The sequence below is a fragment of the Sturnira hondurensis genome, unplaced genomic scaffold (genome assembly GCF_014824575.4).
Source record: "Sturnira hondurensis isolate 20B ecotype Veracruz unplaced genomic scaffold, ASM1482457v3 Scaffold0008908, whole genome shotgun sequence".
Classification (NCBI taxonomy): domain Eukaryota; kingdom Metazoa; phylum Chordata; class Mammalia; order Chiroptera; family Phyllostomidae; genus Sturnira; species Sturnira hondurensis.
Window position 1 is genome coordinate 1461916 of NW_028081539.1, and position 144179 is coordinate 1606094.

General features: G+C 34.5%; 1 long non-coding RNA gene and 2 pseudogenes across 1 annotated transcript; all 3 read left to right on the top strand.

Annotated features, from left to right (window-relative positions):
- Nucleotides 1-17199: 17199 nt before the first annotated feature.
- Nucleotides 17200-75145, top strand: LOC118993822 (uncharacterized). Its single transcript, XR_005067951.1, has 5 exons — nucleotides 17200-17390; nucleotides 33640-33840; nucleotides 54265-54389; nucleotides 69375-69445; nucleotides 75036-75145. It is a non-coding gene; the product is annotated as an uncharacterized LOC118993822 (long non-coding RNA).
- A 19371-nt stretch (nucleotides 75146-94516) lies between these two features.
- Nucleotides 94517-94611, top strand: LOC118993838 (uncharacterized; annotated as a pseudogene).
- A 14444-nt stretch (nucleotides 94612-109055) lies between these two features.
- On the top strand, nucleotides 109056-110105 carry LOC118993823 (ER membrane protein complex subunit 2-like; annotated as a pseudogene).
- Nucleotides 110106-144179: the final 34074 nt, after the last annotated feature.

Genomic DNA, 144179 nt, shown 5'->3' on the forward strand with positions numbered 1-144179 from the left:
ATTGGATGGGTTGCCTCCAAGATTTGGGATGAACTAAATGTTATTCCTCATAACTTAACAGTTTTACATGTACCTTATTATGGGCATTCCACAATTCAACTTTAATAATGAATAATGGGCTTGGTGGACATTTGTCTTATATTAGAAACGTTACATGGGAAGATAGTACTACTTCTATTGGTCCTGATTTAACATATAAAAGTAATGTAATATGCAATAGTATATATTTATGAGAGATATATTGAATTATGAGGAAAATATTCCACTCAAATATTTGGACTTCCCAAGTCCTTAGGGTTCATTGTGTGTTAGGATTCAGTCGGGAAGAGCTAAAAAGCTGGAGAATAACTCTCTAATCATAAAGCACCTGGAAAAAATAAGTTTTAGTAAGTTCCCTACTAAAACTTATTAATAATTGGGTCACTGTGGCTGAAAAGGCAAGTGTAGAAGATGAAGGAATAGGTCCCTCCTCCTCACACAAGCACATTAAAACTACATCTAAATTATGAACATTGGAGTACATAGGTTCTTTTGAATTGATGTTACAGAATTCTTAGGGTATAATCCTAGCAGCGGAATTGCTGGATCAAAAGGCAATTCCAGGGAGCCATGGTGGGGGACAAATGGAGACCACTCTACTTGAATAACAACAACAAAAAAAGAAAATAATACAGCTAAATTACAGATGAAGGATCACTTAGAATCATCAGAAACTGAGGTGAATGGAAGTCCAACAACTAAGGAACCAGAGGCTGCATCAATCCAGAGGGTGGGAGACGTGGGATCATGGGGATGCAGAATGGGCTGGTCCCCTCACACACATGTGGTGGAATCCAGGAGGAATATCTCAGGATTAAGGTGTGCCAGCCCTATACCAGGCCCCCTAGCCCAGGGTTCCAGTGCCAGGAAGATAAGCCCCCATAACTTTTGTTTATAAAAACTAACAGGATCTGAGTTAGTGAAAAAAAAAAACGACTGGACTCCCTGGCTCCTCTTAAAGTGCCTGTGCTGACCTGACTCAGATGCACTCCCTCTGAGTTCCAGTACCATCAGGGTAGCAGCTTGTAAAGCACCAGAGGAATATGGGGAGGAACTGAAATGTCTGGCACCAGGGTGAGAACTGGGGGACAGCTCTCTTCCAGTCAGAGAGGCAGGCAGAGGCCATTGTGCCTTTCTGAGCACTCCCTGGAACAGGGCCGCAGAACAGGCAAGCAGGAGCCATACCTAAGACTCCATCAACTTGGCTTAAGCTGTGTACCCTGCCCTGATATTTAGCTGAGGCTCTGCCTCACCTAACTTACGGTCCACCTGCAATTCTCTTACCTCTGGCTAAGCAGCTCCAGGCCTGACATTAGCAGCAGCCAGTTTGGGATCACAGTTTGGCTCCACCTAGAACTCCCAAGCCCAGCACAAGTAGCAACTATCTGTAGATTGCTTTTTTTAGCTGATGCTGGGTGGCCCTGGGTGGCACACAGGTGGTGGTTGACCCTGACCTGCACCACCCAGGAAACTCCAGAGCTGGTGAACAGCTGCAGACCATGTCGGAGCACCAGCACCCTGATCCTCAAGCTGATCCTCAATGGAAGGTGGAGGCTGGTGATCAGTGGTCAGAGCCAGTCCTTGCAGCTGACTGTTCCCCAACCTTAGACCTGCCAACAGCAATCAAGGCTCAAGTACAAGAGGAGGGTGTAGTCAACCCACACAGAGGGTTGATAGGGGAGGCTATCATTCAATACCCAGTTTGAGTAATAGGGGAGGCTGTGCTACTGGACCCTACAGGCCACATTTCTAAGACAGGGAGTCACAGCGGTTCTACCTAGTACACAGGAATAGACACAGGAAGGCTGCCAAAATGAGGAAATGAGGAGACAAAGAAATATGGCCCAAAGGAAAGAACAGATCAAAACTCCAGAAAAAGTGCTAAATGAAATGGAGATAAGCAATCTATCAGAGGTAGAGTTCAAAATACTGGTTATAAGGATGCTCAAGGAATTCAGTGAAAACCCCAACAGCATAAAAAAGAGCCAAGCAGAATGATACACTAATAGAAATGAACAATTCACAGTGAAACAACAGTAAAATGGGTGAAGCCAAGAATCAAATCAATGATGTGGAACAAAAGAAAATGGAAACAACCAATCAGAACAGGAAGAATAAAAAAGAATTCAAAAAATGCAGATAGTGTAAGGAGTCTTGAACTACTACAGGCATACCAACATTCTCATTACAGGGGTGCCAGAAGAAAAGAGAAAGAGCAAGAAATTGGAAATCCATCTGAAAAAAATAATGAAATAAAACTTCCCTGATTTGGTGAAGAAAATAAACATGCCAGTTCAGGAAGCACGGAGTATCCCAAAGAAATGGGCACAAACAGATCCACACCAAGACACATAATTAAAATGTGATGGTTAAAGAGAAAGAGAGAACCTTAAAAGCACCAAGAAAAAAAGAGTTAGTTACCTCTATCAGAGTTCTCATAAAATTCTCAGCCAATTTCTTAAAAGAATCTTTGCAGGCCAGAAGGGATTGGCAAGAAATATTCAAAGTCACAAAAAGCAGGGACCTACAGCTAAGGTTGCTCTACCCAGCAAAGCTATCATTTAGAATTGAAGGACAGATAAAGAGCTTCCCAGACAAGAAAAAACTAAAGGAGTTCATCACCACCAAACTGTTATTATATGAAATGTTAAAGGGATTTATTTAAGAAATAGAAGATAGAAATTATGAATAATAAAATGGCAATAAATACATATCTATCAATGATTGAATCTAAAAATCAAACTAAGCAAACAAGAAGAATAGGGAAAGAATCATGGATGCGGACTGTGTTTTGATGATTGCCAGATGGGTGAAGGTTTGAGATAATGGGTGACGAGTTGAGGGGACTAAATACAACTTGGTAGCTACAGAATTGCCATGGAGATGTAAAGTACAAGATAGGAAATGGAGTAGCCAAGGAACTTAAATGTGTGATCCACGGACATGAACAAAGGGAGGGTGTTGTCTGAGGAGGATGGGGGAGCAAAAGGGGAAAGATTGGGGCCATTGTAACTGTATAACCAATAAAGTATTTCTCAAAACATTAACAATTTGCAAGGCTTTTATATAATGAAAGAGAATTCTTACACATAGCTACCCAAGAATCTGCTTTAAATATATAGCTGCTATTTTTCAAAAGCTATTAACCTAAAGCTAATATGATTCTTAATTTTGTAATGCATCTTATTGTATCACTAATCATTGCCATATTATATATACTACTTTGGAGTTGATGAATATACAGGAAATTAATAACAACTCAAAAAGAAATCAACAGTGTAATACAAGTTGTACTAATATTTGATGCTATAAATAGCAAAAGTTGGAATGCTTGTGGATATTTGAACTTAATGTTATTGAGGAATGTTGAAAACTGTGACTAACTATATGTACTGCCAAGTAGATGCACTGTCAGGGGGAACTGTGGGAGGTACTGATAAAGAATTATAAAATCTGAATGTCAGGGAAAACTTAATGCAACTGCTGATACAAATTGAGTAGGTCCTAACTATTAATAGGATGATAATGCATAAGAACTGTAGCTCTAATTTCACAGAGTTCAAAATTTACTACATCTTTGTAGCCATTGTGAGCTACCTTTATGCATTCTGTTTTTTCTTTTTCTTTTCTCCTCAATAATAAACTTAGATAACCCATTTTTTAAAAATTAGGACATTCTTGGGGACAAAACTTTTTATTTCCCCATACTGGTGAAAGAGAGCTATCACTTACCTTTTTTAAAAAAATGTCAAGTCCCCTTCAATAGAAAAATCTTACAGATATGGTGATTCCAAGGTACCTGCATGAGTCCCTGAAATGTTCAAACAGGAGGAAAAGGAATTGGTTTGTTATCGAGCTGGCCCAGCATCCTGAGCAATTGAAGTTCAATCTTTCTGGAGATGATCAGGGGAGTTGTGTAGAATTTCTACTGGAATTGCTTTTCCAAGAGACAGAGTAGGGGACTGCTTAGCCACTGTTCCTGTCAAGTTTTGATCTATGGACAATTAACTCCCTTGCACTTCCATCTCTGGCATGGGTCACAGTAGGCCTCTGGTCCTGGCAGCAGAGAAGCCCTGGGCAGAAAGCCAGAGATAGATGGTGTAGCTGAGGCAGGATCTGTCAAGTTTCACTCACACACAGCTAGGTGTCAGACGTGAATTAAAAGGAGGAGGGCCATGAAAGATTCTGCTATGAGGCCATTTCACTATATATGAAATGATCATATGCATTTTCACCTTTATTGTATTAATGTGATGAAATCCATTAATAAATTATCTCATAAGCAATCATAACTACATTTACCAAATATACATTTTAGGACTTAATGAACCGATAATAGATAGCTGTATACAACTAGTAATTTATGTAATGTATTCATTCTATAGTTAATAAAAGACGCTATCTCTAGTGTATTTTTATATTTTTTATACCTTGGAATTAGTATCAGTTTCTTTAAAAAATGCATTTTTATTTTTACTCTGGAACAAATTAAACAGCACATTTTACTTATCTAACCCTCATCTGTTAAAACCTATTACTTAATAGGTTTTCTGTCCCTAGCTGGTGTGCCTCAGTGAATAACTAAGTTTCTTTGAGAAACTTTAAATTTTGACCCATATTTACTCATCTATGTACATTTATCACCTCCTGAATAAATCTCTATAATTTGTATTATTATTTTTGAATGTGTTCATTTTATTGAAATGTTAAAACTGAATACTAGAGTTACTCACAGCATTCTAATTTTAGAAATCTTTTAAATTCACAACTGCAATCTCTTAATAATTCCTTATCTTATGCATACATCTTTCCTTTCATCTATTTTTCCCTTTGATCAGACTTGCCAGAAGTTTGTTTAATTTTTTAAGACATTAAAAATATAGCTCATGTTTTTTATTTATTAACTTATTTATATATTAATTTTACTTTTTAGTGTCTAGCAAATATCTATTTTTATTAATAACCTGTTTTATTGAAAATCAATATAACTTAGCACCAACTCACAAAGCTATATAAAACCAACCTTTTGATTTAGTAAATATAAACATTATAGTAGTATAAATTTCCAGAAATACATTGGCCACATTTTGAAAGTTTTGATATATAAAAGAGTTTTTATTTAAACATCTTTTATATTAGCAGTTTCTATCTTCCTTTTGAATACAGGCTTACTGGAAGAGTAGTGGCTGTATATATAAAAGAATCATTGTCATTGAACTTGTGAAAGCCATTGACCCTCTTCTCTAAAAAATTCAAAGACAAATGCACAGTCATTCAAATTTTTACAAATAATGTCAGCCTCCCTATTAATCATGTGAAATTTGAACCACTAATTAGAAATCCTCAATTAAAACAGCTTTTAATAATTTCTACATAATTACATTTTCTATTCAGGTGTATCTAATTTTTGTTATAGGGCTTGGATATTAATTTTTTTCTTTAGTGTTATATTAATCAGTGATTATTTGAAAAGAGACACAGAATTTTTAATATATTTAAGTATAGATATTAAAATGTGCCTATTGTATTTTAAAGAAATTAGTCATTGGACATTTATACATTATATTATTTAGATTTTTGTTACACAAAAATATTCTATAAAGTACATACAAAATTCATTACATCAATTTTATTTTTTTATTTTATTTTTAAAATATTTTATTTATTTATTTTTAGAGGGGAAGAGAAGGAGAGAAGGAGAGAAATATCAATGTATGGTTGTCTCTCGTGAGTCCCCTGCTGGGAACTGGCCTGCAACCCAGGTATGTGCCCTGACTGGGAATCGAACCGCGATCTTGTGGTTCGCAGGCCTGCACTCAATCTACTGAGCTATACCAGCCAGGGCTCATTACATCAATTTTATAGTCAATTCCTTGTATTTTTGAGAGTTTTTATTCTATATATTTTGTTTTGTATATATATAATTATATGCTTTCATTTGTCCTCGATTTAAAAAAGCTGTTTTATTTCTTGTATTTTTTTGTATTCACTTTTGTTCTGCTATTTTTATCATTGTCACTAGCTTTCTTTTAAATTGAATTTGTTTAATTCTTGTTTTGGGGTTTTATGAGTCATTTTGGTTTAACTTTCATGTCACTATACCTAATAATTAAGGAAATTTAACCCATTCATATTTATCAAAATAATAAAAAATTTCAGTTTCTTTTTTCTGGCTGTAAGATTTTATAATTTGTGTATATATACTTATTCTCAAGTTGTATTTGTGCTTTATGTTATCTGAAACATTAATCAACTTGTTTCTACTTTTTTAGCTGTTCTTTTGGAATTGATTTGTATTTTTGTTCTAATAATGATTATGGTACTAAAATAAAATAGAAAATTAAAAAAATACTGAACCTGTATATCCATATTCCATTAAAATTAAAATGAAATAATATATAGATATTGAAATGTATCAATAACATTTTTTTAGTTATATTGCCTTGCCCACCTACTTCCCAGACTTTGTTGAAACAATAAAATTTTAAATCCAGATTGTTTTTCAAAATGATTTATTTATTTAAAATATTGCTTTCTTAGAATCCTGTTAACGGTGAGATCATATGATATTTGTCTTTCACCGCCTGGCTTATTTCGCTCAGCATAATGCTTTCCAGTTCCATCCATGATGTTGCAAAGGGTAGTAACCAAACAAGCAAGCAAAATACGACCAATGACACTCAAATATGGAACAGGCTGACAGGGTCCAGAGGGGAGAGGGGAGAGAATCATAGGGGAAAAGGGAATGGACTCACATGAACAAGTATAAAGGACACATGGACAATAACTAGGGGTGGGGGGTGGAAAGGGGAGGGAGGCGGGGAGCATGGGATGGGGGGTGGGCAGGGTTGGGAATATAAGACAGAAACCTGTACGTGAACAAGAATTAAATAAAAATTATATTTAAAAAATAAAAAAATAAAATATTGCTTTCTTGATTTGATATTAATCTTCACAGCCACATAAAATCACTTAGCTCTAACTTTGAAATAAGGATTTCATTGATCACAGTTTTTAGAAAGTCATTTTGTTGTTATTTTTGTAAATCTTTGAATATTAAAAAATACATTCCTTTTGATTTTGCCCTGATAATTAATATGTTACAGAAACTTTATTTCCTAATATTGTTTAATACTCTGCTATTATGCTTAATTAAAGTCTATCATTTTTTGTTGTGGGAGAGAAGTCTGAAACAAGAATTATCTTCTTTTTCTTGAATGTTTAGATTCTTCTCTCTTTACAAGATGATCAAATAATTATGTCTTTATGTTTCAAATTCAGATGTTTTCCAGAATAAATTCATTAATCTTGCTATGAGACAACAAAACCTTCTGTGATAAAGCTAGAAAGAGATTATCTGCTACTTCTTCCACTAAGAATTGTTATCTAATTGTCCTTGAATTTATCTTGGGCTAGTGACTTGCTTGACGAATAGAATATGCAGACATGATAGAATTTCTGGGGTTAGATCATAAGAAACCTTTTTGGCTTCTGTTCAGGCTTCTTATTAAACCTCCTTCTAAGGAAGGTCAAGCTGCCATGTAAGAAGTCCAACTACTCTGAGACCACCGTTCTGTGAGGAAGCCAATTTAGTCACAAGGAAAGGTCATGTTATCGCTACTACACCCCACCTAGTGCACCATTCCCACCCAAGACTATATAGGCACAAAGAAGGTATTTTGCATGTACCGCTCCCACCAGATGCAATGTGAGGAAGCAAAAGAGCCCTCATAATATCCAAATTGAAGGCTTCAGACTTACAGCTATAGTCAAACTTTCAAAACCATCTCTAACCATTCAAGCTGCCAAATCCAAACTCCATCATTATGGACAAAAATTAACTAACCCTGCCTGAATTTCCAACCCATAAAATTGTGAGCACAACAATATTTGTGTGGGTGTGTGTTATGCGACCAAGTTTTAAGGTATCTTGTTAGCAATAAAACCAGAACAATTTTGAATATGAAAACTCAAGTCACTTTCATTTTTTCCCCCAAATTCAAGAGTATATCACTGTTTCTTTGATAATTGCTTTTTTTGTTTAATTTTTTCAACAATGCTACTCTTACAGATTGGATAGCTTATATTTTCTCTCCATATCTCTTTCTATATCTGCCTATTTCACATGTCTTTTTATCTATCTTTCTACTGTCTTTCCCTGGGAAAATTCTTCTTCTGCCTTTTTAATTTTAAAGCCTGCTATTTTGTCATATTCAACTGGCTCCTTACTGCTGGACTGAGGTTATTAATTTATTAGATTAATAATTATATTTTCCACCCCCAATAACTCTTAACTTTTGGCATTTTTTTCTGTGAAAGCATGGTCATCATATATGGATGCAACAAACTATTAAGTTTCATAGTAAATACTGTGTGTATTGTTTTATGAAGCATTCTCTTTTCAGGAACTTTGTTTCAAGTTATCAGAACACATAAATTGATTCTTGTGAAAGAGAATTGGTACAGACTCTTTATTAAATAAACTCCTTGTTAACTAAAATCCTTAAAATCTTATTCAGCCTTGTCTCCATTTCATCCAGTAAAATTTTGAGGTCCACAGATATATTTTTTTCCTTATAATGCCAAATAATAAAAATCCAGACCCTTTAAAAATTCAAGTTTGTCTAATCAACAAAAGGAGTCTAAGAAATAGTGAAGGAGATGTTTTCTATCCCTGCATATTTTCAGGACAGATACACTTTTGCATCATTAAATTCATTTAAATGATCTCATATAGTGAGGTATTAAAGTGAAAACTTCCCCAAGAAATAGTTTTATTCTTTTGTTTAAAATGGATACATATGTGAATGTTCGGAACTATTATCAGTTTGTTCTGTTCTCTGTTAAATACATGTGCCCATGATCATTCACTCTGAACAAAGAGTCATGAAGGTCTTATAAGTCTCCAAAGACTTTAGAAATTTTTGCTACAGTCTATGGAAAAATATTGGAAATGTTGATTCCTATCTGCCTGGTTTCTCACCTATTAGCAACATTAAAGTTGATAAATGGTTAAATTATATATATACTTAGTTTTGTTTGTCAGAGAGAGGGAATCATTGAAATTTTTATTTTTTCCCACAGGCATACTAGAAAAATAAAAGCCTATGAGACTTTTGTAATTATTGTTTAACAGATAATGACAAAATGTATGCTTCATAAGTTCCTCTCTTTTGACCTAAAGAATCTCCTTGTGTTTCTTATGATTTCCTCTGTTCTCACATAGTTGCAGAAGAAGGTATTTATTGGTAATTGGTAAGTACTATACAAGAGATTTTAGACCTTAAAGAATTCTTTACCCCGAGACATTTTCCTTTTCATGTCTTTTGGACACAATTAGAGCCCATCTTTAACTGGGCTATTTCAATAAGAACTAATCTTTGTGTTCTGTTCCTCTCCATGGGTTATCCACTTGCAGTACTGGCAGCTTGTATGGATTGCAAGCAGTTTACTTCTGCACCATTGACTCTAAACCCAGTCAGATGTTAAGTCAGGCCACCATCAGCATTATCCTGAATAGAGAGTGCTAACTGAGTTCTGCAAGGCTGAGGAAAAGCAATAAGGAAATAGATTTTTATTTTTTTAATTCACTATCACTTCAAGGATTACAGGAAATGTAATGAATGAAAATGAGTTGTTTCTACATCATTTTCTGTTCATCTCAGAAACATTTCTTACCGGAGTTACAGGGAGATTCCCTCCCTAATAGCTACAGCGATACAGAAAACTCACAATTGTACTGGTAGGTCATTTGGGCAGAAAAATTATAGACAGAACCAGATATGTGAGGTTTGAATGGCAACTTTAATTCTGACATTGTTCTTTTAATAGCTCAATTTGTTCTTAAAAGTAACACTTGAGTGTGTGTGCTGTTTGAATTTCTTTTTTATTAAATACTTTTTTATGATTCAATTATAGTTGATGTATAATATATTAGTTTCAGATGTATAGCATAGTGGTTAGACATTTGTGTGACCTATGAAGTGATCACCCAGTAAATCTAGTACTGATCTGACAGCAACATGTTTGTTATAATATAATTGACTATATTCTTTATGGTATACATTACATCATGACTATTTTGTAACTACCAATTTGTACTACTTTATCTGTCTTTTAATTTTAAATGATAGGTTTGCTGGGTTGAGTAATCTTGGATATAGGTTCTTGTTTTTCATCACTTTAAATATTTCTTGCCAATCCCTTCTGGGCTGCCAAATTTCTGTTGAGAAATCAGCTGACAGTCTTAAGGGAGTTCTCTTGTATGCAACTGACTGCTTTTATCTTGCTGCTTTTAAGATTCTTTCTTTGTCTTTAACATTTGGCATTTTAATTATGATGTTTCTTAGTGTTGGCCTCTTTGGGTTCATCTTGTATGTGACTCTGTGCATCCTAGGCTTGTATGCTTATTTTCTTCCGCAGTTTAGGGAAATTTTCTGTCATTATTCTCCAGATAGGTTTCAATTCCTTTCTTGTTTCTCCTTCCAGCACCCCTATGATGTCAATGTTGTCCCAGGGGCTCTATAAACTATTACCATGTTTTGGGATTCTTTTTTTTTTCTTTCTGCTATTTTGATAGGGGTTTTTATGCAACTTTATCTTCCAAATTGTTGATTCAGTTCACTGCTATTCTAATCTACTATTAATGTAGTCTTCATTTCAGTTATTTATTGTTTCTGACTGGTTCTTTTTTATGTTTTTATCTCCATTTTTTATGTGTAAGTTCTCAGGGAGATCATTGACCATCCTTATAACCTGTGTTTTGAACTATGCAGGTAGTAGGTTGGTTGTCTCCAATTTTGTTTAGTTTTTTTTTTTTTTCCAGGAGTTTGATTGTGTTCTTTTATTGGAGACATGTTCTTTTCCTCCTCCTTTTGGCGTTCCTCCTGTGTTGGTTCCTTTATATTAGGTAAAGCTGTTACATCTTCCAGTCTTGGGAGAGTGACGTTACGTAGTAGGTGTCCTGTGAGGCCCAGTAGCATAGTAGTCCTGGTCACTTGAGCCAGGTATTCCAGGTGTGACCCTTGTGTGGGCTGTGTGTGTCTTCCTATTGGAATTGAGCCTTGATTGCTGTTGGCATGTCAATGGTATGGATTGACTCTCAGAATTGAAAGTACCTGAGAGAGGCTAACCTGGGAACTGAGGCTGGCTGCCATTGGTGCCAGGCTTGGGACTGCTAAGCAAAAGGTACAGGGCACACTGATCAGACCCCGTTTGAAGTTTGTAACCCTTTGAGAGATTTTAGAAAAGTCCAAAGCATAATACAAGATGGGCAGGGGGGTACCATATCTGAGTCTTTAACAACCTGTCTTATATTGTTTGTACCACTCAGGTGATTCCCTGAGGTCCTACCCCACACACTTTTGGGCCCTCCCAAGCTGTTTCCAATAGCTTTTCCATACAAATGGCTTGTCTTACTAATGTTTCAGATTTTCCTAAGTTCTCTCAAACTTAGAACATGGTGGGTACACATCTAGTATCCAGCTTAGGTGATAGGGCAGTCTGTGCCACTGGGCCCTAAAGGACATTTACTACATTGTGTCACTCTTCTAAAACAGGGAGTCATAGAAGCTCTACATAATACATAGAAACAACCACAAGGTGGGATCCAAAATTAGTAGACAAAGAAAGATGGCCCAAATGAAAGAATAGAACAAAACTCAGTAAAAGAACTAAGGTGGGGGGTGGAAATGGGAGGGAGGTGGGGAGCACTGGGGGAGTGGCAGGCAGAGCTGGGAATATAAGACAGAAAACTGTACTTGAATAAGAATTAAATAAAAAATAAAGTAAAAAAGAACTAAACAAAACGAAGACAAACAATCTACTAGATGCAGAGTTCAAACACTGGTTATGAAGATGTTTATTCAACTTAGGGAGAACTTCATCAGTATAAAATAAGGCATGGAAACCATAAAAAAGAACTAGTCAGAAATGAAGAATATACTAACTTAAATGAAGAACAATTTATAGGGAATCAACAGTAGAGTGGATAAAACTGGGAATAAAATCAGTGATTTGGGATATAAAGAAGCAAAAACACCCAATCAGAACAACAAAAAGAAGAAAGAATTTTAAAAAATGAGGGTAGTGTAAGGAGCTTCTGGGACAACTTCAAGTGTACCAACATTTGCATCATGGGGATGCTGAAAGAAGAAGAGAGCAAACAATTGAAAAATTTTTTGAAAAAAAGTAGTAACAGAAAACTTCCCTAACTTAGTGAAAAAAGTAGACAAGTCCTGGAAGTGAAGAGAATCTAAAAAAAAAATGACTCATCACCAAGACTCATCCTAATTAAAATGACAAATGTTAAAGATATAGAGAGAATTTTAAGAGCAGCAAGAGAAAAGCAGTTAGTAACCTGCAAGAGAGCTCCCATAAGGCTGTCAGCTGATTTCTTAAAGGAAACTTTGCAGGCTAGAGGGGTTGACAAGAAATATTCAAAGTAGTGAAAAGCAGAAACCTACATCCAAGATTACTCTACCCAGCAAGGCTATTACTCAGAATTGAAGGATAGATAAAGAGCTTCCCAGGAAAGAAAGAATCGAAGGATTTTATCATCACCAAACTAGTATTATATGTAATGTTAAAGGGTCTTCTTTAAGAAGAAGATCAGAAGTATGAACCATAAAATGACAATAAATAATATCTATCAATAATTGAATTTAAAATACAAAATAAATGAACAAGAAGAATAGAAACAGAATCATAGATACAGAGAATGTTTTGATGGGTGCCATATTGGAAGAGGGGTAAGGGGGATAGGGTGAAAAAGATGAAGGGATTAAGAGGTATGAATTGGTAGTTACCCAGTTGTCATGGGGTTCTGAAGTACATCATTAAGAGTGTAGTAGCCAAAGGATATATGTGCATGACCCATGGACATGAACAACAGTATGCGAATTGCCTGAGGAAATGGGAGGAGTTCCTCATGGAGGGGAGTCAAAGGAGGAAAAACTGGGAAATTATAAAAGCATAAACAATAAAATATAATTTAAATTTGAAAAAGAAAAGAAAATATTGTTAGCTCAATACACTAAAGGAACAGTAAAACTTTAAAATATCAAATATTGAAGTTATATATCTTAGTCTATGCAAGGTAGGCTGAATTAAGTTGAAGTGAGTAAGGGAAAATGAATAATGAGTATATCACTGATGAAGGACTGATAATATTTTTATGTTACAGTGATAAGCATATCCATCACATTACTGTTAGTCCAGGCATGTGGGTAGCTTACTGAGGTGGGTGTAATGTTGCCTTTCCTTTGTGACTCTGAGCATATACATCTACATACACTACATATACTTCATATGTTCTCAATTAAATAACAGGGAATGTTTTCTTTAATTTTTTCTGCCCAATGACAGTTTTTATAACTGCAACACTCAAATAAATTATAAGGATCAACATACAGTTCAATTTGAGGCTTTACTGTTGTACTGTTGAAACTATTTATGATTTTCCAATACTATTAGACAAATATGATTATTGGGACAAAATACAAATATGTAGAATATGAGAATGAGTTAAGATTATAAACAAAATGAAACTTGTTTAAGTTTATTTTTCCCCAATGACAACCTATACAATATTATACATTTTGTTGACACTGTCAATTATAATGAATAAATCATATACTGAAACCCTCCTTTAAGAAACTCTAACCTCAAAAACTAACTTTACTATTTTCTTGTCTATATTGGTAAGTAATATATATATATACATATATATATACATATATACACATATATATATGTGTATATATATATATATATAGGTTTTGATTGTCTTTTGTCAGGAATTTTTGTTATAAATTTTAACTACTGTGGGTAATATATCTTTCTTACCCTTTATATAAATAATATATGTAACTATTTATTTAATATATATATTAAGTAGGAGAGCTGGGAAGGGAGCGAGAGAGGGAGAGAAACATCAGTGTGGGGTGGCCTCTCATGTGCCCCCTATGGGAGACCTGGCCCACAACCCAGGCATGTGCCCTGACTGGGAATCAAACCAGCAACCCTTTGGTTTGCAGGCTGGCATTCAGTACATACCAGCCAGGGCTGTTTTCTAATTGAACATATCACACACACACACAAGGTGGAATTGTATCACTGTCAATAATGTATTACATAATTTTATTAAAACTGAAAACTAAAAATTCTCATTTCCCGGTTTTCTAACAAGACTTTTTTATCTTAAATTTAACATTGAGTAGTAGAAACATATGTCCACGTTGTAATTTCTTTTTTTGTTCTTGTTCAGTTGCAGTTGTTCCAGTTTTACCCCATTGCTCTCCCCCGCCCCACCCACTGCTGCTTCCACAGTCATGTTACAGTTTCTTTATCCAAATAACAATATCTCTCTCAATGCCAAGTGAAAATACTGCCATTAGTCCTCTAATCTTTGTTTATGAGGTGGTTTGGAGAGTGAGGAATGGAACTAAAGTGTGAGAGGGAACCTCTAAAAAACAGAGGGTGGGCCCCCACTAAGTGACTGTTCTAGGAACCCATCTGTATCAGTGTACCAGCTGGCACTGCTGTGAGGCTGTGTTCAGCTTCAGTGACTTATTTCTGAAGACTTTTTCAATGCATTTGCCCATTTCATGATGGGTGATTTATAGCTTTTTCCTTTCAGTACTTTAAAGATGTTCCTTCTGCATCTTTTAGGTTACTTGGTTTTTATTTAAAATTTTTTTAAGGAGAATTTGTTTTCATTTTCATTTTTTTCCTCAATATGTAATGTCTGCTTGCTTTAATCTTTTTTCTCTTTACCATTAGTATCAAGCAATTAGTATCAAACAGTATATAAAACTGTATATAGAACCTCAATATTTCCATCACCCAGGAAAGGAAATTTGTTAGAAATGTATATAGCATTTGTTCTCTCTCTCTCTCTCTCCCTACATACACACACACTCATTATTTTTAATGTCTTTGTGAATCTTTTGTAATTAACTTGCAGATATCATCTGCCTCCACCAAAAACACCCCAGTGTGTATTTCACCAAAACAGGAACACTCTTCTATATAACTAGAATACATCTTCTAAATCAGAAAATCAACATTGATCATTATTACCATTCCATAAACATTTTCATGGAAATGTTTTTGGTGCACGTTTTCCCAACTGTATATTTTCATGCACATTTTCCCAACTTTATCAACAGTCTTTTCTGTTCATCTTATTTAGGATCAGACCCATTTGTATGTGTGTTTCATGTTAATGAGAGCTAAAGAGTACAACCCTTATGTTCTATAGGAAGCTGGTGGAGATCCAGGCTGTATCCATCAGTTGTTTTCTCATGACAAATCCATTTCATGAAATCTTAGCACTATTATCACTAAAATGACGCTATGAACTTCCCTCTGCATTATTTGCAGCACATTGTCATCCAACCATTGGGGGTGTTAATCATGTTTTCCTCGTCATATTCATATCTGCCATGTTTTCCCATCACAGTTTCGATGTTTTCTCCCTTTCAGTTGGTTAGTTTTTTTTTTGGAGGTATTTCATGATTACTCATCAAACAATTACCCGTCAGTTTTATCCATCGCTTAATCTCCCCTAAAATAATCCTTTGTTTGATGTTTGACTGGGAGAGGAAGATACGGGAAAGGAAAATGAGGGGGAAGGAATGATGACTTGGGAGAAGCAGAGAGGCAGGGAAAAGAGGATGAAAAGTTATGCGAAGATGAGGGAGACAGAGAGCTGGCTGACAGCTCTGGTGGGGATGGAGGGGTGAAGGAATCAAGTAAAAAAGAAAAAAAGAGGAGCAACTCAGGGACACTGACAGCAGTGTGGAGATTGTGGGGTGGGGGCGAGGCAGGGGAAGGTGGGTGGGTGGAGGTGGAAGAGGGAATATGGGCATGAGTGGGAATGGTAAAAATACAATAAAATAAAATAATAAAAAAGAAAGTTTGTAGAAAAGTAAAGATAGAAAATGAAGAGAAGGGAAAGCGAAGCAGAAACATAGTTTTGAACTATTTCAATCCCATTTTTAAGTAAAGTAAAATCAAATACCTGTCTTGGGTTCATATATTACTGAACTTCAGATTAGGCATTTATTATTTAAAATAATGTTTAAATAATTACTGTGCAGAGTTAGAGACAAAAAAAGCTCAAGATAATTTGTATATTAATTACACCCAAAATCTAGTCATCATTGGGGAGATACTGAAATGTGAAAGGGCAGAAGGTTTGTTGTGGAGCAGTTCAGCATGTTTTTTGTGCTGATTATTCCATAAGAGTCCCCAGCCGATGTGGCCGACGGCGGTATATCTCAGGGTTGGGGTCATCACTTCTAGGCAATAAGGGAAAGGTACTGCATGGCCAGGTGACAAAAAGAAAAAGGGTACAGTGAAAAAGTACACACACTTTTGCTCTTCCACAGCAACCCACAGAAGCTTCAATCATAGCTACTCTCTTTATTGGACATCCAAACTTTTTATTTACATATCTATTCTGTTGTTTCTTTGTGGGCAAAAACCTTCTCTTATTCATTTTTGTATACCTTGCCCTCAGCACAATGCCTAGCCCATAGTAGGAATTTAATACGTAACTTTTGAAGAGATAGAGAATAACTAAAACTGTGTGGCTTAAAGCTTAATGAATTGATAGGACAGTATCTGGGACTATTCTCAAGGAAAACTTGTAAGATCTCTCCTGGATTTGTGGTATGGCAGGTTAGAGAGGTTCCTGGCAGTAATTATTATAACAACTGCCAGAGTAATATTGCTACCTTTTAACATTAAGAAGTTTTGTCTACCTGCTCAACAGCTTTCTGCTTGGCTGGGTCCCTGGGATTTGAACTGTTTTTGATGGCCTGTGGTAGGGTTCCCTGGAGAGCAGTGTCTGCCCTGTCGGGGGCACCTTTTCTGGATAAAGAATAGACCCTGAAAAAAAAGCAAATGTCCTTAGGGGCCGAGACACAACTCATTCTTTTCCCTGCGGTGATTAATCTGGGAGGCAGAATTACACAGTGGTTAATGGTGTTGGCATTGAACAAACCTGAGTTGAACTCCACCTCTGCCAAATCCTAATCAGGAAACCTTAAAGCAATTTACTTAACCTTTTTATGTCAGTCCAAGTCCTAGCAGTCAACAATTGGCATACTCCAAAGGGTGTAATTGAAGAGAGCATAACAAGGCTGTGCAGAGTTAAGGAAGGAACAAAGGGTAATGAAGAGCCAGAATTAGCAACAGCAGGAAGCTGTTTGCACTGAGGCCTAAAAAGGGAAGGAGAAGGAAAGGTATTACCATATTGCAGAGACAGCTGGGGACACATAAAGGGACCACTGATGTGAGCTGTGGTCATGAAGAAAGGCAGTCCCTGCCAGAACCTTGGCAAGGTGAGTAAATATTCTGATCTGTTCTTTCACACTCCCCACCCCGCGCCCTGTCTTAGTTCTTCCAGCTTCTAAACCTGACCAGAAGCCAAATGACATGGAGCCCAGGAAAAGAAGTCCTTATGATGTAGGTATTTCAGGGGGCTGGGGACCCAAGGTTCAGGGATCCACTGTGGATTCTTGACTTCATGCTGGAAAGAATTCAAATTCAGGCCAGCGTAGAGTTTAAAGTGAAAATGAGTTTTAAGTGGAGTGGTGAGACAGAGAATGCACTATTCCACAGACAGAGCAGCTCTCCTTTAGAGGAATTTGCTTCCTTTATTTAGGACTCTTTAATTAGGAGGGGCAAGGGTGGGTATTTAATAAGGGGGAGGAATATTCAGGATCTTGGGAAAGGGGTGGATATTTCTCAGAGGAGCTCCATTGGCCATTTTGTGTTTTTATCTGGGCTGCTTCCAATCATGATGGCTCTGATGTGTGTCCTTCAGCATGCTAATGTACTATAATGGGCAAGTCATAAGGCTAGGGATCACTGTAAGATAAAATTAGTCACCACGTTGGATCAAGCTGGTCTCTGATGGTTTTTAGCTGTAAATCCAGGTATCTGGGGTGTGTGTGTGTGTGTGTGTGTGTGTGTGTGTATGTGTGTGTGTGTGTGTGTGTGTGTGTTGGGGATGGTCTTAATATCTTCTTCACAGTTCCAATAGCTTGTATCTATGCTGCTGTTTTACCACACACTGTATCTCACTTAGAGGTCAGACCCCCAGTGTGCAGAACAGGGCAGAAAAATGTAGCATATAAATCTGGAAGGAAATAGAGAATAAAGATATTCCCTAATCATCAATTTCCTTTTCTATATATTGGGGATTATAATCATATCCTTCTTACATATGAGGGTTGAATGAGATAATGAATGCAAAGCCTTTAGCATAAAGCTTAGCACATTGTTTACACTTGTTAAGCATTAAAGTATCCTCTAAAAGTTGCCCTACACTCTGATCAGAAGAATCCTAATTTCTGAAAGTAGTCATTTTCTAATTAATCTCTTATTTTAAGACAGATGAAATAAAATCCAAGTTCTATTTTCAGAGTGTACATACACATACACTTTACACAGCTGCAAATATTCCTGGCATGAGATTTAGACTCAGAAAAACTCAGGGGCCAATCTGGTTTTCAGTTTCTTTCTTTACCACTGTATGGGACTTGGGCAATTGTGTATTTTATATGAGCTGGTTTTTTAGAGTCTAAAAATAATGAAATGATAGCCACTGACTCACAGGTGTGTATCAAAAATAAAACAAGATGTAACACATAAGAGGCACTCACAAGTCAGCACTGCTCAGCTTTAATATCACTACAGAAGCTAAATACGATATTATATATTATACAGCATAGTTGTAGAGTAGATGTTTATTTTGTGCCTTATTTTCTTTTTAATGGTAAAAGAATTATATAGGTAATCTTAAAAACTATTCACTGATCATCTCATGCTAATATTTCAACATCCATGTATTTGAAACTATAAGGCAAATATCCTAACACCAGACACTGGGTTAGTGTTAATATGCAGTCTAAAAAAGGGCAGAAAATCTCAATCCTCAAATATATTTTTATGTTCTCTATTACCAAATAACAAAGAAAATAACAGGCTGACTCCAGATGTTCTCGGCAAAATGTCTTCTTGTTCAACCTGACTTTATTTTCCTTTGGCTAAACTATATGGAGTCATTTTGGACAATTACACAATTTTCCTTGCCCTGCTTGGTCAAGAGACACTAGAGGGAAAATGTCTGGGGGGAAAATAGAATCACTGTACCTTTTCTTGGAGGGAACCAGCAAATGTCACTGAATGAGAAATGTTCTTGATGCAGCAGAATACACCAGTGATGAGCATGTTTGCTATTCTTGATGGCTGCATTGAGCCCACACCACCATCAGCATTCAGTGTAGCACCAAGACCTGCAGGAAACTGGTCCATTTGTAAAAGGTCAGACATTGGTAGCCCTAAGCTTTTGAAATGAAGCAGAGAAAACAATTTCAGAGCTATTTACTACCATGTCTTCTGAAGCTTTTGTCCTGGTTTCCAGTAAGAGAGATTTGCTTTTATAGTCCCAATCCTTTAAGTAAATACGATGCTTGTGGCTACAAAAATGCATTTGATAGCTTTCTTTGAGTCATAAGCCTGTTATCTCGTTTCTGAAATCATAAAGCCCACTAGGCATTGCATTTTTCCAGAAGTATTGACTGAGGTTTATCCTATACATTTAGGTAATCAGAAAGGGGTATTGATGATGATAGAATAACTTAGGTAATGCAGGAAGGAATTTATAATACATGAAGGTTCTTTTACAATGGAAGCAATGTGACTTTTGGAGGGTAGAAAAATTGCTATTATTGTTTGGTTGTTAATATTTCACATTTCTAATATACTTCCTAGCATTTTTGTATATTATCAAGAATATATTTGGAGGTCCTTCAGCATCATTTCATAGAAAAAACACACACATGTAAATTATCAAACTTGTTCTCAGTACTTCTAGAATACTGTCAAAATCAGAAGAATCATAAATATAGAGCAGACAGAAGCTTGTGCAAAAATCTGTTGTATTTCTTATCAGGAATTGCTGGTTGGAGTACATTCTGTATGTACTTTTAATAAAATAAAGACACAAAAACCAAAAAAAATCGACAAAAATGGCATCTGTTTGATTTTAAAATTATTTAAATTTCAAGTGAATATTATAGTACATTTATTCTACAATATTTTCTCAAAATATTGTCTATGGTCTATTTAAGCAATTCATAGAGTCATTGTTTTAAAACAGCATTATTTTTACTCTCATTTTATAGTAAATAATTTAAATGACTACGTGACTCCTGATTACATACATACTGTGTAGGAAAAAGATTTCTTCTCAGATAATGTGAAACATAAAAAAAACCCAGAATGGTGTATTCTCAAACTTCTTCTCTAGGTCTATTTAACTTTTTATACTGCCATAAATATTATACAGAACTTTGTGAAATTTATTCGGCTGTTATGAACTGTTTTAGGCCAACAATTATAACATGTTTTCAGTAGCATGTATTTCTGTACCTGTCATGTAACAAGCTTTGCTAAGCTATGTGATAAAATGGGGATTAAGAAAGGTAAGATTCTTTCTTCCGTTGAGTTCAAAGTCTTACAGGCAGTCAATGCTACTGAAGAAGTAGTGAAGGAGATTATCATAACATAAATGTAGGAGCCAGAAAGTCATCACTAAGGCAATTGCATGAACTGAAAGTTAAAGACTGATTGGGATTAATAGACAAAGGAAGTATGTGACAATGGTTGCTGATGAACAAAATGGGGCAGCAGTGAGTGAGGAGAACAGCATTTCAGCTGAAGGAGCAGCTCATTCAAAAACTCAAAGCGAGATGAATAGCAACAAGAATGTACTCAAGGAACCACCCACCATAAATTCAAGAAGTCCAGTAAGGCTGGAATTTTTGATAGAAAATAGATGAGGCTCAAAGACTTAAAAAGACTAATTTACACTAATATTTATTGAATTAACTCAAAGAATTATATTGTCAAATCAGATGCATAAGAATCGGGAATCTTACCTAGTGTCTAGCTTTACCAATAATATTAAGGATATAAGTAATCTCAAGAACTAGCCAAACAGAAGAAAGTTTAGGACAACCAGTACAACTCCACAGGTACTTCTTGACCTGAAAATGTGTTCTTTGAGTGATGTTTAAGATGAACTCTCCAAATAGTATGGGGTCATCGTTTACACAAAAAGAAATTACTTCAGTTTTTACTTGGCTTCTGTCGTATTTTCCCTGGTTCCATGGCCCATAAATCCAGAGTTCATGTTTGTTTGCCAAAAAGAGTCCTATTTAAATTTGGCACACTTTGCTAAAGTCATTGTATAGATAATGACTGTCTCATGGGCAAATAGCAGTACTGTGCTTGACAGTGGGTCTGTCAATAACATGTTTTAAGGGACTTTGACCAGGTTATCTTTCTTTCTATTTCAAGGACATTCCCTGGTAAAGTGAGAATGTATCACAGGCCTGCTGTTAATTCTTCTCTTTTCATCTATAAAATATATTATAGGTTTTGGACGTTATCATGAAAACAATAACAAAGGACAAAAGACTTTAAGACCGATATGTAAAATATGGTGACTAGGTTGAAAAAGATTATGGGCATGAAGACCAGTTGCAACTTTTGGAATGGTGAGCATGGCTTAGGCTAGGGTATCCCACAATGTTGTCTCAAGAGCAAAAGGCAGATGCAAGAGCTCTTCGTGAGTTAGAGTCCATGGAGCTTGGTGGTTAATTAATATAGGAGGTGAAAGAAAGTAAAGAGTTAAGGACCACCTATATTTTATTTGCATAGTGCAGTAGATGGGGTCGCCAGTTGAGATAAGTAAACATTAGAAGTATTTATCTGGCTGTCAAAATGCGATCTATTTTAGATCAACATTTGTCAAATTGTTGGTGATATGTCAAATTTGAGGTGATTGGGAAATATGAAAAGGACATATTTTAGTAGGCACTTGGATAAATATGTTAGAAACTCAGGAGAAAGTCTGGGGCTAGAGAGTTGGGAGTCACTGGCATAAAAATAAATATTCATTGAAGCTATAGGAATGGATGGCTTTGTCTGAAGAGATTAATTAGGAAGAGGGCAGAAAGAAATTGGGCCAGTTTTAAAGAGCACAAAGTAGATGAGAAGAACAAAATAACCAATGGTATAGAATTATAAAGCCAGGGGCTGACTCTTCAAGAAATAAAGAGAATGTTTGTGTAAAGAGCTTCTGAACATCCAAGAAATGACTGTGTTTAATTTAATAGTGTGGATGGGACATTAAAGCCCTAATAAAGAGACGGCAACAGAGTGTATCAATAGCTTCTCAAAGAGGCTGGTTGTCAAGCCAGGAGCAAGATTGTGTTATGGATAAAAAGAGATACAGTTGAAGGATGGAGCTGCCATTAATAGTAGGAGTGAGTAGGAGTGAATACAGTAAAGCCCAGTAGAGAGATCTTTAAGATGGAAAGATAGCTTAGCTCTTAACTAGGCTATATTCAATTTTCAGACTTGTATCTCTTTCTGTATTCTTCCATAGCAGCAGTGGACTTAGGAGAGCTTAAAATGTCTTTTTGTGAAAAGGAATATTTTTAAAAATTGTGTAGGAGAGCTTAAAAATGTCTTTTGTTAAAAGGAATATTTTTGAAAATTGTGATCTGAAGAAAGGCTTCATCCAGATTAATTCTGTGTTAGATATATGCAAAGTAAAACTTCTAAGCCAGGACTTGAGTACAACTGTCCAGTGTACCTTTATACCTCCTTTCCCCTGTTTTTTATTAAATTTTTTATTTTAGAAAAATTTCCAAGTCTGTTGATCATGTTTGTGTTTGAGGAATAAAGTAATCCATTCATTTCTGCTTGATCGAAAGAGCTGGAAAAGAAAATCTGCTATGAGTTATCATAAAATACAATCTTAATACAGAGAGAAATTTCACTGACTTGCTATTAATTTATCCATACTACTCCACTCTTCTCTTTTCATGTATAATAGAAAGATGACTATATTTCAAAGGAAAAAAGACTGATGTACATTGATATATTGATATGATCATATAGATCCTTAGGATTTAATATAAAAATATTGACACAGGAAAGATACTTGCTTTTGGCTTGAAATAATAACTAAAAATAATAATAGCATAATAATAGTCTCATTTTAAGAGATCATATCACTGATTCATCATCAGTAAGATATTTTTCTCCTATAGGAGGGTATGCATTTATGCTAATTTATCCTTTGGTAATCAATGACACTCAGTTGAGAAATTGCTTCTTGAATTTAGGAACCAGTATTTAAGGAGGGCAGAGAGGAGAGATATTTGAATATGAAGAAGATCATTACTTATCTTTTTTCTTATTTTTTAATCAATTGAACATATTAACTCATTGTAAGACTTTTAAGAATTTTTCCTAAGTAAGAAGAAATTGCTATTTTACCTTTTGAGAGGCAGTTCAAGATTTTTGAGCCTACCCAATTAATATCCAGGGGCTAATTAGTATTTAAGTGCAGAATATCCATGAAAACTCTGCCTTTCATTGAATTCACAGTGAGGAAAACCCTAAAACTGATAAAAAGTTAAACAATTTCCAGGCAAGATAACGTTACTATTTGTTACAATTATACTTATTGCCTTTGTTGTGAACATCCCCAAATGCCATCAGGTTTATGACTCTATAAATCTGGAAAATGTCTTACAGTGAAATAATGGTCATATGTTTCTAAACTGAAATGGTGTCGTAACACTGGAGCTGATACACATGAACTAGTTAACTCATAAAAGGAAAACATCAAACAAAAAATCCTCTTTGATATTTCTAAAATCTGTATGCACTTAAAAAATTTCAGAAGCAAAGATATTTTTTTTACACTGGAAAATAATTTCAGATACAGCAGACCTCCTGATCCAGTCTTGACTGTGGATGTGGTTAGAGAGAAAGATGATGGGAAGTATAAAGAATTCAGTCCTTACATTAAAATTTATAGCTGAGTAATCTTTAAGTAAGCACTCCTGAATAGAGTATACATAAAATATGTTAATATATACAAGGCAGGTAGATACTCTGACCAAGGCCTTGTCAGAAGAAAAATGTATTATACCAGGTGGAAGAGCCCTATTCTTGGGTCCTTGTTTTCAATAGAAATAGGAGCCAACAGAAAAATCCCCACGCAAACTTCTTACTACAGGCAAATACAGTGTAAATCTGATAAAAGGTTAATATCTAAAATTTGTAAAGAAATCAACTCAACACCAAAAACCAAAACATTTAAAAAAATGAGCAAAGGACCTAAATAGACACATCTCATCAAGGACATACAGGTGGCTAATAGACATATGCAAAGATGCTCAATGTTACTAATCATCAGAGAAGTGCAAAATAAAACCACAATGAGATATCGTCTCATACCTGTCAGAGTGGCTATCATCAATAAGTTCACAAATGGCAAGTGTTGGCAAGGATGTGGAGAAAAGAGAACTCTCAGGCATTGTTGGTGGGAAGGCAGATTGGTGCAGCCACTGGGGAAAGCGGCATGGAATTTCCTTAAAGAAAATGAAACAATCATATGACCCAATGATTTCACTTCTGGGAATATATCTGAAGAAATCTGAAACACTGATTCCCAAGAATATACACATCCCATATTCACTGCAGCACTATTTATTATAGTCAAGATTTGGAGGCAGCCCATGTGCTTATCAGTAGATGAGTGGGTTAAAAAGCTGTGGTACATTGCACAATAGAATACTTACTTGGTCATAAAAATTTAGAAAGGAAATATTACCTATTATGACAGCATGGTTGGGCCTAGAGGATATTATGTTGGATGAAATAAGTCAGACAGGGAAAGACAAATGCCATATGGTTTCACTTATATGTGGAATCTAATGAACAAAAAGCCAAAATAGAAACAGAATCATAGATACAGAGAACAGACTGACAGCTGTCAGAGGAAAGGGGGCTGGAGGTTTGGGTGAGATAGGTGAAGGAATTAGGCAAAAAAAGACAAAACTCATAGACACAACAGTATGGTGGTTACCAGAGGGGAAGGGGGTGGGAACAGGTACAAGAGGGCAAATGGGGGATAAATTTTGACAGAAGATTAGTCTTTATATGGTGAACACACAGTACAGTATACAGGTGAGGTATTATAGAATTATATGCTTAAAACCTATATGAATTTGTTAACCCATGTAATGTCAATAAATTTGATTAAAAATAAAAAGATTTTCTATTTTGTCATTGACAGTTTTTAAAAATATAATTCATTATAATTAATTCATTTTTTTGTTCTGAGAAGTTTTTTTAGTTGCCTGAGAATTTTATACAATAGATCAAGCTATCTTTTAGTATTGTGTTCTAACATTTAAAGGTTTTCTGCCTATCATTTAATGACAGCAGAGTGACATTTGCCTTTTTCTCTAAATTTGTATAAACTTTTTGCTCATGTATTTTGAGCTTGATTGTTGAGTACATAGACATTTAAGATTGCTGCACCTTAATGTTACATTTGATAATATTCCTTGCCCTGAAGCCTGTGTAGTATGAAATTAATACAGCCATTCTACCTTTAGTGTGACCACTGCTTGTGTGGTTTATGATGTCTCTTTAACCAATATTTTACTTCTAAGCTTTTTCTTTATATTAAAGATAAATTTAGGCTGGCATTTTTATAGATAGGATAAAGTTTTATTTTGGATTTTTCCAGTTTGATAATCTATATTCAACTGGAATGCTCTAGAAAAATCACATCTAATAGATTTTGATGAGTTTGAGTTTAATTTTATCAGATTTCTCTGTGTTTTTTAAATTAGTATCAACTCTACTTTATTTCCTTTGTTCTCTTTTCTTCCTTTCTTTACAATTATTTTCACAATTGCATTTTACCTCTACTATTGGTTTATTAGTTATATGTCTTTAACTGTATACCTTTGTTCCATAAAGGTTTATAATATAATAATTACATTATAGTAATTTTCCTCCAAATATTATTGTACCCACTGTAAGGACCTTATACAAGTACATTTCCTTCACGCTACTATACCATTCTTTATACATTTGTATGACTTGCACACTCCAAAATTCATTGTTGTTATTTTTTCCAGCTTTACTGAAGCATAATCAACAAACAGTTGTATATTTTAAGTCAGACAACCCATTTTGATAAATGTGTACACTGTAAAATGATTACTATTGTCAGCCTAACTCACGTGTTTGTTATCTCATATAATGACCTTCTATCTCTTTGACCCTGTCATATCGATGGAATCTAAGCTCTGGTAATTCAGCACTTTATAGCTTCCCAGCAGTTTTTTGCCCTGCCTTAAGAGAATTTTTATTTTCTCAAATGTAGGTTAGTGAAAGTAGACTCATAGCATATGAAATCTTTAAAGAATAGTTACCATCACTCAAAATAATACTCTCGTAATTTAATCAAGCTGTTGCATGTATCACTAGTTTGTTCCATTGTATCACTCAGTAGTATTTCTTTGTACGGATGTGGCATGTTTTTTTTTTCTCGTTTTAAATATATTCACTAGTTGAAGAACATTTGGGTTGTTTATAGTTTTGAGGATGTTAATCAGGTTGCTATAAATATTTGTGCACAAGTTTTTAAAACGTTTTTATTATTGATTTGCTTGTGTTATTTATTTTTAAAAAGTTGTGAGGAGCACCTCCTTACATCTTTTGTGGTCTTAAAAGATTTTTTAAAAACATTTTATTTATTTCCTTTTTAGAGAGAGGGGAGGGAGGGATAAAAAGAAGGGGCGAAACATCAGTGTGTGAGAGAAACATCTAATAGAGTCCTCCTATGCCCCACAACCAGGCACCTGGCCTGCCGCCTAGGCCTGTGCCCTGACAGACATGGAACTGGCAAGCTTTCGGTTTGTGGGATGATGCTCAGCCCACTGAACAACATCAGACAGGGTTAGGTTTTTTTTTTTTAATATAAGTTTTTCTTTCTTTGGGGTATATACTCAAGAGTGAGAATGCTAGGTCATATGAAAGTATATGTTTAACTTTAAAGAAAACTACCAAAATAGTTTTCCAAAGAGTCTATACTATTTTACATTACTCTCAACAATTATGAGACTTATGTATATAGGTAGGTATGTATGTGTGCATAGTCAGTATACATATACATTGTCAGTACTTTTTATTTTATCCATTATAATAGATGTTCAGTGATATCTTACAGTAGTTTTAATTTTCATTTTCCTCATTACTATTGATGTTGAACATATTTTCATGTTTTCTAAGTATACTTATTAAGTAATGTTATGATATTACATATCATCTTGAACAGTATAAAAGCTACTTGTTATTTAAGTCATTGCCAGCTTTATCTAATTAATTACATGTGAAGTAAATGTATATTTAACTTGCTTGCTTTGGTAGCTCCCTTTCTTAGTATTAAATATTTTCATGTGTTCTAGAATTTTGCATTTTGAATTTGAATGAGTGTTATTTTGCTTTTATATTTATATTAGTGATTATTGATTTCCTCTTCCTAATGTTCTCTGTCCAGGATTTAAAAAACTTACAACTTTATTCATCATATCACTCATTACCTACCTGTCAGTCCAAATCAGAGCCCTCAGTTTGTATAACAGTATTTCTTGCAGTTCTGTGTAGAAACTTAGTGTCTGCTGCTTCAGTACTTATTCTTTTGTGAGTGAAAACATTTAGCTTTCTTTTCTAACAGTGAACCTTGCTTTCTGCTTTGAATCATTTTGAGTCTGGATTGCTCCACAGACTTTTATTTGCTGACTTCCACTGGCTGTTCCCATATTGGAGTACAGCCACTTCATGACTTTTGTCCCATTCAGGGTTCTGTACTTTCTGCTTAACCTATATTCTTTTGATATTACCTTTTTATATAGCCTAATAATACCTTTTAATTACCTCTTTTAATGTATTTTCTATACCACCACCATGATTTGGAGCAGAGGTGTCTTCCAAATTTTTAGGGTATCTGGAATTTTTCCAAGTGGTCTCTATGGTCTATGCTAGCTTTAGGGTGCTCTATGTAAACACCCTAAATTCACCTAAAATATCAACTTAGTGCATATAACACCTATTGATATGCACTTCATTCTATGATATAGAGTTAATTTGCACTTTATACTTTATATTGCACTTTAGTAAAAGTTAATTTAATTCTATTTATTTTATAATTGCTTTAGTATATTTTTCAGAGCATGGAAAATGTTGGTATACAGAAGTCTATAACCTGTATATCATAAATTAAAGTGATTGTATCAGTTCTTCTATATAGATCTTCAACTATACATCCAATCCACCTCCTTAACTAGTAGCATTCTTAGGAAAAGTTGACAGCTTTCAGAGTCCTGGAGATTCAAGTTCAAATTAAGTTTGAGGAGTTAAGTAAACTTAGGTAAATTGCAGGATAAAGGTTTTCTTCACATCATAAAAAATGCTTGGTGTGGAGGTTGAGGAATAATCAGGTCAATGCCTCACAGTAACTCCGGAGAAATTATGCATATGTAGAATCATCTGTCAAAGTAGTCATTAGATATGAAAGACAAATACGTATATTCCATTGCTTTTAAGATCAAACACAAATGGAGGCCAACCTTGAAAATTCCCTGAGCAGACAAAAGCAGTTTAATCACACAAGCAAAGTTTAATTTAGCTTATTTTGCAAGACTAACTTGACCTGGGTCATTTCTGGCTTATGTGTCTGGAAATCCTAAGCAAAACTTAATTTCCCAAGGTTGATATAAGGCAATCACTGTGAAAAATTCCAATATTATAACCAATCACTGTGAAGAATAAGCAGTCACTACTCTCTCCCTCTACAAGCTTCTTTATAACAAATAGTACATAGCACAATTATTTCCGGTTTGTAAACTGTTTTTTTTTAAGTTGATATGTTTGTTTATTTTTTGCAAAAGGCATGGAAATATATGATTTATTTCTTATTTAAATGATTTTTTCAGCTATGATTGACATACAATATTATATTAGCTTCAGGTGTGCACTCAACTGATTAGACATTATACAACTTACAAAGGGATCATCCAGATGGTATTCATCAGACACCACACATAGTCATTGGAATACGATTGACTATATTCTCTATGCTGCACTTACATCCACATGACTCTTCTGTAATGACCCATTGGTACTTCTCAACCATTTTGCCTTTTTCATCGCATCCCCTCAAACCCTTTCCCATCTGTAACTGTGAAAATGTTGTCTGTATCTTTCTGTTCTACGTTTCATTTATTTTGTTTTTTAGATTCAATTGCTTTTTTAAATTTCTTTTAATTTTTAAAAATTTTAATTATTGTTTAAGTACAGTATTCTGTCTTTTACTCCTATCCCAGCCCACCCACCCAGCCCTCGCCACCTGCCTTCCATTTCCACCCCCTCTTAGTTATTGTCCATGTGTCTTTTATATTTGTTCCTGTAAACCCTTCCCCTTACCCCCTGAAATCCGCTCCCCTCTGGACACTGTCAGCCTGTTCTCTATTTGAGTGTCTTTGGTTATATTTTACTTGCTTGTTTGTTTTGTTGTTTAGGTTCCTGTTAAAGGTGAGATCATATGGTATTTGTCTTTCACCACCTGGCTTATTTCGCTTAGCCTAATGCTTTCCAGTTCCATCCATGCTTGTGCAAAGGGTAGTAGCCCCTTCTTTCTTTCTACTGCATAGAATTCCGTTGTGTAAATGTACCATAGTTTTTTGATCCATTCATTTACTGACGGGCACCTAGGTTGCTTCCAACTCTTGGCTATTGTAAATTGTGCTGCTATGAACATTGGGGTCCATAGGTATTTTTGGATTGGTATTTCAAGGTTCTTAGAATATAATCCTAGCAGTGGACTTGCTGGGTCAAAAGGCCTATTCATTTTTAGTTTTCTTAGAAAATTCCATACTGTTTTCCATAGTGGTTGTAGCAGTCTGCAATCCCACCAACAATGAACTAGGGTCCCCTTTTCCCCACAACCTCTTCAGCACTTGTTGTTTGTTGCTTTGTTTATGATGGCCATTCTGACCAGTATAAAGTGGTATCTCATTGTGGTTTTAATTGGCATCTCTCTGATAGCTAGCCATTGAGCGTCTTTTCACGTGTCTCTGGATCCTCTATATGTCCTTCTTGGAGAAGTGTCTGTTCAAGTTCTTTGCTCATTTTTCAACTGGGTTGCTTGTCTTCTTAGAGTGGAGTCATGTAAGTTCTTTATGTATTTTGGAGATTAAACCCTTGTCTGAGGTATCGTTGGCAAATACGTTTTTCCATACAATTGGTTCTCTTTTTATTTTACTACTGTTTTCTTTACCCATGCAGAAGCTTTTTATTTTGATGAGATCCCATTTGTTTATTCTTTCCTTTATGTCCCTTGCTCTAGGGGACATATCAATAAAAATGTTGCTGCGTGAAATATCTGAGATTTTCCTGCCAATGTTCTCCTCTAGGACTTTAATGGTGTCATGGCTTATATTTAAGTCTTTTATCCACCATGAATTTATTTCAGTGTATGCTGTAAGTTGGTGCTCGAGTTTCATGTTTTTGCCCGTAGCTGTCCAGTTCTCCCAACAGCATTTGTTGAAGAGGCTATTTTTATTACATTTTATGTTACTGCCCCATTTGTTGAATACTAATCGCTTGTAGAGACTTGGGTTTATTTCTGGGCTTTCTGTTCTGTTTCATTGGTCCATGTGCCTGTTTTTATGCCAGTACCAGGCTGTTATGATTATAGTGGTCTTGTAATACAGTTTGATATCAGGTATTGTGATCCCTCCTACTTTGTTCTTCTTTCTTAACATTGCAGCTGGTATTCGGGGTCTTTTATGGTTCCATATAAATTTTTGAAGTGTTTGTTCTATGTCTGTGAAATATGCCATTGGTACTTTAATAGGTATTATATTGAATCTTTAAATTGCTTTGGGTAGTATGGACATTTTGATGATGTTAATTCTTCCAATCCACAAACATGATAATATGTTTCCATTTGTTTGTGTCTTTCTTGATTTCTTTCTTCAGTGTTGTGTAGTTTTCTGCATACAGGTGTTTTACCTCCTTGGTTAGGTTTATTCCTAGGTATTTTATTTTTCTTTTTGCTATATCAAATCGGATTTTTTTCTTGATTTCTGCTTCTGCTGTTTCATTGTTGGAATACAAAAATGCCTTTGATTTCTGGATATTGATTTTTGTATCTTGCTGTTTTGCCAAATTCATTTTTTAGGTTGAGCAGTCTAGGGGTGGGGTTTATAGGATTTTTCTATGTACACTATCATGTCATCTTTAAACAATATATATAAAAGAGTCCTTGTATTATGCAAAAATTAATACAGGTGGAATAAACATGTAATTTTATTATTCTAAAACCTAGCTATATGACCTTAGGCTAAAAAGATTTTTTAAAGTAATACACATGTACATTCACAGAAAACAACAAATGAGATGCAACATTCATTTCACTACATTGATATTTAGAATTTCTGTATGACAAAAAAGATAGTTAAAACATAAGCTGTACACTGTAAAATTATATTTTTATTGCCAGTAATTAATCAAGATTCAGCTTCTAAATGGACTAAATGTTTTCAAAAATAATAACAAAAAATAAATTAAGTGGACCAAGGATTTGAAGAGGCAAATCACAAATGGAAAAACTGAATTGCCAATAAATTTATTTTATAAGTTCAGTATTACTAGAAATTAAGAAAATGTTTATTAAAGCAATGAAGTTTAATTTTACATCTCCAAAAGGGCAGAAATAAAAAATATAATGTATTAATATTTATTAGATAATATCTCATAGGCATGTATTTGGAGACACAGCTCTTGTCTACATTGTCAGTAGACATCTATTCAAGGAAAAGCATTAGGAGTACAACTTAGGAAGAGTCTGTAGAGCTAGGTATCCACATACACTAAGAGTCAGCAATCATTTGTGCATAGATATCTGTTGAGTAATTCTGGTAATACTGAAAAATTAATCTAAATTATGAGTAATATAGAAATGAATTAATAATTATATATTTAATATCCAGATAATTGTACAACATATAGTTGTTAACTATATGTACATGTATTAACACAGATGAGTCTTAAAAAATTAAAAGAATGAAAGAACATTGAAAAGAAGTATGTCATTTACATAAATATAAACATATAATGCTATATTTGTAGATATATGATAATGATTATGGATATGAATTTGAATATACATGATAAAAAGTGGGCCTTTGATTTATGGTAATATTTTAACTCTTTTTATAAAAATACACCTTTTTTAAAAAAATTACAATGCAAAAACAGTCCAGCCATGTGTTACAAGTGAGTAGAAGCTATATCGTGCTTACTAAGGTGTGCCTTTGCTCTGCCTTGTTAATATTTCACAATTTAAATATTAAAATTTAAATTAACCTAAATGAGAGCAATGTGAATTTCATGGTTTTAGCTTTTCTCTGGTCATGTGAAAGACTAAAAGTAAAGTTTCTTAGTAGCATTATTATGACCTAGAGCATAAGATTTTATTTCTACAAAGATTAAAATTTACATATTGGAAATTTAGATTATATTTATCTTCAATAGTACAGATGCAACTCAACATACAATGGGGTTATATCCCAATAAACCTGGGGTTCAGTTGAAAATACTGTAAGTCTAAATACATTTAACACACCTACCTACCAATATCATAGCTTAGCTTAGCCTATGTAAAGTGTCCATAACACTTACATTAGCCTACAATTGAGCAAAATCACATAACACAAAACCTATTTTATATATAGTGTTGAATATCTCATGCAATTCATTATGCAGATGGCTTTCAAACCTTCATATAGTCAAACAATTGTAAATAGAACCACTGTAACTAGAGAACCATCTGTATATCTAAAGAAATTTCTTGATTTGGAATATAATGTATAGTAAAGATGTATAGCAATGCATCTGTTGTGTAGGTTATAACTTTTTACAAGCTATCATATACACATATATAATTTTGTATATAATATACTATTATACTAACATAATACTAATATCTATACACACATATATGTGTGATACATGTAATAGACTACCTCTCCTAGGCTACAATCCTACATAGCATGTTATTGCATGTATCAACACAAGATTCAATCAAGCACAAGAGAAAATTATGCAATCAAAACACATGGTAAGCAAAAGATGTATGAGGCTGCAACCAGTATAACCAGTATAACATACTGTTTTAGGACAAACTTTTTAATGTATAAGTAGAAAAGAATACACTGTAAACTAGCAAAAATATAATATAGTAAATGCATGAACCAGTGACAGTTGTTGATTATTATGTGTGTAAAGATACATGCTATCCTTTTATACTATTGGCCTCCCAGTAGTTTTGTTTACACCAGCATCACCACAAACACACAATTAATGCTTTACTCTACAACCTTACAGTAGCTGCACCATCAGAAGGCAGGAGAAAATTTTTAGCTCCATGTAAACCTATGGGACCACCATTGTGTATGTGGTCTGTTGCTGACCAAAACACATGCATATACATACACACACAATAGTCTCCCTTTTTAAAATGCAGGGCCCAGATCTTGGTTTCTAAACACTGCAGTGAGTTGAATAGTGTTTCTCCAGTACTCATACCTTCATGAACATAGAGATGACACCTCATTTGGAAACTGGCCTTTGCAGATGTCATTATTTAAGATGAGGTCATACTGGTTTTAGATGGGCCTTAAATCCAGTGACTGATGTCTTTATAAGAACAGGAGAGGAGACAGCGGGATCCCCAGGAAGAAGCCCTTGTGATGAAACAGGCAGAGACTGGAGTGATGCAGCTGTAAACCAAGGAATGCCAAGGATTACCAGCAGGCACCAGAAGCTCGAAAAGAGGTATGCAACACATTCTCCTTTCAGAGCCTCCTAAATGAATCAAACCTACTATTATCTTGATTTCAGCACTCTGGACTCCTAAACTGTGAAACAAATTTCTATTGTTTTTAAGCTACTTAGTTCACGATAACTTGCTATGGAAGTCCTGGGAAATGAATGCAAATACCATTGTCCAATAAAAGGCATCAGGCCTCCACAAGGAAACCACTAATTCTAGGATTGAGGCAGGGAAAACATAAGAAGAGCTTAGAGCATTATCCTTTGGTGACAAAAAATAAAGAAGTAAGCACACACAGATGGACAAAAAAAAGATATCAGGTCCTATCAAAGAGTCTCAGAAGATACGCTGAGAAATCTCCCAACGGCAAAAATTGGAACAATTTAAACAATAAAATAATAAGGTAAATATCATAATGAAAAATAAAAGTAAATCTCCATGAGGCTATTCTGATATGAGTAAATGATTGAATAAGTATGACAGCAGGAGAGAGGAGATACGTCTTTATTACAGAAGAATTTCAATTATTCAGTGTGGATGGAACTGCAGCATCATGACTAATTGATGAATACTGAAATTAGTAGGTGAAAGAGAATCTTTGTATAGCCCTAAAGTTCCTTTTTAAAATTTACTAAATATGGTGTTGTTTCAATACATGATCACAAATTCTTAGATACCACTCTGTCTAAGAGGTATTGCTTCATTTCCCTTATCTTTAGCGTGGGCTCAACTTAGTGACTTGCTTTTAGCAAAAGGAGTACAAAAAGAGAAAAATTGTAACCTGAGAGTAGAGAATCTGATATACAGGTTCTGTATACCTGTGTACAGGTTCTTAACCAGTGATCAAGGTAAACATCACCAGTGAAAAATTATACCAATATCATGGTTAATCCTAATATAATGTAATAAAAAGAGAATATAATATCCGTGACATTCTTCCCCCAATTCCCAAACCTCCATCTATTTGTGAGAAAACATCAGACATATCCCAACAAAAGCACATTTAACAAAGTACCTAACAAGTGTCTTCAAACATGAAAGGGTCAGGAAGCCAAGGAAAGACTGAGAAATTATCATAATTTGAAAGAGACTTAGGAGATGTGACAACTAAAGGCATTGTGGGATCCAAGATTAAATTCTGAAGCAGAAAATAAAGGCAGTCGTAAAGCTGGTGAAATTCAAGCAAAGATGAAGTTTTAATCAATAATATGTACTAATGTTAATTTTTTTAGTTTTGACAAATATATCATAGTAATGTAAGATATCAGTACTAAAAGACGTTAATGAAGGGTATACAGAACACTATTTTTGTCACTCTTCTATAGGTCTAGACTTGTTTCAATATTAAAACTTAAAAAATGCATGGAACCACCCTCGTCGGTATGACTCAGCTGGTTGGGTGTCATCCCATAGACCTAAAGGTCACAGGTTCAATTCCTGGTCAGGAAAAATGCCTAGAGTGCAGGTTTGGTCCCTGGTTGGAGTGTTTACAAAAGGCAGCCAACCAATGCTTCTCTCTCTTTTTCTCCCCCCCCTTTCTCTTTAAGAAAGCATGTCCTCAGATAAGAATTAAAAAAACATGCATAGTACCAAAATTTTGAAATATAATTAATTTCAGATTCTTTATAAAGCTCAAGCACTAATCACCTTAATTATATATGGGATAATCAAAAGCCTAGCCGAATAAATAATTTGTTCAAGGTCACAGAACATATTAGCCATAGAGGAAACTTTTTTCCGCAGATGAAAGGCCTATTTCTGAAAGTGTACAGAATATTTCCTTTGAAATACAAGAGTCAGAGTGACTAATAATGTATATGTAGCCACACATAAGAAAGTCTTTTCCAAAATTCTTTTCAAGTGTTTTAGTAGCTTCCCAAAGGACTGTGGATATCATATCCAACCTAAGGTTCCATTAAAAATGCAGAATAGTTTAATTTCATGACTTTAAAAATGTTAAATTTTACATTTCTCTTCCACAGGACTTAGAAGATTTATGGATAATATCAGTGAAAATAGTACTTAGTATTGAGTGAATGAATTCATGCTGAAATGTTTGATTAAAGTAAGAAAGGACTACCTACTCATTTAGTTGCTTAGGTTCTCAAAATGTTTAGAATGATCAGTAAATATTAAAAATGAGTTAAAGTAGTTGAATATTCATAGAACACTTTAAAAATTATTTGAAAACAATTCTATCTCTGTGCCATAATATTGTTTTATTTATCTTTCCCTAGTTTTGTTATAGATTTCCTCACAGTCTTAATGTCTAGTTACTAAACTTTGGATTAAAAACTATCAAAATAAATATTTGGTAATTGTTTTTAATATGGAAACCTGAACTCTAATTCAATTAATATGTCAAATCATAGCTGGGAAACTCATAACTAAACCTGCATACAGAAATAATTGAAAATGGGTTTTTTGCAACTATCTTTTCTATAATTTACTTGTGAAAAGATATTTTTAGTCAAATGGTTAAACTATTTCAATTTCAGTGATCTCAATTTAATTCTAGGCTTTGAATACTTTACCTCCTTTCTCATTCACATAATTGTATGATTTCTTTTTAACTTTAGACTCATACACTTTTGACAGGTGGTTTGTCTTGTTATTTGTGACTGCGAGTGACTGATTACAATTCAGTGCATATTGATAAATTATCTGCTTTTCACTTTCCCTTCTCATTCACTTCCAAATACCCAATCAAGTACATTTAGGATGGTGTCATCAAGGGTTTCCAGTGCACAGTATTTTTGTCATTAGTGTTGTATAAAAATCCTTCTAAGTGAAGAAAAAATAACTGTTTTCATCCTACTCTGTAAAAAAAATTATGATGACATAAACAGATTACTTTTTTTTTACTTTGTAGTGCTAGTAATTTTCTTCCTTACAATGCTGTGATATTCTTTTCCTACCTATCAAATATTTGATTGAGAGAAGTGGGCTTCTTCATTTTAATATGCCATATTTATTATACTATTCATGATCTAGAAAGATGAAGCTTTCTGTGTTCTTACTGACTTATGTCTATAGAGGTTCCGATCTTTAGTTTTACATGTTTTCTGTTCTCAATCTTTCCTATTTGTTGAAAGGAGATTTGGTAGATGTTTAGGGACATAGTTAAGGTCAATTACTATGAAGTCAGGGACTATCGACCCAAATGACTGCAGTGGCCAGGCCAGGAGACATTAGTGAGGTGAACCAGCAGGGGATTCTATCCAGTGCATCTCCTTCTACGTGAGACAGCATGGCTTGGCTGTAGTTGATTGTGCCATGAGGGAGGGCATTCTGATATCTGCAGATGGTCCATTTATCAGAAAATGCCAGAAATTAGTATTTTCATTTGGCATCTCTTGAATTTTTAAATGCTGATTTTGTGTTTCTTTTAAGCTGCTTAAGCCAAACTATAACATATCTGCAGGTTGGAATTGGCCAACCACTAATTTGATCCCACTGATAATTCATAATCACATTTAATAGCAATTCTCTACTAGTATGTAGAGTCAAATCTGAAATTTCTTCCAAAGCTTTTTTTTAAGTTAAAATACTAGGGAGCTGGTTAAGAGCTAATCCATATCAAAGGGAATGTTTTTGAAATCTGGGGAATAGATGAACACTCTTGGCATATTTTTCAAATAATTATTTGAAAATCCTAGAGTTCAGAGAGACATAAATACGTGTTAAAGACAATAGGTTCTGAAGAATAGGCTATAGACATGTTAGTTAAGCATGACTTTTTTTACTACACTTTTTAATAGCCTCTCGGAATCTTTAGTATGCCAACTTTAGGATATTTTCCCTGAATTCTAAGGGGTCATGTAAATTCAAACATAACTCAAAGGAGGTTTCAGTTCACTGTACATGAACAGAACCAACCACACTTAACATTCAGATAGATAAAGAAGACAAAGATATTGTCATACATCCATCAGAAAATAGAATTTTAAAAACAAGGCCAATAATATTACAAACAAATAATCTTACAAACTCTATTGCTAATTTCATTTTTTCCTTATAAGCAATTCTTGTTCTGTTGACCTTGAATTACATATGTCTTTTGTAAAGACATCTGCCTCTGCATGAGAAGGGCTAGAAGCCCTGATTCGGTTCCTTCGACTAAAGTGACCAGTGGGTGTACCAGGTGGTGCCACCTTCCACCGGTGCTCATGAGGCTGCTACACAGTTACTGGCAGACCACTGAGAACACACAGCCCAGGCCTTATAGAGGCTATCATATTTGAAGACTAAAGTTTCAGTTAATTTATTGTAGTGATGAACAATATAAAAGTGGGAGGTTATAGAGTCCTCTTTTAGAGAATTATAATACTAAACCAGTGGTTTTCAATCTGTGCGATGTAAGAATTTTTAAAACATGCAATACCTGACTATTTAGTCTGGGGCACTGACCTCTTTTCCCTTAGACTGTCAACTAAAATTAAATGACAGCATTGAATACAATAATACCATGAATCAAAATTATACTTATTTTTTGTCGGATAGGCAAAAAAGTTTATTTTTTGGTGTGCTGTAGAATCTTAGTAGTTTATGTGTGCCATGAGAGGAAAGAGATTGAAAACTGCTGTCTGAACTATCGACTCAGTCCTTAGTTACTGATTACCCTGAGGTAAGAACTTATTATACACTATGAGGACATCTAAAAATTTCTACAGACTTCTAACTCATCCAAAAAATTATATGTCACAAGTACCATTAATCACAAAGATATTTTTAAACCACAAAGCAATATATTTTACCACACTAACTTAGGGACAGTCATTATACCAGTCTTTGCACATGCACATGAATATTTATCTACACATCCTGAAATGTAAATAATTGTTGCAATGTATTCATTTGAAGAACATTTTACATTTACATAATAGAAATAGGGAAAGTCTAGCTTCTTCATTTGATTTAAATGACTTCCCCATATTGTGGCTTAATAAAATGACAGCTCATAAAAGTAATGCACTAACTAAAAATGCAGGAAATACTAAACATATCTAACTATATAGAGCCTCCTTCCATTCTGAAGATGAAAGAAAACTCAATTCCATCCAATGGCCAAATGGTGATCTCCAAAAACAGCTTGCATGTAAAAAAATCACATAGTTTTGTTCTACTGCATTTTGGACTAGAAAGTCATGTTATATATATGAACATAAGTCATAGATTGTAGGGGACTGGTTGGTTTTAGTCTGGCAGATATGACTCAGCTCTGTATGGAAAATCTGCAGAAGCGAAGTGGTGGGCAGGAGCCAGACCTCCAAACTGAGTTTTCCCGTGGGAATCAGGCCTAGAAAATGCACACGGACTGTTATGGCTTGCTCTTGCTAAAACTCCATGACCCTGGTCTAAAACAACAAATGTGTATTGTCTATCTTCAGGGTAATATCCAAAGCCTGTGTGAGTTTTCCCAAGGACAGAGCTTATCAGCTCGTTGCCATTCCCCTCTGCGTGTTATTTTCGTTTCCTTGATTGTACCTAAAATGTAGACAATATATTTTATGTAATAGATAATAAATCCTTCTCTGATGTAAGACTTGAGGAAAACAATAAAAGCCTCTCGACAAAGGTTGACGCGCTCCCCTCTTGAGGGAGTGGAAGAGGCATCCAGAGGCACTCTCTCCCCTTGGGAGAGTAGCCATACCATTCCCTTTTTCTCCACAGGATTGTTGTCACCTGTGCATTTATTCTCGTCGTCAACCACAACAGGCGGACTCTGGTGGCTGGAGTCTGCCATGATAGATACCTACCTGAAAACAGAGAATAGCTCCAGTCCTTGTTTAGCATTAGAGTATTCAAAATGAAACTGGCAAGTAATAATTCCTAGGAATTCTAGCTCATTTGTGGAAGTAAAGAACATTTGTTAAAAACGACAACAAAAAAAGTCAGCCTTGGCCATCTGGCTAAATTGGTTGAGCATTGTCCCATGCACCAAAAGGCTGAGGGTTCAATTCCCAGTCAGGGCACATACCCAGGCAGTGAGTTCATCCCTGGTTACAGTGTGTGTGAGAGACAACCAAAACATGTTTCCCTCTCACATTAATGTCTCTCCATGTCTCTTTTCCCCTGCCTTCCTTTCTCTCTCTCAAATCAAGGTGCATGTCCTTGGGTGAGGATTGAAAACAAAACAAAATATGTCATTAGGCCACTAGGAAATAATAGTCTCTTGGTAATAAGCAGAATCAGAGTGCTTGGGGCATGCAAGCATGCCCAGGATGCGTTGCTTTTCTGCTTCTCACCATCTGAATGAGGTTAGTTTTCTTTCCAAAGTATTGAATTTTTTTCTTTCATAAACTTTGTTGAATAATGGCAGTCTACATTTATGTTTGTTTCAAATACACATGTAGTCACACACAAACACAAATATATAAACTTTGCCATCATAATACACTTATCACATTAAAGCTGTTATCTTAATTGGAATTTTACACATATTGCAAACATTTTATACAAACTCACAGGTATGAATTAAAACCATGCTTGGTGACTCAGATCATTCACGCTATCCTTCTTTATAATTTAGTCTTAAGCTTCATCTATCAATGTGATTTCATCTGTCCAAAGTCTTAAAGTCAATTAGTTCAGTTAAAACCACTATTTAAGTTGAACCTATCAAAGAAGGAAATCACAACTTAGATCAAATGTTTTTCAAAGAAATGACATTAATATTTTATCCAGGCAGTTAAAACAGAGAAGCATTCAAGGTGAACATTATCTGAGATTCAAGAGAACAAATCTTAAAAAAAACAGTTATAATACTTCAATATATTTAAACAAATGCATCCATTCCATGAATTTAAGTAGTTTGATCATTTTTCTGACTCATAATAGCAGAGAGGGAAATTTAGAGAGTTCAAAGAAATGGGAGAAAATCAAATTCCAAACAAACATAAAAGAAAATGCTGCATTTGCGTAATATTTCACACAATGGCAGGATCAAAGATGACAGAGAAAACAGTTATTTTTAGAGGAAATTATTAAGCTGGTGTTTATTGTGACTGGATTTACTTTAATTAGCAATAATACATGAATTTGGATGCTTATTCTTTCTCTACTTATTTTACAATATATTAAAATATTTAATTTTATTTGTGTCATTTTATGACTATTAGTTATCCCTGTTTTATTTATGTTTGTTTGTTTCTTAAATAGCAATCAAATATCATTATCATAGTTCAATTTTCCCAAGCTGGCTTGACAGAATTTTTCTTTGAAAAGCAAATATTTTTCTCTGAAACTAATAATTCTCAATTTCCCTTATTTTAGATATGCATGAATACCAGTTTCATAATGGCTCTTTTAATATGAAAGATTACATTATTTAATATATTAATCTGTTCTAGAAATAGGCAGTTGTGCATAAAACTCTTTTTGCTAGAAAATGCTTCATATTATACCACAGAAGAATATTGTCAAACTCATTGGCAGGTTAGGCAGTCTTTTGTCTGGAGAAGATAAGTCCTTTTCTCAAGGACTGAGAACTAGGAAGGGATCCCTAGAAGACAGAGTTCATGGCCAAATCATATTTATTCTGATGTTTCATATGTGCTGCTTACTGTATCCCTTATCCAGTCAGATTGTGGGTAAGGCTAACAGCTTAAATATAAAGTTTAACACATTATCGAAACATAGAGCTTTTTCTCACATCTTGATTTCACTAATTTGTGTACTTTTATGGAACTTGTCTACTTCGTATCAAAGAAAAAAGCACCCATTCAGAATGCTTTATATGTCTTAGCACTGATAATAGCAGGTCATGCATTTGCTGCAGAAGGCAGACACAAAAGGACATTACTTTTATGGCACCTTGAGTGTTCAAGATTTATAACATGGCATTGTTATGCAAGGGAGACATTGCTTGCTTTAATATCAGAAATCTCTCATCTCCAAGTCTTCTAAATCTAGTTTTAAATCTTTAAATATTCATAGGTATTTTTTCTTTGTGATACCTCATTTGTCTTTTTTAATATTATTTATTTATTTTTTATTGTTGTTCAAGTACATTTGTCTCCATTTTCACCCCATCACACCCGCTAACCCACCCATTCCTGCCTCCCAGCTTCAAACCCACCCCCTCTGGCTTGGTCCACATGCCCTTCATACATGTTCTTTTTTAGTTATGTATTTTGACTTATGTCCCTATAGAGTATATGGAAAGATTTGTGTGCTTGATAAACCCCCAAGAAAGACTCTACAGGAACATTGTCTATAGATTCAAAGGAACAATTATTGAAAATAAGTCATTCATTATGATTAATGATGTTCCTTTTATAAAGTGCAGAGAAGGTTTGCTCAAAGAATGGCATTATCTAGCAATTCAACCAGGAGTCAGAAGTTAATACAGCTACAAACACATATGCAAGCAACTTCTGCAAGGAAAGTGGGAAGACCTGTTGAGCCAAATAAAAATAACAACAATGATGTTGGGCGTGACATGGGGCAACTTTGTCACATATTCTGTTGGGACTGGCCCATGATTTTGATAAAACATATACTTTCATAATGCAGCAGTTTGAAGAGGTGAGTGTTTGTTACAGGAGATAACCAGAAACCCTATAAACACCCAACAGAGCAAAGGCAGCCACTGACTTCTTTGCACCTGTCATTACTGGTTAGGTCTAGGAAGCCATGAAGACAAAAATAATCCAGACTGGTTATAAACCAGATCTGTCCTAGTCAACAAAAGGATCATGAATCAGGCTCACAGGGAGTGGAATTCTGTTGCTGTGTGATGATACTAACCCTGATTACACTTACAACCTAGGAGAGGGACTGGCACAGGGGATCTGTTCAGTACATGTTGTAGGCCGTCCAATTCACTTAGCCACGCAGAGTGTTTTCTGTGGATATTGTGCTGGGACACACTAAGTAAACTGTCAAAAATATAAACAATAAAAAATACATATTCTATATATGTCATTGAAAAATTTTTCAAAACTGAGTGGAGTTTCACTAATGATAATAAAGTATAATGCAATGGAGTTCAGCTTTCAGAAAAACAGATTCCAGAATAAATTAAAGAAAATGTTCTTTGTAAGTTAAATTTGTTTTAATATAGCGTCTTTTTTTCTTATTGTTGTTCAAATACAGTTGTCTCCATTTTCCTCCCACTATGCTCCCCACCTGAGCCATCCCCACTTCCCACCCTTGATCCTGCCCTCTTTGGGTTTTGTCCATGTGTCCTGTATACATGTTCCTGAAAAAATCTTCACCTATTTTTCCAATTATTTTAAGACAGTAGAAAGTTTTGATGGGATAAATGTGAATATATATGAATAAAAAGCTGAAGTTTTTATCTTAGATAAGGGAAAAAAAGATCCTGGCTTATTTTACAATGGAAAGCTTTCCAGATGGCCCTGAAATTCATGTTATTTTGAGGGATGCAAAACTTTTCTGAATGTAAATTTTTTTCAGGGTAAGATAATTGAAATGTACCAGATCAGACAGGGAGAAAAGGTAAAAGAGAAATGACAGTTCTACTATGTCAACTTAAAAACTTATTTAAATTTAAAAAATTGTTTGGAGCTTGTCAAATTTCCATTAAGTCTCATCTCTTAGATTGTTAATTTAAAGACAATGTAAGCACACACATGATCATAGCAGGCTATTCACTACAGCCAACGTCAACACATGGAGCAAACCAAATATCCATTCACCAGCAAATGATAAGCAAAATGTGGTTTACATAAACAATGTAACATTATTTAGGCTTTTAAAAGAAAGGGCATTAGGACATGCACAACAACATGCATGAATCTTTATATTATAGAATATTATACCATGTAGAAGAAATGAGACTCAAAAAGACACATATTGTATAATTACACTTATCTGAGGAATCTATAGTATCCAAATTTATAGAGAGAAAGGAGAATAATGGGGACTAGGGACTGTAGGAAGTGTAAATAGGAAGCTGTACAAGGAGTATAGAGTTTCATTTTTGTAAAATAATAGAAATTTTGAAAATTGTTTGCATGACAAAGTGAAAATATTTAACATCACTCAATTCTATATCCATTGCAGTTAATAATATTATATTGTATGTATTTTACTATAGGAAAAAATAGACATTATCACCACAAAATGGAGCATTTTTGGTTAACATTTTTAATATTATGGATATACTATACAAAATGAGTTAATTATATCTCCTCCAATTTAAAAAATATTTAAAGACTTTAGGTAGAAAAAGTAATTTTCCAAGTGCACCACTATTAGATAAGTGGATGCACATTTTTCGATGAGGCTTTCTTAAACCAAAGAATAATTCACACTGTGTGGCTTAGCATGAGGGCAACAATGGGTGCAGCAGGCTGTCCTGTGCACACAGTAAGACTTCAACAACAGTTCTTTTTGGAGTTAAAAAGAAGAGCAAAATTGTATTTTGAATAATTACTTATGGTTACTGTGAACTAAATTAGGTATTACCAAATCAGTTTGGAAATTAAAGTATGAGAAAGCTTACTAGTAGAAAATTACAATCTGGCCTTCGGTTTTCATGTCTACGTTATCTCCTTGGTTAGTTGTTGCAATATCTAATACCCAAATCAGGGAATAAAACAAATAGTCTAGTTTATTATTTTTGGATTAAGAGTTGCAAGATGAAGGGAGATTTCTGACTATTTACTAAGTCTCCAAACAATTTTTATTCATAGAGTAATGTAAGTTTTATCAAAGTTGCTAAACCTAACCATCATTGCTATGTCCCATCATAACCTTCGTTAATATCATCTTTACATATAATATGTGATCACCTAATGAACTTAACTATTTTTTTAAAGGTAGCAGAATGAATTTTATTTAAAGAAAAAATAATTTGCACTACAGTACTGGCCCACATTTCTCTTCTGACTCACCCAAACTTTACAAATGAAATGAAGACCTATAAGCTATGAGCATGCACTCATGCAAACTCACACAAACACACACACATACCTTTCACTTTTGAACTACCAAGAAAGAACAAAGTAAGCAGAAAAGTCCTTTGATGAATGATAGGGTTTAAGGATGACAATTTTTCCACCTTTGAGATATAGTTGACATGTAGTATTATGCAAGTTTAAGATGTACATGTCAGTTTGGTGTATTATGTACAGCAAGATGATTACCATGAGCTAACAACTGCATCATGTCACATAACTACTGTTCTTTTTATAGTGAGGACAAACTAAGATTTACTTTTCTTTGCAACTTTTGAGAATATAATAAACTATTTTTAACTATAATCAGAAGGCTGTATATTGGCTGCCCAGAGCTGGTAACAGGAAGTTTGAACTCTTTGTCCAACATCTCCTTTTTTTCACCACTCAGCAGGCCCTTGGTAACCACCATTTTAGCCCCTGTTTTTATGAGTTTACCTTTTTCTTAGATTCTACATATACGTGAGACTGTATAGTGTTTGTCTTACTCTGTCGGACTTACTCCACTTAGCATAATGCCCCCGAGGTCTATTCATGTTGTTGCAGATGGCAGAATGCTCTCCGTTCTCATGGGTGAATAATATTCCATTTTATCTATATCACATCTCATTTATTTATTCATCTGTAGACAGACACTTAAGTTGTTTCCATATCTTGGCTATTGTGAATAACGATGCAATGAATATGAGAATGTGGATATCTTTTCAAGATCATGGTGTCATTTCCTTTGGATATATACCCAGAAGTGGAATTACTGGCCGACCAGAAATTACTTGTAGTCCTATATTTAATTTTTTGAGGAACCTTCATACTATTTTACATAGTGGCTATATACACTAACAGTGCATAAGAGTTCCCTTTTTGCCACATCTGATAAACAGTTGTTAATTATTGTCTTTATGATAACACAATAGGTGTGAGGCAATATATCATTATGGTATTGATTTGCATTTCCCTATTGATTAGTGGTGTTGAGCTTATTCATTTACAATTTTTATTGAATTTATTGGAATGACAGTGGTTAATAAAATTATACAGTGTTCAAGTATATAACTATATAATAAATTATCTGTATATTTGACTTACATTCACTACCCAAAGTCAAGGCTCTTTCTCTCATTTATCTCCTCTTCACCCTTTTCTACTTGCATTCACCCTACTTTCTCCCTGGTAATTACTACACTGTTGTCTGTGTCTATGAATATTTTGCTTCATCCTTTCGCCTTTTTTTGCCTAGCCCCCCAACTCCCCACCCTCTTGAGATTTGTCCTCCGTATTTATGAGTCAATTTTTATTTATTTATTTATTTTTTTATTTAATAGTTGATAAAGGAGGCAAAAACAAACAATATGGTAAAGATAGTCTATTCAATAAATAGTGTTGGCAAAATTCAACAGATACATGCAAAACAGTGAAACTAGTTCACCTTCTTAAACCACATACAAAAAGAAACTTGTATGGGTATCCAATTTGCGGCCTACTGGCCACATATTGCTCAGGATGGCTATGAATGTGGCCCAACACAAAATCGTAAATTTACTCAAAACGTTTTTTTGTTCGTCAGTTTTCATTAGCATCTGTGTACTTAAAGCAACTGTTCTTTCAGGGTTGCCCAGAGGCACCAAAAGTTTGGACATTCCTGGAAAGACTTAAGTGTAAGACTTAAAACCATAAAAATCCCAGAAGAAAACATAGAGAGTAAAATCTCTGACATTTCTCATAGTAATATTTTTTTCTGTTATATCCCCTCAGGCAAGAAAAACAAACAAAAAAATAAACAAACATGACTACACAAAACTTAAAATTTTTGCACAGCAAGTGAAACCCATCAGCAAAATAAAAAGACAACCCACTGAATGGGAGAGTAAATTTGCCAGTGAAACATTTGATAAGAAGTTAAATATGTAAAATTACAAAACTCAACACCAAATAAACAGACAATCCAATTAAAAATGGGTGGAGGACCTGAATGGACACTTTGGACACTTTTCCAAAGAGGACATAGAAATGGCTAATAGACATATGAAAAGATGTTCAATGTCACTAATCATCAGAGAAATGCAAATAAAACCACGAGATATCACTTCACATGGTCAGAATGGACATCATCAATAAACTGACAAACAACTATTAGTAGTGAAGTTGTGGAGAAAGGGAAACCTTGTGCACTGTTGGTGAGAATGCAGACTGGTACAGTGACTGTGGAAAGCTGTATGGAATTTCCTCAAAAATTAAAAATGAAATTGTCTTGTGACCCAGCAATTTCACTTCTGAGAACATATCTGAAAAACTCAAAACATTAATCCTAAAGATTATACATATACCTATGCTCATCAAAGAATTATTCATAATATTTAGGTTGTGGTAGTGCCCTTCAGTAGATGAGTGGATAAAAGGCAGGGTACATACACACAATGGAATACTACTTGGTCATAAAAAGGAAGGAAATCTTGCTCTTTGTGACAGCATGAATGGATGTGGAGAGTATTATGATAAGTGAAATAAGCCTGTTAGAGAAAAACAAATACCATATTATATCTTTTATATGTGGAATCTAATAAACAAAATATATAAACAAAAATATAAGCCTCTTTTAAAATACTTATTGGCCATTTGTATGTCTTCTTTGGAAAACCATCTACTCAGTTCCTCTGTCCATTTTTTAATCATTATTTTTGCTATTGAGTTGTATAAATTTCTTATATATTTTGGATATTAGCTCCTGATTAGTCATATGATTTATAAATATGTTCTCTCACTATGTATGTTGCCTTTTCAATTTGTTGTTGGCTTTTTTTTTTTTTTTTGCTATACAGAAGCTTTTTAATCTGATGTCTCACTGGCTTTTGTCTATTTTGCTTTGGGGTCATATACAAAACATCATTGCCAAGACCAACATCAAGAAAAAAATTTCCCTTACATTTTTTTCAAGAGATTTACAGTTTTATGTCTCACATTTAATTATTTAATCCATGTCAAGTTATTTTTTGTATAAGTAAAATAACTATCCAATTTCATTCTTTGACATATTTACAGATAATTTTATAAAACAGCTATATTTTTAACATAATTAATACTAAACTTCTTTCTGAACACTATTTCTCAAAGCAGTAGAATGACTCCTAGTGGCATTTTGTATACTTTCTTTAAATTGCCAAGTACTGAAATTGTAACTTTTGAAAATATAATAGTAGGGTTTGAAAAAAATTGATATATTGAATTTCATCAAACCAATTAAAAACTAACATGGAATGTACATCACCAGGTGTGAACTTTTGTGTAAACTGTGGACTTTGGGCTATTATAATGGGGCAATGTAGCTTCATCAATTTTAGCAAATGTATCCCTCTGGTGGGGAATGTTGACAGAGGGGGTGTTGTGCATGTGTGAGGTTGGGGCATATAATAAATTTCTGTGAAAATATTAAACCACTCTTTCTAAAAGATTTTAATAGTAATAATAAACTTAATTTTATACTCAAACATATTTTAAAAGAACTCCCCTCCCACATGCACACTAAAAAGCAAATTAATGAAAAAAACCCACATCTATCAAAATATATCTTTGAGGAACTGAACAGAGAAGCCACAGACTGGGAGAAATATTTGCAATGCATATATCTAGTAAACTGGTAATATCCAGAATATATAAGGTACCCTTAATTCAATAATAAAATAATAAACAACCCAATTAAAAATAAGCAAATACTTTAAGAAAGGCCAATGAACATGAAAACATGTTCAAAATCATTAATCATCACAAGATGCAATTTAAACTATTCTTTACTCCAATTAGAATGGCTAAAATTAAATGCCTAGAAGTACAAATATTGGCAAGAATGTGCTTCTTAATGTAAAATGTTTGAACCATTTTGAACAAAAAAAGTTAGCTAGTTTTTCACTGATATAGCAATTTACTCCATCTATTCAAGATAAATGAAAACACATATTCAAATACAAGGATGTTTATTGCAGCTTTATTCATAATGATCAAAGCCTGGAAAAAACTTAAATGTCCAAAAAAGAGAGAGAAAGAATGGATAAATCATGGCACATTTATCCAATAGAATCCCACTCAGCAGTAGAAAGAAATAAACTTTTTCTTTTTTTGTATTTAATTGCTGTTCAAGTACAGTTTTCTGTCTTATATTCCCAGCCCTGCCCACCCCAGTGCTCCCCACGTTCCTCTCATTTCCACCCCCCACCTTAGTTATTATCCATGTGTCCTTTATACTTGTTCCTGTGAATTCTTCCCCTTTTCTCCTGTGATTCTCTCCACTCTCCCCTCTGGTCCCTGTCAGCCTGTTCTGTATTTCAGCACCTTTGGTCATATTTTGCTTGCTTGTTTGTTTTGTTGTTTAGGTTCCTGTTAAAGGTGAGATCATATGGTATTTGTCTTTCACCACCTGGCTTATTTCACTCAGCATAATGCTTTCCAGTTCCATCCATGATGTTGCAAAGGGTAGGAGTTCCTTCTTTCTTTCTGCTGCATAGAATTCCATTGTGTAAATGTACCGTAGTTTTTTGATCCATTCATTTACTGACGGGCATCTAGGTTGCTTCCAACTCTTGGCTATTGTAAATTGTGCTGCAATGAACATTGGGGTGCATAGGTTTTTTGGATTGGTGTTTCAGGGTTCTTAGGATATACTTCTAACAGTGGAATTTCTGGGTCAAAAGGCAGATTCATTTTTAGTTTTCTGAGAAAATTCCACACTGTTTTCCATGATGGTTGTACCAGTCTTCAATCCCACCAACAATGAACTAGGGTCCCCTTTTCCCCACAACCTCTCCAACATTTGTTGTTTGTTGCTTTGTTTATGATGGCCATTCTGACCAGTGTAAATTGGCATCTCATTGTGGTTTTAAGTTTCATCTCTCTGATAGCTAGCAATATTGAGCATCTTTTCATGTGTCTCTGGATCCTCTGTATGTCCTCCTTGGAGAAGTGGTTGTTCACATCCTTTGCCCATTTTTAGTTGGGTTGCTTGTCTTCTTAGAGTGGAGTCATGTAAGTTCTTTGTATATTTTGGAGATTAAACCATTGTCTAAGGTATTATTGGCAAATATGTTTTCCCAAACAGTTGGTTCCCTTTTTATCTTAATACTGTTTTCTTTAGCCATGCAGAAGCTTTTACTTTTGATGAGATCCCATTTGTTTATTCTTTCCTTTATGTCCCTTGCTCTAGGGGACATATCAGTAAAAATATTGTTGCATGAAATATCTGAGATTTTTCTGCCAATGTTCTCCTCTAGGACTTTAATGGTGTCATGGCTTATATTTAAGTCTTTTATTTTAGTCATAGGGATCAGACAAGAAAAGGAAATAAAAGGCATCCAGATCGGAAAGGAGGAAACAAAACTGTCATTGTTCGCAGATGACATGATAGTGTACATGGAAAATCCTATAGACTCTACCAAAAAAACTGCTCGAACTAATAAATGAATTTGGCAAAACAGTGGGTTACAAAGTCAATATCCAGAAATCAAAGGCATTTTCTACTAGCAATGAATTAGCAGAAGGAGAAATCAAGAAAAAAATCCCATTCGATATAACAAGAACAAAAATAAAATATCTGGGAATAAACCTAACCAAGGAGGTAAAAGACTTGTATGCAGAAAACTACATAACACTGAAGAAAGAAATCAAGGAAGACACAAATGGAAACATATATCATGTTTGTGGATTGGAAGAATTAACATCATCAAAATGTCCATACTACCCAAAGCAAGTTACAGATTCAATGCAATACCTATTAAAGTACCAATGGCATATTTCACAGACATAGAACAAACACTTCAAAAATTTATATGGAACCATAAAAGACCCCAAATAGCAGCCCCAATTTTGAGAAAGAAGAGCAAAGTAGGAGGGATCACAATACCTGATATCAAACTGTATTACAAGGCCACTGTAATCAAAACAGCCTTGTACTGGCATAAAAACAGGCACATAGACCAATGGAATAGAACAGAGAGCCCAGAAATAGACCCAAATCTCTGCAGTCAATTGATATTTGATAAAGAGGGCAGTAACATAAAATGGAGTAATGATAACCTCTTCAACAAAGGGTGTTGGGAGAACTGGACAGAAAGAAATAAACTATTGATGCATACAACTATACGGATAACCTAAAGCACATATAGATGGAAGAAAGCCATTCATAAAAAGAGTACATACTATGTGATCCCATTTATATCAGTTTCAATAACAAACAATTACAGATGCTCTTTGATTTATGATGGGTTGTGGCCTGGCAAATCCATCACAAATTGAAAATATTGTAAGTCAAAAATGCACTAATACACCTAACCTACTGAATGTCATTGCTTAGCCTAGCCTGCATTAAATACTTATATGAGCCTACATATGGACAAAATTCTCTTGTTATTCCTGCCCAGTGTCATGACGAAGTATTGTACAGAATATCATTAGCCTGAGAAAAGATCAAAATTTAAAATTTGAGGTACAGTTTCTACTGAATACCTATCACTCTCAGTATTCTAAAGTCAAAAATTTTAAGTCAAACCACATTAAGTCAGGGACCATCTGTAAACTGTTCAGATAGAAATAAGAACAATGTTTATTTCTGTGTCAGAGAAACTGATTTGGAAAGTGAACAGTGAATCTTTTTGCAATGATGGAAATAATCTATAACTAGGCAAGAAGGTAAATTAAATGGGTATATATGTGTGTTAAAACTGCAAATTTAAGTTCTGCACATTGAAAATTTTATCTCAGTTAAAATATTAACATATATAAAATAAAAGGTAGAATAACTACTTGGTAAAAGGGTCTTCCAGATATGTTTAATTGAGGGATGTGAGATGAAGAGATTGTCTGGATTATACTGGCAGGCCCAAGGATTTTTATAAGAGGGAGGCAGGAAGAAAAGAGTCAGAGATGTGGCAATGGATGTGGAGGTTACAAAGAGAGAGAGAGATTTCAAGGTACCACACTTCTGGTTTTAATAATGGAGGAAAGAATCATAAGTCTAGGAATGCAGGCAACCTCTAGAAGCTGAGCAAGGCAAAGAAACAGATGAACGCCTACATTTCCCAGAAGAAATAAAGCACAAGCAACATTTTGATTTTTGCCCAGGGAAATCTATTTCAGACTTCTAACTTCCAGAACTGTACCATTTTAAGTCTGGTAATTTGTGACAGTTTGGATGCAGAGTTTAGAAGAGTGAGTGGGAAAGAGACAAGTTTGAACAAACGAAAGGCTAATATCATCCATTGAAATGGGGAAGGTTAGAGACCAAGTTTTGTGGGGGGAAACCACTAGTTCAGTTTTGGACATGTCAAATTTGTGATGTCTCTGGTTTATCAAAATACGGGCATCTGAATGCAAGTTAGATAAACAGGTTGGGATGGTTCAGGAGAGAGGCCTGAGCTAAATCCATGATTTGGGACTGAGAAGCAGGTACCTAATATTTGCAGTCATGAGCCTGGACAAGATTGCTGTGGGGCACAACTGGAAGCACTAGAGTTTTATTGAGTGGGGCATCGGTGCATCCAGAAAAAACCTAAATGTGATTGGCATCCAATGATTACCTTCAGGTATAACAAAGAAAACTTTTGTAGCAAAGGGAAAGTATAAGCAATATAAAGTACTTACAAGAAAAGAAAAGAGGCAGGAGAGATAATAAGTTGAATTTTTTGGAATTAGAAAGTAAAGCTTTCATAAATTTAAGGTTAAACAGAAATCAGTAAAGAGACTATCACTTGATTGAAATACTTTTCAAAAGTTTCATGCTTTAGAAGCTACTAAGGATGGAATATATGAACAAAATGACAGTTGAAGAAGGATTAATTCTATTTACTCATACTCTACATAAGAAATAATTATTCACATAACCATAGTTGATATTTGCTATGCACTAATGTCAATTAATAAGCAGGAGTTTGAGTTTGGTGTTATAGAGCTCCGATACAGAGTTCTAAAATCAGTTTTTGTGTTTTAAGTAACATCAGAATTTTTTACCATACTAATTTTTATTTTAATGTGTAAGATCAGTAGAAAAAGGGGAATCTATTGAAACCAGGAAATTGGGAAGATAAAACAAGCAAAATTGATTACTTTGCCAGATTCTACAAATACAATTTTTATGTGTTAGTGTACATGAAGGATGAGTAAAGAACCTAACTAAAAAGAAAATAAATACAGGTAGCTTAATGAACATTTCTAGTATAATATGAAAAGTTCGTATTAAAACAAGTAGTGCTAGATATTTTAAACTTTAAGTTAAATTTTTGAAAAATTAAATCACTGACAAATAAGTTAGATTTGTTGATATGTAATAAAATTAAATATGCACTTTGAGTATCATTTCTATGTTTTTCTTAAAATATTGAATGATATATCAGAATTTTAAGGCAATATAGGATGCATATTTTTACTTATTTTTTGGATTGCTTCAACAGTGTACCCAAAAGATACTTATCCACTAGACCAGCAATTTTTAACTTTCTTATCTCATGGTGCACAAAAAATACATTTTTGCCAATCTGACAACAAATATGTATGCGACTTTAATTCATTTATACCAGATGACTATTGTTGTGTTGGCTTTTGTCATTTTTTCTCATCTGACAATTTAAATGAAAAGAGGTCAGTACCCCTGACTAAATAGTCAAGTACTGCCTGTTTTAAAAGTTCTTGAGGCACAGCAGTTGAAAAGCACTGCATTAGAACAACGTTCACTGTGCACAGACTGTGTCCAAGCGCCCTTATGCACTATTTTCCCACTAGAAAGAGACAGAATGACAATATGTAAAGACGGCATAAAGTGAGTCACTTGGTGATAAATGCAGGGGTGAGATCAATAGAGGAAGAGATGAGGGTTGTGTGAGGGTGATTCTTTATTTAAGGGGTCAGGAAAGGCCTTGCAATTAAGATGACATCTTAGGCTAAAAGAAATGCATGGTAAACATTTGGGATAAATACCTAGGAGAAAAGTCTTCCAAGAATTAAGCATGGCAATTTCAATAGCTCTTTATAATTTTTAATGGAATACATTGGGGTGACAATAGTTGATAAAATTATGTAGGTTTCAAGTGTCCAATTCCATCGTATCTGTGACAGTTTGGATGCAGGGTTTAGAGAGAGTGAGTGGGAAGGAGTGTGCTGTGCATTCGCCACCCCAAGTCCTGTCATGTCTGCTTCCATCACCACTTATCCACCCTTTCCTTTTTTCTCCCTCCCCACACCACCCTTTCCCTTTTGTAATCACCATAGTGTTGTCTGTGTCTATGAGTTTTTTTTTGGGGGGGGGAGGTGTGATGGTGTCAGGGCAGAGGGGACTAATCCCTTAAACCGTGCTTTTGCTTGCCTTGTCAAAAGAACAAGACACGGTGAGCCTAGACAGATTATAAGGGAGGGAACAGTGAAAGGACAGATCATGTGGAGTTATGCCTTTTACTGTGAAACAGAAGAAAAACCACTGAACGGGTTTTAATAAAAGAATACTATAATTTGACTTATGTTTTTTTAAAGGATGACTCTGCTAGTCACTGTGCCAGATGGAAAGATTGAGTTCTGCAAGGAATTAGATGTTCTAGCCTGGAAGTTGCAAGTCACGGAGGCTCGAGCTTCATTGGAAATAGAAAGCTGGCACACAGGTAATCAAAGTTGACATCACTGGTTATAGAACAAAAGGAGCATCGTATAGCCTCTTGATAAGGTACACCATGAAGAACACTGTTACTTCTGTGGGGACCTGGTAACTATGTATAGCTTACATATAATCAGTAAGACGTATCATATACACCTAAGGTGTGCATAAAGCTATTGATTAGTTAGCATATACTCACTGAAAGTGTCATAGTCACTAAAGAAAAAGACCCTATGAAACTACTCCAGATTGAAAAATATAAATGGGCATAAAAACTTAAATAAATAAATAAATAAATAAATAAATTTAGCTTTTTTTGTTTTGTTTTGTTGCTACAAAGGACATTATTAAGTTTTACTATGTGAATTATGGAAGTATTATAGTAATGTTAATTTCCTAAAATATAATGATCTCAGTGCTATACTGATAAACTGGCTCTCCTGAGATGGTGGTCAGGAAGCCTGGATTTGTAACGTTTGTGGCATAAATACTCCCACAATGGCTGCTATCAAGCTTCTAATGTGAAACCACTGCAAGGAATTGGGAAGAGATATGCCCATTAGGCTCTTGAAAGCCAATTCAAACTAGTTACAGCACACCAGTAATTGGACTAAGGTTAGGCACGAAAGTGTATTTGGCTTTTAGTTACAATGGGCATCATGTTTGCAACTAACTCTAAATAGGTTCAAAAATTAATTATATAAATATATCTCTCTCTATATATACACACAAATAAATTAATGAGCAAAATAGAAACAGAGCTACAGAAACATGGAGCAGACTGACAGCTGTAAGGGGGGAGGGTCAGGAGGGAACTGGTTGAAAGAAAGTAAAGGGATTGATCAAAGAACAGGTATGAATGACCCCTGGGCTGGGGATTGACTGTGGAAAATGAGAGTGGGCTGGGTGGATGGAGGCAAAGGGGGAAAATTGGGAAAACTAAATAGCATAAACAATAATTAAAATATTATTAAATGATAACTGGTGGAGGGGAAATTAGGGGGTGGAGGAATTGAACAACAAAAAAAAAGGACTCATGGACATGATCAACAGTGTGGTGATTTCTGGAGGGAGGGGGATATCAAGGGGACTAAATGATAGTGGAAAAAATACAATAACAATTAAGTAAAAAATAAATTAATTAAAAAATGGGTTTTAGAAAAATAAAAATAAATAAATTCATACATACATAAATATTTACATATTGAAATAAAATGATATATCAAAGAGATAAAATGGGTAATTTATTATTGGAATATTTTTAAATACTCTCAATTTTTCTGTAAGCTTGAATTGCTTGAAAATAAAAATTAATCAAAAAGAATAAAAAATATATTTGGAGAAGGAGTTTATAAAACAAGTCACTATTTTACATAATAAAGTAGATAAAAATACAACTCTGTATATCAGATATAATGTCAAAAAGAATAATTTAAAATATATTTCTAAAACAAATATTATCTTAAGAAGATAAAACAACCTGTAATACAGAAAAGTAAATGAATTTTAAGCCACTGTGCTCTCATAAAAACCAGAGGTGATATTTTTGTCTATTTGAAGCATTTTAATATTGCCATAGTCCATAAGCACTTCAAAATAATGAATAATCTGCCAATATCATATTCTTAGATTATATATTAAATTCACAAAGATAGAGGTTTGATGATACTAGAAACAGCAGTGGGAAAATTGATTAAATGTACTTTGTCTATGAATAAGGGTGTTTTTGATTTATTGATATTGTGCTGATTAATCTGAGACTACCTGGAGCAGTGAAGCGGAGTAGCAAACCTGACGAGAGACTCCGAAAGAACAACTGGAGGAGAAGTCAGAAAATTGATCATTCTCTACCACTTTTTTGTGGGGCCACACAATAAAATAAGAAAATATGACACATTTTTCCAATTTGCTTAAGCAATGATTTTAAAATATTTTTTAGAAAACCAAACATTTTATGAAATAGACTAAAATTACATAAGCACATTTTTATGCCTACGTAAGTGAGGAAAAATTTTAAGGTTAATATTTTAAATGAAGTAGAGTGTTATCACTTATACTATTCCATGAGCATGAGCAGTGAAAGAAATGATCCATTTTAACATAAATTCCTATTTTTTTGAGCTTTCATGATCATGTCTTCCATGAAGCAGATGAGGAGGGTGCAACAAAGAATTGTACAAAAAGAAAATGGTTTCTATCCATAAATATTAAATGTTCAACCGAATTTCTCCAATGAGTAAGAAAGAGCTTTAAATATGTTTTATGCAATGTGTTTTTTATTTGCTATGCAGAGATTTCTTACTCTCCATTCTCTTTTTTCTTTCTGTCTGTCATATATATTAATTAGTCAAAATGTGACTCAGTGCAGCTAGAAAAGTATCCAGTCTTCACTCTAGACTGTTTCAACACTAAGAAACATTCTTTATTTTTCCCTCAGACAATACTGTTTTTTAAAACAAATTTACCATAATAATGAAATATAATTACATTGCTATGAACAAAAGCATAATAGAAAAACAGCATTTGACCAGAATCATTTTCTCCTTTTTCCTCTGCATATATATTTTGCATATAAAATTAAATCACAAGACCAACAACCAAAAACATTCCTAGGTTTTGTCCTATAATTTGAATAGATACATCCACTGCTCCATTCCTTCCTCTGAATATGACCCAGAGTTCACTGATATTCTAAGGATGATCCAGAGACTAGACAGGCCCCTCAATCACCCACCCATTTATGCTTAAGATGTGCACAAGATTTATTTGTAATAGTACCATTATTCATAATGATATCAGAAAGGAAGGTAATTTTCTAAATGTTGTGCTGTGTTCTCTTTAGTGGAATATAGTATAATATATTCCATAATATCAAACCATTAGCATTATATAGCAAGTTTTGGAAAAAAATACAAAATAGTTGCTAGAGCAAGGTCCCATTTTCCAATTGAGGACACATCCCAGTATTTCCTTTGCTTTCCTTAGCTTTCTTTTTTCCTTTACTTCTTTTGCATGTCTGTTTTTTTTTTTTTATTTTTTCTTACCAAGGTTTCATTTTTTTCAGTGTTACTGAAATAATTGACATACATCACTCTAAAAGTTTAAGGTGTACAGCATGATGCTTCAATTTTTACATATTGTAAAATGACTAGAATAGATTTAGTTAACATTCATCATTTCATATAAATATAATAAAAAGACAAGCAAAATACTTCTCCTAGTGATGAGAACTCTTAGAATCAACTATCTTGACAACTTTCCTATATATCATACAGCAGTGTTCACTATACTCATGTTCACTATACACACTATACGTCCCAATACCTTATTTATTTTTTAACTGAAAGTTTGTACTTATGACTTGTTTCACCAATTTTGCCCATTTCAGTCCTAAGTACACTGCATTTTCTACAAAATATAATTCAACTTCCAGACTAAAAAGATTTTAAAATTATATTGACAATGTTATTCAGAATGCCACATATTTTAAAAACCTTCATTGAGGATATTGTTATTGATTTTATTTATTTATTTATTTTATTATTTTTAAAAATATATTTGTTTATTTTTTTAAATATTTTATTCATTTATCTTTAGAGGGGAAGGGAAGGAGAGAGGGAGAGAAAAATCAATGTATGGTTGCCTCTCATGTGTCCCCCGCTGGGAACTGGCTGCAACCCAGGCATGTGCCCTGACTGGGAATTGAACCACGATCGCCTGGTTCACAGGCCTGAGCTCAATCCACTGAGCTACACCAGCCAGGAGGATATTGTTATTGATTTTAAAGAGAGTGGAAGGAAGCCAGAGAGAGAGGAGAGAGATGTGAGAAACGCCAATTGGCTGCCTTTCATACACACCTCAACTCAACCAGGGATTGAACCTGCAGTCTTTTGGAGTATAGGATGATGCTTCAAGCAACTGAGCCAACCAGCCAGGGCAAGAACACCCACTCATTAAGTAGTCTAGTTTAATAATTCTCATATATATATAGAATTATATATGTACTATATATATAGTACATATATAAATGTTTATGTGTGTATATATATATATTCTCCGCATTCATTTAGTCAATCAAACCAATTAGTATATTTTAATTCCTAAAAACTTATGGTCTCTCATATCAACACTAATAAAAACAAAAAATATTCAAAGAAACTCACAGAATGTATAAAAACTATCAATTGTAAAGTCCTGGTTGTACAAAAATTTGCAAATATTAATTAGTATGAAGATAGAAACCACCAAAGGAAAGCAATTGAAATTATAAATCATGTATTTGTAAAAGTCAAGTGCTATAATTTTTATACCTGGCACTACCATGGAAAACATTCAAATAATAAAACAGATTCTTGTCTAACAAAATAATTTCTTCATATTTATAATATTTGCACTAACATTTCTTATTTTATTAGTCTAGTTGTGTTAGAGACCATTTGAAAAGCACTTAATAAATGGCGTACTGACAAAGCAGAAACATGTTGTTTTCTATCCTTTAGCACTTGGTTTAGATGTGCTTCTGGGTTAATAAAAGAAAAGAAATGTTGCAGCTTAAGTATCTGACAATGTTATGTTCTTTAAGGTAATTCTTTTAGATCTATTGTCATAAAAGAATACTTCTTTGTGATTTAAATAGTATTTGCTAAGGACATTTTCAACATAGATTACTTACATATCCTCAAAACAAAACAAGAGTTACAGTTAATATATTTCTGGAAGTGCTGAATGTCAAATTCTCACTTGAAAATCTACATGTTCAAGTATTCGTTATCCTGACATAATGAACAGTTGCAAGAATATTTAAGTATACTCTAGTCTTTTCTTTTTTTAAATTAAATTTATTTATCTTTAGAGGGGAAGGGAAGGAGAGAGGGAGAGAAAAATCAATGTATGGCCGTCTCTTGTGCATCCCCTGCTGGGAACTGGCCTGCAGGGAAATGGCCTGCAACCCAGGCATGTGCCCTGACTGGGAATTGAACCTCAATCCTTTGGTTCGCAGGCCTGTGCTCAATCCACTGAGCTACACCAGCCAGGGTTTACTCTAGTCTTTTCTTGAATGTCATTTAAGAAGTTCAAAACAAGTAACCTGGGCTACACATGCAGTTTGTGAAGAGTCATGAGGCTCACATAATTCAGTCTGCTATTAGGATTGCATTAAATGGAATAATATATGTAGAATAGTCAAACCAAGGATTTGACTTGTTATGAACTTTGACTATTATCCCAGTTCAAACAATTTTCAAGAAAACGACTCTGCTGAAAGAATAGTCATACTTCTAGCTCTATATCATAAAGAAGCGTATACAAATTTTCCTTTCTAGTTAAGAAAAAAAGAGGCAAAATGATGCAATATTTTAAAGAAGAAATGAATTCAGAAGATGTGAGGTGAGGATGATTCAATGAGGTTTTGTGAGTCCAAACATTAAAGTGAATACACAGAAACTGGATTCGCCCTCCTGACTGAAAAAAACTACAAAACAACAAAATCCCGTAAAATATTGTCTCAAGACATTGGACAGCAAGCAATAGGGGTGATGCTGGGAACCACTGAGAAATAAATTAAGTGAGCCTTAAGATTCACCCAGAGGCCCTGGCTGATGTGGCCCAGTGGGTATGGCATCTTCCTGAAACCGAAAGGTCTCTGGTTGGATTCCCAGTCAGGGCACATGCCTGGGTTACGGGCCAGGTCCCTAGTTGAGGGCATGTAAGAGGCAACCATTTGATGTTTCTCTCTCATACTGATGTTTCTTCCTCTCTCTTTCTCCCATCCTTCCCCTCTCTAAAAATAAATAAATGCAATCTTAAAAGAAAGGTTTACAGGATACTACCTGTATAAATTTTACAACCAGCAGTGTAGGAAGAGAAGACCATGATGCAGAATGAGGCGGGCCTTTTGAATTAAGTAGACTGAGCTAGGAATCCAAAAAGGCCAAAGTATTCAGAGTTTGCCTAGAAAAGAGAGGACCAAAAACAGATAACTTCAGATGTATGCCAATTTCCCACCTGAATATTAAGCTAAATGTTTGTCAATGAAACTTTTAAAGAAACTACACAAGGCTAGGTGAAGAGCTGCCCAAACAGATTAGAAGAAATAGTCACCAAGGTTCACATGCATTAATTTTGGGTATAAATAATATCCAAAATTAAATAATACCCAAAATTAAGAGCAAGAGTCACTAAAATCATGCCAAAATGACACATATAACAGATTTATCAGATAAGGATGTCAAAATCATTGTAATTGTATTTCATAAGCTCCAGGAACCACAAGATATTAGAATATGTTGAGAAGTGATAAGGCCAGTAAAAGGGGGATCTAAATTCTAGTTCTAGAGATGTAAACTACAATGTCTGAGATCAAAGATGAACTAGGAGAGATAAATAAAAAATTTGCCATCACAAAAGACATCATTGAAGACATTAACAATGGAAACCATCCAAAATGAAACATAGAGAAAAATGAGTGAAAAAAAAATGAACAAAGTACCAGAGAGCTGAAACTTCCTAATATATGTATAATGGGAATATTAAAGAAGAGAATTAGGGGCACCAAAAGTATTTGAAGAATTAATGGCCAAAGTTTTCAAACTTTCATGAAAACTAAAAACTTGGAAATCTAAGAAGCTGAACACCCAAAAGAAGAAAGCTACAGCAAGAAAAATCACAATAAAATTGCTTTTTTTCTTGTCTTTTTAAAATATATTTTATTGATTATGCCATTACAGTTGTCCTATTGCTTAAATCAAGAAAAAGACATAAAACATACAATCCAAAGGTAGACGCTTTATTGGCATCACTAAGCTCAAATAATGAATTATAATCTCTAAAAATATGAAAAAAATTATGCCAACCTAGAATTCTTTATACAAGAAAAATATATTTCAAAACAGAAGTGGCAATACTCTTTTAACCACATTAAATCTGAAAAAAATCATTAATATATCTGAATATAAGATATGTTCAAAGAAAATAGAATGAAAGAAAATAATACCAGATAGAAATACAGATCTGTGAAAGGAATGGAGAGACTAAAATTGGTAACTATGTAAATAAATACATTTTATTTTATTTTTAAAACTCTTTAAAGGACAAGCAACTATTTAAAAAATAATAAAAATATATGAGATGTATAACATATATCAAAACAAAATATATGACACTAACAAAACATCCAGAAGGGAAAAATAAGAGTACACTGTTATAAAATTTTTTTTTAAATATTTTATTTATTTATCTTTAGAGGGGAAAGGAAGGAGAGAGGAAGGAAACATCAATGTATGGTTGCTTCTGGTGCATCCCCTGCAGGGAACTGGCCCCTGCCAGGAACTGGCCTGCAACCCAAGCATGTGCCCTGACTGGGAATCGAACCGCGATTGTCTGGTTCGCAGGCCCGTGCTCAGTCCACTGAGCTACACCAGCCAGGGCTAAAATTTTTATACCATACACAAAATAATGTGTAATATCACTACAAGGGAGTCAGTGATAAATCAAAAATACACATTATAAAACATAAGTCAGCTATTACTTTAACAAAAAAATTATAGCCAAAAAGCCAACAAGTAAAATTCAAAGAAATCATAAAATATTATCCAGTTAATTCACATAAAAAAGAGAAAAAAGAACAATAAAATGGATCAAATGGAAGAGAGAGCAAGATTTGTAGTATGAAAACTATATCTATAATCATATTAAATGTAAATGTTAAAACATCCCAATTAAGAGACAGAGATTATTGCCTTAGATGAATAAACAACACTCTATTGTCTGCTGCCTATAAGAAACCTACTTTAACATAACCAAAAAATTTTACAGTCAGATAAAAAAAATGATGGCAATACTAGCCACAAGAAAACTTTGGTGGCTAAAATTAATATCACACAAAATAAATTTTAAAGCAAGAATTTTAATTGGGGTAAAAAAGGTCATTTCATAATGATAAGGGGCCCAATTCATCGAGAAGGTACAATTAACCTTAAATGTTTGACTGTAGTAAAAGACCTTTAGGACGTATAAAATAGCAATGGGTAGAACTAAAAAAAAATGTTAGATAAATTCACAATTATAGTTAAAGATTTCAATACTTCTCTCTTAGTAATTAACAGAGTAAGTAGGATTAAAATTAGGATTTAAAAGTTAGACTAGATTGCCATGGTAGAAATTATTGCCTCACTTTTCCTAAATTTGTGTAGTTAAAATTGAAGAATGTTTTAAATAAATTATAAGAGGACATTATTTTATTGGCTAAAGTTTGAATGATGGGGAGAGTGCTGGTAACATTTTTTCTTAGAAATGTAAGCCTAAGTTTGGAGCTACATATACTTCTTCAACTTTTACTTGTCTTAGTTTCTTCTAATTTGTAACATAAGTTTATTTAGCCTATGACAGAAGTATTAGGCTAAATCTAGCCTAATACTAGAAGTAGTAGTATTAATACTTTCAAGTATTCAGTTAAATCTACTGATAAAAAGCTTCTACAAAGTAATTTTATATACCTGTTCTAAATAAAATAGAATATAAGAATTTTACATTTATAGTAAGAAAAAGTATGAGTATAATTTCTAGTACCTATAATCAAAAAAACATTTAATTAGAAAAAAGCTTAAATACTGGTAAGTCACAGATAAAATTTCTGTTAATTATTAATAACAAATTTGAAATAGAAATTGTGACTTTAATCAAAGTTTTATTTAATAGAAAAATAATGATAAAATACAACTGGTAAAGAGATTTTTCTAGGATACTTATTGCTAATTTCTTATAATAAGAATTTGACTTTGGTCCTAGTAGTTTCTAAATGAAAAACTCTTAACATAAGCTTTCAGTATAATGTATTAGTGTCTGATGATCAGGTGACTCTTCCATTCAATCATGCATTTTTCGTGATGGTTATCCTCACAAAAATGTGTGAAATTGCTTTATCACACTGTATTTTGTGAAGTTCATTCACTTTACACAGAAAACACATTTTCCCGATACCTCAGGTAAGTAAATACTAGTGAAAGTCAAGTGTCAAGAAGTTCAGAAATAACACATAAAACCAGCAAATCACTAAAGTAGAAATTAGTAAAATATATCATGCACAGATTAAAAAAATAAATACGGTATATATGAAGAGCTTTCCAGACAAGACAAAGCTAAAAGAATTTATCACAACCAAACCAGTATTATGTTAGATGCTAAAGAGTCTTCTTTAAGAAAAAAAAAAAAAAAACAAAGGAAAAAAACAGGAACAATAAAATGGTACTAAACACATATCTATCAACAATTGAGAAAAAGTGGTTTGGTCAGTTTGAAACCAGAAAGAGGTTTTTGTTTTGTTTTGTTTTGTTTTGTTTTGTTGTTTTTTTGTTTTCTGTTTGATTTTTTAAAGTATTTTTTTATTTTTTAATTTTTATTATTTTTTATTTCTCAATTCCTTTTGCTTCTCTTCCTTCTTGTTTTATTCCTTTTTTCTTTCTTTACAATTTTATCTCTTCTTCCTTCCTTAGTCTGCTTTTTTTAAAAAATACCCACAAATGAGACAAAAAGCCCCAGAACTGGAAAAAGACCAGAGTTGGACCCAAAGAAGGGGCATCCCAACAGCTAAGACAGAGAGACAAATATCACTTTGCTATTACAGAGAACCTGCAAGTTTTTGCATATTTGTATTATTATTTATTATTCATACATCTTTTATTTGAATAACATTTTTGTATTCTTCTTTTGTATTCTAATATTTTTGTCTTCTTTGCTTGGCTGGTTATAGGCTTCCCCTGTTCTTTCATTCAAAGTGTATTGCTAATTTACTGTCCTTCACTTCACCTTCACTTCACACTACTGAAAGTCCAGTACTCCCTACTCTTGGTATCTAGACAGCATCGATTCTGTCATATGATTGTTGCTCTAATATTATTGTAAATAATAGCTGTTTCATACTATTGTAAATAGTACACAATACCCCTCCCAGATCTTAGCCCACTTCACAGTTTTTTGAACTCCATTACTGTAGTGGTTAACTGTATTCTCTCACACACTACACCTATTTACTACCCTTTACTCTCACCTTACCTCAGAATCTGACCTCCCACAACCTCACTGCTTTCTAGATCCAACTCACAATCCTTCCTGCCCTCAATAAGAGTCTTACCTTCTTTCCATCCTTTCTAAAAGGTGGCTAGTTGGGTGGAATATCATGGTTAACACTATACATAGCCAAAGGATCCCCTATCTCTTCTTTACCAGCTGCTACTGTAAAGAGCAGAGAATACTCTCTTGCTATCTTAAACCATTTTGCCTTCCCCTCCAACTGATCACAAAAAACAATAGCTGCAAGCAGTGAACAGCAGCATACCCGAAGGAGACTGCACCACTGAATCTCACAGGTATTCTACCACAGAAGTTCACACCATAAACCCAAGGAGCCAGAACAGATTAATTTAAGAAGCTGAAGCTAACAAGAAGAATCTCACAAACAATGGCAAAGAAACAATCCCCAAATGAAAAGAAGGGGGAAACCTCAGAAAGAATGCTAAATGAAATAGAGGCACCTCAACTATCAGATACTGAGTTCAAAGCAATGGTTATCAGGAAGCTCCATGAGCTCACAGGGAATTATCAGAAACTATAGGAAAACTACAATGAACTTTCTGCAAACTATATCAGTGTGAAAAGGAAAGTAGAAACTAAAAACAAGGGCCAAGAGGAAATGAAGAATACAATATCTGAACTGAAGAACACAGAAAGAATCAAAGGCAGGATAGATTAAGCAGAAGATCTGTTCAGAAAGCTGGAGGAAAAAGTAGGAAAAAAAACACACAGAAAGAGCAAGAATAGGAAAAGAGGCTCAGAAAGAATGAAGATGGATTAAGAAAAATACAGGACAATGTGAAACGTAATAATATCCAAATAATAAGGATACCAGAAGGAGAAGAAGAGCAAGGGATAGAAAACCTATTTGAAAAAGTAATGATGGAAAACTTCTCTAATTTGAGAAGAGAAAAGTAACACAAATCCAGAAAACACAGAGAGTCCCAATCAAGAGGAACCCAAACAGGCCTACTTCAAGACACATCATAATTAAAATGGCAAAATTCCAAGACAAAGAGAGAATCTTAAAGGCAGCAAGGGAGAAAAGGGAAATAGCATACAAGGGAGCCCCAATAGGGTTAGCTGCTGACTTCTCAATGAAAATGATCCAAGCTAGAAGAGAATGGCAGAAATATTCCAAGTAATGAGAACCAGTGGCCTACAACCAAAGCTACTTTACCCAGCCAGGCTCTCAATCAAGATAGAAGGCCAAATAAGGAGCTTTCCAGACAAAAGAAATCTAAAAGAATACAACTCCTCCAAACCAGCTTTGAAATAGATGCTAAAAGGTCTGCTTTAAGGAAAGGAAGGAAAAGAGAGAGAGAGAGAGGAACACAGGTACAAAAATGACAGTGAATAAGTACCTATCAATAATAACCTTAAATGTAAATGGATTAAATGCTCCAATCAAAAGACACAGAATAGCTGAGTGGATAAGAAAGCATGCCCCACACGTATACTGCCTACAAGAAGCCTGTCTCGGGACAAGAGACCTCCGCAGACTAAAAGTGAAGGGCTAGAAACAAATTTTCCAAGCAAATGGACAGAAAAAAAAAAAGCTGGGGTAGCAATACTGGTATCAGGCAAAACACACTTCAAAAAAAGGGCCATAAAGAGAGACCCAGAAGGTCACTTCATAATACTCAAGGGAAGAATTTGCCAAGAAGACATAAACATTGTAAATATATATGCATCCAATGTAGGATCACCCAAAAATATAAAGAAAATCTTAGAGGACTTCATGAGAGATATTGACAGCAACACAATTATAGTAGGGGATTTTAACACCCCACTGCCAAAAATGGGCAGATCTTCCAAACAAAATATCAACAAAGATATTATGGCATTGAACAATGCCCTAGATTGAAGGAAGTTAACTGATATATATAGAGCCCTTCACCCCAAAGAAGCTAATACACATTCTTCTCAAATGCACATGGATATTTTCAGAGACAGACCACATAATAGGACACAAACCAAGCCTCAACAAATTCAAGAAAACTGAAATCATACCAAACATTTTCTCTGACCACAAGGGACTGAAACTAGAAACTAACCCCAAGGGGAAAACCCCCAAATACTCTATAATCAGGAGACTGAATAGCATGCTATTAAACAATGAATGGGTAAAGAATGGAATTAGAGAAGAAATCAAAAAGTTTCTGGAAACAAATGAAAATGAACTCATGACAACTCAAAATTTAGGACTGCCTTCACACAGTGAAGGCAGTCCTGAGAGGAAAGTTCATAGTGATACCTAAAAAAGATAGAAATATTTCAAACAAACAACCTAACAGTATGCCTACAAGAACTCAAGGAACAGCAACAAAGACCACCCACAGCCAGTAGAAGGAAGGAAATAACAAAGATCGGAGCAGAATTAAATGACATAGAGACTGAAAGCACAATTCTAAGGATCAGTGAATCCAGGAGAAGGTTCTTTGAAAAGATAAACAAAATTGACAAGTCTTTAAGCAGGCTCATCAAGAAAAAAGAGAAAGGACCCAAATAAACACAATCAAAAATGAAAGAGGAGAGATTACAACTGACACCACAGAAATAGAAAGGATTGTAAGAAATTACTATGAAGAGCTGTATGGCCAAGAACTTTGAAAACCTAGGTGAAATGGACAAATTTCTAGAAAAATATAATCTTCCAAAACTCAATGAAGAAGAAGTAGAAAACCTGAATAGGCCAATAAGAGCAGACGAAATTGAAGCAGTAATCAAAAAACTCCTGACACACAAAAGCCCTGGACCAGATGGTTTCACAGGAGGATTCTACAAAGCATTTAAGGAAGAGCTAACCCCTATCCTTCACAGACTATTCAAAAAAATTCAAAATGATGTCAGACTCCCAAACTCTTTTTATGAAGCCAGCATCATCCTAATCCCAAAACCACATAAAGACACAACAAAGAAAACTTCAGGCCAATATCGTTGATGAACATAGATGCTAAAATCCTCAACAAAATATTGGCAAACTGCATCCAACAATACATTAAAAAGATCATACACCATGACCAAGTGGGATTCATCCCAGGGATGCAAGGATGGTTCAACATTCACAAATCAGTAAATGTAATACACCACATAAACAAAAGCAAAGACAAAAATCACGATTGTATCAATAGATGTGGAAAAAGCATTTGATAAGGTACAGCACCCATTTATGATAAAAACACTCAGCAAAGTGGAAATATTAAAGGGCCTTATTTAAGAAAAAGAAGGTAAAAAATATGAACAGTGAAAGGACAGCAAACTCACAGTTATTAACAACCACACCTAAAACAAAAGCAAACTAAGCAGACAGCTAAAACAGAAGTGGAGCCACAGAAATGGAGATCACATGGAGGGTTAGCAACAGGGGAGTGGGAGGAGGAGAAGGGGGGAGAAGATATAGAGAAAAAGTAGCATAGACAGTGGGGAGAAAATAGACAGGGGGAGGGCAAGAGTAGTGTGGGAAATGTAGAAGCTAAAGAACTTATGACACATGGACATGAACTAAAGTAGGGGAATGTGGGTGGGAGGGGGTGTGTAGGGTGGAGGGGAATGAAGGGGGGAAATGGGACAACTGTAATAGCATGATCAATAAAATAAAAAATGATAAAAAATTAAATGTGCTTATTTATGTAAAGCATTATAATTATTCCTATGAAAAAAAGCATTAATTATTCAAAATTATTTTGCATATTCTTGGTCTTTTAACTTTTACTGTGAATTTAAGCCAGTGTTTTAAATAGCTTAAGAAACCCTAACCAGATTTTTTTATTGAAGTTTCACTGAATGTTTAGAATAGCATGTGTTCTCTAATTGATTCTGTGATCACCTTTGTTTGAGCACCATTAATTCTTAACACTAAGTTGTGATAGAAACTAGTGTGATACCAGTCCTGACAAGCAATAATTTACAGAGTCTAAAATTATGATTAGAAAGTAATAGTCAAGACTTGAGGATTATTTGTTTAAGGATAGAGGAGTAACTTAGCAACCATGTAAAAGTGGCCCTTGTGTACAAATGAGGAACTCGAGGCTTAGATACTGGATTTTCTCCATATGCCACAGTGGTCTGTGCTGTCTGAAAGACAAAGTCTGTCTTTTATCAAAAATAGATTTGTTGTCATTAAAGAAACTTAATTAGACATTGTTTAATATTTTACTAAACATTACTTAGTGTGGTTTTGATAACTGACTACACTTAAATATTTCAATGTGTTCCCAGGTTAAAAGAAACATAAATTGATGCTCTGAAGAATATTTAATAGAGATTCTCAGAGTCATAGAAAAATCTGCTTTTACTATGTTTTAATGTTTACCTCAGAAGAACTGGGTTCCATCTCAAATCATATTTTTTCTCTACAGCATATTAACCACTCACCTGCTCTGTACATAACTAGAGGTTTGGGGCCCACCAATCAGCTCTGGTTTGGGGTGGATGCAGCATCAGGGGTCCATAGATCTCGATAAGTTTTTAGGTGGCGGTTTGGAGGGGATAGTGAGTGTGCTGATTACGTTATTCATGAAGATACCTATTTTCAGGGTTATAGCTGCTTCATAGTCAAAACAGTTTTGATGCAATTCATCTTTTAAAATTCTGCTTTGCTGCCATCTCTTTGGAAGCTGTCTCTGACATTCTCCAGAGGAAAAGGAGAAAATATTTTGTAAATAAGTTCAACCTTAAAGAAAAAAGTGAATGTAGCCATATCATGACTGAATAAAAGGCTACAAAGACCATGCATTTAGCACTATTTCTTGCAAATCACCAATAAATATCCTAGGGATTAGGGTAAAGGAGGAAAATTTTTACTTATTTCCTCAGGTAGTTTTGCTGAATTTAAGCAGGCGGATTCTTGATTCACTTTCTTGTTGAAAAGTATTAATGAGAAAAAAAGTCACATTTGTTTTTCACTCATTTGTCCATTTTGCAGCAATTCACACCAAGATCTGTGACTTCCCATTTTCTTTAGAATGCATCTGCTCAGACAGACCCGACTGAAAGGTACTCCTTCAAAGCCTCTGTTTTCAGTAACTTGTAGCCAAAGTAATTTACTGGTGAAATGAAATGATTCATGCTTATTGTCAGTTGAAAAGTGAATTTAGCCATATGGAAGCAAAATCTTTGAAGTTATTTTAGAAGATCTGATGAAAACATTTACATGTTTTGACAAAAAATTTTGGGTGTAAGTTAGCACTGACTTAAAGTTCTTAATGTCTAAAGAACTTCACGTTGTTCCTGTTTTTGAGTTTCCTCATCAAGACCACAGTATGTTGGTCTTGATGCCTAAGAATTAAATTTCTCCCTGGCCGGGTGGCTCAGTTACTTGGAGCATTGTTCCATTCACCAACAGATTGCCAGTTCAATTCTGGGGCAGAGAACATACCTGGGTTGCAGGTTCGATCCCCAGTGCAGACACATATGGGATGCAATCAACAGATGTTTCTCTCTCATCTGTCTGATCTCTCTTTCTCTCCTCTCTCTAAAATCAGTAAACATATTCTTGGGTGAGAATTTTAAAAAACAACTAAATTTCTTACATGAAAAATAAACCAAAGGTTTCCCATAATCTTGAATACTTCATGGTCTATGCCTCCATACTGTTTATTTCTAGGAATATATAGACAGAAACAGTAATGTTTATAAGTATGTGATTAACAATCAGTCATATCTGGAGTAGTTTCCTCACTCAACCCTTAATAATTAAGTACCATTAAACAGTTACTTAAGTGTTCTGTGCTAGAAAACAGAGACACCTAATACATGAGATTGTTATAACCAGTAAACATGATATGGTTAGAAGTATAAACACTTAGAACATTTAGATATAAAAGCAATTTTGTTTTATTTTCCCCTTCTCCTTGCTACTCAGAAAGAATAGAACATAATCTTAAGAGTTCAATTTCTTTTTTCCCTTCTATAAAGGGGAAATTATATCTCTGAGTAAAAGGAAAAAATCAAATGTCATGTGAAGATGACTACAGAAATGAGAAACCAGCCAATTTTAAGGAAGTTGGGCAACAGTGGATTTCTGTCATTACACCTAGGTGAGAAGATACAGTGAAGGATCACCAGAGTGGTTAGGAAGTCTTTGGAGAGGTCAGATTGTCAAGCACTCAGTCATTCATGGGAACAAGACTGGTCAATTGCTCTTGCCCGAGGTGCTGTAATGTTGATGTCCAGCTCATTTTACCTTGCCAGCCTCCAGTTTCTCACCACTTAATTGTAGGCAAGAAAGCAATGAGTGAGGTGCCATGTGCTTCTCATCTGACCATTACATCCCACCAGAACAATATGTAAATATAATATGTCAGGCTACAAATACTCAATTATTGTGTTATAGCTATAACACGGAGGATAAGAATTTAAGAAAAACTTGGAATTAAATTTTTAGATTTTACTTAAAGGATAGAAGACAAAAAATAAGAATTAAAAAGAGATAAGATTTAGAAAAGCAAAGTGTCATATAAACCATGAAATAGCAGTTTTCCAGAAAGTGATTTAAAATATTAAATGCTGTTGAAAACAATTGGATTACACAAATAGGCAGAGGACCTGAATAGACATTTCTCCAAAGAGGTCATAGAGATGTCCAACAGACACATGAAAAGATGCTCAACATCACTAATCATCAGGGAAATGGAAATTCACACCACAATGAGATATCACTTTACACCTGTCAGAATAGCCATCAATAAATCAACAAACAAGTGTTGACGAGGATGTGGAGAAATGCTTGTGCACTTTTGGTGGGAGTATAAATTGGTGCAGCCACCATGGAAAGCAGTATGGAGGTTCCTTGAGAAATTAAAAATAGAACTATCATATGATCCAGCAATGCCACCTCTGAGTATCTGAAAAAGATCCAATACACTAAATTAAAAAGATATATGCACCATTATGTTCATTTCAGAATTGTTTATAATAAGATATGGAAGTAACCTACGTGTCCATTGATAGAAAAGTGAATAAAGAAAAAGTGGTGCATATACATAATGGAAAGTTACTCAGCCATAAAAAAGATTGAAATTATGCCACTTATGAAAATAAGGAATAATCTAGAGGTCATTATGCTAAGTGAAATAAGACATAGAAATGCAAATACCATATGCTTTCACTTATGCATAAAATCTGAAAAACACAATAAATGAACAAACAAAATAAGAAACAAACTTATTGATAGAGAGAAAAAAATTGTGGTTGCTCTGTGTGAGAGGGCTTAGAGGAATAGGTGAAAAAGGGTGAAAGGAATTCAGAACAAATTTCCATTTATAAAAATAGTCACAGGGATGTAAAGTACAGTATAAGGAATATAGTCAATAACATAATAACTACATATGGTATCATAAGGGTACTAGACTTACCAGCGTGATCATTTCATAAGACATATAAGTATCTAATTGCTATGTTTATACCTGAAACTAATATAATATTGTATGTCAACTAAAATTAAAAATAAATTTAAAAAATCTATCCTTTTGATGTACTTGGTTTGAAGAATCAGAGTGCTCTAAATGTGCTCTTAAGTAACCTGAATATTTGTGTAAGGCCCCCCAAAATGAATAGAGGTACATACTACAGATCCAATAGGCATTAAAAGCAGTATGGCCTATACTTGTGCTAAGATCTACTGCAGGTGATTGCACCATTAAAGCAGAGTTTCCTAAACTGTTAAAGAGAAACTAGAGCCTTATCTGCTTAGCAGCTATATTTCTTAATGGAATATAAATAAGATACCAATTTAGGTTTTTTTAAGTATATTTTATTGATTATGCTATTACAATTTTTCATTTTTTTCTCCTCTTTATCCTTCTCTGTCCTGCATCCCCCTCCCTCCAGCATTGCCCCCCCTTAGTTCATGTCCATGGGTCATACATATAAGTTCTTTGGCTTCTCCATTTCCTATACCACTCTTAACCTCCCCCCCATCTATTTTGTATCTACCAGTTATGCTTCTTATTACTTAAACCTTTTCTCCCTATTCTCCCCCTCCCCATGATAACCCTCCATGTGATCTCCATTTGATTTTGTTCCTGTTGTAGTTGTTTGCTTAGTTTGTTTTAGGTTCAATTGTTGATAGTTGTGAGTTTGTTGTCATTTAAATGTTTTGTTTTTCTCTAAGCACCCTGTGCATAGTTTTTGATCTTCTTTTTCTTAGATAAGTCCCTTTAACATTTCATATAAGGGCTTGGTGTAAGGTCTTGGTGATGATAAACTCCTTTAACTTGTCTGGGAAGCACTTTATCTATCCTTCCATTGTAAATAATAGCTTTGATGGATAGAGTAATCCTTTTTTTTTTTTTTTGCAGACTATTTTTTATTTTTTATTTATTTATTTATCTTTAGAGGGGAAGGGAAGGAGAGAAGGAGAGAAATATCAATGTATGGTTGCCTCTTGTGGTTCCCCTGCTGGGAACTGGCCTGCAACCCAGGTATGTGCCCTGACTGGGAATCGAACCTCGATTCTTTGGTTCTCAGGCCCACGCTCAATCCACTGAGCTACACCAGCCAGGGCTGGATAGAGCAATCTTGGATGTAGGACCTTGCCTTTAAGGACTTCAAATACTTCTTTCCAGCCCCTTCTTCCCTGGAAGGTTTCTTTTGAGAAATCAGCTGCTAGTCTTATGGGGACTCCTTTGCATGTAAATCTCTCCTTTCTTCTTGCTGCTTTTAAGATTCTTTCCTTACCTTTAATCTTGGGTAGCTTAATTATGATATATCTTGGTGTGTTTCTTTTTGGATCCAACTTCTTTGAGACTCTCTGAGCATCCTGGACTTGCAATTTAGTTTTATACCACCATTTCTGTTAACTTAATGTGTACCAACTCATGAGAGAGGAACATACTCCATGGATTATCAAATTGAAAGACTAGATGATTAGACAGTTGAGTTTACCAAAAGAATGCCATTGTATGCAATGCATCCAGGGCCCCAGTTGGGTCTTTCTGTGAGATGTTACTGTAGATTATATTGTGGTAAATTATTTTCTTTAACTTCTACTTACTGCATGGGAATCTTCTGAGAAATTTAAATTTAATTTTAAATATATAAATGCAAAAATGACTATAGTACTGAATCCTTTGTAATAGTTATTCTATTATTTCCTAAGTAACAAGCAGTATTTCTAGTAACTTCAGTTTGTTATAAGTAACTAACTTCTTTAATAAAATTTAAGCCAATGTTGACAGTTTATTTTTACTATTTAAAGGAAACCAGTGATATCTCATTTTCATTTTGAGTTATATCAGTTATTTTTGACATATATTAGCTATGTTTTGGCCCCAAATATGTGTGCTTTTCAACTAGAAGAGTTCTTAGGCTGAATCATAATTAATAGCAATAAACTATTTATAGATATAACCATTTTTATTATCAGTTGTTTGGAAAAGATCCTCATTTTGTGAGAAGTGGTGACAATTTATATTCTTTCTTGTTTGTTTCTCTTTAAAGCAACAGTTAAAACTTCAGTATTAATCATATAATGTTGATATATTTATTAAATATATAATGATTATTGCAACCATGTCAACAGTGAGTTTTCCCTGTAAATGTCCAGATAGTGAATATTTTAGGCTTTACAGGCCATATGGTCTCTGACGCAACCACTCCAGTCTGTTTTAGTGGAACATCCATAGATGGTATGTAAAGTGATGGTTATGACCATGTTCCCATAAAACGTACAAAGCAGACAACAGGCTGAATTTGACTCAAGGACCATAGTTTGCTGATCTGATCTTAAGCATTCAAAATGCATGCTTAAATTGTGACTAAAATGTCACTGAGGAAGGAGTGTTGTTTTGAAACTCAGAGTTTTAGCATCTCAACCTGGGTTTTAGTCCTAGTCTAACCCTTTCCTAGCTCCGTGGCTTTTGGCGAGTTACTTAACTTCTCTGTGCTTTAAATTCTTAAGTGCAAATGGAAATAATATCTTATTGTGTAAAGATATTTGAGATAATTACCCTGGATAATTCATGATTAATGCTTGACTGAGTATATCTTGGCACATGAAAAGCAGTCAATAAACCTTAGCAATGTTATTGCTTTTCTTGAATATAGCATATGTAATATAATATATTCAATATATGTTGTCATCTTGCTATCACTAATAATATATATTACATAACTTATAAGATACATCATTTATACAATACAACCTAACATAGATATTACTAACATTTTTAATTTTAGAAGTTTTGTTTTCAATAACTTTTGACAGTTTTTTCCCTTAGTTTGGGATGTTTGTTATTAAAAATATTTGAAACACACCTCTATTAATTTAATTAAACACAACTTTCCTTTAGTTAGTCAAGTCTATATGTTTAGGACTAGGCATAAAAGGAAATTCTAAAGTCTAGACACATTAGGATAGAAGAAATCTAGACAATCCATTACATTCAATCAAGAGCCAGATTTCACATTAAACAAGTGATTGTAAAGGTTTTCACATGTTAACCACCAGTTATATGGAATAATAGCATTATGAAAGGATAATTTTCATCTTGAAAGTAAGGGAAGTAAAATATAGCCTTAATTATATACATATGTATATATTTATATATACTTGAAGTGAGGATATTTTTTTCTTTGCTTTTAGAAAGAGAGGAAGGGAGAAAGGATGGAAGAGAGGGAAGTATTGATGCAAGAGAAGAGCTTCAATTGGGTGTCCCCTGTATACCCCCAAACCAGGGACCTTATGCATCCAGACCAGGGATGGAACCTTCAACAAAAGTATGTGCACTGATCAGGAATTGAACCCACAACCTTTTGGTTATGGGATAATGCTCCAAACAACTGAACCACACTGGCTAGGCCAATGGACTTGAGATTTCAAGTGGTGCAAATTAGCAAAATCTAGATTCTGTAAAATAAAAATGTGATCAATATTTATCATGAATTATAAAAATACCTTTTAGTGAATGTTCCCTAACACCATTTATATATACATATTCATATAAATGTATATAATGGGATATATATGCTTAAATATATTTCATAATTTTTCATCTTTTTAAAAAATTTTATTTATTTATCTTTAGAGGGGAAGGGAAGGAGAAAGGGAGAGAAATATCAATGCATGGTTTTCTCTCATGAGTCCCCTGCTGGGTACTGGCCTGCAACCCAGGCATGTGCCCTGACTGAGAATCGAACCGCAATCCTCTGGTTCTCAGCCCCACGCTCAATCCACTGAGCTACACCAGCCAGGGCTAATTTTTCCTCTTAATACAGTTTAAGAAACAGATGTGTTAATCATAGTTAAACTTTCTCCGATGATTTGTTATCTTACAAAAGTAAGCATTGCTGTTGAGCTTATATTTAAAGGCCTCAGGATAATCTGATTACGCGTTTCATTTTACCTGGTATTGACAACCTTTTAGTTTTTGAAACTGGTACAAGTCAATTAAAATCATAGTTTCATTTTTCATTTAGGTACAATTTGAATGAAACAATAGCTTGTCTTTGGAATTAGAGCTTTATAAAAGCTCATGCTCAAGATACTTAATTCTGTTTACTCTTTTTTAGAGAAATAATGATTCTGAAACTCACATGTACCCAGAATTCAATTAATTATTCAGTTTCTCATAAAAATATTAATTTGGACTTGGGAGAAAATGATGCTGTTTGCTGAATTCCAAAGTTTACTTGTAGACAAGAAAATTAGGAACACATTGCCACCAATGTGCTTAATTTTAAGCTATCGAAAGTTTTACATATTTCAAAGTTTTAAAAATTTAAATAATTATTTGAACAATTTCAAATAATTTTGACAGTATAAATAGTGAAGACAAATGTTTTTTCAGAAATCTCTTTTCTCATATATATTTACATATATAAATTTATTGAGGTGACATTGGTTAATAAAATTATGTAAGTTTGAGAGTATAGTGCCATGATAAATCATCTATATATTGCATTGTATTTACCATCCAAGTCAAATATATATTTGACCTCCTCGACCCTTTACTAATCCCTCCTACCCCTTGCCCTCTGGTAACCACCACACCATTGTCTGTGTCTATGAGTTTTTGAGTGTTTGTTTTTCTGGTTTGCTTATTCATTGCGTTCAGTATTATATCCCACATATGAATGAAATCATGTGACTATATGATCTCCCTTGTATATTAATCACGATTGTGACTTAAAATAATCACAGGACATTATCACTAATAAAATATTTTAGAATTTTTTTTATCTAGTCCAGATGTTTTTAGAAATTCTATGAATCACCCGAAGTCATGTTATGAATTAAATAGCTCTCAATACTTTTGACTTGTTTCAAAGCTTCAGTTGGTAGGATGTCTATAGAATTGCTGAGCTGGTCTTTTTTTACTCAATTCTAATAACTGTAAGCAAGGAACCAATAAACCTAAAATGCATAAATATGAAAGCATGAGGTTTGTGAGCAAATGTTTAAAGTTTTTAGTTTTATAACAGATACAGTCTAGTTTAAATTAATTGAAAAATTAATTCAATTATTGAAAAATGAGGATGGAAGTAGTTAACAAAGCAAGATATTTAGAGATAATGGTCTACTCTTTTGCTTCCAAAAGGATAAAATTCTCAATTATGATATACTATAATTTAAAATAGATTCCAAAAGTATATACCTTGTATTTTTTATGATTTTTTATGAGTATTAAAATATGCTTCCAGAAAAAAAGAGTAGATTTTCCTTGTGATTTATTGGTGATCTTAAGGAACATAGCTAAAGATAACATTTTTAAGAATCCTGGCAGCCTACAGATGTAATGTCATTGATTTATTACCTACCCCCTTAAAAGTCAATCCTTGAAAGGAACAACCAAAAACCTGTAGCAGAAGCCAATTCAGTAAAGCTAGTTCAGGTGATTAACACAGGACAGAGTATAGAGCAGCCAGCGATGCCCTGGAGCCTGCTTTAGCAGACACCAGAAAGCCAGTTGTTCATATTCCTTCCCCATTCTGTGTTAGTGACATCATGTTGGTAGCTTGCAATTGACCATGGCAGGAGTATTATGCCACAAAAATCAGAAAATGCTAACAAATAGAGCCTTTTATCTTTGTTTTTATTTCCTTCTGGACAGCCAACTCTTAAAGATTTCTGAGCACAACACTGGATACAAGTCATGATAGGGTACTTTTTAATGAAGATTCAAATATTTTCTTTGGTTTAAAAATAATATAGTGATAGTCTCACTTAGAATTGTTATAAATAGAATAAATAAATAAGAAGAATGAGTCAAAATTAACTGTAATAATGCCACTTTTACTTTAGATGGTGGACTATGAATTATTTATTAATTTATTCCATGTTTTGCTTTGTTTATACCCTGTGACAAATGCTATAACTAGGTAAACATGTTTTAAAGATAAATAAGAAAGGAATTTTTTAAAAGACTTTATTGATTTATTTATTTTCAAAGTAAGAGGAAGGGAGAGAGAAAGAGGAAGAGAAACTGATCAGTCGTCTTCAGCACACACACTCCAACCAGGGACTGAACCAGCAACCTTTTTCTTTGCTGAATGATACTCAACCAACTGAGCCACACTGGTGAGGGCAATAAGAAAAGAATTTTAGTCAAAAAGCTCATATTTTTTTTGAAAAATCACATAAATGAAGACTATGTATTAAATGCAAATGTAGAGATGTGTGGGGGATATTATACGAACACCAAAGGACAGGATCTATAATGGACCCTCAGCTTATGAATATAATGTCTTAGAATGTAGGTACTAGAATATATACTGTTTATCAGCATTTATTCTTATTCAGGGCTAGTTCATCTATTTTCACTGGATCATAGAGATCCAGTCTTCTCCAAGGCAATGCCCATTAGGTGTATCTTCTTCTCTTCTAACCCTTCCCGTTGTCTCCTTCACTTCAGCTTATAACTTTGCTCTTTGGAGATTTTTTGCTACTCACCTATGCATCTCCATCCTGTACAGTGACAAAAACTGAACCAGAGACAAAGAAATGGATCCTGTCACCTAAAATTCTCAACTTAATAGTAAATATTTAAGATTCCTACATCTATAACTAAAGTATCTTTCCCTCTAATCTAAAACAGTCATCTATTTTCTTTAAATCTAGCTTTACATCTATTATGATATGTTTAAATTGTCAAAGAGAATTTAGCTTTTTCTCAGACTATGCCATGTTAGGTACATGTTATGGAAAGAAAACCAACATTTTAAGCAAGTGTTGAGTGTAGAGGAGAAAATATTTCTGTCAGAAGTAAATTCACCTCCTGGTAATGGCAAAGGAATTTCCATGAAGGTATCCAAGAGTATCAGTGTTATACAATGTAATTTATTTTTTCTGGTAGTTTTAAGTGAGGTCTGGCTTTTGAAAAATGTAGGCTCGGCTACAAGGAGTAAATAAGAGTTATATTTACTTTAATTTATTGAGCATTGCTTATGTCCAGAGTGTTCTAGAGTAAAAAGAGATGGACACAGCCAGGTATCTGCCATCAAAGTCTTTATAATTTATTCATGAAGAGAGACACAGAGACCTTTAATATAATTTTGTAATAAATACTAAGGAAGAGGTCAAATACAGGGAGAGACCAAAAGAGAAAGCATATTTTCACTGGGAAGGGGATATGAAACAAGTAGTATAGAATTAAGATAGAAAAATGGCAATTGGTGAAAGCAGTGGAGGAGTAACCAGAGGAAAGACGTGTTTCCAAAGGGGTTTGGGATGGGATGGTGAGGCCAGCACAGAAGGATTTTGTCCAAGTTGGAGACCTGGAAATCTAAAAGACACACTGGTAACATAAAAGCCAAAGGAGATGAGAAAGAAATAGTCTCTAAATGAATTCAGGTCTTTAAAATGTCTTTGGTACACAGAGACCAGTTCATTTCCAGATTGGTTCCTAGGGGGTAGAACATGGTGGAAGAAGAAAGTAATCTTAGTGGACTGAAAAATGAACAGAAGATAAAAGAGTGAAGATGGGGAGTGGGGTGGAATTTATGAAATTTATCTGTGTGGGATGGCGGTGCTTAGGTGAGTAGCAAAGAGTCTTAAGAAAACAAATTTATAGGCTGAGGGGAAGGAGGTGGTAGGAAGAGCTGGAAGAGGGGAAGAAAGGCCTAACAGACATTGCCTTGGAGAAGACTGGTTGTCTATCACCCAGTGAAAATGGGTAAACTAGCCCTGATTAAAAGGAAGGATTCTTCTTCACCTGAGACTACTTTCAGGAAAGAAGGAAAATATGCATAAGAATATGTTAATGGTAAAAGTGCAGGAAATTGAAAATATCTGCTTCTAATTACACCAGTTTTCTACTCCTCAGTGAGGAGAATGGAAGATAAATGTATTATTAAGTAAATGTGAGGGTCCAGCTCTGTCTGAACATATTATTTTTTGGTATCATGAATCTGTATGGTCACTTGGTTTTATTTATCAGGGCTTAGGAAAATGCCTAGGTATGAAGAAAGGGACTGTGGGATTGAATCATAACTGCATTTTGCCAGGCAGTTGCAGTGAAAAGGCAGAAGTACAAGGATGCTGAACATGTTCATGAGCATGATTTTGGGAGGTTAGGCTGAGTGCAAAAAGAGGTGACATAAGAATCACGTTACATATTCAGTAAAAATGGAGGGATTGAGGTGAAAGGACTGGAAATTGTAGTTAGATAGGAAAGTGAAACCAAGACATCTGATTTGGAGCAATTCAAAGTGACTTTTAAAAAAGGGCGTGTGTGTGTGTGTGTGTGTGTGTGTGTGTGTGTTGGGAGGAGGTGTGGGAAATATGTGCATGCGCATACTGCCTTCCTGTTCAGGGTTCCTTTCTCTCAGCGCTGACTCTTACTTCTTTCTGTAATAATTCTAATGGTCAAAATAAACATTGTATTATTTTGTATTCCTTTTTCAGATTTAGAGATTTTCTTTAAAAAAAAAATGCAATCACAGCAGTGGCATCCCTATCACAGAGCTGATTTGGGGATGTCTGTTTGGCAAAGATGCAATTTCCTTGGATGGCCAGTTCAGCTCAGGGGCTAAGGATTGGTCCTCATACACAGTGCAGCCTCTTGAGGATAAAATGAGCATAAAGGCTAAATTGTACCCAATCCAAAATTCTCAGCAGATGGATGAGCTTTCTAAGTTTTTACCCATAGATTTCTGAATTCTGGAGGCTGCTTGGTAGTCGCTACTGCACTAATTGGGGTTGATTTATATTGCAACAACTGTTATACATGCTTTAAATCATAGATTCTTCTAACTGGTAGATCAAGTTCACTGGGGACAATTTAAGGGCTTTTGTTAGGTAATAATGCTCCAACATGGAGCAAAATACTGAACACAAACAAAATGTATGTTTATGTACAGTTAAAGTGTAATACTTATAGGCTCTGAAATTGATGAAAGGCTATTTTAATTTAGTATTACATGAAGTTATTTTCATTTAGAATAGACTATTGATACAGATTTTGTTAAAGGGTATAGAAATCTCCCCTCAGCCATCTCTCAGTTTTTGGTTGGCCTGCTTACCTTTGTCTTCCTGGCATTTTCAGATATTCTGAGTTGCCTCAATTTGGTTTTTAAATAGGAATACAGCATTACTGAGGAGAGATGGTAGTAAATAGAACATGGTTTCGAATGTTTCATTCTAACCAAAAATATATGTTTCAGAATCTCTAATAAACAAATAGTGAGATTACTCTATTTTTGGTAAATTCACATTCTCTTTCATTTCAATTCCTTTCCTCTTATAAGACCTTAAATGTCTATATTCATGTATTTACATTTATATATCTATATTTACAGGATCTGGCACAAATAATACTACTATTTATTATAAAGTCTTTCATCAAAAATCATATGTGTGTAATTCTGTACCATAATGATATCCACTCAAGCACACCATATGACACTTTAGGTGAAATGTTCAAATTAAAACTATAAATTATTACACCTGTATTATTACTCAACCAACCACACTCACATAGGCGTTACTCCTGCCAGACCCTGTATATACATCTTTCCATATTCTTAGCACTGTTCCAGATACTTTGGGAACACAAAGATAAAACCTATGTTATAACCTCAGCTTCTGACCATCTAATTGGAGCAGATTAGTATCATGCATGGAACAATAAGGGCCAGGAAAACAAAGTGAAAATGAAGTGTTAAACCATGCTCTCGTTATTTATTCAGCCAACTTCTATGAAGCACCTTGTTTCTGCTGCCCTTCTAGGTGGTGAGCATACAGTACTGAAGAAAACTGATGGAAATACCCGCTCCTACATGGTTCATGGTGAGCAGGCAATAAGCAAGTAAGTACATTAAAGAATAAAGAATGCTAAATAGAGACAATGAGGAAGAAAGGAGTATTTGAAATGTCAGCAGGATGATATGAGGAATTTTTTAAAGATTTTATTTATTTATTTTTAGAGAGAGGGGAAGGGAAGAAGAGAGGAAGAGAAAAACACCGATTCTCGATCAGTTACCTCTCCTACATGCCCTGATCAGGGATTGAACCCCAAACCCAGGCATGTGCCCTAACCAGGAATCAAGTGGCCACCTTCCATTTTGTGGGGTGATGCCCGACCAAATGAGCCACACCAGTCAGGGCTGGTGTGAGGAATTTTGATAAGTTATTTAGTGAATGGTTCACCAAACAGAAATCTAAGTAAAGGAGCTGAACTGGCCACGAACATGTCTTGGAAAATACATTCAGGCAGAGGAGAAGTCAGGTGTAAAGGCCCTATGGCAGGAGTGTGTTCAACAGGGTAGAATAGTGAGGGTGCATGAATGAAGAGAGAGCATTCAGTGAGAGAGCTGAGATGAGAAGGGAGAGGAATAAAAAAGTAGTTAGAGGATATCTTCAGGAATTAAGATTTGAACTGAGTTTTGAGGAATAATTGGACAATGGATTGGCATATAACTTTTTTTAAAGGATTTTATTTATTTATCTTTTAGAGGGTAAGGGAAGGAGAGAGGGAGAGAAATATCAATATATGGTTGCCTCTCATGTGTCCCCTGCTGGGAACTGGCCTGCAACCTGGGCATGTGCCCTGACTGGGAATCGAAACCGCAATCGTGTGGTTCACAGGCCCGCACTCAATCCACTGAGCTATACCAGACAGGGCTAGAATTGGCATATAGCTATTGATAAATAGTTCGATTTGAGCATAGACATAGTCAGAATTACTATGTCTATGCTATTAGAGACTATTAGAGACTATTAGAGACTGTGAGAATAACATGCCTCATGTACCTTAAGTAGAGGAAACATTCCTGGATTAGCTAATTGTGCTGGAACTAAATTACTAATGCCCTTAAATGAAGTGAGAGGAATCTCTTACATGATGAAATAGAAAAGCAGAGAATCTTGGAAGTTTTTGAGCATCAAAGTTTGAATAAATTGGACCAGAGAAGGACAACAGATAAAATAAAAACACAGAGAGAAAAAGAAAGAATATTGACTTCTACAGCAGTTTAAACAATCAAACTATTCCTCCTCATCAGTAGACTTCGAATTTCCTCCTGTGGTTTGTAAACATGCATGATTTTGTGTGAACTTATAAACAGAACCATTGAAAATGATATGAAATGTAGTTTGAGATGAGAAGAGAAGAGGAAGTGAAGAAGATTAAAGAAAGATTATAAGATGTAGAAATAGGAACATAAATAAAAATAATTCAAAAAAGTTGAGTTTCCTTAATCATTTCTATTAATTTGATATTAGGAATGTTTTAATGTGTTGACATTTATTTCAGCATAGTAACCTGCTCTTTGGGTTATTTCCTACATTTTGAGATAGAAGGTGTTTTGAAGGTATTTTTCTAACAGTAAAATAAAAATGTACTTTAATGTTTGTCTCCTGCTGCCTCTCTGACATGGAAAGATTTTCGCACAGGTTGATACAGGAGGTAAAAATAAAAATTGCTTTTCCTGAGCCATTGGACTGCAAAATGCAGTAAATTTCTAAATGGCAACACAAGAACAGTGTTTATGACTGTGGGGGATTTGCTTACTACAGAGCATGCTTTTAGGTGGGCTGGGAATTTGTGAAATTCTATTTTCTATATGTGACCTTTAGCAAAAATTGAAGATGGGAGAAAAATTCTTTTCAACCTTGAGTGGTTTACCAAGTAATGTGCATTAATTGGGCTGTGACTGTCAGCGTGTGGTCAGACTAACCAAGACCAAAACAGCCTTAATATGTGAACTGGAAGGACACGTTTCTGAACCCAGGTCAGAAACGGGTAGAGGAGAGTTTTGTGACTAATGGTAAAAAGCAACAGCATTTCAAATGCATTTAACAAATTTCTAGTGGTTTATTTATAAAACAGTTGTTTGTTGTTCTTATCATCCGAAAAGAAACAACTCCGGCATGGAAACATGCAATGGCATAATAACCTCACACACTGAATTACTGATGGGGAGGAAATAGGAAGCAATGTTCCAAGACAGGGATTCTCAAACTATGGCCCCTGGGCCAAATCTGTGTCCCACCCCCATCTCTTTTTGTAAATAAAATTTTATTGAAACACAGCCATACTCATTCATTTATGCATTGCCCTTGGCTGTTTTTCCAATGCAATGACAGAGTTGAGTTGTTGTTGGAGAGATTGTCTGGCCTCCAAAGCTGACTATATTCGCTATGTGGCCTTTTATAGAAAACATGTATCATTCCTGTTCTAAGAGAAGCACCGCCTATGAGATTCACACTGCTGGAAGATGACATAAACATTGTTATGGGAGGGCAAAGGAACCTGGGAAAGAGAGATGAGTGGCAGAGAGAGAGCAGTAAAAGAATTCATAGGCTTCATGAAATAGGTTTTGGGTACTACTGAGTACATACAGCTCATTTGAACACCCACAACATCCAATGCTGTGTTTATTTTTGAAAATAAAAATAGAGTTTGGCCAAATTCTATAGTGCTATTATTTGTTGTGTTGCATTAGGAAAAGGTATATATATATGTGTGTGTGTATATATATACTACATAATATTTATATATTTATAAATACATAAGTGTATTTATAAATAAATATATATATATATTTTAATTGTTTTTCAAGTACAGTTTTCTGCCTTTTACCCCCATCCCAGCCCACCCCCCAGCCCTCCAGAGGTATATATTTTTATGTACCAAACTCCTAAGGCAACTAGTAGGTGTTGAATTTAAACAAATGGTGGCCAGATATTTCTTTAGCAAAATGTGTTTAATTCTGCAATAACAAAAGAATTGCAATGAGTAAATGTAGTCTAACAGCCAACCAAGCTCATGTTGACAGAAGAAAGAAGATTTTATATATATATTTTTCTCTTCTTTTTTGTTTTTGTTTCTTTTTATTTTATTTGTTTATTTATTTAATTATTGTTCAAGTACAGTTTTCTGTTTTGTACTCCCAGCCCACCCCACCCTCCCACCCCATATGGAAGAAAGAAGGACTTCAGAGAGGAGAAGATCCTCCTTCTCCCTGCTAGAGTAGTGAAGCAGAAAAATATCTTTCTTTTCAACATAAAAAACATCTCTTCCTTCCTGTTTGGGGTAATTGACAGAGAATAGTAGGGCATGAAAGCTTCCTCTATAGACCCTCTCATCTCCAATTTAAATGAGCTCTCTGTTTAGTAATCCTCACATATGCTATATAACAAACAATTGTTAACAATTAGATTTATTTATCAAAGAAGTGAAAAATAAGCCATTTTCTCATTCTCAACCCCTCTTATTTTAATAGCAATAGTGTTGTTTTGAAGCTATATAGGAGAAAATTGCCACTTGCAATATCACAATATCTTTATATTGTGCGAAACAGGTGAGAAATTCAGATATATTACATGGTACTTATACTACTATTTATTTTTAAAGACTGATATTTGTTGTATTTCTTGAGGGAAACAACATATTTTGTCCAGTTTGGAGATGAGCTTCCTATCTCTTCTATCTCATCTATGAAAACTCATGACAAGTGCACTTCATGAGCACGTGAGAAAAACTTGAATGATGCAATGGGATGATGAAAACACATTTCAATTTTTAAGCATGCTGGTTATTTTTGGTGCTGCAGTTACAGATGGTGCAGTATTTGTTTGCAAAACTGCACTGATAAAAAATAACAAAGGTAATTTTTATTTGTTTTAAGATAATTCCTGTTAAATATTTCTGAAGAAATGGTGCCTCCTTTCATTTTTGCAATAAATTTTCATTCTAATTTTAAAATACACTAAAGTAGCTAGATGTTTAGGGAAGCATTTCTCAAATTTTGATGTCTTAGAAAACTTTCCCCTCAAAAATTAGTAAGGATGTTAGCTGTATGTTTGTGTGGATTATATCTATTATTATCTATAATATTCAAAATTAAAACTGAGAACTTTTAAATAATTATTAATTTATTTTAAACTTCTAATTGTAAAATATATTTAACAAAATTTACAGTCAGAACCATTTTTGAGTTTATTGTTATTTATAAGCATAGTCATGTTGTTTTGTATCATTAATTCATTTTTAAACAGTTTATTTATTTATTTTTAGACAGAGGGGAAGGGAGAGAGAAAGAAAGGGAGAGAAACATCAATGTATGGTTGCTTCTTGTGTGCCCCCCATCCAGGACCTGGCCTGCAACCCGTGCATGTACCCTGATTGTGGACTGAACCAGAGACCATTTTGTTTGCAGGTCAGTGCTAAATCCACTGAGCTATACCAGCCAGGGCTCATTAATTAATTTTAAATGGCAATAATTGACATGGACACTAGCCCACAGTGTCCACAGCGTTATGGAAGAGATATGAGATAAATTCACACAGACTACCGAGTCCTGTGGAGGAAAAGGGAAGGCATAGCTACTTTCTCAAGGGGAGAGCGCCCTGACCCTTGGCCTTGACAGGTTTTTATTGGGTTTCAACTTGCACAGGAATACAGGTAAAGCTCATCAATCATTGTCAGGCAGTAAGGATCAAACAATAGATAGCATACAAAGAACTACGAGGGCCTATTCTGAGTCAGGGTTTGTTAGCTAAAGGACTACAAAACTTTGGGAAACAAAATCATTTTCTGCTAGGACCCTTATCATTTAATTGAGAGCATTCTTAGCAAAGCAGGCTTCACAGGATTTTATGTATTCTTTCTTAGGCCTGATCACCTGGGGAACCCGCCCTTTCCAGCACTGGGCTACACTGCCCTTTATCATAGTTTCAGGCTTAAGTCAGGCAGGGGAAGTAAGGCAGCCAAGAGATTAGGAGACTTCTTGCTGACAAAACGAGGACTCAGGCTATGTCAAAGCTGAGGGGTGAGGGTACTTCACCCCCCAAGTCCTTCCCTGGGGCCTTCCTGTGATCATGCCTGTCTTAGATCATTTCCCCCTTGGGGAATCTTACCCATCATTGGCTAACCAATCAAGCATTGGGGGCCAGTTATGGATGAAGTAAAAGGAGCAGAAGTGGTGCTCCTGCCAGGGAAATAAGCTTTGTCTCCTTAGTGGCTTATGGTCTGGAGGTCACCCACTCAGCCATAGCCATGGGGGTGGATTACAGCTTCTGAAATAAGGCAGGGAAGTTCCCAACAAATAATAACACTATCTATGGTGACATAAATAACATATTTTAATAGAAAATGCTATTTATTTTTTAAATAAAAATAGATTTCCCAATTTCTATAAAGAATAGATTCCCCCACCACAAATTCTATAAAGGTAGAAGCAGCATTGTTTTATACTATTATAAAGTTCTTTAATGTCTGGCTTAATAGAAAATGTCAGATTCTTATATCTGCTTTGCATTCCTTATGGTACAATATGTTTCTTCATGGAAATATGAGGTCTATCTGGAAAAGGTCCAGCCATTGTTAACATAATGAGGATGTTTTGCATGACATCAGTGTAACCTGGCAGTCAAGGAGACTGTACTGGAATGCGCATGCATGGTAATGATCACTTCACTGTACTTGGCAGTGGGGGTAGTAGACATGGTTGAATGAGCACATGCACTGTGTGGCCTTGGCATTCAAAATGACTGAGTGAGTAGAGCAGTAAATCTGCATCAAATTTTGCATTAACCTTGAACATTCCTCCGTGGAAATTATTCAGATGACTCAGAAAGCTTTCAGGGACAATGCAATGAGTGCAGCACAAATGAAAGTGTGGCACAAGTGCTTCACAGATGATCTAGAATCTGTTGAAAGTGATCCATGTTCTGGAAAGCCTGCAACAAGCAGAACACCTGAGAATGCTGGACATGTTCAGGCTGCAATCAACAAAGATCAGTGACTGACAGTGTGAGAACTAAAAGCTCATATGAGGATTCCAAAAACTATGGTGTCTGAGATTTTGATGCAGGATCATGTCATGGTAAATTTCATTCCATGGCTTCTGCTCCCAGAGCAGAAGGACCACCATGCTGCAGTTGGGAGAGCTGTATGAGGCCTCAGGTGCCTACTGTGAAGGGGACTGAGGTGTCCTTATCCTATGTATAATGTTTCTTGTATCATCTCCAATAAATGTCTCTATTTTTCATATTACATGAATGGATACTCTCTGAACATATCTTATATATGAATAAATTCTGATTTCACATAAGTATGTAGTTGATAAAAAAGAATAATTTAAATCGCCTTTCCAGATAATTGTGGATTTGTTAGGTAGCCAACACTGTGCATGTAAAACAGAGTGAGAGTAAAAAATAGCAAATAATACCTTAGTATACCTGCAAATATGTTGACCTTACAGACCCCCTGAAAAAGACTCTTATAGGACCTCTGGCAACACTTTTGGAATCACTGGTCTAGAGTATAGCATTGTGCAAAATATGATATGACTTCTTAGACTCATATCATAATTTGCACATAATTATGTGCATAATTTGCCCATAATTTGCACAAGGTTAACATCAAACATTGTAATTTTTAGAAAATCATATTAATTTCTTTTAAGTTGAGGTAAAACATGCAACCAGGCCCTGGCTGGTGTAGCTAGTGGATTGAGCACAGGCCTTCAAACCAAACATTGCTGGTCTGATTCCCAGTCAGGGCACATGCCTGGGTTACAGGTCATATCCCCAGTATGGAGTGTGCTAGAAGCAGCCATACATTGATGTTTCACTCCCTCTCTTTCTCCCTCCCTTCCCCATCTTTCTAAATAAATAAATAAAATATTTTTAAAAACATGCGACCAAAATTACCATCTTAACCATTTTTAAGTATTCAATAGTATTAACCATATTCATGTTGTTTTGCAAAAGAATTCGTCTTACAAAACTGTGCTGGAAAAGCTGGATATCCACATTTCAAAGAATGAAGTTGGCCTCTTACCCTTACCACATACCACATAAAAATATTAACTCAAAGTACATTTAAGAACTAAATATAAGAACTAAAACTGAAACTCCTAGAAGAAATCTAGGGAAAAATCTTCATAAAATTGGATCTGGCAATTATTTCCTGGATATAACACTAAAAGCAAAGCTAGGAAAAGCACAAATAGACAAAGAGGACTACACGAAGCATAAAAATGTTTGTGCATAAGGAAAACAATTCACAGTGTGGAAATGAAAAGGCAACCACAGAGTGGGGAAAATATTTGCAAATGCTATGTATAATAAGGGTTAATACCCGGAATACCTAAATAACTTCACTAACTTAACTAAAAAATGAATAATCCAATTTAAAAATGGGAAAGGACTTCAAAGAATATTTTGCCAAAGAAGATGTACACTTTCTAACAAACACATAAAAAGATGTCAATATAGCAAATTATTAAAGAAATGCAAAATGAAATCACATGAAATATCACTTCATACCCATTGGAATGACTACTATCAAAAATATACATAATAACAAGTTTTGAGAAATTAGGACATTTGTGCACTCTAAATGGGAATGTAAAATTATATGACTACTTTGGAAAATAATATGAAGGTTTCTGAAGAGCTTAAAAATAGAATTACATTATGATGCAGAAATCCAATTTCTAAATATATATCCAAATGAATTGAAAACAGAATGCCTAAGAGATAACTGCACACACACATTCACTGTAGCATTATTCATAGTAGTCAAGATGTATAACAATGCAAATATCCACTGGTAGATGAATGAATAGATAAACTGTAGTATATACACAATATAATTTTATTCAGCCTAAGAAAAAGAAATCCTGTCATGTGCTACCACATGAATGAGCATTGGGTACATTGTGTTAAGTGAAGTAAGCCAGTCACAAAATGACAAATACTATATGACTCCACTTACATGAAGTATCTAAAACAGTCAAGTGGAAAGACTGAACAATATATATATATTGTATATATATATATATATATATATAGAGAGAGAGAGAGAGAGAGAGAGAGAACATGTGTACTTGGACAGCAGTATTGTGTGGAGGGGAAAGAGGGTGAGGTGAGGTGGAGGACAGCATGGGGGATGAATGGTGATGGAAGGAGGCTTGACATGGGATGAAGAACACACAATACAGTGTACAGATGATGTGTTGTGGAATTGTACACCTGAGACATGTATAATGTCATTAACCAGCACCACCCTAATAAATTCAATAAAAAGAAAAAATGAAATAAAATAGTTAAGGTCATAGAAATAGAAAGTAGAGTGGTGGTTACCAGGAGCAGAGGTAGAGAAAATGAAAAGTCATTGTTTAGTGGGTATAGCGTTTCAGTTTCCCAAGATAAAAAAATTCTATAGAGCTGTTTCACAACAATGTGATTAAAGTTAATACTATTGTACACTTAAAATAGTTAAAATATTAAATTTTGTTATATATTTTCCAGTTTTTCTTCTGGTATTGATTTCTGGATTGAATTCAGTGTGGTTAGAAAAATGCTTTGTATGATTTCGGTCTTCTTGAATTTATCAAGACATTTTTTGTTGCCTAACATGGTTTATTCTGGACAATGTACCATGTCACTTGAGAGGAATGTATTCAGGGGTTACTGTGTGGACAGTTCTGTTTATACTGTAAGTTACAATTAATCTATTGTGTTGTTCAAGTCCTCTATTTCCTTATAGATCTATCTCATTCCATCCATTATTGAAATTGGTGTATTGATGTCTTCTGCTATTATTATGTTGTTATCTATTTTTCCTTTTAATTTGGTCAATGTTTGCTTCATATATTTGAGAGGTCATATTAGGTACATATATATTTATTAATGTTGTGTTTTGCTGATATTTTTCCCTTTGTTATTATGTACATTCTTTCTCTTGTGACACTTTTCCCTTAAAGTCTATTTCATCTGATGTAAGTATAGCCACTCCTTCTCTCTTTTATAAACCATTTGCATAATGTATCTTTATCTTCTTTTCTCTGCCTTTCCTACATAGGCTAGTTTTAGCCTATGTAGGTGTGCTTAAATCTGAAGTGAGTCTCCTTCAGACAGCATGTAGTTGGATTTTGTTCTTTGGTTTTTGTCTCTTTAGTCCATCTATGTCTTTTGATTGGTGAGTTTAATTTACTTAGATTTATTTCTTAAGTCAGGTTAATTGAGGTAGAACATATGATTACATACAATAAAATTCACAAATATGTGACAAATATATAATATATATTTGCATATATATTTGCATTTCACATATATTGTATATTACACAAATTATATAACATTTACATATGTAATATAATATTTGTATGTTATGCATAATATATTTGTCTTATGTGACTACTACCACAATCATGATACAAGATGTTTTTATCACCCTCAAAACTTTCCCTGTGCGTCCCTCCCCAAGTCCCTGGTAACAACGGATCTGATTACTGTTGCTTTTTCTAGAATAGCATAGAAATGGAATCCTAGAAAATATAGCCTTTTAAGATTGGTTTCTCAGACTTCCGCCAAGATGGAGGCATAGGTAGAAACACTGTGCCTTCTCCCACAACCAAGTTTGAATACAACAAAGGTTTGGAGAAACAAAGACACAACCAAAAGACAGAAAACTGAATTATACGGAAGTCTGACTACATCTAACCATTCAACAGGGACGGTAAGAGGGGCAGAGCCAGCAGCGAGCAGGGTTGGGCAGGACAGGTCCCCCGACCCAGACGCGCAGGCAGCCCAGAACCAGTTGGAGTGCGGGGCAGACTGACCACAGTCGCACATTCGTGCACAGTGAGACAGACCACGCAGGCCCCAGGGGGCGAGGGCTGACGGCGGTGGCACACTCGCGTGCAGTGGGACGAAACGTGTGGGCCTGGTGACGGCAGCAACTGCGGCACCAGTGAGGCCGCTGCGGCAGGCGGCAGACAGGACTCCATTGTTCCTCTTTGACCCAGCCCCCACATACAGCATCACAACTCAGCAACTTAATTGCCCTGTGCTAGTGAACACTTTAGGGCTCTGATCCTGCTATGGAACAGGCATGAACAGCCCAAAAGATGGCCCAAGAAGAACTCAAAGTCCCAGAGCTGATAACTCTAAGCGACCGAGAAATTGCCAGCCTCTCAGAAGCACAATTCAAGACACTATTTATCAGGATGCTCACAGAACTGGTAGATTATAGTCACAAATTAGAGGAACATAGTCACAAATTAGAGGAACATATGAAGGCTAAACTAATTGAAATGAAGGGAGATGCACAGGAAACCAATAGTGATGGAAAGGAAACTGGGACTCAAATCAATGGAATGGACCAGAAGGAAGAACAAAACATCCCACCAGAAAGGAATGAAGAAATGAGAATTCAAAAAAATGAGGAGAGGCTTAGGAACCTCCAGGACATCTTTAAACGTTCCAACATCCGGATTATAGGGGTACCAGAAGGGGGAAAGAAACAGCCACGAGTGGAAAACTTATTTGAACAAATAATAAAGGAGAACTTCCCCAGTCTGGCAAAGGAAATAGACTTCCAGGAAATCCAGGAAGCTCAGAGAGTGCCAAAGAAGTTGGACCCAAGAAGGAACACACCAAGGCACATCATAATTACATTAGCCAAGACCAAAATGAAGGAGAGAATCCTAGAAGCAGCAAGGGATAAGGGGACAGTCACCTACAAAGGAGTACCCATCAGACTGTCAGCGGATTTCTCAAAAGAGACCTTACAGGCAAGAAGGGGCTGGAAAGAAGTATTCCAAGTCATGAAATCCAAAGACCTACAGCCAAGATTGCTTTATCCAGCAAAACTTTCATTTAGAATGGAAGGACAGATAAAGTGCTTCTCAGATAAGGTCAAGTTCAAGGAGTTCATCATCACCAAGCCCTTATTATATGAAATGCTAAAGGGACTTATATAAGAAAAAGAAGATGAAAAATATGAACAGTGAAAGGACAGCAAACACACAGTTATTAACAACCACACCTAAAACAAAAGCAAACCAAGAGGACAGCTAGATCAGGAGTGGAACCATAGAAATGAAGAACACATGGAGGGTTAGCAACAGGGGGGTGGGAGGGGGAGAAGGGGGGAGAAGGCACAGAAAATAGCATAGATGGTAGGTAGAAAATAGATGGGGGGAGGGTGAGAATAGTGGGGGAAATATAGAATCCAAAGAACTTGAGACACATGGTTATAAACTAAGGGGGGGAGATTGGTGGGGGAGGGAGTGTGCGGGTGGAGGGGAATGAAGGGGGGGAATAGAACAACTGTAATGGTGTAATCAATAAAATATATTTAAAAAAAGAAATAACAGTACTTACTCTGGTATTATTTTTTATATCCTGTTATGAAAAGTTAAACTAATCATTAAGTAAAAAATAAAAAAGAATAAAAAAAAAGATTGGTTTCTTTCACTCAGCCTAAAGCTTTTAAATACATTTATGTTTTTTAAAGATTTTTTAAATTTTATTTCTCACTTTTTAAATCTTTATTGTATTTTTTCCATTAACGTTTAGTACCTTTATACTCCCACTCCTCTCAGCAATCACCACACTGTTGTCCATGTCCATGAGTTTCTTTTCCTTTTTTGCCCTATACCTCTACCCTATAACCTTCTTCCCAGCTGTCATCCTGATCTCTGTGTATGAGTCTGTCCCCACTTTCCCTGTTAGTTCAGTTTGTTCACTAGTCTACATATGAGCAAAATCATAGGGCATCTGCCTTTCTTTGGCTGGCTTACTCCCCTTAGCCTAATGTTCTCCAGGTTGATCTATACTGTTTCAATGGGTAATTTTTTCTTCTTTTTTATAGCTGAGTAGTATTCCATTGTGTAAATGTCACAATAGTTATTTTATCCACTCTTCTATTGATGGATAGATTTAAAGTAATTACTGATAGAGAAGAACTACTATTGACACCTTTTCTGTGTGTCTTGTAGCTATTTTGTTCTTTTTCTTCTTCCACAATTCTTTTTGTTTTGTTAATTTCTTATAGTAATATGATTTCTTTCTCATTTCATTTTGTATATGTTTTATAGAAATTTTCTTTGTGGCAATCTTGAGGATTACATAGAATACCTTAAAGAAATACAATATATTTTAAATTTTTAACAACTTCAATTGCATGAAAATCTTTATTAATTTATATCTTGGCCCTTCCTATTTCCTGTTATTGATTTCACAAGTTACAGCTTTTTATATATTGTGTGACAACATAGATTTATAGCTATTTTTATTCTTTTAAAATTTTAATCTTTTAATATCTTTAAATTTGATATCAGAATAAAAGTTGGCTTAACACTAACATCACAATACTACAGGGTTATTTCTATGTCTATATAGTTACCTTATCAGACAGCTTTACACAGGGCAGGGCCAAAGGAGATTTACAGTTGTGAACACACAAAACATGGAGTTTTTCTTGTATTATTATTTATTTATTATTGTGTTATTTTTCATGTGAACAACTGAAAACCTACTTTTACCCTGCACTGTATTCATGTGCTTTCATGTTGCTATCTAGCATCTCTTTGTTCGTATTTGAAGGAGTTCCTTTAACATTCTTTTAGAGCAGGTGTAGCGGAAACAAACTCCCTTAGAGGAAAGCCTTACTGTCACCTTCATTTTTAGCTTTATTAAGGTCTAATTGACAAATAAGAATTGTACACACTTAAGGTATGCAGCTTGATATTTGATATACATCATGGGATAATCATCACACTGAAGATAATTAACATACCCATTGCTTTACATAGCTGTCATTTTATGTGTACAATAAAGGATTGTTAGCTAGAGCCATATTGTTGTACATTAGATCCCCAAAACTTGTGCTCGCTTCGGCAGCACATATACTAAAATTGGAACGATACAGGGAAGATTAGCATGGCCTAAAACTTATTTGTCCTGGATAAACAAAACTTTACATTCTTTGTTCAATATTTTCCCATTTCTCCTTTCATCTCCCACCCCTGGCAACACCATTTTTCTCTGCTTCTGTGACTTTAACTATTTTACTTTCTATATACATGTGATCATTCAGTATTTGTCTTTCCATGTCTGGCTTATTTCACTTGGCATTATGTCCCCCAGTTTCATCTATATTGTCACAAATGGGAAGATTTTCTTTTTTTAAAGATTTTATTTATTTATCTTTAGAGGGGAAGGGAAGAAGAGAAGGAGAGAAATATCAATGAATGGCTGCCTCTCCTGTGTCCCCTGCTGGGAACTGGCCTGCAACCCAGGCATGTGCCCTGACTGGGAATCGATCTGCAATCCTCTGGTTCACAGGTCCACACTCAATCCACTGAGCTACACCAGCCAGGGCAAGATTTTCTTTTTTCAAAGTCTGAATAACATTCATGTTTCTGTGTATGTGTTCATAGATATAGGGAAAAATACATATATATACATTATCAACACATGTACAGATTATTTATTGATACATAATTATTTGTTCATTAAAACATTTGCATTGTTCCCAAACCTGGCTATTGTGAATAGTGAAATGAATATGAAAGCACAGAGCTTTGAGATACTGATTTTACTTCTGTTAGATATACACCTAGAAGTATAGCTGTATTGTAAAGAGGTTGTATTCTTAATTTATAAAGGAATTTTTGTATTATTTTCATAATAGCTGTTCTAATTTATATACCAACCAACAGGATACAAGAGTTCTCTTTGCTCAACATCCTCACTAACACTTGCTATCTTCTGTTTTTTTTTTATGATAACCACCAACAGTGTTGTCAAGAATAAACATTGGAGGAAAGATAGTCTTTTCAATAAATGTGTAAGAGACTGTTCTGTGTGGCATGGGCCCAGATCCCACTGAGAGATGCATAGGACCCATGCCCACAGTTAGGTTCTCCCGTGGAGAATCAGGCCTGCACTGTACTTAGACTGCTATGAGACTTGCTTTTTTTTCTTTTTAGTATATTTTATTGGTTATGCCATTACAGTGGTCCCATTTTCTCCCCCTTTATTCCCCTCCACCCCACCCCCCACAATTTCCCCCCTTTAGTTTATGTCCATGTGTAACAAGTTCTTTAGATTTTATATTTCCCCTACTATTCTTGCCCCCCCCCATGTTCTACCTACCATCTATGCTACTTATTCTCTGTACCTTCTCCCCCCTACTCCTCCTCCCACTCCCCTGTTGCTAACCCTCCATGTGATCTCCATTTCTGTGGCTCCACTCCTGATCTAGCTGTCCCCTTAGTTTGCTTTTGTTTTAGGTGTGGTTGTTAATAACTGTGAGTTTGCTGTCCTTTCACTGTTCATATTTTTTATCTTCTTTTTCTTAGATAAGTTCCTTTAACATTTCATATAATAAGGGCTTGGTGATGATGAACTCCTTGAATTTGATCTTATCTGAGAAGCACTTTATCTGTCCTTCCATTCTAAACGAAAGTTTTGCTGGATAGAGCTATCTTGGATGTAGGTCTTTGGATTTCATAACTTGGAATACTTCTTTCCAGCCCCTTCTTGCCTGTAAGGTCTCTTTTGAGAAATCAGCTGACGGTCTGATGGGAAGTCCTTTGTAGGTGACTGTTCCCTTATCTCTTGCTGCTTCTAGACAAGGGAGAACTTCCCCAGTCTGGCAAAGGCAAAAGACTTCCAGGAAATCCAGGAAGCTCAGAGAGTCCCAAAGAAGCTGGACCCAAGAAGGAACACACCAAGGCACATTGTAACTATACTAGCCAAGATTAAAATGAGACTTGCTTTTGGTAAAACTATCTCACCCTGAATTGAGGCAGAAAACATTTACTGCAAAGTAACTTCCTTGAATCCACGCTAAACCTTCCAAGGATGAGTGTAACTGGTTCAGCCACTTTTCCGTTTTCATTTGCAAGTATCCCTCTTCTGTGATGTGATTAGTGGCATCCTCTCCTTTGTTTTCTGCAAAAGGTAACCACCTAAAGAGAGCCTGTGTGTAGTAAATGAGGACCTTCATATAATGTGCCCAGAAAGAAAATAAAAGCTCACTGAAGCAAGGGCTGAGGCTTTTGGCCCCTCTTGAGAGAAAAGACACCCGCCCTTTTTCTCCACAAGATTTTGTAGTCCATCTCAATTTCTTTTGTCTCAGCTACAACGCCGTGGACCCCATGAGCTGGGGTCCGTGACAGATATCCAACAAGCAGAATTAAACTGAGCCTTTATCTCACACCATTTACAAAATCAACTCAAAATGGATTAAAGACTTAAATGTAAGATATGAAACTATAAAACTACAAAAAGAAAATGATGGGAAAAAACTTTCTGACATCAGTCTAGGCAATTATTTTTTATATGACCCCAAAAGCACATGCAACAAAGTCAAAAATAAGCAAATGAGATTGCATCAAATTAAAAAGATTTTATACAGAAAAAAAAATCAACAGCATAAAGTATCAATTTATTGATTTAGGTAAAATATTTGGAAACCAAATTTCTGATAAGCTATTAATATCTAAATATATAAGGACCTGTTACAACTCAATAGCAGAAAAATAAATAACTTGATCAAAACATGCACAAAGTAGCAGAATAGCCATTTCTCCAAAGAAGACATATAAATAGGAAATAGGTATATGAAGAGGGAATTACAAGTCTTTATTACTGAAGGCTAGCTTGCAGGATATGGTATTTTTGGTTGATAATGTTTTGTTTTAAGCATTTTGAATGTATCAACCCAAACCCTTCAAGTCTGCAAGGTTCCTGCTGAGAAATCCACTGATAATCTTATAGGAGTTCCTTAGCATGCAATAAATAATCTCTTGCTATTGTCAAGATTCTCTATTTGAGGTTTTGACATTAATGTGTCTCATTGTGCTTTGCTTTTATATTAGTTGTGATTTGTTAAGCTTCTTGAATTCGTATGTCCATTTTCCTCCTTATATTGGGGAAGTTCTTGATCATTATGTCTTCAAATAGTCACTCTGCCCAATGCTATTCTCTTCCCATTCTGGGACTTGCATAATACATAGTTTGGTTTCTTTGATGGTGTCTCATAAGACCTTTATGCTCTCTTGAATTTTTTTTTACCATCTTTGATTCAATAATTTTAAGTGGCTGGATTTTAAATTGTTTGTTTACTTATTCTCTTTGATTGGCACTTCTGTTAAAACACTTTGGTGAACATTTCAATGCAATTGTATTTTTTTAGCTCCAGGATTTTTATTTTGTTGTCTTTTATAATTTCTATCTCTCTGTTAATATTTCCGCTTTGATTGTGCATTATTATTCTAATTTGATTTAGTTGTCTATTTTTACTTAATTTATTGAACATCTTAAAGATGGTTATTTTAAATTTGTTTTAAAGTAAGCTTTGATTTCCATTTCTTTGTGGTCAGTTTCTAGATACTTATTTTGTTAATTTAATTGAACCAATTTCTCAAGTTTCTTTGCCATGTGGTCTTAGGTTAAGATTTGGACGATGGGTAAAAACAGGTAGGATGACAGTAAAGATGCAATATCCATTGTTAATATGCAAAAGTTTATCAGTTTCCCATATACCAACAATGAACAAGTAAAATTTGAAGTTAAAAATATAATTTCATTTCCATTTACATCCCCAAAATGAATTGCAGTCATACCTCAGTACTTGTCAGCTTCAGAACTCATAAAACCCTGTACTTGTCACATTTTGATGATAAAAAAAAATGTTTCAGCACTCCATGCTTGCTCAGGACTTATCTCATTTATTAGAACATATATGAGGCACTACACTGCCCTGAAACAGAAAAGGCTTCATCATCCAGTACTCATGAGTTTCGGCACTCATCATGAGTTCTTGAACAAATTAACAAGTACCAAGGTACCATTGTACTTAGGTATAAATCTAATAAAATGTGTATAAGATATAATGTGGGAAACTATAAAACACTGATAAAAGAAATCAATGAAGACCTAAATAAATGGAGAGATAGNTTTGATTCAATAATTTTAAGTGGCTGGATTTTAAATTGTTTGATTATTTATTCTCTTTGATTGGCACTTCTGCTAAAACACTTTGGTGAACATTTCAATGCAATTGTATTTTTTTAGCTCCAGGATTTTTATTTTGTTGTCTTTTATAATTTCTATCTCTCTGTTAATATTTCCGTTTTGATTGTGTATTATTATTCTAATTTGATTTAGTTGTCTATTTTTACTTAATTTATTGAACATCTTAAAGATGGTTATTTTAAATTTGTTTTAAAGTAAGCTTTGATCTCCATTTCTTTGTGGTCAGTTTCTAGATACTTATTTTGTTAATTTAATTGAACCAATTTCTCAAGTTTCTTTGCCATGTGGTCTTAGGTTAAGATTTGGACGATGGGTAAAAGCAGATAGGATGACAGTAAAGATGCAATATCCATTGTTAATACACAAAAGTTTATCAGTTTCCCATATACCAACAATGAACAAGTAAAATTTGAAGTTAAAAATATACTTTCACTTCCGTTTACATCCCAAAAATGAATTGCAGTCATACCTCAGTACTTGTCAGCTTCAGAACTCATAAAACCCTGTACTTGTCACATTTTGATGATAAAAAAAATGTTTCAGCACTCCATGCTTGCTCAGGACTTATCTCATTTATTAGAACATATATGAGGCACTACGCTGCCCTGAAACAGAAAAGGCTTCATCATCCAGTACTCATGAGTTTCGGCACTCATCATGAGTTCTTGAACAAATTAACAAGTAGCAAGGTACCATTGTACTTAGGTATAAATCTAATAAAATGTGTATAAGATATAATGTGGGAAACTATAAAACACTGATAAAAGAAATCAATGAAGACCTAAATAAATGAAGAGATAGTCCATATTCATGTATCTAGGAAAACTCTATATTGTCAAGATGTCATTGTTTTCTGTTTGCATTATTACATGGATATATACAACCTGATTCTAAAGTTTGTAAAAGGAGACAAAAGACCAAGAATAACCATAAGTACATTGAAGTAGATAAACAAAATTGGAAGACTGATGCTACCTGACTTCAAGACTTACTATAACCTACACTAATCAAAGCAGTATGGTATTGGCAAAATAATAGACTAATAGATCAATGAATACAACAGAGAGCCCAAAATAGACCCACATAAAGAAAAGAGAGTGTTTTCCATTATAAACCTATATGCACCCAACATAGGAGCACCCAAATATTTAAGGAAAATCCTGGAGGACTTCAAGAAAGATGTAGACAGCAACACACTTATACTAGGGGATTTTAACATCCCACTGTCAAAAATGGACAGATCTTCCAAACAAAATATCAATAAGGACATTGTGGCATTGAATAATGGACTTAACTGACATATATATCATATATATCATATATGTGTGTATATATGTATATATATATGTATATATGATATATATATGTATATATATATATATCATATATATATCATATATATATAATAACCTTTCATCCCAAAGAAGCAAATTACAAATTACACATGCTTTTCAAATGCACATGGAGCATTTTCAGAGATAGGACACAAAACAAACCTCAACAAATTCAAGAAAATCATATCAAGCATTTTCTCCAATCACAAGGGCCTGAAATTAGAAACCAACCTCAAGGGAAAAACTCAAAAACACTCAAATTAATGGATATTGAATAGCACACTATTAAACAATTTGGTTAATAATGAGATCAAAGACGAAATTTAAAAAGTTTCTGGAAACAAATGAAAATGAACTCACAACAGTACAAAACTTATGGAATACAGTGAAGGCAGTCCTAAGAGGGAAGTTACAGGCCCATGTAAGAAAGATAGAAACATTTCAAATAAATAACCCAAACTACATCTATGAGAATTGGGTGAACAATAACAAGCAAAGCACAGAGTGAGTAGAAGGAAGAAAATAACCAAGATCAGAGAAGAATTAAGTAATATAGAGACTAAAAGAACAATTCTAGGATCACTAAATCCAGGAGCTGGTTCTTTGAAAAGATAAAAAGAATTGACAAGTCTTTAAGAAGGCTCATCAAGAAAAATGAGAGAGGACACAAATAAACACAATCAGAAATGAAAGAGGAGAAATTACAACTGATACCACAGAAAAATAAAGGGTTGTGAGAAATTACTACAACCAACTATATGCCAAGAAATTTGAAAACTTAGGTGAAATAGATGAATTTCTAGAAAAATTTATTCCAAAACTGGATGAAGAAGAAGCAGAAAGTCTGAACAGACTGATAACAGCTGGCAAAATCAAAGTAGTAATCAAAAAACTCCAAACACACAAAAGCCCTGGAGCAGACAATTTCACAGGAGAATTTTACAAAACATTTAAGGAAAGGATAACCTCTATCCTTCACAGACTATTCCAAAAAATTCAAGAGGGAAGACTTCCAATTTTTTTTATGAAGCCAGCACCATCCTAATCCTAAAACCAGATAAAGACACAACAAAGAAAGAAAACTACAGAGCAATATTACTGATGAGCATAGACACTAAAATTCTCAAGAAAATATTAGCAAACTGCATTCAGCAGTACATTAAAAAGGTCATATATCATGATCAAACGGAAATCATCACAAGGATGCAAGAATTGTACAATATTCACAAAACATCACATAAACAAAAGGAAAGACAAAAAGCACATGATCATGTCAATAGATGCAGAAAAAGCATTTAATAAGGTACAGCACCCATTTATGATAAACATACTTAGCAAAGTGGAAATAGAGGGAGCATAAAATAGTCAAGTGTTGGATGCAGCCTAAATGCCCATTAGTAAATGAGTGGATCAAAAGACTATAGTACATTTATGCAATGGAATATTACACAGCAGAAAGAAAGAAGGAGCTCCTATCCTTTGTGACAGCATAGATGGAGCTAGAGATCAATACACTAAGTGAATTAAGCCAGGCAGTGAAAGACAAATACCATTTTATTTCACCTGTAAGTGGAACTTAATCAACAAAACAAACAAGCAAGCAAATTATAACCAGAGACATTGGAATAAAGAACAAACTGACAGTGATCAGAGGGGAGGTAGGAAGAGGTAATGGGGAAAGAGGGGGAAACATCATCAAGGAACATGTATAAAGGACTCATGGACAAAGCCAAAGGGGAATAAGATTGAGGGTGGGAGTTGGTGATGGCTGGGAAGGGGGCGAGTGGTGGTGGGGGGAATGAAAAAAACTGTATTTGAACTACAATAAAAAAAAGAGGAAAAAATGAAAATAGAATGTTTTCAACAAATGGTCCTGGAAAATCTGGACATCCACTTAAAAATAAATAAATCTAGACACAGACCTTACAACTTTCCCCAAAATTAAATCAAAATGTTTTACTGACCTAATGTAATTTGAAAAAAATGATAAAGCTATTAAAAAGAACATAGGGATCAGTCAAAGAACATATGTGCATAACCCATTAACACAGACAAGAGAGTAGTGATGGCTGGGAGGAATGGAGTGGGCGTGGGTGGAGGTAGGAATGTGTACATCTGTAAGAATGGGTACTGATTACATCTGTAATCAATAAAAATAAAGTTAATAAAAAGAGAACATAGGAGAAAACTTAGATGGCACAGGATATGAAAACATAGATGACCCTAGACATGATTTAGGAAAGAAATAATTGCTAAGCTAGAGTTCATTAAACTTAAAAACTTTTCTTTTGTGAGAGCCAATTTCAAGAGAATGAGATGGTAAGTCACAGACTGGAGAAAATATTTGCAAATGACACATCTGATAAAACACTATTACCTAAAACAGTCAAAGAAATTTTAAAGCTTGATAATAAAAACACAAACCTAATAGACATTTTACCAAAAGAGATGTATAATGGCAAATAAATATGTAAAAAGATGCTCCACATCATATGTCATCAGACAAGTGCAAATTAAAACTATGAGTTATCACTACACACCTATTAGAATAGGCAAAATCTGGAACATTGTCAATACCAAATACTGGTGAGTGTGTAGCACAACAGGAAATTTTTGTTGATGGAGATGCAAAATGGTATGGTAACTTTGGAATACAGTTTTTCGGTTTCTAACAAAAATAAACATTTTCTTACTATATGGTACTGTAGCCACACTCTTTGCAGTTTATGCAGAGGAGTGGAAACTTTTATCCAGATATAAGCACACATGTTTATAACAGATGTATTCATAAATTCCAACACTTGGAAGCAACTAAGATGTCATTCAGTGGACAAATTGATTAATACATTGTGGTACATCTAGGCAATGAAATATTATTAATACTAAAAATAAATGAGATAAATTCATGAAAATACATTGATAAACTGTAAATCCATATCCTATGTTTAAAAAGCCTATATGAGAAGGCTATATACTATAATATTCCAACTATATGGCATTCTGGAAAAGGCAAACTATGGAGACAATAAAAAGATTACTGGTTGCCATGTGCTGAGGGTAGGGAGAAGAATAGGTTGGAAGCAGAGGATTTTAGGACAGTGAAAATTCTCTATATGAAGTTACTGTGGTTATTTTTACTTGCTATATGTTGGTCCAAACCCATAGAATGTACAACAACAAGAGGGAACCATAATGCAAACTATGGACTCTAAGTGATTATGATGTATCTGTGTAGTTTCATCAATTATAATATCTACCGATCTGGTGGGGGTGTAGGTTAATGGGGGAGAAAATGCATCTGTAGGGGCAAGGGATATATGGGAAACCTTTGCAGCTGAAAAATTTTTGGAGTTATTGCCATTTTATTGTTATATTTTTATCTTGTTTTCTTGTTTAAGAAAGCCTTTTACCATTTTTTGTAATACTGGTTGATTGTGATAAACTCCTTAAACATTTTATTACCTGGTAATCTCCTTACCTATCCTTCAATTCTAAATAATAGCCTTACTGGGTAGAATAATCTTGGTTATAGGTTCTCACTTTTCATCACTTTGAATATTTCATGCCAATCTCTTCTAGTCTGAAATTATTTTGTTGAGAAATCAGCCGACAGTCTTCTGGGGACTCCCCCATAGATAAGTAACTGATTTTTTTCTTGCTGCTTTAAAGATTCTCTCTTTGTCTGTAACTTTTGGCATTTTAGTTATGATGTGTCCTGGTGTGGGTCTCTTTGTGGATTTCTTATTTGGGACTCTGCACATACTAAAATTGTATGTCTATTTCCTTCACCAAGTTAAGGAAATTTTCCATCATTATTTCTCCAAATAGGTTTCCAATTTCTTGTTCTCTCTCTTATTCTTCTGGTATTCCTATGATGCAAATATTGCCACCCTTGATATTTTCCCAGAGCCCCTTAAACTAATCTTCCTTTTTGGATATTTTTGTCTTTGCTGTTCTAATTGGATGTTCTCTGCTATGTCTTCCAAATGATGATTAGATTATCTGCTTAATCTATCCTACTGTTGATGATCTCTAATTTATTTATTTATTCTTTATTTCATTATTATATTCTTCATTTTTAATGGTTATGCTTATGTTTACTATATCTTTGTTGAAGTTTTCATTGAGATCACTGAGCATGCCTATAACAAGTGTTTTGAACTCTGCATCAGGTAAATTGCTTGTCTTTATTTGGTTAAGTTTTTTTTCTGGAGTTTTGTTGTGTTCTTTCACTTGAGCAATGTTTCTTTGTCTCTTCATTTTGGCTTCCCCCTGTGTTAATGTCTGTGTATTAGAGCTGTGACATTTCCTGGTCTTAGTAGTGTGTGGCCTTATGCAGTAGTTGTCCAGTGGGGCCCTGTGGCACAGTCTCCCTGGTCACCTAAGGTGGGTGCTCTGTGTGTGTTTCTTGTGTAGGTTGTGTGTGCCCTCTGTTGTAGTTGAGCCTTGATTACTATTGCTAAGTCAATGGGAGGGACTGACCCTCAGGCTGATTGGTTGTGAGGATTGGCTATTACTACAATGGGGGAGCTGTTGTTTAGGGGCTGAACCTACACATTAGGAGTTGATTTATTAGGACTTTGGTACCTGCTAAATCTGCCCCTTGGATGTGTTGTTTGTGGAGGTTGGTAGGAGGTGCTCTGGTGTGGTCTGAAGCTGGACACTGGGTATATTGATTCTGGGGCCTCTTATGAGGAGCTCGGTACAGGCACAGGTCAGCCACTGCTAGTGTCTTGGCTGGGGCCCCAGGTATGAGCTACAAAGTGTCTGCTGATGGTTTCCAGTTGTGTCCTTGGAGAGGCTAAGCTGTGAACCTCATGCTACTAGTTCTGAGCATGAGGCTGTTTAGCAAGAGGTAGAGGGTATGCCAAGGCCAGATACTGTTTGGGTGGGATTTGTGAACCTTTGGAAGATTTCAGGAAAGTCTGCAGCACAAGTCAAGACACCGGAAAAGCCGCTGGAAGTGGCTTGGGTGGGCCTTTTAAGAGGAACTACCTGGGATTCTAGACACCCTCCATCTCATTCAGCTACCATCCCATCTATTTTTCACAACCATAAATTGTGGAGACTTCTTTTCCTGGCACTGGAACTCTGGGATGGGGTGCCTGGTGTTGGGTGGGATACCTTGCTCTTTGTGGGAGACCTCTGCAGCTGAGATTACTCTTCCACATTTTTAACTGCCACAGGTGGATGACATTTTGCATCTCCATTTTTCTACCAGTCATGGCTTCTTTATATACTTTGTTGTAAGAGTTCTGTTCAGTTAGTCTCCAGGCAGTTCTCAATGATGATTGTTCTATAGTTGTAACTTTGATGTGATTGTATAGGAGGAAGAAAGCACAGCATTTATCTACTCCATCAAGTTGACTGGAAGCCTCCAAGCAGCTAATATTTTAAAAAGTAAAACTGTGTTCTAGCATGATGTGGTTTTAGATGTGTAGATAAAAAAAAGGAGACAGTAAACTGAAGCATTCAATCAATGTTAATTCTCAATAAAGTTTTAGTTAGGGCAATTTGTCTTTTATGCATAGAAGAGAAACAAAATTAAGAAAGTTAAGAAAAAAGGGGCTTTTAAAAGAATTACAAACATAATTGAATGCTTTTCTTAATAAAAAAGTATAGCCTGTCGAGAAATTCATGACTTTGATAATGATTAAACTTTGTTGATCTGTCCAATTATGAAAATACCAACACTAACATATTTATGAAGCACTCTTTCTGGACAAGGTCATTAGGCCTGCTGGGGGCTGTATTTCTACAACAACCACTTTATTTTAATGTCCATAGAATGTAAAAAGTGTTGGAAACATAACACTTTCCTGATAAAACACATAAAACTATTACTTCTGATCTCGCCAAAGTGCGCACATATTTCAGCTTTAGAGTGCAATATTTCAAGAACAAAATGTCCACTCTTCAGTAACCATTTATGTTTTGATCCAAAACTAAGTCTCTCAAGTGCATTCACATTGGACAAACTTAAAGGGTCACTGCCCTCAGGCATGAATCCGTTGATTAAGTGCCTAGTAAGATATAAAAAAAGATCAAAGTCTACTCTTGATTAATTACATAAAATGAATTAACAGGGAGTTTTGAATGTTTTTAAAAACATAATTTTCAAATTTAACATGGTTATTCTAGAAGTATCAGCAATAATGGATTTAATTATATATTTTTTAAATTTTTACTTTTCCAAAGTATTTTTACCTACCTTTATGCTTATTTGTTTTACTTTTCTGTATATCTGTACTTCTGTGTGTTTACATATCTGTCCATCAATGGCCTATTACTCTACTCACTTCCAAAACATTTGTGAGACTCCTCAGAACAAATATTTCAGTCAAGAGCTAAGTGCAACTGTAGGCAGCAGTGTAAGACATTCACCAGATTGGAAGCCTTGATGGAAATAACTTTCAGCTGCTGTGAGCATAATTTCTATATCTACTTATTCATTTTCTGAAGAGCTAGTGTAAGTCTGATATATACTAGATGGAAACATGCATATTTGGTGAATTTAACTGGGAGTAGATGAAGAATGCAAGATTTATTTGCATTTTAAATTGTTCTGCCACTTTTGTCAAGGATGACAGCAGACTGACAAGTAGTTTAAACTCTTCTTTTTAATATTTTGGATATCTAATATTGTGTGAACTAATCACACATTAAAATTAAATAATGCAGCAAAAACTCAGAAAGAACTTCAAAATGACCCATTTCTTCAAACTGCTGCTTTTTCTGACTGGTGAGCTAATGTAAATTACCAGCTAAAGCAGGGTCAACCTGATAATCACCCTCTAAAACTGCACCAATCCCTTTCACCTTTTGTCCTCTTGACTCATCTTAGGCAACGCAAAATATCAAGGACCATCATCATCAGAATAAAACATCATGACAATTACACTGCATAATGGCAGTACAAGACACCCTTCAGTAACTGCAATGGATGTCAGAGCAATGGAAACTTTGACTAGGGTTGCCAAAGTATTCAAAGTTGTGATAAATATCTTCTGATTTATACTCTTCTAGCTTATTGTGAAATGTCACCTAACTCAGTAATTTTGTCAGAAAGCATGATGAACCATGTACTGTACTATATGTATAACTTTTCTTGAATTTATTCGCTTTAAAAACACAGACATAATATGAGTTTTGACGTTTTGGTCATAAATACTACTAGAAAGAATCCAGTTGCCTCTCTCATGCCCCCAAATGGAGACCTGATATTTGCCCTGACTAGGAATCGAACCAGCAGCGTTTTGGTTTGCAGGCTGGTGCTCAAGACCCTGAACCACACCAGCCAGGGAACAGACTGACAGCTGCCAGAGGAAAGGGAGTAGGCAAAAGAAAGGTGAGAGAAGGGGAAGGGACTAGTCAAAGAACATGACCCACAGACATGAACAACTGGGTGGGAGTGCACTGTGGGAGCCGGAGATGGAGCAGATTGGAGATAAGCAAAAGGAGAAAATTGGAACAACTACAATAGAGTAAACAAGAATAAAATAACTACTAGATACATGCTGTGGGAATTTATAAATCTCCAAACTGTCTTACAAAAATAAACAAGTCTTTTAAAAAATGTATCTCCTCAAATACATATGAGTTTGCTTTGATTATGGAATAATCCACTCTACCTGTTTAGAGAAATAAAAATCTTCAGGTTAAATCTTAAGTCTCTGGGTAATCTCCTTCTGACGAAAGACTAAGCCATTTTATGAACTGTCTCGGCTATAAATATTAAGGCAGATGCAGTTTGGAAGTGACTTGCAAGAAGTTATTGTAACTGAGGAATAGGTCAGCAGCCTCTGTGTTCTTTGGGCTGTAACATATAGTTATTTCCAGTTCTTAGTTTACAAAGATTTTTGTTATGTAGTTAAGAGACTCATAGATCACTACTATGAAGAAACAATAACAAGGCAATTAAAGTCACTTTATCTTCTCAAACAGTGGTAAAAATTCAATATGTACAGAAACTATGTAAAATATAGACACTGGATATAACTGAAAACACACTGTGGAATAAAAAGGACATTTTTTTACTATACAACTTCATGTTGACTCTTCATGTTCCTTTTCTCTGTATTTCCTTTTTGGTAAAAGAACTGTTTGAAAATCCTAATTAATAAATAAATTATTAAAATATTTGCAAATAAAAATGAAGTGTTTTACTGTTGGTAGGAATACAAACTGGTGCAGCCACTGTGGAAAAGAGTATAGAATTTTTAGAAAACTAAAAATGGAACTGATTTTTGACTGGGCAGTTCCACTGCTGGGATTATACCCTAAAAATCCTGAAACACCAGTTCAAAAGAACCTATGCCCCATAATGTTCATGGGATCACAATTTATAATAGCCAAGTGCTGGAAACAGCCAAAGTGACCATTAGTAAATGAATGGGTTAAAAAATGATACATTTACACAATGGACTACTACGCAGCAGAAAGAGGGAAGGAGCTCCTACCTTTTGCAACAACTTAGATAGATCTGGAGAGTATTATACTAAGTGAAATAAGCCAGGAGGTGCAAGACAAATACCACTTGATCTCACCTATAAGTGGAACCTAATCAATAAAACAAACAAGCAAGTAAAATATAACCAGAGACATTGAAATAAAGAATTAATTGACAGTAACCAGAGGAGAGGGGAGAGGGGATAACAGAGGGAAAGGGGAAGGGTCATCAAAGAATGTATAAAAAGGACACATGGACAAAACCAAAGGGGGGGGGGTAGAACTGAGGGTGGGATATGGGGATGGGTGGGGCAGGGGCCAGTGGTAGAGGGAAAATGGAGACAACTTTACTTGAACAACAATAAAAAATTAATTAACTAATTTAAAAAGACCTTAGCAAAATACTTGGTGTATAAAGTATGCCTAATAAATGTTTTTTTCAACAAAGATTAATTAATTACTTAAAATAAAAATATAGTGTTTTATACACTGAATCTAAAAGATTGCCACTTAATTTAATATACACAAAACTAAAATGACATTTTCATCATTCTATTACAGCTCTACCCCAAAATGATAAAGAGCTTTTTAACTAAATTTGACGAACATGTTTGGGATGATTTGGCTTAATGAAAAAAGAGTATATGGCTGCCCCTAGGTTTCTGAGAAGATGGTGACGGTTTCAGAGCTTTACAATGTCTCTTGGGAAAAAATGCGTGATAAAATGAGAAAGTGGAGAGAAGAAAACTCAAGAAATAGTGAGGAATTTGTGAAAGTTGGAGAGAACTAATTAATGAATGTGCTTCTAAACTTGGAGATGATATTTGGATCATATATGAACAGGTAATGATTGCAGCCCTAGACTATGGTTGGGATGACTTGGCGTTGTTTTGTCTTCAGGAGTTGAGAAGACAGTTCCCTGGCAGTCACAGAGTCAAGCGACTAACTGACATGAGATTTGAAGCCATGGAAAGATATGATGATGCAATACAGCTATATGATCAGATTCTACGTGAAGATCCAACTAACACTGATGCAAGAAAGCATAAGATTGCCATTGGAAAAGCCCAGGGAAAAAATGTGGAGTCCATTCAGGAACTGAATGAATGTCTGGAACAATTTGTTGGAGACCAAGAAGCCTGGCATGAACTTGCAGAACTTTATATCAATGAGCATGATTACACTAAAGCAGCCTTTTGTTTAGAAGAGCTTATGATGACTAATCCACACAACCACTTGTATTGCCAGCAGTATGCTGAAGTTAAATATACCCAAGGCAGACTTGAAAACCTTGAACTTTCAAGAAAGTATTTTGCACAGGCATTGAAACTGAACAACAAAAATAGGAGAGCTTTGTTTGGACTTTACATGTCAGCAAGTCATATTGCTTCTAATCCAAAAGCGAGTGCGAAAACAAAAAAGGACAGCATCAAATATGCTAGTTGGACAGCTGGTCAAATAAATAGAGCTCATCATTTTGCAGGAAGAAGGAAACCAAATACTCTCTCAAGGCAGTTGAAGACATGTTGGAAACACTGCAGATTACCCAGTCTTAAGATTTCAAAAACTTTCACATTCCATTTTACAACTGCACAACTGAACTTATTGGCCTGTGACTTATTTACCACATGTCCAATTCTATTTATATACTAATTTTCTGTTAAGGCAGTCATAAAGAATGTGTTTATATAAACTTAAAATGCCTTTTATTGGTAAGCAGGAGAATGGAAAAATCCACGGAAGAAAAATTTAAGAAGAATCTTATTGATTGTACATCATTCTCTTAATATCACACTGGTCTTAAACCATAATGTGATAGAGAAATAACCTCGTTAAATAAACCATGATGATTTATTTTAAAAAAAGAGTATATGGTACATGTGAAACTCACTTTGACCATCCTTAGGGAAAATTCAGAAATACAGTTGTTTTGCAGACTAAGCAGGAATTTTGCTAGCTTTCAGGATGCAACTGTGTAGTCTGACAATAGACTATATGTCAGTTAAGATGCATTCATTTATATGCTTCGAATGAAATAGTTTACATACATAGAAACTATATTTTAAAAGATATATATTTACACTTATATATAAATAAAAATACATAATTCTACTTATGGCCATTTAAATTATTACTTTAAGTATGTTTCTAACATGTTATATATATGTTATTTACTATACATTTTATGTATTGTTATATAACCTGTACCACACATATGTGTTAATATACAATGTGCAGTGAGACAAACCAAAACCCAAGGCTAATATGTAGAATAATCACAGTCTATTAACATTCACTTTCTGGCTTAGTAAAAATAAAATGTGAGGTCATAGATAATTAGATTTTAAGATAGAACAATTTTGTGGCATATTTTTAAGTTTATGCTAAAACCATTAAAAAATAAACAAAGTGAGAATCAAAAAGATAAACTTGGTATAGTAGAGGAGGGAATGTGATGGAAGAAAGTGAGAAAATGAGGTTCAGATGTAATCTCATGGGTAAATCATTGACATAAAATGTCAAACTATGAAATAAGTAGAATAATTTTGTCTCTGAGATAAGCAGCTGTAAAAACTGTGGGTGTGAATATTGTCAAATCTTTTTATTTTTCAAAGTAATTGCTCCAGCACATAACTTTCAAATTACATCAAGACATCCAGATCTCTATTAAGCTTACCTTGGGCTTGAATTAGCCAAAGAACGCAGAACTCTTCAGTAAAAAAGGGTCAGTCATGCATCCGAATATAAGGTGAAGAGGCAGTTGGAGGGTCAGTTTAACTGTTTCTGCCTCTGACAAAGCTTTATTGAGACCCTGCTGAAAACTATTCCTGTAAATTCATTTTCCCCTGCCAATTTGTTTTACACATTTTACTCATTGAAGTTTTAAAAATTTTATATATATATATATATATATATATATATATATATATATTATTTTAATTGTTGTTCAAGTACAGTTTTCTGCCTTTTAGTCCCATCCCAGCCCACCCACCCAGCCCTCCCCACCTCCCTCCCATTTCCACCTCCTCCCCTTGTTTTTGTCCATGTGTCCTTCATACTTGTTCCTGCAAACCCTTCCCTTTTCCCCCTGAAATTCCCTCTCCTCTCCCCTTTGGATACTGTCAGCCTGTTGTCAAATTTCAGTGTCTTTGGTCATATTTTGCTTGCTTGTTTGTTTTGTTGTTTAGAATCCTGTTAACGGTGAGATCATATGGTATTTGTCTTTCACTGCCTGGCTTATTTCACTCAGCATAATGCTTTCCAGTTCCATCATGATGTTGCAAAGGGAGAAGCTCCTTCTTTCTTTCTGCTGCATAGAATTCCATTGTGTAAATGTACCATAGTTTTTTGATCCATTCATTTACTGATGAGCACCCAGGTTGCTTCCAGCACTTGGCTATTGTAAATTGTGCTGCTATGAACATTGGTGTGCATAGGTTCTTTTGGATTGGTGTTTCAGGATTCTTAGGATATAATCCCAGCAGTGGAATTGCTGGGTCAAAAGGCAGATTTATTTTTAATTTTTTGAGAAAATTCCATACTCATTGAAGCTTGTTTTTAATCAAGAGTGACCTGCTCAATTACTCTTTCTTAGTCACACCCACTCTAACAAGGTTGATAAAAAAAATGGCACCATTTTTGACCATTTTCTGTGTGACTTTGCAGTTTCTCCCATCAAGAAGTGAGTTTACTAAACTCATAGAAAACAAATCAATGGTTGCAAACGGGAGGAGGGTTTTGGGGGACAGGTGGAAAAGGTGAAAGGAATTAAGACAGACAAACTGCCAGTAATAAAAACAGTCAAAAGGACATAAAGTTCAGCATAGGGAATACAGTTAATGATATTCCATAGTTATTACTATTATATAGTAAAAACTATGTATGATGCAGATAGGTGCTAGATGTATTGGGCTGGTCACCTCATAAGGTATATAATGTCTAATACAATGTTGCACATATGAAATAATATGGTATTGTATGTCAACTGTAATTAAAAAATAAATTTAAAAAGTAGTGTTCTGTGCTATACCTTGAATCTGGGATAGTCTTGTCTGTTGCCTTTAAACAGTAGAATATGATGGAAATGATGCTACAACAGTTCCTAATCTAAGCCTCAGAAGTCCTTGCACTCCTCATTTTTTAGAGCCCTTCTACTACCTTTACACAAATCCAGGCTAGCCACATGAAAGAAGGGAGACACGTCACTCCTTATCATCAGACTCCATAGAGAGTGAGGGCTCTGTGGAGTCATAAGTGACATAAGTGACATAAGATGAGCTAGTTCCCAGTCAACCCATCAGGGAACCATGAACAAGCCTAGCTAAGATCAACTGAACCACCCAGCTAAATCACAGATTCATGAGGAATAACAAATGATTGTTGTCTTCAGCCTGTAAGTTGGGATGGTTTGGTGCAGAGAAAACTGATCAATCTTCTACCACTCATCCACACAAACAATCTGTCAGCACACTTCTATGGAGTTCAGTTCAGCAGTCCAGACTAATCCTTCTTTTCTTCATATCACTTCCCCCCTTCCAGTGGACAGTAATTTTATCACAAAACTTTGTTACTATTGAACTACAAAAGTGAAGAAATTAAGGTCTGGGGTCCACTGCTCCCATCTGGCTCTTTTCTTTCCATCTGAATCTGTTGGCATTAATAATAACTGTCATCACATGCCAACAAGTATTACACAAAAGAACACGAAGTTTTGGGAGATGATAGATATACTTAGTATCCTGATCATGGTGACAGTATCATGGGTATATGTGTATGTTCAAGCCCATAAAACTACAAATATGTGCATTTTCCCTTTATTTTTATTACTAACACTACTATAGATGCCACCATGTCCCCTGCTTTGCCCACGTTCAACCAGCTCCCAGCCTTACTTCCCTCTGGCCATTACCATAGTGTCTATGAGTTATGCATATATGTTCTTTGGCTAATCTCTTCCCCATCTTTCATTCAGTTCCTCTTTCCCCCTGCCCTCTGACATCTGTCAGTTTATTCCATAGCTGTTTCTATTTTGTTTGTCAGTTTATTTTGTTAATTAGATTCCACATATAAGTGAGATCACATAATATTTGTCTTTTTCTGATTGGCTTATTTCACTTAGCATAATAATCTCCAGGTCCACCCATGCTGTCTCATTCCCATTTCTGGGAATATATCCTAAGAATCCCTAAACACCAATCGGAAAGAAGGTAAGCATCCCTATGTTCATTGCAGCATTGCAATAAACAAGATCTGGACACCACTCAAGTGTCCATCAGAAGATCAGTGGATAAAAAAGCTATGGTACATTTATACAATGGAATACTACATGACTGTTAAAAAAGAAAACTTTTACCTTTTGTGCAATTTTTGGTATATCAATTAGAATGTAATAAAGATTTTTTTAAAAAATAGAAATCTTATCATAGCCTCCCCTGAGGGAAACAGAAACCACAGAAGTTACATTTGTTAAATTGAATATGTTTCATAGAAATTTTCTGTATATACCTGAACATAATAATAGTTACAGATGTCTTCCCTAGTAAACTGTTAATCCTTAATTGTTCTAATAGAAGCAAGAAAATGGAGGTTTTCTGATAGATCACAAGAAGTACATTGGATTCAGTTCCTGTTTTATAGTCCCTTAGCCCAGTTTGGCCATCCAGTTGTGTTGAAGACTGAATTTATTTATGTAAAGTGCTCCAAAGAGTCTCCAGACTATAAATTCTCAGTAAATTTCAGATATTATTGCTGTTGTTCATCTCTTTATAAATTGTTTATTTCTTTAATCTATAAGGTTAGGATTATAATAATTTATATTTCTTCATAGGCCTATATTAATACTTATAGAAGTAAATGTATGTATGTAAAATGATTAGAAGAAGAAAAAGATAATTCAGTAAATGTTGGCAATTATTACTATTTTATTATATAAATTCATACTTAAAATATCCATGATTAAAAGAGGTATTTAAAAAGAACATTGTAATTTATGCATTTTATATTTTATTCTTAAAAATTCATCCTAGGAAAAGGTTCTCTTGTTTCATACTTATGGCTTTACCAACTTTTTCTTAAATTTCAAGTTTAGTCATTATCCTATTGGTTTCAAATTACTTATATGGACATAAAAACCTAAATTATATTGGATAAAAAAACTGCAAAGAGTCCTTTCTATGTTTATTTCAATAGCACCTTAGCCAAACATCTACTCCTTAGCCAAACATTCAATAGCACCTTAGCCAAACATCTACTCCACTATTTTTAGGAAATAAATAATTACAATGATGATTTTTGTTTTCATTTCAGGATACTTTATGGCTTATAAAATACTTTCTCCTGTATTATACCATTTTAGAAATATTACTTCCCACAATTTCAATGAAGAAAAACGAAGTCATAAAAATAATTTCCCTAATACACTGAGTAAATGCCAGATTCAAGATTTGATTTATGGTCTTTAGACCCCAGGTCCCAAGTTCTTTTTACACTATAATATTTTCCCTGTAATCGGCAAAATTAACATTTAAAAGACTGTTGATATTTCAAGTTCTGCATTTACTGGCAATTAAACAACTTAAAAATGTCATTAAAAGTAAAATAAGAAATTATACTGTAACAAGCAGAGTGAACTAATCAATCCAACTTAAATCTAGTGCAATATGATAGTCATTAATGAGTAAGCTTTGACTAGTATCACATCAATTAAAATCATATTTATGCATAAAAAAGATGACACTTTTTTTTACTAACTACTTTTTCTTTTTCACTTTCTCAGCAGGCTAGTTGAAAATAGTTTACCTAAAAATATAATGGTATATTTAGGACGATAAGAGATATTTTCTTAGTTTGAGTAAGTGGAAGAAGGGCTGGAAGAATCTATCCATCCATCCAACAATTTGTGTGATTTAATATATAATTTCTAATGGTTCATTGTATGAACATGGCACAGACTTGGATCTAGAGAATGTTACATATTTTTAATGATTTTGCCTAATTAGAAATTCAGTCTTAAGTTCAAACATTTGGGAACGCAGAGTTGTAGACAGATATAGATGACATAATAGTGGGAAAAGACTTCAACCTCAGACAGAATTCACCATGAATCCTAGGTCTGCACCAAGAGAATGCTCTCAGGTGAGTGACTTCACTTCTCTGAGCCCCATCTTTTCCACATGTAAAATTAGAGAATTAATTAACACATTCCAAATCTGCAGACACACGCAGCAAGGATGTCTGCATAAAGTTAGTTACATAACTCAGGCTCTTCATGAACATTATCATTGCGATTACTCCTAACAATCATGATTGTCGTCTGTTAAGACTAGATCTCTCCCATCCATTGGTATGGAAGGAAAAATTGAGCTGCATTTTTATTTCAATTAAATTACCTTATTTATTGAAGTTAAGAACTGCTTAAAGTTTAGACATAAGAAATATTTTCTCATGGGAAGACATAAATCAATATTTTTTAGTACTTAACTATGTGCCCAGCATATTAAGAGCCCCATGCTTAGTGTGCCACCTGGGAGTAATGTTGCTGCACAGTTATGTAACAGCTAATGCGATTTTTTAAATATAAGGAAACTCAGATTAACTTGTTGAAGATTTTAAACCTAGTTAAAGATATACTCAGTACTCAGATTTAAGGTTCATTGAATCATTATTTTGTAATCACACCTTATATTTAAACATTTGTAAGATGGTATTTATATAAAGTAAAATCACAGACCAATGTAAAATACGTAATAAAAACTTAATTTGAAATAATTTCTTGACAACTTTAGAGTATAGGAGACAATAATGAAAAACAACTTTGAAATTCATTTATACTAAGAATGAAAATGAACTCATAGAAGTAATTGTTACCCACAGGAAAAAATGAATGCCATATTAATACGGTATATGAAAAATCAATGTACAAGACTATTGGTGTGTAGATCCTATAAGAATCAAAGATTTTAGAGAAAGATGCTTGAATATCTCAAGAGAATAAAGTCATGAGTTAATGGTAGGTGTGAAAAAGACTATGATCCAAATGTCATACAAATTTTATGAAAAACCCAAATCTATGTAATTCCAAATAACCTAAGTGAGAAAAAAATGAAAAATAAAAAATATCCAAAGAAATGGTACATTTGAAAAATTAACTCTATAAAGATTTCAGATTGGAAAAAGGCAGCAAACTAAATTTTAAAAGGAACATCAAATAACAAGGACAATGCTAACAAGCAAATGTCATGACAATGTATTGAAAATATCACTGATATGAAAGACTTAAATTGTTACAGGATTATTATTTTAGGAGCTAAAGATAATTACTAAAGGGACTTTTGTTTGTTCCTTTAAGAGTGTTCAATCTAGAGAATGAAGGCAATCAAAGTTTTTCATAAGTAGACTCTGTGGGAAGTGAACTTTTTAAAAATATCTGAACTGGAGAAGTCTTGGCCTAACCCTTTAAAAATGTAAGATACCATTCTCAGCTCATGAATTGTAAATGTTCTTGGGTAATGAGATGACAAAGGTGAAACTTTTCTGTGCTGTCATTTTGCAACTTACTAGTTTATGCTACCTCAGAGGACTTATATACCTTTTTTGCACCTTAGTTTTTTCATCTTTATAATGAAAATGAAAATAGTTCCTAGCACATAGTATTACAGTGAGATTTAAATAAATTAATATTTTTAAAACATGGGGATCAAGTGGTGCATGATGGCATTTAGTACTTTGTATTTCTATTACGCTACACCTTGGTGTGCTGATAAACTATTCTTAGCCAGGCAGGTGAGAAAGATGCTTGATTTGTAGTGTTTGCCAATGTCAATGGGGTAAATATTCCCACAATGTCTATTCTCATCTACTGTGAAGTCCCTGGCATCACCAGGTAGAAATGCACAATAGCTTTTCACTATATAGTATTTCCATCATACAGATATTGATCACTTCAAGGGCATAGTTGATAGTAAAGTACAGTAAAGTAATTAGAAAATTATGTGTTTTAAGTATTTTTATCTTTATTTATTCAAAAAAAAGGAAAGGACAGAGGGAGAAAGAAATTACTTGGACAATGAACTACAAAAATATGTATTCAATGTGTGTTGCAGTAAAAGCTTACTTAAAATCATAAGTTCTAGGAGAGCAGCGCTACCCCACTGACAGTGTCTGCTACATCTGACATGCATTTGGATCTCCAAAAAGTAGGGTTAATGAATCAAAATTACTTGTACATTTAGGGCTTGTTGGGATTGGAAATAATATTTTTGAAGACATCTCTAATATAGTATTATATATCTGAATATATAAATTTGGCTTTTCCATACTTTGTCATATTTTTATAATATTAGTCTTATTATTAATTATTAACAATGAAAAGTAAAACTATACAGGATTTAACTCAAAGCAGTTTGTAATAGAAACAGAATTAATTTGTTTACATTATGAGGATAAGGCATGACCTGACCCATTTACAGTTCGATCCAAGTTTTTAGCTCTTTCTCCCTCCAGTCACCTGTAGCTATGAAGTGGTTCCATGCTATGCTAATCCCTACAGATTTTCCTCTTTCTGCTAAATACAATGATCACATTTTCCAAGTTTTTGTGATGTCACCTGGATAGCAAGGAAGTGTATTGTATATTTGATTTGTGTAAAACTTGCAGAAGATTTTGATTGTGCCAGAGTGGGTAATATGCTCATTCATGAATCACTGTAGCTTTGGAAAGGGAGAATGCATATTGACCAGGACAGTATAAATCATATTTCCCCAAGTAGAGGGGGAGCAGTTTGCTAAAAATTCTAGTTAGATAGAAGAGAATAACTTATTTCTTAAAGAAAAGTAGATTGGGCAGTGAATAACATGTCTACTATAATTATGAAGTGAAGGTGAAAGGTAGATTTGTAGCTGGAGGGGAATATAAGGCTGAAGGAAATCACATGAAAGAAAATGTTATGTGTAAGATTTTGAATTACCTAAAGCCAAGAGAAACTATAAATAGAGTTGGTGGAAATACTGGATTAAAAATGATCTCAATAGTCAGAAATGTGAAGCATAAGACAAGATGTAATTTCACAGCAACAAATATAAATTTCTACATTTAGGTTCTAACACTTGGTTTTGTATAAATAAAAAGTAGAAAAACAAGATTTATAGCAGTTCTGCTGAAAAATAAAAATGTGAAGTTTTATTTAGTTTCAAGTTCAATGGGAACTGACATATGACACTTGCTAAGAAAGGTAATCCAATTTTGGGCTGTTACATGACTCAGAACAAAGGAAATTATAGTCTCCTAGTGCTCTGTGCTGATCATATTAAACCCAAATTACTGCTTCCAGTTTTGGATTCCATACTTTGAGAGTGAAACTAACAAACTCAAGGGAAATCCTGAGTGAAATGAATGAAATAGAATAATAGCATATCAAAAATGACAGAACAAATGATACATTTTTATTATAGAAGGGATGGTTTCTGAGGTATATGATATCCTTCTTCACCTATTTTCAGACATTTTTATGGAAAAGGAAGGTCATTAATCTTGAGGTTTGGAAGAACAGATCTGTACTAATGGAACAGAGCAGAACTATACTAATAGAAGGCAAAATTCTGTCTCACTGGGAGTGTGACATTTCTAACTGAAATGACTGTGACTCAAAGTAGTGTGTGTCATCCGCTGGAAATGTTAAGCTATAATTTAGTGTGGTGGAGTGAGAGAGGAAAACAATTAGTAACAATACAGGTAGGAATTTTTAGACACTGGTCCTTACTAAAACACTGCAAAAATATGTAAAATACATGCATCAATTATTTATGAATTTTAATTGCTTTCTGCAATTTTATGTCATGCTGCCTTAATAGCTAACTTTTCTATTTGATTTTAATAGCTTTGTTATAATTGCCATATAATAAATTGTATATAAAATGTATAATTTTATGTTTTGACATGTGCATGTATCTGTGAAATCATTATTACCATCAGTATAGTGAAAATATCAGCCATCTCTAAATATTTTCTTGTGCCTCTTTGGAATTCCTCCTTCTCCAAACCTTCACTCCAACTGCCTTGACAAAGTCACCCCCTACTTGTGGGGGCGGCTTTCCTCACAAGTCCCCCCATGTGCCATGGATGAGAGTAAACATGACTGAGACTTGATCTGCTTGGGGAGGAGAGGTGGCAAGTTTCCCAGAAGAAAAAGGCTTTGAGAAGTAGCCAATTTCTCAGGGGAAAAAGGCATAGAGCCCCCTCCTCCAAGGGCTTTTATTGGGTTGTAATACACAGGAATACAGGGCAGCAAGGATCAAACAGTAGATAACATTTCAAAGAAATCTGAAGGCTTAGTCTGAGTCAATGTCTGTCAGGAAAGGGGGTTGCAGAAACTTTGGGAGACATACTCATTTCCTGCTCATACCTTTATCATATGAATGAAAGCACTCTTAGCAGAGCAGATTTCACAAATTTTTCAGGAAGTCTTTGTGATGCCAGATTTTTCCCCAGGACATGCTCTAGCAAGGCAAGGAGCTGCACCTCCCCCCAACAGGTATTCAGGCTTAAGGGGATTAGAGACAGGAAGCACTTCTCCCGGAGGACATGGGGATTTGGGCTTTGTCAAAGCCGGGTGGCGAGAGTCCATTGCTCTTTGTTGCAGCCCCCCGAGTCCTTCCATGATGGCCTCCAAGGTGATCGAGTCTGGCTTAGGTTACCCCCACTATGAGGCATCTTACCTGTCATTGACTTGACTTCCGACCAAGCTTTGGGGACAAGGAGAGGAAACTGAGGCAGCATTTGCTACCAGAGACAAGCTTTGTCTCCCGTGGTTCGCATTTCAAGGTCATCCCTCACCCTTAGCCACAAGGAGTCGAGATACAATTCCTAGAACCAGGCAGAGCGGTCTGTAACAATTTAAAAATCACACTTAAATAGCTCTGGTATTGTTCTGCATTATTGGAGTTAAGAAGTTATGTTAGATTAGATGAATTTAAGCAGAAATGACACGTTTGTGCTTTATCACTATCCATCCTGTGAAGATGGGTAGTGATACCTGGCTTCATTAAATTTTGTCATTAAAATAAAAATATTGGCAAGTTAAATATGTTTGGATCATACTGTTTGTTGTTGTTTTGTTTTTTTTTAAGATTTTATTTATTTATTTATTTTTAGAGGGGCAGGAGAGAGGGAGAGAAACATCAATGTATGGTTGCCTTTTGTGCATCCCCTGCTGGTAGTTAGCCTGCAAGGAACCGGTTTGCAACCCAGGCATGTGCCCTGACTGGGAATCGAACTGCGATCGTCTGGTTCGCAGGCCTGCGCTCAATCCACTGAGCTATGCCAGCCAGGGCTGTTTGTTGTTTTTTAATGGGACTGTATTGAAGTCAGAATAGAAAAATCAATGAATTAAAGTATGGCAGGTGAAATAATTTGTGACTCTTCACAAGGCAATATTTTTTCTTTGCTATGAGCACTAATAATAATCAAAGATGCAACCAAAATGTCAAGTAAAATTTATGGGGCTTTAACTGTTTTCTACCCCAGGACATTTATACTTGATCCTCTGCCGGGAATACTGTTCTTGCATATCCTTGCCTACTTGTTTGGACTCAGCCTTCAGAACTTAGACCGAACATCATCTTTTACAAAGATCTGCACGTATCTAGCTGAATAAAAAAGCCCCACTTCCATCTTGTATCGCTCTTCACCTCAGTAAGATCCCAACTAGCTTTACTTAGCAGCACTGCACCAACAATTGCCTGAAGTTCCCTGTACATGTGTTTACTCAGCCATCATCTCCTCTTCACACTCCCACTAAGTGAACCTTCCGTGAAGGACCTTGCCTGTATTGTTTACCTGGATCCTCAGTACCTAGAATAGCAGGTAATGAATAAAATATTTGCAAAGAAATGAGATGATGTTTATGCTAAGGTTTCAATGAAATCATGTCTTTTCCTCAAATTATTAAAGTTATATGAGTTTTTCATTAATTACACAATCAGATAGGAAGCTTGATTATATATGCACCTTTTTTTATGAGAGCTATTTATGGGCATATTCCTCGGTGATTATGGAAAGTGCATTGTCCATGTCTTATCTTTCAGGTGAATGGGTATCTTGCAATTAGTTGTATCTCAGAGTCCAGGCAAGATATTTACCCTCTTTACTTTCATTTAGATCTCTTGTCCACAGAATATGTATCTTTCTCTCTGATATTGGGAAAAAGAGCTTGTAATTTCCTAAGCTTTCAAGAGCACTTTCTTCATCCTACTATCTTAACTCAGAAACACTCAGCAGTAAATCAGTCTCGATTTCTAAGAACTGAGTGTGAAACATAAATGAAGCATTTAATTGCATGGTAGCATTTTACAAAATCTATGCAGTACTATTTTTAACATTACTTGGAAACCTTATGATTTAAGGAAATTAGGTATTAATTTAAATTCTTTTTTTCAAGTCTCTTAAGAGTTACACATATATTAATAATTAGCCTTTTTGAATAACGTTATTATAGAAAGCTGCTGTTTTTAATATATCCCACAGTGTATCAGTTTAAGGAAAAACTCTGGCTGATGTTATTCATCTGCTTAGATATTATTAAGATCTTTTTTCAATTTCTTGTTAAGAAACACCTCAGGTTCTTCTTTTCTTTAAGCACTGTTTCATTTTAGCAGAATGATGCATTGGAAACAATCTTACCCAGCGTGGAGTACTAAATACCAGAATGATTATTGAACGATGGAGTGTTTCCATTACTTTTTGTCTTGCAGATTGTTTTTTGTATCATTAATTTTTTAGTGCCAACAGAGTATTGCAATATTCTAAAGTGCAACCCCTTTCCCAGGTGAGTCTCATAAATCTCATGGCCACTGTAGTAGGAAAGCAAGTGGCTTTTATAATTGCAGATATTTCTGGTTCAAAAGCAAACGTCTTTTATAGGATCTGTTTTCACTGTTGTGATTATATAAAGAGGACATTTCAGGAAAAAATTATGTTATAGCATGGTCAGCTCTGGATAAGCGGTCTGCAAATGCTGGTTCTAACTGAACCTGGGTCACCAGCTTGCCACATGAACTTGGACATCCCAATGTCTTCCAGTGGAGATTCACGTTTAAAAGTCAATATTTTGCTAACATCACTTTCTAATTTATATGATGATATTAAGTATATCAGTACACTAAGATTTTTTCAAAAATTGAAAACAATATTTTCCATAAAAGAAAACCATGACTTTCTAGAAAGACTCATTGAGATACTGACATTTCTGATTGAAGTTAGGACAATCCTGTCTGGTTTCCTAGAGATTCTTTTTAAAAAGATAATTGAGAAGAGAGCGTAACTGTCAAGTTCGCATTGTCACTTGGGGCTTCTCAAAATTAGGTGCCCTGAGTTGCTAATAATTTGGACACCGAACATGCGAAGCAGTAGTTTCATTCACCCCAAATATTGCTGCCTAAAGATTGAAATATCATTTTCTACTACAAATAAAAGCTTTCACAAATAAAAATCAGTATTCTTGGAAGTATCCTGGGAATGTAGCCTCAGGATGATCTACCAAAAATGATTAATAATAGCTAATAATATTGCCAACTTACTATCCATGCATTTCCAAATATAAGAGACGAGAGCTACTGGCATCAGCGGTTATGGGTCCACACCCATTTTTGTGGGCCTGGAATTATCCCTGCGGGTAGTCTGTCAGCAGATACTATTCAGTAAGGTTTGGATACAACTGATGAAAGCAGACAGCAAGCAAATAATTTACTAGTTAATCTCTCCCAGATAAAAAAGTACATAATTTAACTCACAAATTGTATTTAATTCTCCATTCTTTAATTCAGAATGGAAAATTCATGTTTAATAAATGTATTTTATTGAAGTAAAGTGAATCTGATACCTGCTTTGATTAAAATAGACTAAAATATTTGGGATAGTACATATATTTAAAAGCTCATAATTTTATTTGTGAAACTATTATGCAAACAATTATTTGAGATGTACTTTAAAAATATTTATGAATTGCATTACATTAGATACATATACTTTAAATTCCATATGTTAGCCCTTTAAAATTTTGCAAATTATTTTATTTCATATTTATTTTAATCATTAACAAAAGTTTATTCACTAGTTAGAATATATTTACTATAAGTGGTGATATTTAAATGCTTTACCTTTTTTTATCCCTTTTAGGCCATCATTGAATAACAGACATTTGCAGTGAAAATGGTTTCAGTACACTATTATTAAGGACTTCAAAATATAAATTTAGTAGATATTTTCATAAGAATTTAAAGTTTTGCTATTATAAGAACCTATCAGAATGGTGAGTAGAGCAGGCTGCTACAGAGAAATAGATTTTTAATTATAAAACAATGTGAAGTACTCATGAATAAATAGAAAAATGCCTGAACACCATAAAAATAACATAAATTTGCTGAAAAGTATAGCAGCATGAAAAACCATATTTGCATATCAGTTATGAAACTGTCATTTTTATTATTTATTTTATTAACAGTACTTTGGTACTATTACTTTCATAGGTATTATGCCAGTTGTCAATTTTCTCTTTTAAAAATGTGTTCAAACTAATAAATGAATTAAGCTTTAAGTGCTGTCATTACATTAAACATATATAATTACCTAAGTTAACTTGAATCCTTCCTCCTCTTGAGTTGTATTTTTTGCCTCTAAATGAAATATTTTCATCATACTGTGCCAACATGCAGAAAGAAAAATGATATATAATATAGTTTCTGATAACTATTTTAACAATTATTATTTTTAGAATCTCCAGCTCCAAATTTATGTTTTTAAATAAGTTTATTTATATATATATACAGTATTTTCAGTTATAAAGTTACAAAAAACTTTATTATATAATTTTTGTTTTTTCTATTTTATTTAATCATTATTTTGTTGTTTTCCTTTACTCTTTAGTCCCCTTATAGCTCCCTCCCCCCAGCAATCACCACACTTCTGTCCATGTCCATGAGTCCATTTTTTTTGCTTAACTCCTCCACCCCTAACCCATCCCCCACTAGCCCATCTGCTCTCCATCTATGAGTCTGGCCCCATTTTCTTGGTTAGTTCAGTTTCTTTATTAGATTCTACATATGAGTGAAATCATAAGATATTTGTCTTTTTCTGACTTGCTTATTTCACTTAGCATAATATTCTCCAGATCTATCCATACTGTTACATAGGATAGAGTTCTCTTCTTTTTTACAGCCGAGTAGTATTCCATTGGGTAAATGTCCCATAGTTGTTTTATTCACTCATCTGTTGATGGACAATTGGGCTGCTTCCATATTCTGGTGACTGTAAATAACGCTTCAGTGAACATAGGGGTGCTTATGTTCTTTTGAATCAGTGTTTTGCATTCCTTCAGATATATTCCCAGAAGTGGAATTCCTGGGTCAAAAGGCAGATCCATTTTTAATTTTTGGAGGTATCTCCATTTGGCTTTCTACAGTGGCTGCAACAATCTGTATTCCCATCAACAGTGCAAAAGGTTTCCCTTTCTCCACATCCTCTCCAGCGCTTGCTGTTTGGTGATTTATTGATGATAGTCATTCTGACAGGTGTGGGATGGTATCTCACTGTGGTTTTAATTTGCATTTCTCTGAAGATTAGTGACGTTGAGCGTCTCTTCATATGTCTATTGACCAACTTACTTTATGTCCTCTTTGGAGAAGTGTCCATTCAGGTCCTTTGCCCATTCTTTAACTGAGCTGTCAGTTTTTATGATGCTGAGTTTTGTAAGTACTTTTAGATTTTAGATATTGACTCCTTATCAGATGTATTAATAAATATCTTCTCCCCTTCTGTGGGCTGTCTTTTTATTTTGTTGATGAATTTTTTTGCTCTGCCAAAGCTGTTTAGTTTGATGTAGTCCCAATTATTTATTATTTTTTCTTTTGTTGCCCTTGCCTGGGAAGATATATCCCATAAAATATGGCTGTAAGCATGCCCAGCTGGTGTGGCTCACTGGACTGAGTGCCAGCCTGCAAATCCAAAGTGTTATTGGTTTGATTCCCAGTCAGGGCATGTGCCTGGATTGCAGGTCAGGTCCCCATTTGGGGGTGTGGGAGAGGCAACCACACATTGATGTTTCTCCCTCCCTTCTTCTCTCTAAAAATAAAAAAGTACAATCTTAAAAAAATATTGCTATGAGCAATGTACATGATCTTACTGCCTATGTTTTTTTCTAGGATTGTCATGGTTTGGGGTCTAAACTTTCAGTCTTTGATCCATTTTGAATTTATTCTTGTGCGTAGTGTAAGAAGGTGGTCTAGTTTCATTTTTCTGCATTCATCTGTCCAATTTTCCCAACACCGTTTGTTGAATGAACTATCTTTAGCTCATTGCATATGCTTGCTTCCTGTCAGTCAACCGTAAAGGTGTGAGTTTATTTCTGGGCTTTCTATTCCGTGCCATTGATCTATGCGTCTGTTTTTTTATGTCAGTACTATGCTGTTTGGGTTACTGTGGCCTTATAAGAAGTATCATATTAGGTAGCTTGATTCCTCCAGCTTTGATCTTCTTCCTCAGGATCACGGTTGCTATTTGGGGCCTTTTGTGGTTCCATATAAATATTTGAAATATTCGTCCTAGTTCTGTGAAATATGTCATTGGTAGCTTGCTAGGAATTGCATTGAATTTATAGATTGCTTTGGGTAATATGGACATTTTAATGATGTTAATTTTTCCTATCCATGAACACAGTATGTGCTTCCACTCATTTGTATCTTCTTCAGTGTCTTTCTTCAGTGCTTTATAATTTTCTGAGTACACTTCTTTTATATATTTGATTAAGTTTATTCCTATGTGTTTTATTCTTTTTGAAGCAATTGTGAATGGGATTGTTTTCTTAATTTCCCTTTCCGTTACTTTGTTATTGCCATATAAAAATGCAACTAATTTCTGGATATTAATTTTGTATCCTGCTGTTTTGCTGAATTCATTGATCAGTTCTAGTAGTTTCTTCATGAAATTTTTGGAGTTTTCTATGTACAGTATCATATCATTTGTGGATAAAGACAGTTTTACTATTTTCTTTCCATTATGGATGCCTTTTATTTCTTCTTCTCTGATTGCTGTGGCTAGGACTTCCAGGACTATGTTGAATAAGGCAGGTGAAAGTGAATATCCTTGTCTTGTTCCTGATCTTAAAAAAAATGCTTGTAGTTTTTACCCATTGAATATGATGCTGGCAGTGGGTTTGTCATATATGGCTTTAATTATGTTGAGGTGTGTTCCCTTTATGCCCACTTTGCTAGGAGTTTTTATCATAAATGGGTGCTAGATTTTATTAAATAATTTTCTGCATATATTGATATGATCAATACTTCCTTTTATACTTCCATCTGTTTATGTGGCTTTTATACTTCCTTTTGTTTATGTGGTGAATCACAGTTTATTGATTTACAAATGTTTTATCAACCTTGCATTCCCAGAATAAATGCCATTTGATCAACTCATTTTATGAAGTTGATCCAGCATTATCTTAATTCCAAAGCCAGATAAAGACACTAGAAAGAAAGGAAATTACAGGCCAGGATCTCTGATGAACATTGATGCTAAAATCCTCAACAAAATATTAACAAGACAAATACAGCAGTATATTGTTTAACTTCTAAATTCAAAATAAACAACATAAAATATGTGTTTGATAAAATTCTAAGGTTATATGTTTACTTTATTATTAAAATGTTTCCTTTATCATGTATGTATATTATTTATTCACTTATTTCTTTATACAGATATCCACTAAACAGGTGATCTTTTTGGTCACCTGTTCAATATTCAAGATGCTATATAATCACTGGCAATTTATGCACTGGCTAGTGTGGCTCAGAGGATTGAGCACTGGCCTATGAACTGAAGGGTCTCTGGTTCGATTCCCAGTCAGGTTATATGCCTGGTTGCAGGCCACTTCCCCAGTGGGGGGTGTGTGAGAAGAAACCACACTTTGATGTTTCTCTCCCTTTCTTTTTCCCTCTCTTTCTCTGGGTCTAAAACTGAATAAATAAATACCCCTTTTTAAAAAAAGTTTAAAAAGTTTTAGCATACAAGGTATTAAATAAAAAATATCTATAATAAATTTTGAGATTTCTCTTTCTTTATGCTAAAAATTAATAAGATACTCTTTATATATTTCCTATTACTTTTTAAGAATTACAAATAAAATAATAATTATTGCATTCTTACTTTTTCACAAGAGAAAAATTTGAAGTTGTAATATGTATAGATTCAAACTACATACATTGAACTAATCATATATGAATGTGTTATTTGTGCTCAATTTCGACATCAGTGGATAATAAATGGTAACTGAGAATTCTTTCCAATATTTACCATAACTCTTCCATCAAAAAATATAGTAGACTCACTGATCATCAAATTCTAAATTACTAATATTGCAATGCTGTCATTTGTTACTCACCTTTTACATTTTTGTTAATAAAAGTATACAGATAATAATCTCAAAGTGGATCATTGTGCAAACAGTTAGACTAGAACAGAAAGCCTTGAACTTGACTAAAATAGCATTCAGTTGGTAAACACTACTGGAATTCTTTTACTTTTAAAAGAATTAGGCTGCCAAATTAGTTATTGTGTCATAGAAATTACTGGTATATAATGAAAAAATATACAAAAGAATTAAGCTAGCCATGTATAATAGAAAATGTTTTTACCTATTTTATAAGCACTGATGTATGAAGTGGAAATTTTTCTTTTTTAGCACACTTAGCCTCGCTGCTCTGTGCCCATGAACATCCAGTTCTTGTAACATTCCGCCCCACTCTCTTCTACCAAATCTGTTTTTCTTAAAATGTACTTTCATCCCTATCACCAGCCATCATGTTGGCAAACTCAATGGCCACTTCCTTGTCGTTGTGTTATTCAACATCTCAACACACATGGCCACTCCTTTCTTGAACAATGTGCAGTCTTCGATTTCACAAAATATGGCTTTGATTTTCCTTGAATGTCACTGAAACTTCAACAATTGCCTTTTCTGAATCCTTCTGTTAGACTGCCTTTAAAGTTTAACAGTTTGTTTTTTAACTTTTTCTGAACCTATATTATTTCCATGTGATCATGGCTTTAAATATTACCTATGTTTAGATAATATTTGGACAGCGACCAGAGGGGAGAGGGGAGGGAATTTTAAGGGAAAAAGGGGAAGGATTTACAGGAACTAGTATAAAGGACACATGGACAACAACTAAGGGAGGTTGGGTAGGGGAGGGAGGTGGGGAGCACAGGGGGGTGGGCTGGGATGGGAGTAAAAGACAGAAAATAGTACTTGAAAAATGATTAAATTTAGAAAATGTGATTCAACAAAACAAACAAACAAACAAAAATATTATCTATGTTTGGCTGACTCAATTATCTACATCCATTTCTATGTGTACTCTGAGGTTCAGACTCAAATACCCACCTCTCTTCTACACACCTCATTTGAATAATAGTCACCACAAATTTAACATTTGGAAGATAGGACATTTGATTTAGCACTTTGATATCCCAAACGTGTAAGAATGTCCTGCTGCTGGTCTTCCCCATCATGGCAAACAAAACTATCTAAAAGAGCAGGTATACTCTGGTTTCTCTTCAGATCGCATAAATCTTTCGCCTTTTACTAAAAGAGCAGGTAAAAAAACCCAAGTGCGTACTTTTGATTATTCTTCCTCTTCCCCTGAATTCAATTAATCAGGGATTTCCAAATCCTGACATAGTTTACAAAATATATCTTAACTATATATGCTCTTTTTTTGTTACTGTCGGCTCCTTATTCCATCACAAATAAATAGATAGATAGATGGATTTGAAATTTCCACCTTAAACTTACACTGCTCCATACTTGCCCTATACAATGCATCCTTAGAAGAACAGATAGAATAATCTTTTTAAAGAATAAATTTAATCAAATCACTTTGTTACTTCAAAACATTCTCTTATATTTAGAATAAAATCCAGACTCTTAACCATGGCTTATAATGTCCTGAATATCTAGCTCTTGAATATCTATTTAATATTTAATATTATCTTCTAAACCTCTTTATCTACCAGCCACACTGGCTTTCTGTTCCTTGAATGTGCTAAGCTTATTTTTATTTCAGTGTTTTTACACTTACTGTTCTTTCCACCTGGAATTCTCTTATTCAGACATCTGGGCCTTCAATTTTCAGCCCAATTTCACTGTCTCAGAGAGGCTCTGCCTGATCTACCTGTGTTAGCCACAGCCTCACTCCGCACCCTTCATGAGTGAAGGGACCTTGTGAGTGCCGCTCCTTTTGTTTAGGCTGGTGTCTGACACTAAGGTGGTAAATTGATTCGATGAAGATATATGTTAAATGAAAGCTCTGAAATAGTATTAGGAATGTATTCACAATGAAGTATAAGTAACTGATTAAATAAACATTTCTAAACTATTGTCAAATTCTAGACTTAGAAAATAAAGCTTAATGAAAATACTCTTAAGAGAAAGTTGAGGCATCCTACATCAGATAGTGGCAGGTTTTGAGGGGAAGCTCCTCGGTCTTGCTGCTCTGTCAGAGACACCTATATGCCATTCCTTCTAAGCTTCCCTGCAAAAGTATCCAGGGAAAGTGCATGTGCATTTTTCATCATTTTCTTTTTTTAAAAGATTTTATTTATTTATTTATCTTTAGAGGGGAAGGAGAGAGAGAGGGAAACATCAATATATGGTTGCCTTTTGTGCATCCCCTGCCGGGAGTTGGTCTACAGGGAACCGGCCTGCAACCCAGGCATGTGCCCTGACTGGGAATCGAACCGCGATCCTCTGGTTCGCAGGCCTGCGCTCAATCCACTCATTTTTCATCATTTTCATTTCCCAGTTTGCTTCACTTTAATTCATTATATTTGAATAAAAATATCACATCAAAGAAAAGACTATTTTATAACACAAAATTAGTTTAAATGTATTTGCATCTCCATGCTTTATTAGCATACTTTAAGTACACAGTATTCAGATATGGAAGTGCAAATAGTTAACCATGAATTGTAGAGTTATAATTCAACATCAAGGCACAAAATCATGGGTCATATCCTACTATATATGAAACTGTTTTCACAGTTAGAGAAATTCCACTTGAAAACTGAGAAGACAGGTTGTGAATTAGCTATCATAAAATGCATTGTTTTATGAACTCCATATTGAATTAATAAAAGAAATATGAGTCAGGCTAATGAGAAAAGAAGGTAGATTTTTCTGGTTAAGTAAAAGAGTATACCAGTATAATTTTTTAAATTAGAAATGAATGTTGTAATTTTCTTTAAGATACAATAATTATTTAGTTTTTTCTTACTCAAATGAGTAAAGCCTATACAGATAAAAAATATTTAATGATGGTAATGTAACAAGGAGATGGATGGGCAAGGTATTTACTCTTTTAATTATCATGCTAATGTCACATAAACAATACTTTAAAACTAGGCCTTTCATTTTCCTTTTACAAAGCCTGTGAATTGGCATCAGTTAAAGGATGGTCTGATCCAGTCTCCTTATTTTACATATGAATATATTGAGTCTGAAATAAGTTAAATGGCAAGTGGAGAGAACTAGGAATATGACTACCTAGCTCTAATGTCATCTATAACATAACATTTACTAGCTGTGTGTCCATTCCCAAATCATTTAAACCCTGCAATCCTGTTTCCTCTTAAAATAGAGAATAACATTTACCTGCAGATGATTTTGCAAAAAAATTAAGTGATATACAGAAAATGTTTGTAATACATTTGAATACTATTTTTAAACAATAAAATGCATTTTTTGTTATCTTTCCATCTCTACCCTTAACAAGCTGCATGAACCACAGAATGTGAAGCAAATTTTTTGAGACTCAGGTTAATTAATTAATTGACATGTTTATTGATTTATTGGTATACTACCATGTAAACACTAACTTTTATGTTATTAAACCTTGAGATAATCAAATATTTTTGGCTAGATGACAATGTCACATGTTTAAGATTTAGGTTAATAACATAACAATGTTAAAAAGGGAAGCATTTTTAAAAGTAAAGAACCATAGCCAATACAATTGTCACTGTTAATAGACACAGTGGAGTAGGAAGTAAAGCTAATGTTCTAGATGAGCCAGGCAAGAAAGCAGTCACTGTACTATACAGTCATTTACTCTGAAGGCAGACTGTTGCTAAGTTCTACTTGTTATGCAAAGAACATCAAAACTATTTGATTTCTATTATTTGTCTATCACTTTACATACAGAAGCTTAACGAATGGAGCTAACCGTATAATTTCTCACTCAACTACACTATTTATTCAACTACACTATTTACTCATGTGATTTAATCATAACATACATCACTAGTAAACAGAAACTCAGCACTTCTCAAGAAGAGAACTGTGTTAGGCACTGAAGTGGAATCAAACCAAATATAAAATATGGTCTCAAGGACCTTGTGACCAGTGCTGGAGAATATCATGCTACGGTTATTTTTTTTAATGTTGAGATCATACTGTGCTTCCTTCAGGAGACAAAATTTGAGTTGTGACTTAGATTTCTGTTCTAAGGGAAATGAAAGGGAAATAAAAGGGAAATAGAATTTTCTTCTTAGAAATAAAAGGGAAATAAAATTTTCTATAGATTATTCAAGTAAATATAAGAGGTAACTTTCTGAACTATCAAGCCTATACTACTGGAGTTAATTTCTGTTCCATTTTAACTGTTTATTTATCAATCAACACATTGATGTATCTAGTACTCCCAATTGGGAAGTTTAAAGAAAAGAATAAAAGATTAAGAAGTCAAGAGTTTAAAGGCAAATTAGGTAATAGCATTTCATGAAGATCAAAATAATTGAAAAAAGTAGAAAAAATAAAATTTGGGAGCAATATTATTTAATCCTGTTAGATCATAATCATTTGGGCAAAATGGCTCAAAAAGAATAAAAATAACAAAATTCATCTCCTTTTGTTCACTTTTCTGAAATTGTTTTATTTGTTTATTCTAAAGGTTTTTTTTCTTAACTAGGTCTTGAAATTAAAGATACAGACTGGCTGAATTTGGTTATAGAATAATATTTGCTACATGTTTGTATATTCTATCTTACTAAGAAATTTTGATGTAATACTTTACATTTGTTCTTGGTAATAGTCTTTTGTCCTTTATAAATTCCACATAAAATTTAGAATTGAAGGTTTCCACAGTCAGTGGAAAATATAAGACACTTACAACCTCATTTTAATGATTGCTGAGTAGTTTGCATTTTTCTTCTTATTGTTTTTTCTTGTGTTTGTTATTTTCCTCTATGAATCAATAATTTTAAACTTAAAATGTATTCACTTTAGAATGTTTATTGCAGTTACCCTTTTCAAATTTGTCTGCAGTGTTATTTTCTTTTTTTTTCCCTATGACATGTTTGAGATGAAGCTCCTGCACACTGCTGCATTCACCAACCGCGAGAACAAATGTCGGAGACTTTCGGGGTTCCAAAGATGTTACTTTATTGGCCAAGTTTAACCTGCGCAGGGGTGACCTCTCCAAAGTGTCCGGAGACAAGGTGCCCGCAAGGGCTGCAAATGAGAGTCACGCCAAACGCTTACAGGCTTAGGGTTTTAAGGAGTCGCGCAAGCAAGCTGGATACAGAAGCAGATGTGGCGGTTAGCGGTTGGCTCAGGGGCACAATAGGGTTACTTATTATTGGTGAGTTAACTCGTGCACTGGCTCGTGCTCCTTTACTTATTGGTCAGTTGAGCTCGTGCACAGGAGTAAAATTTCCCTCCCTAGTAACTGTCCAGATGGCTATCTGCCTGACTAACCTTGTTGCTCTTACACCACATCCTGGAACACACCCTGCTCTTTGGGTATGTCCCGGAGCCTCTTTGCCTTAGTTAGTAAAACACCTTTTGCTTCCTTACAGCTATGTTCTGGCTAGTTCCCCTTTGCCCTCAACACACACTGAGTGCAATTGAGAGTTGTTATCCCTTAAAGCTGGGTTCTTTCCATGGGCTTATGTATGTTCATATACATGTTCATATGCAGGTACATAGGAAATCTAATGGAAGCAACAAGAGAGAATACAAACATAAATTATATTTCTTTATAGGAGTCGCAAAATTAGAAATTGAAATTTTAAAAAAGTGCACTTACAATAGCACCAAAAATAGAAAATAATTAAAGATAAATATTCAATAGAACAAAATATGTGCAAGACACACAAAAACTCCAAAACATTGCTAAAAGAAATTAAAGGTACAAAAACAGCAAGAGATACAGTATCTACATGAGTTGAAAGACTCAATATTAAGATGCCAATTTTAGCAAAATTTCATCTCTAGAGTCAACACAATTCTGCCTAAAATTCTCATGGGACTTAGTAAAAATTGACAAACTGATTCTAAAATTGCATATGAAAGTGCAAAAGATATAGAATTGTTAAAGCTACTTTGCATAAGAAAAGTGATGTTGAAATCCTAGCACTACAATGGTTTGAACACTTGCTGTGAAGCTAGTTCTAACGACAGTGTGGAGCAAGCCTGACAATAGGTTAAATACATCATTGTAACAGAACACAAGGACAATTGATTTCCTATAAAGCAAAGATGTAAAGGCATTGCAGTAGAAAAGGGAATGATCTCTCAATAAATGATGCTGGAAAATCACTTATACATATATAAAATTAAAAAAGGATTTAGAGCCATCCTGTGTACTTTTAAATAAAAACATTACACAAAATTGATCACAGAGTAAACGTAAAATCTAAAACCATAATTTTTCTTAAATAAAACTGTTGAGAAAATCTTCATGAATATTTAAAATTTCCCAGCACAATCTATTAAAAGTATGATTCGAAAAACAACTTGGTAAGTGTAGTTCATTAAAATTAAAAACTACTTTGTGAAAAATATTGCTAACCGAGTGAAAAGACAAACCACAGATGGGGAGAAAATTTTTGCATATATCAGATAGAGAACTTGTTTCTAGAATGTGAAATAATAGGATACCAACACACTGATTTTTAAGAAATGGGAAACGATTTAGACAGACAAAATAAAGAAGACAAATGGGTGGTAAACAAGCCCAGGTAAAAATGCTTCACAGTATTAGTAATTAGGAAAATGTGAGATAAAACCACCTGTGATACCACTACACACCCAATAGAATGCCTAAAGCTAACCGACCGGAATGTGGAGTTACTGGAACCCTCATGTACTTCTGTTAGCAATTTAAAATGGTGCCACACTTTTGGAAAAAAAGTTTGAAAATTTCTGAAAATATTTAACATACACCTACCATATAGTCTGGATTGTTACTCTCAATTTTACACAAAAGACATGAAAACATATGTCTATACTAAATTGGTACAGGCCCAAACTGAAAGCAATCCAAATAACCCTTAATAAGATATGTAGTATCTATATGGTGGAATGCTATTCAGCAATAAAATGATTAGTATTGATACACATATTAATAAATAAACCACAAAATAATTATGCTGAGTGAAAGAAGCTAGAAAAAATAGTACAGGCTGTATGACTACATTCACATAAAATTCCAAAAAAACAGTACAAACTAATTGTAATAAGAAAAATATCAGTATTTGTTGTGGACCACTCTGCTTGTTTGGGGGAATTGTAACTCGACCCCCTGTGGCTAAGGATGGACAACGACCTCTGGAATGGGAGCTACAGGAGACAAAGCTTGTCTCTGGTAGCAAATGCTGCCTCAGTTTCCTCTCCCTGCCCCCAAAGCATGGTTGGAAGTCCTTGATGGGTAAGACCCCTCAGAGGAGGGGCAACCTAAGCCAGACAGGATCACCTGGGAGGCCATCATGGAAGGACTCGGGGCGGGTGAGGGGGCTGCAACAAAAAGCAATGGACTCTCACCCCCCCTGGCTTTGAGATAGCCCAAGTCCCCATGTCCTCTGGGAGAAGCGCTTACTGGTTCTAATCCACTTAAGCCTGAATACTTGATGGGGAGGGGTGCAGCTCCTCGCCTTGCTAGAGCGTGTCCTGGGGAAAAATCTGGCATCACAAAGACTTCCTGAAAAACCTGTGAAATCTGCTCTGCTAAGGAGTGCTTTCATTCATATGATAAGAGTCCGAGCAGGAAATGAGTATGTCTCCCAAAGTTGCTGCAGCCCCCTTTCCTGACAGACATTGACTCAGACTAAGCCCTCGGATTTCTTTGAAATGTTATCTACTGTTTGATCCTTGCCACCCTGTATTCCTGTGTATTATAACCCAATAAAAGCCCCTGGAGGAAGGAGCTCTAGGCCTTTTTCTCCTGAGAAACTGGCCACTGCTCACGGCCTTTTTCCTCTGGGAAAATGGCCACTTCTCCTCCCTAAGCAGATCACATCCTGTCTCAGTCATATTTACTCTCATCCGTGGCACTGGGGGGGACTTGTGAGGAAGTCACTCCCACATTAAATTGTATTCAATGTTAAAAAAAGTTTCAAAATATGTTATTTTATCAAAAGAAACTTGTGTGCAACAGGTGAGTGGGAAGAGGAGAGAGGGGGAAAAGGTACAGAGAATGAGTAGCATAGATGGTAGGCAGAAAATAGGGGGAAAGCAAGAATTGTATAGGAAATGTAGAAGCTAAAGAACTTATGACACATGGACGTGAATTAAAGGGGAGGAATGTGGGTGGGAGAGGGTGTGCAGGGTGGAGGGGAATGAAGGGGGGAAATGGGACAACTGTAATAGCATAATCAATAAAATATATTTAAAAAAGACACTTCTTTGCATTAAAAGTCACTATCAACAGAGTGAAGAGGCAATCCGTAGAATATTAGAAGATAGTTTCAAATCATGTATCAAACAAGAAATTAATATCTAGGATATATATAATGGAATAAAACTCACAAAATATGACTTAAAATACGCAAAGGATTGGTTAGGCATTTCTCCAAAAATTTTTAATATTCATTATATTCTGTCCAGAAATTATCCAGCTATACACTATGACAAATAGAGCCATTTATTGAAGGAGACACAAGATAAAAGAAACATTGTACATAGGACAATGATGCCTCAGTCCCCTTCAGAGTAGGCATCTTGGAACTTCACCCAGTTCTCCCAGTCAACAGCAGCTGCCCCTTCATATTTTCCTGAATCTCATCACTGATCTGAAATCTTCTCCCTTTCAAAGGTGATTTTAGTTTTGGGAAAAGCCAGAAGTCACAGGGCACCAAATCTGGGTTGTAGGGGTGCTGAGTCACCTGGGTGATTTGATGTTTCTCAAAAAAACTCTTCACAAGACATGATGCCTGAGTGGGGAGCTTGTAGTGATGAAGCTGCCAATCACCAGTTGCCCATATCTGTGGCCCTTCTGAATCATCCGAAGAGTTTCCTCAGAAGCATGTTCAAACTTAGCACAAAATTGAATGCAGATTCCTGTTCTACTTGCTTAGTCATTTTTTATGCAATGGCCACACAGTACACATGCTAACTCAACAGCATCTACTGCCCCCTAGTGACTAGTACAGTAAATTTGTCATTGTTCACCCATGCACATTTCAGTCCACTCTCTTGGCTGCCAGGTCACATCAATGTCACACAAACTGTTCTTGTTATGTTAATGATGGCTGGACTTTTTTCTGGACAGAACTACAGACAAACACACAAATGGCCAATGTGCACATGAAAAGATGACCAACATCACTAATTATGGAAATACAAATCAAAACCACAATGAGATACATTTAACATTCATTAAGATGTTAATGAGGGAAAATATCAATTGTTGGTCAGAATGTGGAAAAATTGGAATGTGAACTAGTGCAGCTGCTATAAAAATGGTTGATGACTTCCCATAAAATTATTTATTCCCTAAACAATTATTTGATCCAACAATTCCACTTCTGCATATATAGTTAAAAGAATTTAAAGCAGGGACTTGAACAGATAATTATACACCCACATTCATAACAGCAATGAAAAGAATCTAAAAATTGTATTTTTTTCTTGTCTTTTTATTACACTTTAGAATATCTCAAACATCTTCACATGACCTTCCTGTTTAATTCCTGAAAATAAACCTTTTAATTAGAAAAAAACCCCAGCAGTATTCACAATAGCCAAAAAGTGAAAGTAATCTAAGTGTCCATCGACAGATGACTGGACAAACAACACATGGTATATACTGTACATACAGATGAATATGATTTAGCCATAAAAAGGGAGGAAGTTCTTACACTTGCTAGTTGAGGACATTATGCTAAATGAAATAAGCCAGGCACAAAAGGATAAATGCTGTATAATTCTACTTATATGAGGTACTTAGAGTATTCAAAACCATAGAGAGAAAAACAGACTGGTGCTTTCCAGGTTCTGGGGAGAAAGGGAGGGAGAATTAAGAGTTATTGTTTAAATGGCACAAAGTTTCAGTTTTGGAAAATAAATGTTCTGGAGTTGGATGATGGCGATAAACACACAACAATGTGAATGCATTTAATGCCACTGAAATATTCACTTAACATAGTTAAAATGGTTAAATTTTGATGTATGTATATTTACAAATTTTTAAAAGATACAGTATTATTAATTTTGGTGATGTCTATTTAGTTAAAAGAGACTCCTTGCTTAATATAAAATTCTCAAATAAAAGATATTTAAAATGTGCATATTGTTACTTTGATCATGTTGAATATTTCAAAATCTCTTATTTTATAAAAACAAAAATTCTTCCTTTTTGAAACTTGTTAACCAAAAAAGTCTATGTATGTTTTCCCTCAAATTTCTTTTATGTTAAAAGATTATAAGTAGCATGATGAAATGTAAGAAATCAAAGATCATTTTGTTTAAATGTTATGTTCTGGTTAAAATTTATTTAGTATATGCATATGTTGTATAAACAAACAAAAATACAAACTACTCTGAATATATACTTCAAATTACTCTAATTCGTTGGATATAACATGTAACACATTTAGCCACAAGTTAAGATTAAGACAACATTCCAACAATTATGCTGGAGCCTTATCCCTGTGGATATTAAGAAAGTAATTTTTCTCTGGAGCCAAATAGTTTATAAGAAAGACTACACATTGAATATGACACCATTTTATAACAAACATTTGTTTTTAATAATGCCATGGTGAATTCTCAAAGCAGAATTGCTTTAATTAAATGTTTTATTAATTAATGTAAGCCACATGTAGTGAGGATAAAATAAGCTTTCTTCCATTTCACTGAGCTATGAAAGCTGAAAGACAAAAGGTACCTTTACATGGGAAAGTATACGATGAAAGATGAAAACCCATGGTGGGGGTTCTTGCCCTCAAAGTTGCCTTCAAGGCACAACTTAGCCTCAAATTGTCTATCTTTAGCTCAGATCTTCAGCAGACCATGAAACATCCCCTAGCATCATAGAAGGCCTTCCTGGGCCAAGAAAACTCAACAGACACTTGGAAACGGTTACACTAAGAAATGATACCTCTCATTATTTCTGCTATGTATAGATTATTGTAGAGGAAAGTACAGGAGATTAACAATAGCAGGAAAATAAAAATGTGGTATTGAATGGTGTATTGAATACAAGAGCCCATATTTAGCTCATTCTTCACTGTGTTTATGTAATCCGACCCTACCTCTCTGCCTAGACCCACACAAATGACTATGGCTGGAAAAACAAACCCATGTTGATTCTAAAGACTTAAATCAAAATTGTAATGGAATCGTCACGTTGAACACTACTCAGCAATTCTTTCTTTTTCCTGGAGTCAATTTACTCTTTCCCCCTCTTCCAGATTACCCACTTCCTCGTCTGTCTTCAAAGTTCCATTTTCCTTTCCACTGATGTTCTAAGGAACATTAAGATGATGAACATCTTTCTGAACTACAATAAAAATCAGGAGATATTATAGTTCTGGGACATTGCAGTGAACACATTACACTGTCCTTTCCATGCAGTTGGAGACTGCACTTGAGATGGCATTTGCTAACTTTACGTGTGCGCATCAAGGGGTTGTACTGATCAGTACAACCTCAGAAGAATGTTGTGCTGATCTGCTCTAATAAAGATACTCCATATGCTCAGAAGCTGTGGATATTAAGCTACCACTTGGTTAAATTTATGGTAATGCACTCTCATCCATAATGATACATTTTTTGGGGGCAAAGGCAAGACATATGAATTGGCTAGAGATAGTATGAAGATCAGTAACCCTGAGTCCTTCACTTACTGTTGCTGGTTTGGCAATAATTTTAGTAAAAGCAAGTATAATTCCAGGAGTTTATATTCAGCCTAGAGGTCAATCAAGTAAAAATTAAAGATAAATAATATTAAACATGTAAGAAAGCAGCTATTATTTATATTAATTCTTTCTATAGAATATATTAGTGCTGTGCTGTGTGGTAGTCACTGGCTACATGTAGCTATAAAATTTTAATTAATTAAAATTAATTAAAATTAAATAAAATTAAAAATTTAGTGTCTCAGTCACCATAACCAGATTTCAATATATATTGACTAGTATCTACTATGTTGCACAACATGCAGATAAAATATTTCCAAAATTGCAGAAAGTTAGGTTGAAAGGCACTATCTAGAGGATGAATGAGCTACATCAGTTAGGGACGATTTAGGAAACCTCAGCGCGTGCTTGGTTCTTTTATTTCTCTGGCTATCAGAAAACTTCGGGTCACTAGCTTTTATTTTCTCAAAAAAGATTTTATTGCTCATTGGTTAGAGTTTTTAAAAACTCAGTTTCAATTCATATTATTTGCATACTCTTCATGTGGTTAAGACAATATGTGTAGCCTATTTACCTGTCAATAAATAAAGAATTTTGAAGAAGAATGAGGAGAAAATATTTTTTAAATAAATATAACTAAAAACTAAAATTTTATATTGAGTCACAACTACTTTTTTAAAGATTTTATTTATTTTTGGAGAAAGGGGAAGGGAAGGAGAAAGAGGAGAGAGACATTAGTGTGTGAAAGAAACACTGCTCAGTTGCCTCTCACATGGGCCCGAACCAGGAATCAAACCTGCGACCTTTCACTTCGCCAAACGATGCCCAACCAGCTGAACCACCCTGGCCAAAGCACAACTCCTTTTTTATTTTAAATAATACAAATGCAAGAAATCTTTGCTTTTCACAGTAATGTATAAAGTTAAAAATGACTGTGCAAGATAAAAGAGTGAAAAGTAATTTTTATAGCAAGTGGGAAATTTATTTTGACAATTATTTTTTGGCAAAATTTAAAATTTGTCAGTTACAAAAGTATACAGAAATAAAAGATAGTAAAATTAAATTTTATTTCTTAACCTGTAATTTAAAACGTTAAGAACCTTGAGAATGGTGTTTTGCAACTTTATACTAAGTGCATGTCAATAGTAGTTTAAACAGTGTTTGCCTCGTTGTATAACTTACAAAATAGAGTGAACATCTTTTACATATCTTTCTAAGTCGGGATCCATTTTTAATATTAGGTCCTTTGTGTTTTTGATATCATAAAATATCTCCAAGAATTGCTTTAATGTTAAGTTTCATTCACATGTTTCTGGGGTATCGTCATCTTGTTCATCATAACCCTTTTCTTTCATCATTTATGTCAGTAAGTTTACCTCCACCAAGCTCGCCTGCGTGCATTTCCAGTGTCTCCCAAACATCCACTATGTCTACATTCTTAAAGCCAGCTATTTCCTCTAAAACTTCATGTATATTTTATTAAAAACCTGCAGTTACTTTCATGATATAATAAATGTTCTTGCAGTAATATAGGCATATTACTTCTATTGCATGCACTGTCATATTTTTCCTAAAATTCATCTAAAGAAATTGTATGATCTGTTATTATCAATAGCCTGTGCAAAAGTCTGTCTATAATAATAGGCATCAAAAGTTGAAATAAATTCTTAATCTATTAACTGGATTTATAAAGTTAAATTTGACAGTAAAAATGAAATGTTTGCCTTTGAACTCAAGTCCCAAGGAGAATCAAGGTGACCTGAAGCATTATTCCACAGAAGCAGTACTTGAAGAGTTAAATTATTTTGCCTATAGTATCTCGCCATCTCTGGGCGAGATAACCATAACCACAGAACCACATGTTTTGCTGTCCGTGCACGAGCTGAATATCGAATGTGCAGTGGCCTCTCACCAACAGACTTTGAAAGGCTAAGGGAGGAATAAAGTTTTCTTCTCCCCTTCTAGGATCTTTGGCTGGTCAGATAATCAAATTAACGTAAGACTAGTTAACAGGAAAAGACTAATTTTGTATGTAGAGGCATCTCACAGATATGAGGGTCCCCACAGTCAGGCAATGCAGACCTGTATGTTATCCCCAGCAAAGGAGAAGGGGCTGTGGGTCTGGGGCTTGAAAGAGAACATTTACAGAAAGATGAGATGAGCAAATGTTTGGAAAACAAAGGTTTCCCAAACCATGTAGAGAAATCTTTCTGATATAAAAAGAAGTTATCTTAGGTAATAGATCTCTTTCTGATACAAACTCCCTATCTAAACTCTTTTAGGTAGTTATGAGAGACAAAGAAAAATGTCCTGAATCTTCTGTTTCTTAAACACAATCAGCCTAAAATAATCCTTATGCCAACAAGACACTTTGGGGGGTGCCAAATATATAATTTATTCCCCTATAAAAATCATGGGATCAATCACTAATACCTGCTTGTTCTGTATGAAGTGATTTGTAGACTGAAGCACTAGGAGCAAAGTTTATGCTTTACATAATTACAGTAATGTGATGTGGTAACTGAAATTTGAAATGAGTTGTTTGGGGACCATGTGTTATTTAAAGACATGGTGTTAGCTGAAACATACATGCTATACCATGCCAGGTGAGGACAACTGTATTTTAAATGTTACCTACTGTTTCAAGAATTAAATAACTTTACTGAATGTTGAAGCTCATTTCCCCAAGCATATCTTTGAGATGAGTATGGTTTACTTTTTTCCTACATTGAAAGAACTGAAATGACAAATAGTTTGCTAAGCAATTAACAATGAGATTCTGCAGGACAGTAACCAAAAGTCACACAGCAAATTCTACCAGAACCTCACTGCACATGTGGGTAGACACTTAGCAAGAATGAATGAATGAAAAGGAAGAAAAATACTCCTTCCTATATATATATATAATGTGGCCAATAAAATGACTTACTTACAAAAATGGGACATATCTTTTATTTTTATGTTAAAGTATAAACTCATTAAATCTATAACCACATTCATTTTATGAAATTTACAAAAGACATGGTGAAATTCATTTTTTCCTTTGAATGTTCCCAAGAAGAAAATAGAAGACATGTGCCTGCATCTTCTTTATTTCTTGGAATGTTGGATAAACAACTATTCTTTCCATATTGTTTCTTTTTGAGGCACTTTCTAGGAAATAAATGCACCCTTAGAAAAGCTGTTAGTAAATATGACCCCATTTGTGCTTCTTGCAAGCTTGGTAAAGCTTTTATGATTCTCCTTTCTAATTAATTGTACAAGTCAATAGTGATATGGATGTGTTTATTGTAACACTATATTTTTGGTTTAGTGATTTTATTGTCCCTATGCATCCCACTTTCAAAATTATAGATGACAAATATTTAACCAATAAAATTAGACAAATGAAAAGTAATGAAACATAAACCCAGAAGCTACACGCTATGGTGGGTAGAATCATCCTTCTAAGGAGGATTTAAATTATACTTGATTTCTTGTTGTGTATTAAACAGTTGTGTGTAGACAGCATTTCACATTAGGAAACAGTCTGATAAAATCTGCAACAGTAAGGTAAACTCTGTCTTCAGTGTTTAGGGATAATCAGAAAGTAGACAGACACACTTTTAAAAGTAAGTGTTGTTCCCTTGCTACCACCTAATGTCAGTTGATGTCTTATTCATTATAACTTCTTTGAAGTGTGTGTTTTTAAAAGCAGATGTCTAAAGATCTAATCAGAAATGTATCAAAACTATTTCAAATATCTAATATTGCTCAAATAAAAAAACTGTTTAATCCAGAAGATAGAAACTTTAAAAAAGCCTTATATTACTTATTCTCACTTTTTAAACTTATTAAGGTAAATTTTTTGATTAAAAAAAGAGTAAAAATGGGTTCCGGTGACCCACCTGGTTTTCTGTCATCTGATTCCCCTCAACTTGGAAAAAAATGGAAACAAAACATGAACAAAAATGTTATGCATCCACAAGCAATTAATATGTTTAAGAAAATTAGAAAATAACAACTAAAACTGTAATAATAAAATAAACATTTAAATAGCATTATTCATTATTTTTTTCTAAAAAAGAAAAAAACCTGATTAAATCTCTACAGTCCAAATAGGGAAAATATTTTTATGTTCAGGAACAGCTCTAAAGACAAATTCTTAACTCTTACTGAAGAGGGAATTTCCCATTTAACACTGAAATTTTAATTCTGAAGTCTTTTCCTTGCACTGACTTGTGGACAAATCTTTTGAGACTGAATTGAGAGAGCAGAGTAAAAGCAATGCTTGAAAGGCTATCAGCTAAAGCAAGTTTCTGGCCACCATAGTTCCAATATCCAGGGGGAACACATGCTTTATCTTTCCAGTTGGGAAACTTCTGAAAGTCAAAGTGAGTGCTGTTACAATTACAATCAGAAAATAATAATAAACTCATGTTATGTTGGCAAGGCTGAAAGCAAGGCCCCTCCTGCATGTGGAGAGCTCACATATGTTGTGGGCAGGGACACTGCATTCAAAAACACAAGCATCTTTGTTTCACACATCTTTGAATTCTTG